This window comes from Pseudophryne corroboree, chromosome 5 (genome assembly GCF_028390025.1).
Source record: "Pseudophryne corroboree isolate aPseCor3 chromosome 5, aPseCor3.hap2, whole genome shotgun sequence".
NCBI lineage: Eukaryota > Metazoa > Chordata > Amphibia > Anura > Myobatrachidae > Pseudophryne > Pseudophryne corroboree.
The window spans coordinates 38,366,597-38,510,775 of record NC_086448.1 but is presented as its reverse complement, the minus strand read 5'-3'; the positions used below and the strand labels follow the sequence as shown (position 1 = coordinate 38,510,775).

Genomic DNA, 144,179 nt, shown 5'->3' with positions numbered 1-144,179 from the left:
ACGTTGCCTCCGTACTTGAAGATCCCAAACACATTTCACATCTCCTTACTGAAGCCTCTCATACTTAACCGTTTTCGGGCTGCGCTCCCTAGACCTCCCAAGGTGCAAGCTGCTCAAGGAGAAGAATTTGAAGTTCATAGGATCCTTGACCGTCGTAAAAGATATGGTCGTCTCCAATATCTTATTGATTGGAAGGGATATGGGTGGTCATTCCGAGTTGTTCGCTCACTGCTATTTTTAGCAGAATTGCTAATAGGCTAAAATCTGGCAGTTCTGCGCATGCGTATGCACAGCAGGGCGCACACGCTAAGCAATTTTACACAAAACTATGGTATTTTACTCACGGGCGAATGAAGCTTTTCAATCGCTCTGCTGATCGTAGTGTGATTGACAGGAAGTGGGTGTTTCTGGGCTGAAAGTGGCTGTTTTCAGGGAGTGTGCTAAAAAACACAGGCGTGCCAGGTAAAAACGCAGGAGTGGCTGGAGAAACGGAGGAGTGGCTAGCCGGACGCTGGGCATGTTTGTGACGTCAAACCAGGAACTAAACGGACTGAGGTGATCGCAATCTAGGAGTAGGTCTGGAGCTACTCAGAAACTGCAAGGAAATACTTAATAGCAGAATTGCTAATCTTTCGTTAGCAATTCTGCTATGCTAAGATACACTCCCAGAGGGCGGCGGCTTTGCGTTTGCATTTCTGCTAAAAGTAGCTAGCGAGCGAACAACTCGGAATGAGGGCCATGGACCGGAGGAAAGGTCCTGGGTTTCTGAAGAGGACGTCAACGCTCCAAGATTAGTCCGGGCCTTTCATACCAAGAATCCGATGAAAGCACAAGGGTGTTCAGAGCCCACCCTAAAAAGGGGGGTACTGTCAGGCTCTGGAGCCTTACCTCCGGCAGGTGCTCCTGCGGGTTACCGCCCTGCCGGTTGGCGTGGCTGCGGCAGCAGGGAGCTGCTGGCGGCGGGTCCTCCTGGACGGATGTGCGGCTACCAGGGGCCGAGGGTCTGGAGAGCCGGGTGCTGCGGCGGGGATCGCTGCAGTAAGGTCCTCTAGTGGTGACACAGTATAGTGTGTTAGAGACAGAAGCTGGCTAAAGCTGTGTGCTAACAGCTAAGTATGTTTCCTGTGCTGGGGGCAGCCATGTTGGAGACCAGAGTATTACCAATGAAGTTCCCAATCTGTGTCCAGCCAATCCTGCGTCTTCTCCCCTTACAAAAGGGGGCTGGCTCAGAGGGAGAGTGCCAGTGCTTCAAGTTACCTCCTTGAAGCACTGGCTTCATCTATCAGTTACCTAAACACTGCTGCAGTCCTACTGTCTAAGTCAGTTGCCACTCGTGGAAGCGCTCACGGGGTCCCAGGTCGTAGAGGAGCTCCAGGTGCTAACGGCGGTTCCCGCAGACGTCTTCATTTCCTCAAAGTCCAAGTTCTTCAGCTTCATCTTTCAATCACAAACCACAGTCTTCATTTCTTCAAAGTCCAAATTCTTCAGCCTCGTCTTTCAATCACAAACCACAGTCTTCATTTCTTCAAAGTCCAAGTTCTTCAGCCTCGTCTTTCAATCACAAACCACAGTCTTCATTTCTTCAAAGTCCAAGTTCTTCAGCCTCATCTTTCAATCACAAACCACGTCTTCATTTCTTCAAAGTCCAAGTACTTCAGCCTCGTCTTTTAATCATAAAACACAGTCTTCAGTTCTTCTTTACCGGATTTCTTCAGCTTCACTCTTCAACTCATTTAACCATAGACTCTAATTCTTCCAGTTTCTTCAATTGCTCCAATATTCGTGTACAGCCTGATTATTCATTAAAACTACAGTTATCTTCCTATGAAGTCCTCCTTTTATTTATGCCCTCCAGCCAACGTTAACACTTAGTTTGGCTTCCACCCCATGAGGAGGAATTACATTCAGCCACCTCGTTTACTGTCCTCACAGGTAGCTGTCACTTCAGCCAAAACTAGGTTGTCGGAACCCCAACTTACGCCGAGCGTGACACAGTCCTTCTCTGCACCTCCGCACCATGCCGACCACAGCCTCCTCATCCACCGCAGACCACAGCCGCCTCATCCACCGCAGACCACAGCCTCCTCATCCACAGCAGACCACAGCATCCTCAGCACCGCCGCTGCTAAATAGGTAATCTTACCTTGCTGCCTTTATCTCTCCTTAGTCCCTACTGTATGCCCTTGCTGTCCCTCTCTCTGTCACTCTCCCTGTCCCTTTGTCCCTGCTGTCACTTTCCCTGTCCCTCTGTCATTCTCCCTGTCCCTGCCGTCACTTTCCCTGTCCCTCTGTCACTCTCCCTGTCCCTATGTCCCTGCTGTCACTCTCCCTGTCCCTGCTTTCACTCTACCTGTGCCTCTGTCACTCTCCCTGTCCCTATGTCACTCTCCCTGCCCCTATGTCCCTGCTGTCACTTTCCCTGTCCCTCTGTCACTCTCCCTGTCCCTATGTCCCTGCTGTCACTCTCCATGAATTTTGTTTCATTCCATGTGGCATAATGTGAATTTCAGCTTCTATTGTGTGCTATAATGTGAGTTTCGGCTCGTACCATGTGCTATAATGTGAATTTCGGCTTATTCCGTGTGCTATAATGTGAATTTTGGCTCATACCGTGTGCTATAATGTGAGTTTCGGCTCGTACCATGTGCTATAATGTGAATTTCGGCTTATTCCGTGTGCTATAATGTGAATTTTGGCTCATACCGTGTGCTATAATGTGAGTTTCGGCTCGTACCATGTGCTATAATGTGAATTTCGGCTCATACCGTGTGCTATAATGTGAATTTTGGCTCATACCGTATGCTATAATGTGAATTTCGGCTCATACTGTATAAGGGGTCCTACTACACTGAAGGACAAGCCCCCTTTTGAGTGACCACGCCCCCTTTCCCCCGAAATTCAACCTTCACTTTTCCATACCCCCACTTCAAAATTTCTCATACGTCCTAGAGGATGCTGGGGACGACATCAAGACCATGGGGTATAGACGGGATCCACAGGAGACATGGGCACTCTAAAGACTTTTCATTGGGTGTGAACTGGCTCCTCCCTCTATGCCCCTCCTCCAGACTTCAGTTTTAGAAATGTACCCAGGTCGACTGGATGCACTCTGAGGAGCTCTACTGAGTTTCTCTGAAAAGACATATGTTAGGTTTTTATTTTCAGGGAGATCTGCTGGCATCAGACTCCCTGCTTCGTGGGACTGAGGGGGCAGAAGCAGAACCAACTTCCTCAGAGTTTCATGGCTCTGCTTCTGCCTGACAGGACACCATTAGCTCCTGAAGGGAAATGAACGCTAGCCGTGTCTAGATGCTCACTCCCACAGCGCGTCATCACCCCCTCACAGAGCCAGAAGTCAGAAGACAGGTGAGCATGAGAAGAATGATCTTCAATCAAGTAAGTGACGGCTGAGGTGCGACGCGGCTGGCGGGAGCGCAGCGCGCCATTGCTGCCCACACACACAGGCACTGCAGGGTGCAGGGCGCGGGGGCGCCCTGGGCAGCAAGAAAAATACCTCAAACTGGCTAAGAGGGGGCATAAGATGCCGCTGGCACAGCCCTACCCCCGCCAGTATAAATAATAAGTCAATATACTGAGTGTAAGGACGCGCCATTGTGGGGGCGGAGCGTCTTCCTCAGGCAGCCAGCACACCACTCAGCGCCATTTTCTCTTTCTCCTCAGGCTGCAGAGAATACGCTGGTCCTCTCCTTCACTTCTGACAAGTACAGGGTGCTATAAAGGGGGGGCACAAAGCGATTGTGGTGCATTTGATAGTGTATATTACTATTTAAAAGCGCTTTTTGGGCTGTGGACATACTGTGTTCACAGGCAATACTGGCGCTGGGTTTGTGAACTGGCTGCTCCTATCCTGTGTCCCTCTGACAGATTTTACTGTGGATCTGTCCCCAAAATAAGTCCCAGTGTGTCTGTGAGTTTGGTGTACACGTGTGAGGCATGTCTGAGGCAGGGAGTTCCTCCCCGGAGGAAGCCATTTTAGGGACACAGAGTTGTAATGTGGTGGCGCTACCGGCACACCAAGAGCCTGCATGGGTGAAAGAGCTACGTGACAGTATGCATCTGATTAACCGTAGATTGGATAAGTCTGAATCTATGGCTGCAAGCTGGAGAAAATCTGTGGAAGATGAATCCTGATAAAAATATTCGTATTCCTAAAAGGATTCACATAGCTTATCCTTTCCCGGTTGAAGACAGGAAAAAATGGGAGTCACCCCCTGTGTTAGACTGCACTTTCCAGGTTGACAAAGAAGGTAATTCTCTCTGCTCCTGGCACGGCTTCTCTTAAAGAGCCGGCAGACCGCAAAATGGAACCGACATTGAAATCCATTTATGTTACCAATGGTACACTGCTCAGGCCCACTATTGCCTGCGCATGGGTGAGTCACGCTATTGAAAAATGGTCAGAAAGCGTGTCATCAGAAATTGACACGATTGCTAAAGATGAGATACTCCTTAAGTTAGGGAATATCAAGGACGCTGCCGCCTACATGCTGGAAGCAATGAAAGATATAGGACTCTTGAGTTCACAAGCCGCTACCATGGCAGGATCGGCTAGGCGGGCGTTGTGGATTCGCCAGTGGAACGCGGATGCAGATTCCAAAAGAAATATGGAGGCTCTCCCATATAAAGGTGAGGCCTTATTTGGCGATGGCCTGGATGCGTTAGTCTCGGCGGCTACCGAAGGTAAGTCGACATTTTTGCCCTCTGCGCCTGCATCAGCAAAAAAGACCTATCACCCGCAAATGCAGTCCTTTCGGCCCAATAAATACAAGAAGGTGAGAGGTTCCCCCTTCTTTGCAGGTAGGGGAAGGGGAAAGAAGCCCACACCGGCTCCAGGTTCCCAAGAGCAGAAGTCTACCCCTAATTCTGCCAAATCCCCACCATGACGCTGGAACTCCCTTGCGGGAGGCCGCTCGGGTGAGGGCACGTCTCAAACTCTTCAGCCAGGATTGGATTCTGTCTGGCCTGGATCCCTGGGTGTTGCAAATAGTATCCCAGGGATACAAACTAGAGTTTCAAGACGTTCCCTCATGCCGATTTTTCAAATCGACCTTGCCAGCTTCTCCGCCAGAGAGAGAAGCAGTAACAGCGGCAATCCAAATATTATGTCAAGACCAGGTCATAGTCCTGGTACCGTTGTCACAACAAGGGCGGGGTTTTTATTCAAGCCTCTTTGTTGTTCCGTAGCCGGACAGCTCGGTCAGACCAATCCTAAATCTAAAAGATCTGAATTTCTTCCTGAAAAGGTTCAAGTTCAAGATGGAATCACTTCGGCGGTGATTGCCAGTCTGGAGGAGGGGGACTACTTGGTGTCGGTGGACATAAAGGATGCTTACCTGCATGTTCCCATTTATCCTCCTCGCCAGGCTTATCTGAGATTCGCGATTCAGGATTGCCATTACCAATTCCAGACGTTACCTTTCGGTCTCTCCACGGTTCCGAGGGTATTCACCAAGGTGATGGCGGAGATGATGGTCCTCCTTCGTCAGAAAGGAGTCAATATAATCCCTTATCTGGATGACCTCCTGATAAAGGCGAGATCCAGGGAGCGGTTATTACAAAACATATCCCTCTCCCTGTCAATACTCCAGCAACACGGGTGGATCATAAATTACCCAAAGTCACAGTTGGAAGACGACAAGGTTGCCTTTCTTCGGGATGATTCTGGACACAGAAGTTCAGAGAGTATTTCTTCCGCTGGTAAAGGCTCTGGAAATCCAGAAAATGGTAAAACAAATATTGAAACCATCAAGTGTGTCGATCCATCAGTGCATTCGGTTGTTGCGGAAGATGGTGGCGGCCTACGAGGCCATACAGTTTGGCGGGTTCCATGCCAGAGTATTCCAGTGGGACCTGTTGGACAAGTGGTCGGGGTCACACCTACACATGCACAGAAAGATAATCCTGTCGTCAAAAACCAGGATGTTGCTCCTGTGGTGGTTGCACAGCTCTCACCTGCTAGAGGGACGCAGGTTCGGGATTCAGGACTGGGTTCTAGTAACCACGGATGCAAGTCTCCGAGGATGGGGAGCAGTCTCTCAGGGAGAAAACTTCCAGGGACGTTGGTCACAACAGGAAACCTGCCTTCACATAAACGTTCTGGAGCTAAGAGCCATTTACAACGGCCTTCAACAAGCGGTACATCTTCTTCAAGACCATCCCGTGCAGATCCAGGCGGACAATGTAACAGCAGTCGCATACATAAACAGGCAGGGCGGAACGAAATCCTCCGCTGGGCAGACAAACATCTACAAGCTCTATCGGCAATTTTTATTCCGGGAGTGGACAACTGGGAAGCAGACTTCCTCAGCAGACACGATCTCCAGCCAGGAACGTGGGGCTCCCACCAAGAAGTCTTCGCAGAGGTAACAAGTCTTTGGGAAGTTCCTCAAATAGACATGATGGCGTTTCGTCTCAACAAGAAGCTTCAGAGATACTGTTCCAGGTTGAGAGACCCTCAAGCAGTAGCAGTGGATGCACTGGTGACCCAGTGGGTGTTTCCGTCAGTGTATGTTTTCCCTCCACTTCCGCTGATCCCAAAAGTACTCAGGATCATAAGAAAGACAAGGGTTCGAGCAATCTTCATTGCCCCAGACTGGCCAAGGAGGGCTTGGTACCCAGATCTTCAGCAATTACTCATAGGAAATCCTCGGCCTCTTCCTCCACGGGAGGACCTGCTGCAGCAGGGGCCGTGTGTGTATCAAGACTTACCGCGGCTACGTTTGACGGCATGGCTGTTGAGCGCCGTATCCTAGCCAGGAAGGGTATTCCTAAGGAGGTCATCCCCACCCTTATTCAGGCCAGAAAGGCAGTAACATCAAAACATTACCACCGTATTTGGAGAAAATATGTGTCTTGGTGTGAATCCAAGAAGGCTCCTACAGATGAGTTTCACTCAGGACGTTTTCTCCATTTTTTGCAGGATGGTGTGGAGGCGGGCCTACGATTGGGATCAATCAAGGTCCAGATTTCGGCCTTGTCAGTGTTCTTCCAAAAACAATTGGCCTCTCTTCCAGAGGTTTAGACCTTCGTGAAAGGGGTTCTGCACATCCAGCCTCCATTCGTGCCTCCAGTGGCACCATGGGACCTTAACGTGGTATTGCAGTTCCTTCAATCGGATTGGTTTGAGCCTCTACAAAAGATAGAGTTGAAGTTTCTCACTTGGAAAGTGGTGATGCTTTTGGCATTGGCATCCGCAAGACGGGTGTCTGAATTGGGGGCCTTGTCTCACAAGAGCCCTTACCTGATTTTCCATGAAGATAGGGCAAAGTTGCGAACTCGCCAACATTTTCTTCCAAAGGTGGTTTCTGCTTTTCACATAAACCAACCTATTGTGGTGCCAGTAGTTACTGACACATTCACTGATTCAAAGTCCCTAGATGTGGTTAGAGCTTTGAAAATCTATTTTGCTAGAACAGCTCGGATACGGAAAACAGAGGCTCTGTTTGTCCTGTATGCTCCCAACAAGATTGGCTGTCCTGCTTCCAAGCAGACTATTGCACGTTGGATTAGAAATATGATTCAGCAAGCTCATACTACGGCTGGATTGCCGTTACTGACGTCGGTAAAGGCCTACTCCACTAGGAAGGTGGGCTCATCCCGGGCAGCTGCCCGGGGGGTCTCGGCATTACAACTTTGCCGAGCAGCTACTTGGTCAGGGTCAAATACATTTGCTAAGTTTTACAAGTTTGACACCTTGGCCGATGAGGACCTAAAGTTTGGTCAATCGGTGCTGCAGGGTCATCTGCACTCTCCCGCCCGTACTGGAGCTTTGGTATAGACCCCATGGTCTTGATGTCGTCCCCAGCATCCTCTAGGACGTATGAGAAAATAGGATTTTGACAACCTACGGGTAAATCCTTTTCTCCTAGTCCGTAGAGGATTCTGGGCGCCCGTCCCAGTGCGTACTTTACCTGCAGTATAGTTATTACAGTTACACAAGTTGTGTTATCTTGGTTTCAGCATGTTGCTGCAATTAGTTCATGCCTGTTGGCGTGTGTTATGTTGAATGCCATGTGTGTGGCATGGTTGAGGGTGTGAGTTGGTAGATATCTCACCACTAGTTAAGTAATTCCTTTCTTCAAAATGTCAGTCTCCCTGGGCACAGTTCCTATAACTGAAGTCTGGAGGAGGGGCATAGAGGGAGGAGCCAGTTCACACCCAATTAAAAGTCTTTAGAGTGCCAATGTCTCCTGCGTATCCCGTCTATACCCCATGGTCTTGATGTCATCCCCAGCATCCTCTACGGACTAGGAGAAAAGGATTTACCAGTAGGTTATCAAAATCCTATTTTCCACTTCGACAACTGAGTGAAATCAATTCACATTTTCAGGCAATGGAGATAGATATACAGGACATAAAACAGACTAGCATAAATGGTTTTGGCTGTAAAGTATTTGCTCATAATCCTGGTGAAAAAATAGCAAGCTACAAAACCTTGGCAGAGTCCCTTTCCCACCCCACAAATCAAAAATGTATTAAAGAGCAGATAGAGCAGATTATATAATAAAAATGTGGATATGATGTTGTGTAAATTCCAAAAAGGCTAATTGCAGCAAACTGTATTTATTTAAAAAAGGTCTTATTTAAAATGTTTAAAAACTAAAATGAAAGCCTACAAAGCGGCAGCACCAGAAGCTAATACCTGGTGCTGCAGCGACTTTTAGTCGCAGTGCTGGACACTGAGACACGTGTACTATATAATGTAGCAATAATAAGATTTTAAACCTACCGGTAAATCTTTTTCTCGTAGTCTGTAGAGGATGCTGGGGACTCCGTAAGGACCATGGGGATAGACGGGCTCCGCAGGAGACATGGGCACTTTAAGAAAGACTTTAGGTATGGGTGTGCACTGGCTCCTCCCTCTATGCCCCTCCTCCAGACCTCAGTTAGAGAAACTGTGCCCAGAGGAGATGGACAGTACGAGGAAAGGATTTTTGTTAAACCAAGGGCAAGATTCATACCAGCCACACCAATCACACCGTATAACTTGTGATATACTAACCAGTTAACAGTATGAAAGCAACATAGCATCTGTCCAAGACCGATGAAAACTATAACATAACCCTTATGTAAGCAAAACTATATACAAGTCTTGCAGAAGTAGTCCGCACTTGGGACGGGCGCCCAGCATCCTCTACGGACTACGAGAAAAAGATTTACCGGTAGGTTTAAAATCTTATTTTCTCTTACGTCCTAGAGGATGCTGGGGACTCCGTAAGGACCATGGGGATTATACCAAAGCTCCCAAACGGGCGGGAGAGTGCGGATGACTCTGCAGCACCGATTGAGCAAACAGGAGGTCCTCCTCAGCCAGGGTATCAAACTTATAGAACTTTGCAAAGGTGTTTGAACCCGACCAAGTAGCAGCTCGGCATAGTTGTAGTGCCGAGATCCCTCGGGCAGCCGCCCAAGACGAGCCCACCTTCCTAGTGGAATGGGCCTTGACCGATTTTGGTAACGGCAATCCAGCCGTAGAATGCGCCTGCTGAATCGTGTTACAGATCCAGCGAACAATAGTCTGCTTTGAAGCAGGGGCGCCAACCTTGTTGGCTGCATATAGGACAAACAGTGCTTCTGTTTTTATGACTCTAGCCGTTCTGGCCACGTAAATTTTCAAAGCCCTGACTACATCAAGGGACTCGGAATCCTCCAAGTCTCGCATAGCCACAGGCACCACAATAGGTTGGTTCATATGAAAAGATGACACCACCTTAGGCAAGAATTGAGGACGGGTCCGCAATTCCGCTCTATCCATATGGAAAACCAGTAAGGGGCTTTTATGAGACAAAGCCGCCAATTCCGACACTCGCATTGCCGAAGCCAAGGCTAACAACATGACCACTTTCCAAGTGAGATATTTTAACTCCACCGTTTGAAGTAGTTCAAACCAGTGCGACTTAAGGAAACTCAACACCACGTTAAGGTCCCAAGGCGCCACCGGAGGTATAAAAGGAGGCTGAATATGCAGCACTCCCTTCACAAAAGTCTGTACTTCTGGGAGAGAAGCCAATTCTTTTTGAAAGAAAATGGATAAGGCCGAAATCTGAACCTTAATGGAACCTAATTTTAGGCCCAAATTCACTCCAGTCTGTAGGAAGTGAAGGAAACGGCCCAGATGGAATTCTTCCGTAGAAGCATTCCTGGCCTCACACCAAGAAACATATTTTCGCCATATACGGTGATAATGTTTAGTTGTCACGTCCTTCCTAGCCTTTATCAGCGTAGGAATGACCTCATCCGAAATTCCTTTTTCCGCTAGGATCCTGCGTTCAACCGCCATGCCGTCAAACGCAGCCGCGGTAAGTCTTGGAACAGACAGGGCCCCTGTTGCAACAGGTCCTGTCGTAGAGGAAGAGGCCACGGATCTTCTGTGAGCATTTCCAGCAGATCCGGATACCAGGTCCTTCGTGGCCAATCTGGAACAATGAGAATTGTTCTCACTCCTCTTTTTCTTATTATTCTCAACACCTTGGGTATGAGAGGAAGAGGAGGAAACACATAGACCGACTGGAACACCCACGGTGTCACTAGGGCATCTACAGCTACCGCCTGAGGGTCTTTTGATCTGGCGCAATACCTCTGTAGCTTTTTGTTGAGGCGGGACGCCATTATGTCTATCTGGGGCAGTCCCCACTGACTCGCAATCTGTGCGAAGACTTCCTGATGAAGTCCCCAATCTCCTGGATGCAGGTCGTGTCTGCTGAGGAAGTCTGCTTCCCAGTTGTCCACTCCCGGAATGAACGCTGCTGACAGTGCGCTTACATGATTTTCCGCCCAGCGAAGAATCCTGGTGGCTTCCACCATTGCCACTCTCCTCCTTGTGCCACCTTGGCGGTTTACATGAGCCACTGCAGTGATGTTGTCTGACTGGATCAGAACTGGTTGGTCGCGAAGTAAGGTCTCCGCTTGACGTAGGGCGTTGTATATGGCCCTCAGTTCCAGGATGTTGATGTGAAGACAAGTCTCTTGACTTGACCAAAGACCTTGGAAGTTTCTTCCCTGTGTGACTGCTCCCCAACCTCGGAGGCTCGCGTCCGTGGTCACCAGGATCCAGTCCTGAATGCCGAACCTGCGGCCTTCTAGAAGGTGAGTACTCTGCAGCCACCACAGGAGAGATACTCTGGCCCTGGGGGACAGGGTGATCAACTAATGAATTTGTAGATGTGACCCGGACCACTTGTCCAGTAGGTCCCATTGGAAAGTCCTTTCATGGAATCTGCCGAAGGGAATGGCTTCGTATGATGCCATTATCTTTCCCAGGACTCGAGTGCAGTGATGCACTGACACCTGTTTTGGCTTCAATAGGTTCCTGGCCAGAGTTATGAGTTCCTGAGCTTTTTCTATCGGAAGATTAATACTTTTCTGGTCTGTATCCAGAATCATGCCCAAGAAAGTCAGACGAGTCGTAGGAACCAACTGTGACTTCGGGATATTGAGAATCCAGCCGTGTTGCTGTAACATCTTCAGTGAAAGTGAGACGCTGTTCAGCAACTGCTCTCTTGATCTCGCTTTTATGAGGAGATTGTCTAAGTACGGGATAGTTGTGACACCTTGCTTGCGCAGGAGCACCATCATTTCCGCCATTACCTTGGTGAAAATCCCCGAGGCCGTGGAAAGCCCGGCAACGTCTGAAATTGGTAATGACAATCCTGTACCGCAAATCTCAGGTACGCCTGATGAGGTGGATAAATGGGAACATGAAGGTATGCATCCTTTATGTCCAGAGATACCATAAAATCCCCCCCTTCCAGGCTGGCGATGACCGCTCTTAGCGATTCCATCTTGAACTTGAACCTTTTCAAGTATAGGTTCAGGGATTTTACATTTAAAATGGGTCTGACCGTACCGTCCGGTTTCGGGACTACAAACAGGGTTGAGTAATCTGCCCTCCCTTGTTGAAGCAGGGGAACCTTGACCACCACCTGTTGAAGATACAATTTGTGAATTGCATTTAACACTATCTCCCTTTCCGGGGCAGAAGCTGGTAGGGCCGATTTGAAAAACCGGCGAGGAGGCACCTCTTCGAATTCCAGCTTGTAACCCTGAGAAACAATTTCTATTGCCCAGGGATCCACCTGTGAGTGAACCCAGATGTGGCTGAAAACTCGAAGACGTGCCCCCACTGGGGCGGACTCCTTTAGCGGAGCCCCAGCGTCATGCAGTGGATTTTGTAGAGGCCGGGGAAGACTTCTGTTCCTGGGAACTAGCTGTGTTGTGCAGCTTTTTCCCTCTGCCCTTACCTCTGGCAAGAAAGGACGCACCTCGTACTTTCTTGTTTCTTTGTGATCGAAAGGACTGCATTTGATAATGTGGCGCTTTCTTAGTCTGTGAGGGAATATAAGGCAAAAAATTTGATTTACCAGCTGTAGCTGTGGAGACCAGGTCCGAGAGACCTTCCCCAAACAATTCCTCACCCTTGTAAGGTAAAACTTCCATATGCCTTTTTGAGTCGGCATCACCTGTCCATTGCCGGGTCCATAGGACTCGTCTAGCAGAAATCAACATAGCGTTGATTCTAGAACCCAGCAGACTAATGTCTCTCTGAGCATCTCTCATATATAAGACAGCATCTTTTATATGCCCTAGGGTCAATAAAATGGTATCCTTATCTAGGGTCTCAATTTCCGCTGATAAGGTATCTGTCCATGCTGCTACAGCGCTGCAAACCCAGGCCGACGCAATCGCCGGTCTGAGTAAGGTACCAGAATGTGTGTAAATGGACTTCAAGGTAACCTCCTGCTTGCGGTCAGCAGGATCCCTGAGGGTGGCCGTATCTTGGGATGGCAGCGCTACCTTTTTGGATAAGCATGTCAATGCTTTGTCCACCCTAGGGGAGGATTCCCACCGTATCCTGTCCGTTGGCGGGAAAGGATACGCCATAAGAATCCTTTTGGGAATCTGTAGTTTTTTGTCTGGAGATTCCCAAGCTTTTTCACATAATTCGTTCAACTCATGTGAGGGGGGAAAGGTTACCTCAGGTTTCTTTCCCTTATACATGTGTACCCTCGTGTCAGGGACAGGGGGTTCCTCTGTGATATGCAAAACATCTTTTATTGCAATAATCATATATCGAATACATTTAGCTAATTTTGGCTGTAACTTTGCATCATCATAGTCGACACTGGAGTCAGAATCCGTGTCGGTATCTGTGTCTACTATTTGGGATAGTGGGCGCTTTTGAGACCCTGAAGGTCCCTGCGACATAGGGACAGACATGGGTTGACTCCCTGGCTGTTCCCTAGCTTCAGCTTTGTCTAATCTTTTGTGCAATAAATTTACATTAGCACTTAAAAAATTCCACATATCCATCCAGTCAGGTGTCGGCGTTGTCGACGGAGACACCACATTCATTTGCTCCCCCTCCTCCCTAGGAGAGCCTTCTACCTCAGACATGTCGACACACACGTACCGACACACCACACACTCAGGGAATCCTCTTATCTGAAGACAGTTCCCCCACAAGGCCCTTTGGAGAGACAGAGAGAGAGTATGCCAGCACACACCCAGCGCTATATGACCCAGGAAAAACACAATAAATATATGTTTACCCAGTAGCGCTGCTTATATATATATATATATATATATATATATATATATGCGCCAAATTATGTGCCCCCTTCTTCAAAACCCTCTTTCACTGTGGAATAAGCAGGGGAGAGTCCGGGGAGCTTCCTCTCAGCGCTGTGCTGTGGAGAAAATGGCGCTGGTGAGTGCTGAGGGAGAAGCCCCGCCCCCCTCGGCGGCGGGCTTCTGTCCCTCTCAAATATACTAAAAACTAACGGGGGCTCTTTATATATATAGTGTCCAGCTGTATATATATATATATTTTCCAAAGAGAGGTTCATATGCTGCCCAGGGCGCCCCCCCTGCGCCCTGCACCCTTACAGTGACTGCCGTGTGCGAGGTGTATGGGAGCAATGGCGCACAGCTTTACAGCTGTGCGTTACCTCAGTGAAGATCATGAAGTCTTCTGCCACCTCTGGTTTTCTTTTCTTCTCATACTCACCCGGCTTCTATCTTTCGGCTCTGCGAGGAGGACGGGCGGCGAGGGTGAGACCTGCGTACCGATCCCTCTGGAGCTAATGGTGTCCAGTAGCCTAAGATACAGAGCCTAGCATTAAAGTAGGTATGTTTCTCTCCCCTCAGTCCAGAGCCGGCCCTAACCAATATGACGCCCTAGGCAAGATTTTGGCTGGTGCCCCCTAGCACCTCCGCTAGTTCTGCAGGAGATGCCTGGCATGAGTCAGCTGGCAGCTCTGCTAGCGTTGGGCGCCTTTTGTTTATGAAAATGCATTACTATGTGGCTAGGATGCACTAGCAGCTTCTGCTGATTAAAATGATATGCAGCATGCTTATATTCTGTGTGTGACTGTGGCTGTATCTGCATATGAAATGCTACATTACAGTGATTTCCAGTAATACACTGCAACGTAGCATTTCGGATGTAGATACAGCCGCAGTCACACACAGAATATAGGCATGCCGCATATCATTTTAATTATCAGAAGCTGCTGGTGCCCCTAAGCATACCAAATGCCCTAGGCATTTGCCTAGTTTGCCTATGCCTAAGGCCGGCTCTGCCTCAGTCCCTCGATGCAGGGAGCCTGTTGCCAGCAGGCTCCCTGAAAATAAAAAACCTAACAAATATACTTTCTGACAGGAAACTCAGGAGAGCTCCCTGTAATGCAGGGATGAGGTCAAGATGCCGCCGGCGGCATTTAGTACTGATCCCGTAATGCACCCAGTCTCCTCTGGGCACAGTAGTAAACTGAGGTCTGGAGGAGGGGCATAGAGGGAGGAGCCAGTGCACACCCATACCTAAAGTCTTTCTTAAAGTGCCCATGTCTCCTGCGGAACCCGTCTATCCCCATGGTCCTTACGGCGTCCCCAGCATCCTCTAGGACGTAAGAGAAATATAAAATGTACTAAATAAAATGAATGTCTTGCTTGTCTACACTGGTGGTCCAGAGGCTGGCCTGGAGTCCACCAGGATGGTGGTCCTATCAATGGGAGCTGTTGTGCTCATGATACGGAAGGCATCCCACATTCTCCTGGTAGTCCCGTGGTGGGCTGCAGGAGCAGCTTCTGGATGAAGGGGTGGATATGGCCACCACAGAGTGACTCAGGAGCAACCGGTAAAAATCAGAGCCATCCCGGAGCACTTTTATAGCCCCAGAAGGGGTTCAGTATGATTTGCTGATGGACGGGGTGCCGGCGGCTAGAATACCGACAGCGGCATCCCATCCATCAGAATCCCGACAGCCCCCCAGTAAGCTCCCTTACCCTCCTTTGCCCCCTACCCTAACCCTCCCTTGTGGGTGCCTAACCCTCCCCATTTGTGCGTAACCCTAACCTTCCTTCCCCGCTGCCTATCCCTTACCCTCTCCGCTTGATGCCTAACCTAACCTCCCTTTCTGTGTGCCTAACCCTCCCTCCCCGGTCCCTAACCCTAACCTTCTTGGCCCTGCTCCCTAACCCTAACCCCCCTTCTTCTGCCTAAACCTAACCCCCCTTCCCCAATGGCAGGACGCCAGCGCGTTCCACTGTCTGGAGTAATGTGACGCCGGCATCCCATGCGGCGTCGGTATCTTGATGCCGGCATTGCCTCCTACTTCGGTATCCCGGCACCAGTATATCGACCGCTGGGATCCCGTCTGTCGGGAAGCTAACTGCTTCCCCCAAGGAGCAGAGAGACTGATGACCCTGAAGACAATTTGGGTTCAGAAAAGATGCTGAGACATTGCAGCAGAAGTAGTTTAGTTTAGAAGATGTAAAAGACTGAGGGGCAGATTTATTAAGCTCGGTGAAGTGATAAAGTGGAAGGTGATAAAGGACCAGCCAGTCAGCTCCTGTCATTTTTCAAACCCAGCCTGTGACATGGTAGCTAGGATCTGATTGGCTGGTCCTTTATCACCTTCCACTTTATCACTTCACTGAGCTTAATAAATCTGCCCCTGAGAAACCACTGGGAGAGAGTGGGCTGTGCTTGGGCTGGTTAGAGGGAGTACGAGAAGTCAGAACAGGCAGTTTCTGATAAATATCCTGCATAATATTTAGTTCCCAAGGGTGTTATTTATTTCCCGTACATCATTTACCTCTAATACAGGCTTTTTCAGCCAGTGTGCCGTGGCACACTAGTGTGCCGCGACCAGTTGCAAGGTGTGCCGCGGAGCCAGAGCAGCTTCCTGCACCTTCAGAGTGAACTAGTGGCCCGGGCTCTTCTTAGAGGATCATTCATGCTCCGGCTGTGACCTGTGCCTTGATGACACGGCGGTGAGATATCATAGGTTACGGCCGCCGCATCTCACCACCCGGCCAGCCAACCCGCCCAGTTCCTGCCTGCATCCACTGCTTTCCTTGACCACCCACATCCACACCTGCCCGACCGCCCGCTGCTCAGTATTCGCAGCACTCCACTATGAACAACCCCCGCCACTGAGGGACAGAGAGGAGGACAGCTAACCGGTAGGGGCTAATATTTGTTATGTTATTTCTCCTGTGGGGAACAATAGGATTTATGTGGGGAGAATAAAGATTTATGGGGGAACAATGTGAATAATTCATGTGGGGAGCAATAAGATTTATGTAGGGAGCAATGTGATTGTTTTTTCTGTGTAGGCCAATGTATGTGTGGATTTTTTTTTTCACTGTGAGGGCCAATGTGTGTTTTTTGTTTTTTTTCTGTGGGGAGCTGATGGTGTGCCTTGGCAATTTTAAAATATTGTTCGGTGTGCCGCGAGTAAAAAAAAAAGGTTGAAAATCACTGCTCTAATAGTTTGTATCTGCCATATATAGAGACAAGTTGGGAATTATAGTAATCATATAATCAGGGCCGGTTCTAGCCCTTGTGGCACCCAGGGCGAAAATAGGGGTGCGGCTTCATAAAGGGGCGTGGTCAGTTATGCCCCCTGTAAAGCAGTGACGTGTAGTGGGGTGAGGCAGAGCCTTTGCTGTCATACTTACGTTTGTACCAGAGTTTTGATTGTATAAAGTATATGAAAAATACAAAGAATATGTTTGAAATATCTTCTTTGTATTATTCTAATCATTTTTATAGCCAAAACTCTGGAGTAAAAAGTCTATGGCAGGTGAGGCAGTGCCTCACCTGTCCTTCCTTTCAGCACATCTCTGATCAAAACTCACCAAATTTCCAGGAGTTTATACTGCTGCACCTGTGTATAATGCCCAGATGTACTGTATATAATGCTGCACCTGTGTATAATGCCCAGATGTACCCTTTGGCTCATATTTTGTGTGTAAAATAAATCTGGCTCTGGTGCTAGCTAGTGCCTCTTTAGCCTTTTAGCTCACTGCATGTCCCTGCTGTAAAGTTGTGCCCCAGGTATAGTTGTGCCCCCGTTTGTGCCCCCCAGTAGTATTGCCCCCAGTAGAGTTGTGCCCCCGTTTGTGTCCCAAGTAGAGTTGTGCTGCTTACAAAAAATAAAATAGAAATAAATAAATTAATACTCACCATCCCCGCTTCTGATTCCCGACCGCTGCTGACCTCCGTCTCCAGCCGCCGGCGCCGCTCCTCGGATCTATGGGAGAGACGTCATGACCCTTGAGAGACGTTTTGCCCTCCGGAAGACGGCGCCCCGGGCAAAAATCCAGTTTGCCCGTAGCAAGATCCTCTACTGCATATGGGCCCTCATTCCGAGTTGATCGCTCGCTAGCTGCTTTTAGCAGCAATGCACACGCTAAGCCGCCGCCCTCTGGGAGTGTATCTTTGCTTAGCAGAATTGCTAACGAAAGGTTAGCAGTTCTGCTATTAAATATTTCCCTGCAGTTTCTGAGTAGCTCCAGACCTACTCCTAGATTGCGATCACCTCAGTCCGTTTGGTTCCTGGTTTGACGTCACAAACACGCCCTGCGTTCGGCCAGCCACTCCCCCGTTTCTCCAGCCACTCCTGCGTTTTAGCCTGACACGCCTGCATTTTTTAGCACACTCCCTGAAAACGCTCAGTTACCACCCAGAAACACCCACTTCCTGTCAATCACTCACCGATCAGCAGATCGACTGTAAAGCGTCGCTCGGCCCTGTGTAAAATTGCATAGTTTTGTGTGAAATTACTTAGCGCATGCGCGCTGTGTACCATGCGCATGCGCATAAATGCCGTTTTTTCACCTAATCGCTGCGCTGCGGAAAACGGCAACGAGCGATCAACTCCGAATGAGGGCCATAATACCCTAATTGGGCAGTGGGAGTCTTAATTTATCAGCTCCAACACATTATAATTATTGACCTTATTTTGGAGATATATCAGTATGGGTCAGACAATTAGGGTGGGGGGGATTCAATTGCGGGTGAAGACATATTTACTATTTAATTATATGATGGAATAAAAAGGTGAATAAGGGTACACAGTTTTAAAGTTTATTTTTTATTATTATTAATTTATTTACATTTCCATTCACATTCTTTCGTTACATTTTAATATTTCGCTGACAAGCTGTACATTGGATAGTATTTCCAACTATTATAATTAAAGGTATATTTTATAGTCCTCCAGCGATGGACACTTCTTTTTCTTTTTGTGATGTAAAAGGTTACTGATGTTAAGAAGGGACCCACAACCCTATTAGAGGACCCTAGATCAAAGAGCAGATGAGGTGACTGTTAGTTACAGCGTGACTTTGGTGGGTGATGCGATGACCTCACTAGACTTAAGGACGGAGAAGAAATCCAAAAGCTAAACAGACCAACAAGATACATCTTCTGGACAAATACCTCAGCTGAAGGGTACGAAGCCGGACTAGTGGCCAAGGGATATTATTCACAAAGTACAGAGAGCATTAAAATGGAGAAGTTTGCTCAAGCAGTCAAGCTCACTACAGTCAGGACTATCAGAACAGCCTCCTGCGTGGCGAGACAAAGGGGGATATTTACATGGAACAGTCACCAGGGTTTAAGGAGACTCAAAGCCAAGACTAGGCAGCAGCTTTACTAAAGCTTCTAAAACAGACAAGTGGAGGTGTTGCCCATATGGGATGTAGTCAAGAGGTCAACAATGACAATGTCTGACTGTCAATCCTCTCTGCGCCCGCTGTTACAAGTCCATTGCGGCACACGCCCAGTGCAGCTTAGACGCTTGCACAGCCAGGTGATAATCGCTCAACTGCGTAGAAATTGCATCCATCTCTGAGGAAGGTCCTCAATTTCTTAAATGTTCTTTTAAACTTAATGGTGGGCTATTGGGTGGGGTATTAGGATATTAGGATATTGCGAAGTTGGAAGGATTCTTGGAAGCCTCCCTAGTTTGAAAGAACATACGGACATTAGCTCAAGGACTGGAACAGATTCTTCGACAAATGTCTATTCCTTAAAGGAAAAGAATGATTGTGATATATATGAGGGCATGGGTGGGCCGGGCTCGGTGGGCATGTAACATCCGCCCCAGGTTGGACAGATTCTTATCACTTTTGGACTGGTATTAACCATCCAGCCTGGATGTGAGTCATGAAGCCGCAGGCCACCTATGTGTATCTTATGTTTCCCCATCGGTAAAACAGAATTGGTCCTAGAGGGCTTCCATAGCCAACATGAGTGCAGTAGAATAAATAGTCTTTGCTAGTGAATGAATCTGCATCAAGCAGCATAACACAATGCATCATAGCAACTTACAGTATATAGACCAGTTGAGCCATGTAGGAGTCAAGTACATATATGTATATACAGGTTGAGTATCCCATATCCAAATATTCCGAATTACGGAATATTCAGAAATACGGACTTTTTTGAGTGAGAGTGAGATAGTGAAACCTTTGTTTTTTGATGGCTCAATGTACACAAACTTTGTTTAATACACAAAGTTATTAAAAATATTGTATTAAATGACCTTCAGGCTGTGTGTATAAGGTGTATATGAAACATAAATGAATTGTGTGAATGTACACACACTTTGTTTAATGCGCAAAGTTATAAAAAATATTGGCTAAAATTACCTTCAGGCTGTGTGTATAAGGTGTATATGAAACATAAATGCATTCTGTGCTTAGATTTAGGTCCCATCACCATGATATATCATTATGGTATGCAATTATTCCAAAATACGGAAAAATCCGATATCCAAAACACCTCTGGTCCCAAGCATTTTGGATAAGGGATACTCAACCTGTACTACCAATTCTAGAGGTTTTCTAATGATGAAACACCCTAAACTTGCTCTAAATCAGGAGACAATAGGTCGACTCCATAAGGTGGACATAGTCAAAAGGTCGACAGTGCATCAGGATGACAGGTTAAAATGGTAGACATGACAACGGTCAACGCACATATGGTCAACACAAGGTTTTTGTGTGTTTTTTTCATCATTTACCATCCATGTGGACTACGATTGGGAATAGTAACCTGCCCGAAGCATATCAATAGAAGCGGTGCATTAATTGGGGTCACATATGGTTTAAAATGGAACATGACACCCAAAAAACAAAAAAACATTGTGTTGACCTTTTCTGTGTCGACCATTTCCATCTTGACCTTTTGATTGTGTCGACCTTTTGTATCTGTCGAACTTTTCAGGTGTCTACCTTTTACCTTTTACACAGACATAGTGACCCTGTCAACCTTTTGACCCTATCTACCGTAAGTCGACCATATGGAGTCGACCCATTGATTGTCAACCTAATTATGGTCGACTAAATGATCCACCCCTGCAATATTGGCCTGGCAGGAACAAATACAGGCTTATCTATTTGATTGACAGTTAATATCCTACTGCACACATGACTTGGATCATGGCGGGACACGCGTGTGCACTGCACTAGTAGTTCTGTCTCGGGCTTCCCGTGCAAAGTCTAAAAAAAAAAAAAAAAAATTAGAAAAAAATGTTTAAGGATGGAAAAAAATATTTGAAAGTGAATTGTTAATGGAAAAATAAGGCTTAATTTAATGAAATAAAGCATTTTCACCCTTTTTATTACCCCCCTTGTGTCGCCATCCAGAAGAAGTGACATGGATAAGAGGATTGCAGCAGTACTTGACATATTGACTAATCACTCCCTGGGTCTAATTCTTAGATGCAATGCCGATGTTCATGTAGCTTGGCGAATCATTGCGACCTATTTATTGCATCTGAATCTCTATAAAGTAGCACAGTACATGCATCCAGGGTGTGCGCACAGAGCCGCCGCAGGGCCGATTGAATGTATTGAGTGTTCCCGGGCGGTGACTGAGCAGGGGCTGAACAGACGCGTGAAGCTATTCCGTTTGCTTCAAACTCAGATTCTTGATCACGTACAGTGTCGGACTGGGACATGAAGGGCCCACTGGGGGAATGCTGCTATAGGGGCCCATGCTTAAAGGTGTAGCCAGGTTCCAGTGGGGACGTGGCCAGCAACCACAGAGGTTTGACTAACCATTACATGTTCTGTGCCCTTTGGTAAATATATAATAAACCAAATTATTGTGAAGTATAATGTAACATATGTATAATGCATAAATCCAGTGCACTGGGATAGTCTGGAACTTGATCCCTAGAGGAGGAGGAGGGCCCACAGGCAGTAGGGCCCACCCCAGTGGTTTCCCCTGTTCCCCTGTGGGCCAGTCCGAACCTGATCATGTACATTGGAGGCCATACTCTGCTGGAGATTGTGCACCTAGCATGGGGCTGGAGCAAGTCCCTATGGTGCTCCCGTTGGTTGCTTCTAAAGATGTACAAAGTGGGGGTCTCATTTCCTGCTAACCTCCATGGATCATTCTAATCTCCTGCACATTACCACCCTCCATGAGTCATGTCACCTTGTGGTTCTTCAGTCAATGGGCCTAATTCTGATCTGATCGCAGCAGCAAATTTGTTAGCAGTTGGGCAAAACCAGGGCCCTCATTCCGAGTTGTTCGCGCGTTATTTTTCTTCGCATCGGTGCGATTTTCTGCTAACTGCACATGCGCATTGTTCGCACTGCGGCTGCGTCAAGTAAATTTGCTATGCAGTTTGGTATTTTACTCACGGCATTACGAGGTTTTTTCTTTGTTCTGGTGATCGGAGTGTGATTGACAGGAAGTGGGTGTTTCTGGGCGGAAACTGACCGTTTTATGGGTGTGTGTGAAAAAACGCTGCCGTTTCTGGGAAAAACGCGGGAGTGGCTGGAGAAACGGGGGAGTGTCTGGGCGAACGCTGGGTGTGTTTGTGACGTCAAACCAGGAACGAAACTGACTGAGCTGATCGCAGTGGCAGAGTAAGTGTCGAGCTACTCAGAAACTGCTAAGAAATTTCTATTCGCAATTTTGAGAATCTTTCGTTCGCAATTCTGCTAAGCTAAGATTCACTCCCAGTAGGCGGCGGCTTAGCATGTGCAATGCTGCTAAAAGCAGCTAGCAAGCGAACAACTTGGAATGAGGGCCCATGTGCACTGTACAGAGAGAGGTAGATTTGAGTGGGGTGTGTTGAAACTGAAATCTAAATTCCAATGTGATTTAACAAAAATATAAAGCAATTAATGGACAAAAAAAGATGAGCATTTAAAAAATACAAATCTGAGGGGGATGCGGAGTCATTTCAACACTATAAGGACTGTAACAAAATATGCAAAAAAGGAATAAAAGCGGCTAAAGTAAAAACTGAAAAACTAGTAGCAAAGGAAAGCAAAGCAAATCCCCAAATTTTTTTTAAGTACATCAACAGCAAGAGACTAAAGAAGGAGAGTATAGGCCCTTTAAAGGACAAGAGGGGAGTCTTGATCAAAAATGATAGTGACATAGCAAACAAACTAAACAAGTTTTTTTCAACGGTATTTACCAGAGAGGACCAAATGCTGGGTCTAACACAAAATCTCAACAAAGATAATGTCCCACTGCTAAATGCTTATTTATGTGAGGAGGTAGTCTGTGACCGATTAAAAAAGTTAAAGATTAATAAGTCACCTGGTCCCAATGGAATTCACCCGAGGGTTCTTATGAAGCTGCACGCTGAACTAGCAAGACCTCTATTTTTGATCTTCATGGATTCGGTTAAATCGGTTATGGTTCCCAAAGACTGGCATATAGTGGAGGTAGTGCTGATATTTAAAAAGGGGAGCAAAGCCGAACCAGGTAATTATAGACCAGTTAGTCTTACATCTATAGTGGGGAAAGTATTGGAAGGTATTCTAAGGGACAGTATTCAAAAGTTCCTTTAAGCAAATAAGGTCATTAAAAGGAACCAACATGGATTTGTGAAGGGCAGATCATGTCAGACCAACTTACTTGGCTTTTATGAAACAGTAAGTGTGAACCTGGATCAGGGTAAGGAGGTGGATATAATCTTTTTAGACTTTGCCAAAGCTTTCGACACTGTACCACACATGCGTCTTATCTACAAGCTACAAGAAATAGGGCTAGGGAGCACAATATGCCCTTGGGTCTGTAATTGGTTAGATAATGGGGAGCAGCGCGTTGTGGTCAATGGATCATTTTCAAATTGGACTAAAGTACTAAGTGGTGTGCCACAAGGGTCTGTACTTGGACCACTTTTGTTCAACATTTTCATCAGCGACCTAACAGTAGGTCTAGAGAGCATGGTGTCAATTTTCGCAGACGATACCAAATTGTGTAAGGTTATAAATACGGAGGGGGATGCTGAGTCTCTTCAGAACGACTTAACTAAACTGGAAGCATTGGCAGCAAAATGGAGAATGAGATTCAACACAGAAAAGTGTAAGGTGGGGGCAAGACCAAAAATAACACCTACATACTAAATGGGGTAATATTAGGGGATTCAGTACTGGAAAAAGACTTAGGGGTTCACATAGATAACAAATTAAACAGCAATACCCAAAGTAGGAGTGCAGCAAAGAAGGCTAATAATAAGATTTTACTTACCGGTAAATCTATTTCTCGTAGTCCGTAGTGGATGCTGGGGACTCCGTAAGGACCATGGGGAATAGACGGGCTCCGCAGGAGACATGGGCACTTTAAGAAAGAATTTAGATTCTGGTGTGCTCTAGCTCCTCCCTCTATGCCCCTCCTCCAGACATCCGTTAGAGAAACTGTGCCCGGAAGAGCTGACAGTACAAGGAAAGGATTTTGGTAATCCAGGGCAAGATACATACCAGCCACACCAATCACACCATATAACTTGAGACAACTTACCCAGTCAACAGTATGAACAACAACAGAGCATCAGTTCAACCCTGATGCAACTATAACATAACCCTTATTGCAGCAATAACTATATACAAGTATTGCAGAAGAAGTCCGCACTTGGGACGGGCGCGCAGCATCCACTACGGACTACGAGAAATAGATTTACCGGTAAGTAAAATCTTATTTTCTCTAACGTCCTAGTGGATGCTGGGGACTCCGTAAGGACCATGGGGATTATACCAAAGCTCCCAAACGGGCGGGAGAGTGCGGATGACTCTGCAGCACCGATTGAGCCAACACAAGGTCCTCCTCAGCCAGGGTATCAAACTTGTAGAACTTTGCAAAACTGTTTGAACCTGACCAAGTAGCCGCTCGGCAAAGCTTTGCCGAGACCCCTCGGGCAGCCGCCCAAGAAGAGCCCACCTTCCTAGTGGAATGATTTTGGCAGCGGCAATCCAGCCGCAGAATGAGCCTGCTGAATCGCGTTACAGATCCAGCGAGCAATAGTTTGCTTTGAAGCAGGAGCACCAAGCTTGTTAGAAGCATACAGGATAAACAAAGACTCTGTTTTCCTGACCCTAGCCGTTCTGGCTACATAAACCTTCAAAGCCCTGACCACATCAAGCAACTCGGAATCCTCCAAGTCAGTAGTAGCCACAGGCACCACTATAGGTTGGTTTATATGAAAAGATGAAACCACTTTCGGTAGGAATTGTGGACGGGTCCTCAATTCTGCTCTATCCGCATGGAAAACCAGATAGGGGCTTTTATGTGACAAAGCCGCGCATTCTGACACACGCCTAGCCGAAGCCAAGGCTAGTAGCATGACCACCTTCCACGTGAGATATTTCAATTCCACCGTTTTGAGTGGTTCAAACCAGTGTGATTTCAGGAAACACCACGTTAAGATCCCAAGGTGCCACTGGAGGCACAAAAGGGGGCTGAATATGCAGCACTCCCTTTACAAACGTCTGAACTTCAGGTAGAGAAGCCATCTCTTTTTGAAATAAAATGGATAGGGCCGAAATCTGGGCCTTAATGGAACCCAATTTTAGGCCCAAAGTCACTCCTGACTGTAGGAAGTGAAGGAAACGGCCCAGCTGGAATTCCTCCATAGGGGCATTCCTGGCCTCACACCAAGCAACATATTTTCGCCATATACGGTGATAATGTTGAGCTGTCACGTCCTTCCTAGCCATTATCAGCGTAGGAATAACCTCATCCGGAATGCCTTTCTCTGCTAGGATCCGGAGTTCAACCACCATGCCGTCAAACGCAGCCGCGGTAAGTCTTGGAACAAGTCCTGTCTTAGAGGAAGAGGCCACGAGTCCTCTGTGAGCATATCTTGCAGATCTGGATACCAAGTCCTTCTTGGCCAATCCGGAACAATGAGTATTGTTCTCACTCCTCTTTTTCTTATGGGTATGAGAGGAAGAGGAGGAAATACATAGACCGACTGGAACACCCACGGTGTCACCAGTGCATCCACAGCTATCGCCTGAGGGTCTCTTGACCTGGCGCAATACCTCTGTAGCTTTTTGTTGAGGCGGGATGCCATCATGTCCACCTGTGGCAGTTCCCACCGACTTGCAATCTGCGTGAAGACTTCTTGATGAAGTCCCCACTCTCCCGGGTGAAGGTCGTGCCTGCTGAGGAAGTCTGCTTCCCAGTTGTCCACTCCCGGGATGAACACTGCTGACAGTGCGCTTACGTGATTCTCCGCCCAGCGAAGAATTCTGGTGGCTTCTGACTGAATCAGAACCGGTTGGTCGCGAAGCAGGGTCTCCGCTTGACGTAGGACGTTGTATACGGCCCTTAGTTCCAGGATGTTGATGTGAAGGCAAGTCTCCTGACTTGACCACAGACCTTGGAAATTTCTTCCCTGTGTGACTGCTCCCCACCCTCGGAGGCTTGCATCCGTGGTCACCAGGACCCAGTCCTGAATGCCGAATCTGCGGCCCTCGAGAAGGTGAGCACTCTGCAGCCTCCACAGGAGAGACACCCTGGCCCTGGGGGATAGGGTGATTAACCGATGCATCTGAAGATGTGATCCGGACCACTTGTCCAGTAAGTCCCATTGAAAGGTCCTTGCATGGAATCTGCCGAAGGGAATGGGCTCGTATGATGTCACCATCCTTCCCAGGACTCGAGTGCAGTGATGCACTGACACCTGTTTTGGTTTTAATAGGTTCCTGACCAGTGTCATGAGCTCCTGAGCTCTCTCTATCGGGAGATAAACCCTTTTCTGGTCTGTGTCTAGAATCATGCCTAGGAAAGGCAGACGAGCCGTAGGAACCAACTGCGACTTTGGAATATTTAGAATCCAGCCGTGTTGCCGTTACACTTCCAGAGAAAGTGCTACGCTGATCAGCAACTGCTCTCTTGATCCCGCTTTTATGAGGAGATCGTCCAAGTATGGGATAATTGCGATCCCTTGCTTCCGCAGGAGTACCATCATTTCCGCCATTACCTTGGTAAATATTCTCGGTGCCGTGGAGAGACCAAACGACAACGTCTGAAATTGGTAATGACAATCCTGTACCACAAATCTGAGGTACGCCTAATGAGGTGGACAAATGGGGACATGAAGGTATGCCTCCTTTATGACCAGAGACACCATAAAATCCCCCCCTCCAGGCTTGCGACGACCGCTCTCAGCGATTCCATCTTGAACTTGAACCTTTTCAGGTATATGTTCAGGGATTTTAAATTCAATATGGGTCTGACCGAACCGTCCGGTTTCGGGACTACAACATGGTCGAATAATAACCCCCTCCTTGTTGAAGGAGGGGAACCTTGACCACCACCTGTTGAAGATACAATTTGTGAATTGCAGTTAACACTATTTCCCTCTCGTGGGGGGAAGCCGGCAGGGCCGTCGGTGAGGGGGCATCTCCTCGAAGTCCAGCTTGTATCCCTGAGACACAATATCTATTGCCCAGGGATCCAACAGGGAGTGAACCCACTTGTGGCTGAAATTTCGAAGACGTGCCCCCACCAAGCCTAGCTCCGCCTGTGGAGCCCCAGCAACATGCGGTGGGTTTTGTAGAGGCCGGGGAGGACTTCTGTTCCTGGGAACTAGCTGTGTTGTGCAACTTCTTTCCTCTGCCCCTGCCTCTGGCAAGAAAGGACGCACCTCGGACTTTCTTGTTTCTTTGTGATCGAAAGGCTGCATTTGATAATGTCGTGCTTTCCTAGGCTGTGCAGGAATATAAGGCAAAAGATCAGAATTACCATCTATAGCTGTGGAGACCAGGTCCGAGATCCCTTCTCCACACAATCCTCAGCCTTCCATATGCCTCTTAAGTCGGCATCACCTGTCCATTGCATATTCTACAGGACACGTCAAGCAGAAATCGACATAGCGTTGACTCTAGAACCCAGTAGACTAATGTCTCTTTGGGTATGTTTTATATATATATATATATATATCTAAGACAGCATCTTTAATATATATATCTATATATATACATATATATATACATACTAGGGTCTCAATCTCTGCTGATAAGGTACCTGCCCACGCTGCTACAGCGCTATAAACCCATGCCGACACAATCGCCGGTCTGAGTAGTGTACCAGAATGTGCACGCTATCTGCAGGATCCCTGAGGATAGCTGTTAAGTCAGCGCTACCTTTTGGGCAAACTTGACACCCTAGGGGAAGATTCCCATCGTATCCTGGCCCTAGTAGGGAAAGGATACTCCCTGAGAATTCTTTGTGGGAAACTGCAGTCTCTTGTCTGGAGATTCCCGCTCTTTTTCATCATGAGAGGAGGGAAATGTACCTCAGCTTTCTTCCCCTTAAACATGTGTACCCTTGTGTCAGGGACAGATGAGTCATCAGTGATATGCAAAACATTTTTTATTATTATTATTATTATTATTATTATTATTATTATTATTATTATTATTTATTACAATAATCATATATTGAATACTTTCCTGCCATTTTGGCTGTAACTTTGGAGTCAGATTCCGTGTCGATATCAGTGTCTATTATTTTGGATAGTGAGCATTGAGAGACTCTGAAGGTCTCTGCGACATAGGGACAGACATGGGTAGATTCCCTGTCTGTTCTCTAATCTTTTGTGCAATAAATTCACCTTAGCACTTAATTACACATATCCAAACAGGTGTCGGCGTTGTCGACGGAGACACCCCTCACACACACATTTGCTCCATCTCCTCCTTAGGGGAGCCTTTTACCTCAGACATGTCGACACACACGTACCGACACACCACACACTCAGGGAATGCTCATCTGAAGACAATTCCCCCACAAGGCCCTTTGGAGAGACAGAGAGAGAGAGTATGCCAGCACACACCCCAGCGCTATTAACCCAGGAATAACACAGTAACTTAATGTTAACCCAGTAGCTGCTGTTTATATTGATATTTGCGCCTAATTATGTGCCCCCCCTCTCTTTTTACCCTCTTCTACCGTGTATCTGCAGGGGAGAGGCTGGGGAGCTTCCTCTCAGCGGTGCTGTGGAGAAAAAACATGGCGCTGGTGAGTGCTGAGGAAGAAGCCCCGCCCCCTCGACGGCGGGCTTCTGTCCCGCTTAAATATAAATTTTCTTGGCGGGGGCTCATACATATATACAGTGCCCAACTGTATATATGTGTACTTTTGCCAAAAGAGGTCCATATGCTGCCCAGGGCGCCCACCCTGCGCCCTGCACCCTTACAGTGACCGGAGTATGTGAGGTGTGTGGGAGCAATGGCGCACAGCTGCAGTGCTGTGCGTTACCTCAGTGAAGACCGGAGTCTTCTGCCGCCGATTTCGAAGTCTTCTTGCTTCTCATACTCACCCGGCTTCTGTCTTCCGGCTCTGCGAGGGGGACGGCGGCGCGGCTCTGGGATCGGACGACGAGGGTGAGATCCTGTGTACGATCCCTCTGGAGCTAATGGTGTCCAGTAGCCTAAGAAGCAGGACCTAGCTTCAGAGAGTAGGGCTGCTTCTCTCCCCTCTGTCCCACGATGCAGGGAGTCTGTTGCCAGCAGAGCTCCCTGAAAACCAAAAACCTAGCAAAATACTTTCTCACAGCAAGCTCAGGAGAGCTCACTGAAAAGCACCCAGCTCGTCCGGGCACAGATTCAAACTGAGGTCTGGAGGAGGGACATAGAGGGAGGAGCCAGAGCACACCAGAATCTAAATTATTTCTTAAAGTGCCCATGTCTCCTGCGGAGCCCGTCTATTCCCCATGGTCCTTACGGAGTCCCCAGCATCCACTAGGACATTAGAGAAAAGATATTAGCATGCATAAAACGGGGAATTGATGCAAGGGACGAGAGTATTATACTCCCATTATATAAATTACTAGTGAGGCCTCATCTTGAATACTGTGTGCAATTTTGAGCACTATATTACAAAAAGGATATCCTGGAGCTAGAAAAGGTTCAGAGGCAGGCGACCAAACTAATCAAGGGCATGGAGACGCTGGAATACGGCTTGCAAGGCTAGGCATGTTTACATTGGAAAAGAGGAGACTAAGAGGGGACATGATCAACATCTACAAATATATAAGGGGTCAATACACAGAGCTTGGGAGGGACCTGGTTTCTATAAGATCAGCACAGAGGACACGTGGTCACTCGCTATGGTTAGAGGAGAGGAGTTTCCGCACATTGAGGCGAAAAGGTTTTTTCACAGTAAGAACAATACGTGTTTTGGAATTCCCTGCCTGAGAGAGTAGTAACTGCGGACTCAGTCAACACCTTTAAGAAAGAACACGGAGGACATTGCTATATGCCGGCAGTGTCATAAACCTCCTGGCTCTGCAGTCTTGGGCTCCTATCAGGCACACAAAGGGTTAGTGAATTTATTGGGAGGGGTTAAAGGGAATAGTCATCGGAATGTGATTGGAAGTGGCTGTAGAGGAGGAGTTAGGATATAAATAGGTAGGGAAGTTTCTAGAAGGTTCAGCCTCTTTTTGGACGTTGGACAGAGAAGTACAGTGTGCTCAGCACATATACTATTCACTCTATTGTCTTTGATATTCTCTTCATTCTTCTATAACTACAAATATTCTGCTTTGCTATTCTGCTCTATTTCTATATTATTCCTTCCTATTCTATATTCCTTTCTTTCTCTTTCTGCTTATTCTTAATAAATATCTCCCCCTAGCTGTATTTATGGAGCCCCTCGCTGTGTACAATGCCAGGCTGCGTAGAACAGTTACTGCCCCCGCCCGTTACCTCTCGTCACCCGGCCGGGATCAGGCGGCAGGGCCGTGGACGGGGCCGGAGCACCTCTGACTGTGCGCGGCTTCCGGCCGGGGGTCGGCGGCGGAAGGGGTGCGTCTGCGCAGTGATGGTCCGTCTCTCCCCGCGCGCTACCTCACGGACTCCGGCGGGAGTCGGGTAGCCGGCAGCGCGGGGAGGGGCAGGGGGGGAGCAGGTCACGGGCGCTCGTGGCTGCGGGCTCCCGTGACTGACACGGTCATGCCAGCGGTTAGGGGCAGGGGCCGTCCCAGGGACCGGGCTGCGATCCGTGGCCTTTCAGGTTCTATGGGACGGGCCCCTGCTGCAGTGGCCGCTGGGCGCGCGTCTCGGCCGAGACGCGGGGGGGCTGTTAGGGCAGATGACAGAGCCGGGGGCAGTCGGGCCAGCTCTGAGCTGGTGTCAGCTCGGGAGCGACCGGCAGGACGTGCTTCCGGCAGCGGATCGCGCAATGGTGCATATGGGGGAGGGGGCGGAGCGGCTGCTCCGAGCAGTGCACTTAGGGCCAGGCGGCCCGCGGGCAGGGGTGCCCCTCCTATAGGTGGAAGGGAGACGCAGGAGTCTGGGTCTACTGACTCGGACATGGGGGTCAATGCGAGGGCCCGCAGGAGAATTAGGCGCCAGGGGCAGCATGAGAGCAGCAGCTCACTGTTAGGCAGCAGCGTCTCTTCCACGGAGAGAAGAGTGCTAGGAGATGACTCCGTTAGGGCATGTGCGCCCACATCCCGTAATAGGGGGGGCGCAGCTCCCTCTTTGCGAGACGGACGGTCGTACGCCGCGGTGGTTAGGTCTCCGGCCAGGAGGGGGACAAGGGGTCAGAGGGCTCCAGATGGTGATCGAGCACCGGGGGCATCAGTTGATACTACGGGCGCGTCTGCTATATGCGCGGCGGTAGTGGCGCCCTTGGTCCCCTTGCTTACCACCGGACCCGGTGGGGCGCTAGGGGGTGGCGATGTGGATGCTGGGACGGTGTCATCCCGAATAGTGCGTGCATTGGAGCCAGCATTGGCCTCCGCGTTAGTAGGTTCATCGGGTAATGGTTCGCTTGCAGCTCCTAGTGCCAGCAATGTTCCTGGGGGGACGGGTGTGTTAACCGCTTTCACATCTGCAGCAGCGGTTAATCGATCTGGCGAAGACGTGATGGAGCGAGAACAGGCTTCGGATTCTAGAGAAGGCGCGGCTGTGGAAGGACGGGCAGCTGGCGCGTCAGGTGAGTCCGCGTCTGACCCTGACTGGGTCAACTCTGCAGCGAGCGTTGCAAGTGCGTCTTCATCTGCTTCACAGGGGTCCTCTTCCTCTGCATATGACCGAAGGCGTAGGCATAGACGGCGCAGGAGGGCGCGAGATGAAACTAGTTTGTCTTCCACATCCTCTGGGTCCTCGGAATCTTCTAGGGAACGGAGGCGCGGCTCCAGGCGCAGAGGAGGGAAGAAGCGCAGGCGTTCGTCGTCATCCAGCATGTCGGTGGAATCGGGGCAGTCCGACGAGGTGCGGTGCGCGAACACGGCGGTCCTTCGGGGTCTACGGCCCAGGGTGAAGGAACGGATTAGGAAGGGCCGTTATGTGAACATTTTCACACTAACGGGCAAGACTAAAAAGGCGCTGGCAGCCGCTAGGAAAAAAGGGGGTGCGGCGGAAGAAGCCTACATGTCCTATCAGAATTGGCTGCGAGGCATGTATGTCTTTGCAGCCTGTTACCTGGGGTCGCGACCTGATGAACATATTAACGTTGTTCGTTATATGTTCCTCATTCACAAGCTTTCCACCAGGGGCTCGGCATGGCGCTCCTACGATGAGGAGTTTCGCCGAAAGCAGCATGGGCGAGACGTGATGGACTTTGGCAAAAAGGATGTCGAACTCTACGTGGAGGTGACGAATGACGATGACTCACCGACCGAGGCGGTGCCGGCTCGGCGAGCGCGGCGCGGTTTCTGGAATGCGCTGGCCAAGACGGCCGCCAGTAGGTCGGGCAGCTCGCGGATTGGGCACGGAAAATGCTTCGCGTTTAATAATTGGCAGTGTTCGTTGGGTGCAAAGTGCAAATTCCAGCATCTTTGCATTCGGTGTGGAGGCCCCCACCCCCCGATCTAGGATTGCTCGCGGTCGGGGGGTGTTAGGGGGCGGCGCAGGCCAGCAAAACCGCGGTCCCGCGATGGCCAACTCTAAATAGAGCCCCCAACCCTGTTCGCGTGGAAGCGATGTCGGGATGGCTTAATGATTATCCCGACTGCGCGGCAGCGGAATTTCTGTACTCCGGGTTTGCAGAGGGGTTTTGCCTGCTTATCACTGGGGAAGTCAGGTCAGGTACCGGCAGAAATTTGCATTCAGCGAAGGTATTTCCGGGTATATTACGGGAGAAGGTGATGGGCGAAGTGGTTTTGGGACGCATGGCGGGTCCCTTTCAGGATCCTCCGGTCGATGGCTTACTGCTATCGCCGGTGGGCATAGTACCCAAAAAGGCCCCGGGCAAGTTTCGGCTGATTCAGCATCTATCTTCTCCGGAGGGTTTCTCGGTGAATGATGCCATTGAGGGTGGCCTCTGCAGCGTGACTTATCAGTCATTTGAGTCTGCGTTGGCATTAATCTGCTCCTTTGGTGCGGGTGCCCTCCTATGCAAGCTTGATGTTGAGTCGGCTTTTCGCTTGTTGCCATTACATCCGTCGGCATTTAAATATATGGGTTTTCGGTTGGACGACGGGTTTTATTTTGACAAGTGCTTGCCAATGGGTTGTGCCATATCCTGTGCGTATTTTGAACTCTTTAGTTCCTTTTTGCACTGGTGTTTGGTGCAATACTCGGGGGAGGAAGGGGTCGCACATTATCTGGATGACTTCCTCCTGGTGGGTCCGGCAAGGTCATCACGTTGCGCTCAGCTCTTGGAAAAAGCGGAGAGGCTGTTCCGCGATTTTGGGGTTCCCATAGCAGAGGACAAGACAGAGGGGCCTGCGGAAGTCATTACATACCTGGGTATTGAAATAGATACCGTGGCAGGTTTATGTATGCTTCCTCGGGAAAAAGTGGCGCGTTTCCACGACGGAGTCCTGCTGGCATTAGCCGGGGGTAAGGTTACACTTAAGCAAGCCCAATCACTCTTGGGTTTGTTTAATTTTGCGTGTCGAGTAATCCCAATGGGGCGGGTTTTTTTCAGGAAGCTTGAGAGAGCTACGGTAGGGGTGCGACGTGCTCATCATTACATTCGGTTATCCAGGGAGATTCGGAGGGATCTTCTGACCTGGGACATGTTTTTGGATAGCTTTAATGGGGTTCGTATTTGGTTGTCGCCCCCTATCGCCAGCCCTGTTCTCTAGCTCTTTACCGATGCGGCCGGGTCCACCGGGTTTGGAGCAATTTTGAATGAAGCCTGGTGTGCGGCTCCTTGGCCGGTTGAATGCGTTCAGCAAGGGCTGACCGTAAATATGTTGCTGCTCGAGATTTTTCCGATTATGGTGGCTCTCGAGCTATGGGCTGGGGAGCTGGAGCACAGGCAGGTGGTGTTCTGGTGCGACAACTTGGGTGTGGTACAGGCCATTAACAGGCAGCGGTCAATGTTGCTTCCTGTTATACGAGTGGTGGCGCAGATAGTATTGCGCTGCTTGCAACACAATATTGCGTTTAGCGCTCAGCATGTCCCAGGCGTGGATAACGGGATTGCGGATGCACTGTCACGTTTTGACTGGCCACGGTTTAGACGGCTGGCCCCCAATGCTAACTTATGTGGTGACTCTTGCCCTCCTTATGTATGGCAGGTTATCCATCCGACATGGAGGGACTAGCCCACCGTTCCTTGGCCCCGGCGACTTATGCGGCTTACCTGGCCGCTTGGGAGCAGTGGAGCAATTTTTTGATCCGCATGGGTGCTGGAGGTAAGAGTAAGATGTCATTACTTGTGACTTTCGTTTGGGAATTTTATTCGTCGGGAAGGTCCAGGGCATACGTTGTTAAGCTGCTGGCGGGAATATCCTATTTCCTCCGTTTACGGGGGGAACAGGATATTACCAAATCCTTCTTCTTGTCGCGGGTCCTAAAGGATTGGGCGCGTACAGCGCCTACCCCTCCGGACACGCGTTTGCCTATAGATGCGCCCCTCCTTGGGCGACTGCTACGTGCTTTACCTCTGATTTGCGCTTCTCGGTTTGAAGCGGCATTATTCAGAGTGGCATTTTCGGTGGCTTTCCATGGGGCGTTTAGGGTGGGGGAGCTGGTCGCACCCTCAAAGCGGTCGGCTTCTCCTCTAATGACGTCCCATGTTGTGCTTCAAATCGATACCTTGTGGTGTCAGGTGCAGCGGTCCAAGACGGATCAGGTTGGTAGAGGACATTGGATCTCCATGGGTCGCTGCTCGGAAAGCAGGATCTGCCCTGTGGCCTTGGCAGCGGCTTATGTGGTTCTGCGTCCGTCAATTCCTGGGTCTTGGCTGATTCATGCCGACGGTAGCCCGTTGACCCGTTATCAATTCGGGTGGGTCTTGAAGCGCTGTATCTTCCACCTGGGTCTTTCACCGGATGTCTATGGTACGCATTCCTTCCGTATCGGTGCCGCTATGGCTGCCGCTGCAGCAGGTTGGTCCGCGGACGAGATCCGGGCACTTGGCAGGTGAGAGAGTAGTAACTGCGGACTCAGTCAACACCTTTAAGAATGGGTTAGATAAATTCCTATTGGATAAAGATATTCAGGGTTATGGTGCGTAGGCACGCATTATAGTTAATATAACTAGTCCTAACATAAAAATAACTAGTCCTATAATAAGACAGCATAGGAGACCACAAGTAGGTTGAACTCGATGGACAATTGTCTTTTTTCAACCTTAGTTACTATGTTACTATGTAAAAATAAAGCAGCCAGTATTTACCCTGCACAGAAACAAGATAACCCACCCAAATCTAACTCTCTCTGCACATGTTACATCTGCCCCACCTACAGTGCACATGGTTTTGCCCATTAGCTAACAAAGTTGCTGCTGCAATCAGATCTGAATTACCCCCAATGTGCAGGTCTTCCAGCTATGTAATTAACACATCATTCACTGGCTTGTGATCAGCAGCTCCGGAACGCAATCATACTCCGTCTTTACTTTCTGCTCCCCCAGCATTTTTTATTGCCAATAAACAGCAACCATAATATATCTCTCTGCTGCTGGAGGGGACGAGCACACCTTGTAAAGGGAACATTTATAAGCATTTTACATGGATGGAATATTTTCATAGAAAGACAAATACGTGTATACAGAATGTTGTGTTCCGGGAATAACTAACCTCACAGTTATTTTGATCAACAAATATTTTTTTCCACAGTCTGTCCTCATTCCTACTGTACAGTATGTTACATTACATATCATGCCATTTACATCAAATCGGGGGGGCCATAATTACACTCCTACCAGAATCCTAGTGGTCCATGTTGTTACCATTCTATACTTGCTGCTGCTTGGAATCACTTCTGACCATGGTGTGATCTACTTGTGGTTTCAGTGTTCTCCGTGTGACCTCCAGGTGCCCCACTTTCTCCTGTGGTCCGAAAAAGTACTGGTGGGTGGTGGGTCTAATGACCTGTGGTGTTTCTGCATATTCTAACAAACATGTCCTTATAATCCCGCTGCCAGGGGACATAGGAGCCAAAATGATTGGGATGCTGCACTTATCACAAGATACACCACCAATTTAGAGCGCCTCCCGGAACTTTATTTGTCATAAAGGTCATTCTCCTTTACACACCTGCCTTACCGTTTTGATCAATGCCAAAGGAACAGGTCAGGTTATTTCCTGTCTGTGTAACATCTCTGCCTGTCACAGAAAGCTGTACGTGGGCAGGGATGGTTGTTGCAAGTGATGACCTACCAGTTCCCTGAGAGTACAATATCCTCCTAACAGGGCTAGAGAGTGCACGCTCCCCTTACCTTGGGCCAGAGAGTACATGCTCCTCCTACAATGGGCCAGAGAATACACACTCTTCCTACCAGCATCAGAGAGTATACACTCCTCCTGCTGGGTCAGAAAATACAAGCTTCTGTTGCCAAGGGCCAGAGCATGCATGCTTCTCCTATAAGGGGCCGGAGAATAAGCACTCCCATTACCAAGGGCCAGAGAGTACATGCTCCTCCTACAAGGGGCCGGAGAATAAGCACTCCCATTACCAAGGGCCAGAGAGTACATGCTCCTCCTACAACGGGATGAAGATGTTAAACCCTTCCAACCAGGGTCAGAGAGTACATGCTCCCCTTACCAAGGGCCAGAGAATGCATGCTTCTCCTATAAGGGGCTGGAGAATAAGCACTCCCTTTACCAAGGGCCGGAGAGTATAAACCCTTCCTACCAGGGCCATAGAGTACATGCACCTGCTACAATGGGCTGGAGTACATGCTCCTCCTACAATGGGCTGGAGAGTACATGCTCCTCCTACAATGGACTGGAGAGTACATGCTCCTCCTACAGTGGACTGGAGAGTACATGCTCCTCCTACAATGGGCTGGAGAGTACATGCTCCTCCTACAATGGACTGGAGAGTACATGCTCCTCCTACAATGGACTGGAGAGTACATGCTCCTCCTACAGTGGACTGGAGAGTACATACTCCCCCAACAGTGGCCTGGAGAGTACATGCTCCTCCTACAATGGGCTGGAGAGTACATGCTCCTCCTACAATGGACTGGAGAGTAGAGATGAGCGCCGGAAATTTTTCGGGTTTTGTGTTTTGGTTTTGGGTTCGGTTCCGCGGCCGTGTTTTGGGTTCGACCGCGTTTTGGCAAAACCTCACCGAATTTTTTTTGTCGGATTCGGGTGTGTTTTGGATTCGGGTGTTTTTTTAAAAAAACCCTAAAAAACAGCTTAAATCATAGAATTTGGGGGTAATTTTGATCCCAAAGTATTATTAACCTCAAAAAACATAATTTACACTCATTTTCAGCCTATTCTGAACACATCACACCTCACAATATTATTTTTAGTCCTAAAATTTGCACCGAGGTCGCTGTGTGAGTAAGATAAGCGACCCTAGTGGCCGACACAAACACCGGGCCCATCTAGGAGTGGCACTGCAGTGTCACGCAGGATGGCCCTTCCAAAAAACCCTCCCCAAACAGCACATGACGCAAAGAAAAAAAGAGGCGCAATGAGGTAGCTGACTGTGTGAGTAAGATTAGCGACCCTAGTGGCCGACACAAACACCGGGCACATCTAGGAGTGGCACTGCAGTGTCACGCAGGATGTCCCTTCCAAAAAACCCTCCCCAAACAGCACATGACGCAAAGAAAAAAAGAGGCGCAATGAGGTAGCTGTGTGAGTAAGATTAGCGACCCTAGTGGCCGACACAAACACCGGGCCCATCTAGGAGTGGCACTGCAGTGTCACGCAGGATGTCCCTTCCAAAAAACCCTCCCCAATCAGCACATGATGCAAAGAAAAAGAAAAGAAAAAAGAGGTGCAAGATGGAATTATCCTTGGGCCCTCCCACCCACCCTTATGTTGTATAAACAAAACAGGACATGCACACTTTAACCAACCCATCATTTCAGTGACAGGGTCTGCCACACGACTGTGACTGATATGACGGGTTGGTTTGGACCCCCCCCAAAAAAGAAGCAATTAATCTCTCCTTGCACAAACTGGCTCTACAGAGGCAAGATGTCCACCTCATCTTCACCCTCCGATATATCACCGTGTACATCCCCCTCCTCACAGATTATCAATTCGTCCCCACTGGAATCCACCATCTCAGCTCCCTGTGTACTTTGTGGAGGCAATTGCTGCTGGTCAATGTCTCCGCGGAGGAATTGATTATAATTCATTTTAATGAACATCATCTTCTCCACATTTTCTGGATGTAACCTCGTACGCCGATTGCTGACAAGGTGAGCGGCGGCACTAAACACTCTTTCGGAGTACACACTTGTGGGAGGGCAACTTAGGTAGAATAAAGCCAGTTTGTGCAAGGGCCTCCAAATTGCCTCTTTTTCCTGCCAGTATAAGTACGGACTGTGTGACGTGCCTACTTGGATGCGGTCACTCATATAATCCTCCACCATTCTATCAATGTTGAGAGAATCATATGCAGTGACAGTAGACGACATGTCCGTAATCGTTGTCAGGTCCTTCAGTCCGGACCAGATGTCAGCATCAGCAGTCGCTCCAGACTGCCCTGCATCACCGCCAGCGGGTGGGCTCGGAATTCTGAGCCTTTTCCTCGCACCCCCAGTTGCGGGAGAATGTGAAGGAGGAGATGTTGACAGGTCGCGTTCCGCTTGACTTGACAATTTTGTCACCAGCAGGTCTTTCAACCCCAGCAGACCTGTGTCTGCCGGAAAGAGAGATCCAAGGTAGGCTTTAAATCTAGGATCGAGCACGGTGGCCAAAATGTAGTGCTCTGATTTCAACAGATTGACCACCCGTGAATCCTTGTTAAGCGAATTAAGGGCTGCATCCACAAGTCCCACATGCCTAGCGGAATCGCTCCGTGTTAGCTCCTTCTTCAATGCCTCCAGCTTCTTCTGCAAAAGCCTGATGAGGGGAATGACCTGACTCAGGCTGGCAGTGTCTGAACTGACTTCACGTGTGGCAAGTTCAAAGGGCATCAGAACCTTGCACAACGTTGAAATCATTCTCCACTGCACTTGAGACAGGTGCATTCCATCTCCTATATCGTGCTCAATTGTATAGGCTTGAATGGCCTTTTGCTGCTCCTCCAACCTCTGAAGCATATAGAGGGTTGAATTCCACCTCGTTACCACTTCTTGCTTCAGATGATGGCAGGGCAGGTTCAGTAGTTTTTGGTGGTGCTCCAGTCTTCTGTACGTGGTGCCTGTACGCCGAAAGTGTCCCGCAATTTTTCTGGCCACCGACAGCATCTCTTGCACGCCCCTGTCGTTTTTTAAAAAATTCTGCACCACCAAATTCAAGGTATGTGCAAAACATGGGACGTGCTGGAATTTGCCCATATTTAATGCACACACAATATTGCTGGCGTTGTCCGATGCCACAAATCCACAGGAGAGTCCAATTGGGGTAAGCCATTCCGCGATGATCTTCCTCAGTTGCCGTAAGAGGTTTTCAGCTGTGTGCGTATTCTGGAAAGCGGTGATACAAAGCGTAGCCTGCCTAGGAAAGAGTTGGCGTTTGCGAGATGCTGCTACTGGTGCCGCCGCTGCTGTTCTTGCGGCGGGAGTCCATACATCTACCCAGTGGGCTGTCACAGTCATATAGTCCTGACCCTGCCCTGCTCCACTTGTCCACATGTCCGTGGTTAAGTGGACATTGGGTACAACTGCATTTTTTAGGACACTGGTGAGTCTTTTTCTGACGTCCGTGTACATTCTCGGTATCGCCTGCCTAGAGAAGTGGAACCTAGATGGTATTTGGTAACGGGGGCACACTGCCTCAATAAATTGTCTAGTTCCCTGTGAACTAACGGCGGATACCGGACGCACGTCTAACACCAACATAGTTGTCAAGGACTCAGTTATCCGCTTTGCAGTAGGATGACAGCTGTGATATTTCATCTTCCTCGCAAAGGACTGTTGAACAGTCAATTGCTTACTGGAAGTAGTACAAGTGGGCTTACGACTTCCCCTCTGGGATGACCATCGACTCCCAGCGGCAACAACAGCAGCGCCAGCAGCAGTAGGCGTTACACGCAAGGATGCATCGGAGGAATCCCAGGCAGGAAAGGACTCGTCAGACTTGCCAGTGACATGGCCTGCAGGACTATTGGCATTCCTGGGGAAGGAGGAAATTGACACTGAGGGAGTTGGTGGGGTGGTTTGCGTGAGCTTGGTTACAAGAGGAAGGGATTTACTGGTCAGTGGACTGCTTCCGCTGTCACCCAAAGTTTTTGAACTTGTCACTGACTTATTATGAATGCGCTGCAGGTGACGTATAAGGGAGGATGTTCCGAGGTGGTTAACGTCCTTACCCCTACTTATTACAGCTTGACAAAGGGAACACACGGCTTGACACCTGTTGTCCGCATTTCTGGTGAAATACCTCCACACCGAAGAGCTGATTTTTTTGGTATTTTCACCTGGCATGTCAACGGCCATATTCCTCCCACGGACAACAGGTGTCTCCCCGGGTGCCTGACTTAAACAAACCACCTCACCATCAGAATCCTCCTGGTCAATTTCCTCCCCAGCGCCAGCAACACCCATATCCTCCTCATCCTGGTGTACTTCAACACTGACATCTTCAATCTGACTATCAGGAACTGGACTGCGGGTGCTCCTTCCAGCACTTGCAGGGGGCATGCAAATAGTGGAAGGCGCATGCTCTTCACGTCCAGTGTTGGGAAGGTCAGGCATCGCAAACGACACAATTGGACTCTCCTTGTGGATTTGGGATTTCAAAGAACGCACAGTTCTTTGCGGTGCTTTTGCCAGCTTGAGTCTTTTCAGTTTTCTAGCGAGAGGCTGAGTGCTTCCATCCTCATGTGAAGCTGAACCACTAGCCATGAACATAGGCCAGGGCCTCAGCCGTTCCTTGCCACTCCGTGTGGTAAATGGCATATTGGCAAGTTTACGCTTCTCCTCCGACAATTTTATTTTAGGTTTTGGAGTCCTTTTTTTTCTGATATTTGGTGTTTTGGATTTGACATGCTCTGTACTATGACATTGGGCATCGGCCTTGGCAGACGACGTTGCTGGCATTTCATCGTCTCGGCCATGACTAGTGGCAGCAGCTTCAGCACGAGGTGGAAGTGGATCTTGATCTTTCCCTAATTTTGGAACCTCAACTTTTTTGTTCTCCATATTTTATAGGCAGAACTAAAAGGCACCTCAGGTAAACAATGGAGATGGATGGATTGGATAGTTTACTAGTATACAATTATGGACGGACTGCCACGGTTAGGTGGTATAAAAAAACCACGGTTAGGTGGTATATATTATAATAATAATACAATTATGGATGGACGGACTGCCTGCCGACTGCCGACACAGAGGTAGCCACAGCCGTGAACTACCGCACTGTACACTGGTTGATAAAGAGATAGTAGTATACTCGTAACAACTAGTATGACACTATGACGACGGTATAAAGAATGAAAAAAAAACCACGGTTAGGTGGTATATATTATAATAATAATACAATTATGGATGGACGGACTGCCTGCCGACTGCCGACACAGAGGTAGCCACAGCCGTGAACTACCGCACTGTACACTGGTTGATAAAGAGATAGTAGTATACTCGTAACAACTAGTATGACACTATGACGACGGTATAAAGAATGAAAAAAAAACCACGGTTAGGTGGTATATATTATAATAATAATACAATTATGGATGGACGGACTGCCTGCCGACTGCCGACACAGAGGTAGCCACAGCCGTGAACTACCGCACTGTACACTGGTTGATAAAGAGATAGTAGTATACTCGTAACAACTAGTATGACACTATGACGACGGTATAAAGAATGAAAAAAAAACCACGGTTAGGTGGTATATATTATAATAATAATACAATTATGGATGGACGGACTGCCTGCCGACTGCCGACACAGAGGTAGCCACAGCCGTGAACTACCGCACTGTACACTGGTTGATAAAGAGATAGTAGTATACTCGTAACAACTAGTATGACACTATGACGGTATAAAGAATGAAAAAAAAACCACGGTTAGGTGGTATATATTATAATAATAATACAATTATGGATGGACGGACTGCCTGCCGACTGCCGACACAGAGGTAGCCACAGCCGTGAACTACCGCACTGTACACTGGTTGATAAAGAGATAGTAGTATACTCGTAACAACTAGTATGACACTATGACGACGGTATAAAGATTAAAGAATGGAAAAAAAACCACGGTTAGGTGGTATATATTATAATAATAATACAATTATGGATGGACGGACTGCCTGCCGACTGCCGACACAGAGGTAGCCACAGCCGTGAACTACCGCACTGTACACTGGTTGATAAAGAGATAGTAGTATACTCGTAACAACTAGTATGACACTATGACGGTATAAAGAATGAAAAAAAAACCACGGTTAGGTGGTATATATTATAATAATAATACAATTATGGATGGACGGACTGCCTGCCGACTGCCGACACAGAGGTAGCCACAGCCGTGAACTACCGCACTGTACACTGGTTGATAAAGAGATAGTAGTATACTCGTAACAATTAGGATGACACTATGACGGTATAAAGAATGAAAAAAAAACCACGGTTAGGTGGTAGGTATATAATAATAAATAATACAATTCTGGTCGGACGGACTGCCTGCCGTGTGCCGACACAGAGGTAGCCACAGCCGTGAACTACCGCACTGTACACTGGTTGATAAAGAGATAGTAGTATACTCGTAACAATTAGGATGACACTATGACGGTATAAAGAATGAAAAAAAAACCACGGTTAGGTGGTAGGTATATAATAATAAATAATACAATTCTGGTCGGACGGACTGCCTGCCGTGTGCCGACACAGAGGTAGCCACAGCCGTGAACTACCGCACTGTACACTGGTTGATAAAGAGATAGTAGTATACTCGTAACAATTAGGATGACACTATGACGGTATAAAGAATGAAAAAAAAACCACGGTTAGGTGGTAGGTATATAATAATAAATAATACAATTCTGGTCGGACGGACTGCCTGCCGTGTGCCGACACAGAGGTAGCCACAGCCGTGAACTACCGCACTGTACACTGGTTGATAAAGAGATAGTAGTATACTCGTAACAATTAGGATGACACTATGACGGTATAAAGAATGAAAAAAAAACCACGGTTAGGTGGTAGGTATATAATAATAAATAATACAATTCTGGTCGGACGGACTGCCTGCCGTGTGCCGACACAGAGGTAGCCACAGCCGTGAACTACCGCACTGTACACTGGTTGATAAAGAGATAGTAGTATACTCGTAACAATTAGGATGACACTATGACGGTATAAAGAATGAAAAAAAAACCACGGTTAGGTGGTAGGTATATAATAATAAATAATACAATTCTGGTCGGACGGACTGCCTGCCGTGTGCCGACACAGAGGTAGCCACAGCCGTGAACTACCGCACTGTACACTGGTTGATAAAGAGATAGTAGTATACTCGTAACAATTAGGATGACACTATGACGGTATAAAGAATGAAAAAAAAACCACGGTTAGGTGGTAGGTATATAATAATAAATAATACAATTCTGGTCGGACGGACTGCCTGCCGTGTGCCGACACAGAGGTAGCCACAGCCGTGAACTACCGCACTGTACTGTGTCTGCTGCTAATATAGACTGGTTGATATTTAAAGAGATATTAGTAGTATACAACAATACTATACTGGTGGTCAGGCACTGGTCACCACTCCTGCAGCAAAAGTGTGCACTGTTAATTAATATAATTGTACTCCTGGCTCCTGCTAACAACCTGCAGTGCTCCCCAGTCTCCCCCACAATTAATTATAAGCTTTTAATTTATACATTGATGACTGTGCAGCACACTGGGCTGAGCTGAGTGCACACAGACTGAGTCACACTGTGTGACTGACTGTGCTGTGTATCGTTTTTTTTTTCAGGCAGAGAGCGGATATAGCAGAGAGAAGTGAACGGATATATTATATTAAATAAAAGTTAACTAGCAACTGCACTGGTCACTGACTGTGGTAAACTAACTCTGTCTGCGACTCTGCACAATCTCTCTCTATCTAATCTATCTATCTCTATTCTAATGGAGAGGACGCCAGACACGTCCTCTCCCTATCAATCTCAATGCACGAGTGAAAATGGCGGCGACGCGCGGCTCCTTATATAGAATCCGAGTCTCGCGATAGAATCCGAGCCTCGCGAGAATCCGACAGCGTCATGATGACGTTCGGGCGCGCTCGGGTTAACCGAGCAAGGCGGGAAGATCCGAGTCGCTCGGACCCGTGGAAAAAAAAGTGAAGTTCGTGCGGGTTCGGATTCAAAGAAACCGAACCCGCTCATCTCTACTGGAGAGTACATACTCCTCCTACAATGGGCTGGAGAGTACAAACCCTTCCTACCAGGGCCATAGAGTACATGCTCCTCCTACAATGTGCTGGAGAGTACATGCTCCTCCTACAATGGGCTGGAGAGTACATACTCCTACAATGGGCTGGAGAGTACATGCTCCTCCTACAATGTGCTGGAGAGTACATGCTCCTCCTACAATGGACTGGAGAGTACATGCTCCTCTAATGGACTGGAGAGTACATGCTCCTCCTACAATGGGCTGGAGAGTACATGCTCCTCCTACAATGGGCTGGAGAGTACATGCTCCTCCTACAATGGGCTGGAGAGTACATGCTCCTCCTACAATGGGCTGGAGAGTACATGCTCCTCCTACAATGGGCTGGAGAGTACATGCTCCTCCTACAATGGGCTGGAGAGTACATGCTCCTCCTACAATGGGCTCGAGAGTACATGCTCCTCCTACAATGTGCTGGAGAGTACATGCTCCTCCTACAATGGACTGGAGAGTACATGCTCCTCTAATGGACTGGAGAGTACATGCTCCTCCTACAATGGGCTGGAGAGTACATGCTCCTCCTACAATGGGCTGGAGAGTACATGCTCCTCCTACAATGGGCTGGAGAGTACATGCTCCTCCTACAATGGGCTGGAGAGTACATGCTCCTCCTACAATGGGCTGGAGAGTACATGCTCCTCCTACAATGGGCTGGAGAGTACATGCTCCTCCTACAATGGGCTCGAGAGTACATGCTCCTCCTACAATGTGCTGGAGAGTACATGCTCCTCCTACAATGGACTGGAGAGTACATGCTCCTCTAATGGACTGGAGAGTACATGCTCCTCCTACAATGGGCTGGAGAGTACATGCTCCTCCTACAATGGGCTGGAGAGTACATGCTCCTCCTACAATGGGCTGGAGAGTACATGCTCCTCCTACAATGGACTGGAGAGTACATGCTCCTCCTACAATGGACTGGAGAGTACACATTCTTCCTACCAGGAGCCAGAGAGTACATACTGTCATTATACTGATATCCTGCCCTGAAATAGACTACAAGTCACAGAGCCCCAGAAAGAGGAGCTGCCACAGTACCCTCCTGACCCACCTTTCCAGCCCTTCTCTGATGCAAAGAACAGAAGACAAATCCTGACTCTAACAGTCCCCATGCGGCCAGAGATACAGTCAGGCTCAGAGCCACCAGGAAAGAATATTATTTTTAATAAAGTAAAAAGCACTGAGAATCCAGGAGAAGCGGTGAGCTGACACAGGTAGGCATCTGAATCCTGTGGATGGATACGGCTGGGAACCCCGAGGTGAGAACATGACAGAAGGATATAAAAGCATCGTGTTACAGGTTTGATGAATGCACATTCCTGGAAATGTTCCATTCTCATTTCACACAAATTAATTTCCAAGGGTGTAATTTTCCTCAGAGTAACATTGTTTGATATTGATCCAGGTACATTGAGCAAAGCTGTCTACACCCAGATATTTCATTAGGAAGACCTATGTTCACATGCCAAAGGCACTGGGTCTTGTGCATTGAGCTTCTGGAATTCCTGCGTAGTGACAATGCTGGAGAAAAGAACGGGAACTCCCCGTGCTGTCATCAGGGAGATACACGGTATAGTACATCACACTGTAGCGTGGAGAATCATTAGGTAAGATGTATTTCCTAATCAAAACCGTCAATCCCCAAAAGAACTTTGTGACATTACCCTGGGGGGGGGATGTGATGAAGTGTGATTGGTCAGTATAGCAGATATTTCATGATTTTTGCAGCGGAATTTAAAGTGGCAATTTAAAAAAAATATGTCAAACTGATATGATTTTCCTTTTAAATAATTTCTGTTTTAAATCCTGCTCATCTTGCGATCAATCGCGCACCAGTCACTTAGTAGCTGATTCAGAGCAGCGTGCTGCTGCTACCGTAGCGTCTTTCGCGTAATTACGTAATACTAGTATCAGCCCTTCCCCTGGTGTACAAGCACGTCTGGCTGTGCAAGGATTGTCCCTGAGACAGCTATGTTGTGCACCTTTAGATGCAACAATACCACCTGGTCGCGCCATCGAGGCTTGCGCCATGCTAGGTGCAGAATCTCCTACAAAATATAAGTGCTTAAGGGGGTCATTCCGAGTGCTACGATCATTCACACTGACATGCAGGGGGACGCCCAGCACCAGTGGCGTCAGAAGGCGGGTGCGGGGGGTGCGGCCCGCACCCGGGTGTCCCCCTCGGCAGGGGTGACACCAAAGTGCCAGCTCTTCTGTAGTGACAGGAGCCGAGTGCTGCAGTGAGATAATCTCCTGCAGCACTCGGCTCCTGTCACAGATAAGAGCCGGCACTGCAAGCTGACCAGTCTCTGGGGGCAGCCAGCATCTTCGGGGAAGCTGGACATGCCCCTGGAACGAAGGAGAAAAGGTCCACGAGGCCACACCCCCTTTTAAATTAGGCCACGTGCTAATACAGAGTGCGCTCCGGGTGTCACCACACCCGGTGACGCCTCTGTCCAGCACAGGGCTAGTCCGCCCCGCATGTCAGTGCCGGCCCCCCCGCAGAAGTGCAAAGGCATCGCACAGCGGCGATGCCTTTGCACTTCAAGAGTAGCTGCCGGCCAGCGCAGCTTTAGCGTGCTGTCCGGGAGCTACTCATCGCTCCACGGCCCGCAGCGGTTGCGTGTGTCGTCAGGCAGCAGCTGCGGCCCGCCCCCCGTTCGGTCCGGCCACGCCTGCGTTGGCCGGACCGCTCCCACGAAAAAGGCGGCCAGACGCCGCCGTTCCGCCCCCTCTCGCCCAGCGATCTCCTCTGCCTGTCAATCAGGCAGAGGCGATCGCAGCCCTGCTACGGCCTTCGGCCATCTGGCATGTGCCGGCGCACTACGGTGCATGCGCAGTAGCGACCCGTTCGCTCGGCTGCGACAAAAAGCAGCGAGCGAATGGGTCAGAATGACCCCCTAAGTTCCCGGCCATAACAAGCCCATCTATGGAGTCGATCCTACTAAGGGGCTAATTCAGACCTGATCGCTCGCTAGCTGCTTTTGCAGTCCTGCATTCGCATAGTCGCCGCCCATAGGGGAGTGTATTTTAGCTGTGCAAGTGTGCGATCGCATGTGCAGCCGAGCGGTACAAAAAATATTGGTGCAGTTTCTGAGTTGCCCAGAACTTACTCAGCCGCTGCGATCACTTCAGCCTGTCCGGGGTCGGAATTGACGTCAGACACCCGCCCTGCAAACGCTTGGACGCGCCTGCAAACGGTCAGTTGCCACCCACAAACGCCTTCTTCCTGTCAATCTCCTTGAGAACGGCCGTTCGAATGGATTCTTCGTAAAATCCATCGCACAGCAACGATCCGCTTTGTACCCGTACGACGCGCCTACGCATTGCGGGTCATATGCATGTGCAGTTCTGACCTGATCGTAGCGCTGCAAAAAACGCTAGCGAGCGATTAGATCTGAATTACCCCCTAGGTGCGAATTGCCTTGTGCGAGCTGCGAGTTGCCATTTTTACTGAAAAATCTCGATGCAAATTCATTTTGCAGTCAGAGTAAACTCGCAATTTTTCCGTTCGCTACTCCCTGGGGGTTCGGGAAGGGAAAATCTTTATTTGAAGGTAAAAAAGTTGGGACTTGATTCAGAACCCCTCGGACCCCTGCAGATTTGCACCTAATAGGATCGACCCCTATAAATCTCTGTGCGTCTGAATAACAACCTCCCAGTCACCCCCCAGGAAGCGTGTGTCTCAATCGCTGCTGTGCCCCTACGCCGACAGACCACGGGACGCATGCGCTGTGAGACTTATTAGTGACTTAGATGTTAACCCCCCCCCCAGAGCCCCTTGTGACGGCACCGCTCGCCAGAGGCGTATCTAGCACGGGGCGAGCAGGGCACGTGCCCTGGGCGCCATGGCAGCCCCAACAGAGGGGGGCGCCACCGGCACCTGCACGGCCCACTCGCCCCATGCTTCAGGGATTCCGCCGGCGCTACCCGCGGCGCTTTCCCTGTCTCCCCGGCTGCTGTGCCTGTCACAATAGACAGGCAGCGGCAGCCAGGAGCCTCCCCCTACTCCCCCCTGCAAACTGACTGTTTCTGTGTGTACGCGATCGCGACCGCGGAGGTGCGCGCATGCGCGTGCGCGACCTCGGGGGGGGCGTGCGGCCCCTGCCCTGAACAGCAGTGAGTGCAGGTGAGCGGGAAGGGGGTGCGGGACATTTTTTGTGTGTGTGTGTGTCGGACAGTGTGCGTGTGTGTTGTGTGTGGGACATTGTGTGTGGGACAGTGTGAGTGTGTTAATTGTGTGTGTGGGACAGTTTGAGTGTGTGTAAATTGTGTGTGTGACTGTTTGTGTGTGTGGGACAGTGTGCGTGTGTTAATTGTGTGTGTGGGACAGTGTGTGTGTGTTAATTGTGTGTGTGTGTGGGACAGTGTGAGTGTGTTAATTGTGTGTGTGGGACAGTGCGTGTTTGTTAATTGTGTGTGACAGTGTGTGTGTGTTAATTGTGTGTGTGTTAATTGTGTGTGTGTGGGACAGTGTGAGTGTGTTAATTGTGTGTGTGGGACAGTGCGTGTTTGTTAATTGTGTGTGTGTGACAGTGTGAGTGTGTTAATTGTGTGTGTGGGACAGTTTTGAGTGCGTGTTAATTGTGTGTGTGTGGGACAGTGTGCGTGTGTGTTCATTGTGTATGTGTGGGACAGTGTGAGTGTGTTAATTGTGTGTGTGTGGGACAGTGTGAATGTGTTAATTGTGTGTGTGTGGGACAGTTTGAGTGTGTGTTAATTGTGTGTGTGTGGGACAGTGTGCGTGAGTGTTAATTGTGTGTGTGGGACAGTGTGCGTGTGTATCAATTGTGTGTGTGTGGGACAGTGTGTGTTAATTGTGTGTGTGTGGGACAGTGTGCGTGTGTGTTAATTGTGTGTGTGTGTGTGTGTGTGTGTGTGTGTGTGTGTGTGGGACAGTGTGAGTGTGTTGTGTGTGTGTGGGACAGTGCGTGTTTGTTAATTGTGTGTGGGACAGTGTGCGTGTGTGTTATTTGTGTGTGTGGGACAGTGTGCGTGCGTGTGTGTTAATGTGTGTGTGTGTGTGTGTGTAATTGTCCCGGCGGTTATTGGCGTCTGTAGTGTGCGCCCCATCCTCCTCCGCTGCCGCTGACAGGAGCGGCGGTGTGCGGCTCTACCCCTCCTCCGCCGGCTCCGTCCTCCCGTCGTGGCCCTGCAGTGTGTGCCGGTCTCCCCAGCAGCAGGTTAGTCTCTCCCCCCCCCTCTCTCTCTCTCTCTCTCTCTCTCTCTCTCTCTCTCTCTCTCTCTCTCTCTCTCTCTCTCTCTCTCTCTCTCTCTCTCTCTCTCTCTCTCTCTCTCTCTCTCTCTCTCTCTCTCTCTCTCTCTCTCTCCTCCTGTGGATTGCAGTTTGTAAGTATCATTTTAATTTTTACAGGTACCCCTATTGAATTCTACTGGACAAGTGGACGTGATCGGCGTGGGATGTAGGTAAGTAATCTGTCTCTTATTTTTACAGGTACCCCTATTGGATTCTACTGGACAAGTGGACGTGACCGGCGTGGGATGTAGGTAAGTAATCTGTCTCTCATTTTTACAGGTACCCCTATTGGATTCTACTGGACAAGTGGACGTGACTGGCGTGGGATGTAGGTAAGTAATCTGTCTCTCATTTTTACAGGTACCCCTATTGGATTCTACTGGACAAGTGGACGTGACCGGCGTGGGATGTAGGTAAGTAATCTGTCTCTCATTTTTACAGGTACCCCTATTGGATTCTACTGGACAAGTGGACGTGATCGGCGTGGGATGTAGGTAAGTAATCTCTCTCTCATTTTCACAGGTACCCCTATTGGATTCTACTGGACAAGTGGACGTGACCGGCGTGGGATGTAGGTAAGTAATCTGTCTCTCATTTTTACAGATTCCCCTACTGGATTCTACTGGACAAGTGGAAGTGACCAGCGTGGGATGTAGGTAAGTAATCTGTCTCTCTATTTTACAGATTCCCCTACTGGATTCTACTGGACAAGTGGACGTGACCGGCGTGGGATGTAGGTAAGTAATCTCTCTCATTTTTACAGGTACCCCTATTGGATTCTACTGGACAAGTGGACGTGACCGGCGTGGGATGTAGGTAAGTAATCTGTCTCTCATTTTTACAGATTCCCCTACTGGATTCTACTGGACAAGTGGACGTGACCGGCGTGGGATGTAGGTAAGTAATCTGTCTCTCATTTTTACAGGTAACGCTATTGGATTCTACTGGACAAGTGGACGTGACTGGCGTGGGATGTAGGTAAGTAATCTGTCTCTCATTTTTACAGGTACCCCTATTGGATTCTACTGGACAAGTGGACGTGATCGGCGTGGGATGTAGGTAAGTAATCTCTCTCTCATTTTCACAGGTACCCCTATTGGATTCTACTGGACAAGTGGACGTGACCGGCGTGGGATGTAGGTAAGTAATATGTCTCTCATTTTTACAGATTCCCCTATTGGATTCTACTGGACAAGTGGACGTGACTGGCGTGGGATGTAGGTAAGTAATCTGTCTCTCATTTTTACAGATTCCCCTACTGGATTCTACTGGACAAGTGGACGTGACCAGCGTGGGATGTAGGTAAGTAATCTGTCTCTCTATTTTACAGATTCCCCTACTGGATTCTACTGGACAAGTGGACGTGACCGGCGTGGGATGTAGGTAAGTAATCTCTCTCATTTTTACAGGTACCCCTATTGGATTCTACTGGACAAGTGGACGTGACCGGCGTGGGATGTAGGTAAGTAATCTGTCTCTCATTTTTACAGATTCCCCTACTGGATTCTACTGGACAAGTGGACGTGACCGGCGTGGGATGTAGGTAAGTAATCTGTCTCTCATTTTTACAGGTAACGCTATTGGATTCTACTGGACAAGTGGACGTGACTGGCGTGGGATGTAGGTAAGTAATCTGTCTCTCATTTTTACAGGTACCCCTATTGGATTCTACTGGACAAGTGGACGTGATCGGCGTGGGATGTAGGTAAGTAATCTGTCTCTCATTTTTACAGATTCCCCTACTGGATTCTACTGGACAAGTGGACGTGACCAGCGTGGGATGTAGGTAAGTAATCTGTCTCTCATTTTTACAGGTACCTCTATTGGATTCTACTGGACAAGTGGACGTGATCGGCGTGGGATGTAGGTAAGTAATCTGTCTCTCATTTTTACAGATTCCCCTACTGGATTCTACTGGACAAGTGGACGTGACCGGCGTGGGATGTAGGTAAGTAATCTGTCTCTCATTTTACAGGTACCCCTATTGGATTCTACTGGACAAGTGGACGTGACTGGCGTGGGATGTAGGTAAGTAATCTGTCTCTCATTTTTACAGATTCCCCTACTGGATTCTACTGGACAAGTGGACGTGACCAGCGTGGGATGTAGGTAAGTAATCTGTCTCTCTATTTTACAGATTCCCCTACTGGATTCTACTGGACAAGTGGACGTGACCGGCGTGGGATGTAGGTAAGTAATCTGTCTCTCATTTTTACAGGTACCCCTATTGGATTCTACTGGACAAGTGGACGTGACCAGCGTGGGATGTAGGTAAGTAATCTGTCTCTCATTTTTACAGGTACCCCTATTGGATTCTACTGGACAAGTGGACGTGACTGGCGTGGGATGTAGGTAAGTAATCTGTCTCTCATTTTTACAGATTCCCCTACTGGATTCTACTGGACAAGTGGACGTGACCAGCGTGGGATGTAGGTAAGTAATCTGTCTCTCTATTTTACAGATTCCCCTACTGGATTCTACTGGACAAGTGGACGTGACCGGCGTGGGATGTAGGTAAGTAATCTGTCTCTCATTTTTACAGGTACCCCTATTGGATTCTACTGGACAAGTGGACGTGACTGGCGTGGGATGTAGGTAAGTAATCTGTCTCTCATTTTTACAGGTACCCCTATTGGATTCTACTGGACAAGTGGACGTGACTGGCGTGGGATGTAGGTAAGTAATCTGTCTCTCATTTTTACAGATTCCCCTACTGGATTCTACTGGACAAGTGGACGTGACCAGCGTGGGATGTTGGTAAGTAATCTGTCTCTCATTTTTACAGATTCCCCTACTGGATTCCACTGGACAAGTGGACGTGACCAGCGTGGGATGTTGGTAAGTAATCTGTCTCTCATTTTTACAGATTCCCCTACTGGATTCTACTGGACAAGTGGACGTGACCGGCGTGGGATGTAGGTAAGTAATCTGTCTCTCATTTTTACAGGTACCCCTATTGGATTCTACTGGACAAGTGGACGTGATCGGCGTGGGATGTAGGTAAGTAATCTGTCTCTCATTTTTACAGGTAACGCTATTGGATTCTACTGGACAAGTGGACGTGACCGGCGTGGGATGTAGGTAAGTAATCTGTCTCTCATTTTTACAGGTACCCCTATTGGATTCTACTGGACAAGTGGACGTGACTGGCGTGGGATGTAGGTAAGTAATCTGTCTCTCATGTTTACAGATTCCCCTACTGGATTCTACTGGACAAGTGGACGTGACCGGCGTGGGATGTAGGTAAGTAATCTGTCTCTCATTTTTACAGGTAACGCTATTGGATTCTACTGGACAAGTGGACGTGACCAGCGTGGGATGTAGGTAAGTAATCTGTCTCTCATTTTTACAGGTACCTCTATTGGATTCTACTGGACAAGTGGACGTGACTGGCGTGGGATGTAGGTAAGTAATCTGTCTCTCATTTTTACAGATTCCCCTACTGGATTCTACTGGACAAGTGGACGTGACCGGCGTGGGATGTAGGTAAGTAATCTGTCTCTCATTTTTACAGATTCCCCTACTGGATTTTACTGGACAAGTGGACGTGACCGGCGTGGGATGTAGGTAAGTAATGTGTCTCTCATTTTTACAGCTACCCCTATTGGATTCTACTGGACAAGTGGACGTGACCGGCGTGGGATATAGATAAGTATGTGTGAGTGTGTCAGTGTGCTTTAATAAATTTTTACTGTCACGGTGTGTGAGTTGTGTTTTTATTTGGGTATTTTTTCTGTTGTAGAACTACAGGTACCGGCGGGCCCGTTATTTCCCTGCATGTTGGTACTTGAGGTTCTCCAAGTACCAGCAAGCGGGGGAGGCTTTCTGGGCCTTGTAGTTCCACAACAAAAAACAATATTCTTTTTTTACTTGCATGGCTATCAGCCTCCCATCCACAGCCCACGGATGGGGGGGACAGCCTCGGGCTTCACCCCTGGCCCTTGGGTGCCTGGAGGGGGGGTGACCCCTTGATTTAAGGGGTCCCCACTCCTCCAGGGAACCCCGGCCAGTGGTGACTAGTTGGGGGGGTAATGCCACGGCCGCAGGGACCTACATAAATGTGTCCCCCGGCTGTGGCATTATGTCCCTGGCTAGTGGAGCCCGGTGCTGGTTTTAAAAATACGGGGGGACCCCTACATCTTTTGTCCCCCGTATTTTTGGAACCAGGACCGGACTAAGAGCCCGATGCTGGTTGTCTAAATACGGGGAACCCCTGTCCAATTTTTTCCCAGTATTTAAACAATAAGGACCGGCTCAAAGGGCCCGAGGCTGGTTATACTTAGGAGGGGGACCTCACGCAGTTTTTTTTTTACATTTTTAACCCATTCAGACCCTTCTCCATTAAGTTAATGGAAACCCTGGACAACAAAATTGCATTCATGTCCTCCTCCCACTCCCTTCCCAGTCCCAAACACTGATTATTATTTTTTTCTATAAAAATGTACAATATATCATAAGTATGATGAGCAGGCATGCAGCGGGCATTGGCGACTTTGGACTGAGTTGCAAATTAGTGGCGGAGGGCTGGGTCAGTTGATGGTGGGCGAGTTTGTAAGCCATTGGTGGTGGCAGCGGGCATCGGCTCAGAGGCAGTGGCGGGCATTGGCTCGGTGGCGGTAGGGTTCATCGACAGGATTCGGCAGACATTATGGCTGTAGTGCCTCACCGCACGCCACTGACCTCACCGCACGCCACTGGTGTGTGGGACAGTGTGCGTGTGTGTTAATTGTGTGTGTGGGACAGTGTGAGTGTGTGTTAATTGTGTGTGTGTGTGGAACAGTGTCAGTGTGTGTAAATTTTTGCAGTCCAGTGTGTGTGTGTGGGGGAGAGGAAAGTATGAGAATGTGTGTGTGTGTAGTCTGAGTGGGTGTGTGTAGGATTTGGGGGTGGCCAGTCTGTGTGTGTGTAATCAGTGTGTGTGGGATGTACTAATGGCCATTTACCGAAGAGAGATATGTATTAAACCACGGGCACTGAGATGCCCTTCTCACTCACCATCCAGCTGGGTGGGCGAGCCGGGCGGGTGGAAAGCCAGCAGCAGGGGCAGCATGCCGGATATCAGCAGCCGAGGGTGGGGGCTGTAATGCACATGCGGAGCCCAAAGCCGGAGATCAGCAGCATGCTGACCGGCAATAAGCAGCTTCTGCTTCCGCGTTCAACATGCTGCTGATCTCCGGCTTTGGGCTTCGCAGGGTTCGGGGGATGGGTGTCCTTTGCCGGTGTACTGCAGCTCCGGGGGTGCGGGCTCCGGAGGCTTTCAGCACTGTTGAATATCCAGCTGCCTCAAGTATGTACAGCCCGCACCCTCTGCTGCTGATATCCGGCATGCTGCTGCTGGCTGTCCCCCCGCCCGGCTCGGCCACACAGCTGTATGGTGAGAAGGGCATCTCAGTTCCTGAGGTTTAACACATATGCCTCAGAAAATGGCCTCTGCGGTAAACGATACTAATGCTTACCGTGACAGTAACAGCGGGGAGGAAGGCGCACATCGGGATCCTGCAGCATGAAACAAGAACCCCTTCGGAGCGCAGCAGACCACACTGAAAAGGGGGCATACCCGGTGCGGTGCTCTGCATCCCGGGTGGTGCCGAAGATGTGGAGTGTCGGAGGTGGCAGAAGCGCTGCAGCTTGGGGTGAGAAACCGCTGCAGCCCTTCCGCTGCTAAACTCTGCAATTAGTCTATTAAGGGGGTGGGCTCCCCTCATCATAGTGCCCCACAGGCCATGTTAATTCTGGGGGTAGGATCCCCTAACTCTATAATGGGAATTTTGGCTCATATCATGTGCTGTAACGTGAATTTTGGCTAATACCGTGTGCTATAATGTGAATTTCGGGCCTCGGCTCATACTATGTGGGGTAATGTGAATTTCGGCTCATACCGTGTGCTGTAATGTGAATTTTGGCTCATACCGTGTGCTGTAATGTGAATTTCTGCTCATACCATGTGGGGAAATGTGAATTTTGGCTCATACCATGTGGAGTAATGTGAATTTTGGCTCATACCGTGTGCTATAATGTGAATTTCGGCTCATACCGTGTGCTATAATGTGAATTTTGGCTCATACCATGTGGGGTAATGTGAATTTCGGCTCATACTGTGTGCTATAATGTGAATTTCGGCTCATGCCGTGTGGGGCAATGTGAATTTCGGCTCATACTGTGTGCTATAATGTGAATTTCGGCTCATACCGTGTGCTATAATGTGAAAGGGGCACCAGTACTAGATAGTATAAGGGGTCCTACTACACTGAAGGACACGCCCCTTTTGAGTGACCACGCCCCTTTTCCGGAGCGCGCGCGCCTTTGGCGCGCGCAAAATTGCTATCTGCACTCTTTCATTCCACCTTCAAAAATTCAACTTCGACCACTGCACCTACATACACATACATACACACCCTGACATCTTTATATGCAGTGACACCGGTGGCGTCTGCACATACTTTCCTTTTGTATTTTTTTTTTATTATCATTTTATTAATTTATTATTTTTATTAAGAAAAAATTATTATTATTTTTTTTTTGGGGGGGGGGCGCCATTATTGATCTTGCCCTGGGCTCCAAAAACCCTAGTTACGCCTCTGCCGCTCGCACACCCCTAGTTACAGCCCTGGCGTAAAGTGTTTTATCCAGTAGAGGACAGATTTCTTCTCACCTTCAGATATAGAACATAAACTCGTATTCTGAGGTAGGAAACCAGGTTACAACCAACGGGGCAAATCTGCGGATGGATCTCTCACACTGAAACCAACCAAAGGAAAAATAATAACGAAAAGTATTTGCATTCTTCCATGTGATTTCACCCTACGCCTGCTCCAAAACCCAGTGCACGCTACTACGGCCATCCCGAGTCATACGCAACTCAGTTGCATCTCCACTTGCGGCTGGAGCGGCGTAACTGGGTGGTAATGGGCGGGTTTTCACATGTAAGCATAATCATAGTGACTGCGTGTAAGCGGACTTGCCGGCGATGCTGAGTTGAACGTATGCGTGGATCAGTCTGTTTCCAGATGGATCTCTTGCGCTAAGGATACGGCTGGAGCAAGGGTGCGCTGAGAATGACGACACTGTGACGGCAGGTGTATAGGTACAGGTGGGGTGGTCCCATAGATACGTACAGCTTTGCAATAGGGGAATATCCGTACATAGGGGGTCATTCCGAGTTGATCGCTAGTGAAATATGTTCACAGCGCAGCGATTAAGTGAAAAAGCGGCACTTCTGCGCATGCGTACGCGGCGCAGTGCGCACGCGCGACGTACTTTCACAACGGCCGATGTATTTTTACACTAGGTCTAGCGACGCTTTTCAGTTGCAATGCCAGCAGCAGAGTGATTGACAGGAAAGGGGCGTTTCTGGGTGTCAACTGACTGTTTTCAGGGAGTGTTCGAAAAAACGCAGGCGTGGCTGGCCGAACACAGGGCGTGTTTGTGACCTTAAATCCAGAACTGAACAGTCTGAAGTGATCGCAAGCGCTGAGTAGGTCTGGAGCTACTCTGGAACTGCACAAGTTTTTTTTGTAGCCGCTCTGCGATCCTTTCGTTCGCACTTCTGCTAAGCTAAAATACACTCCCAGAGGGCGTCGGCTTAGCGTTTGCACGGCTGCTAAAAACTGCTAGTGAGCGATCAACTCGGAATGACCACCTTAGGACCTGCATCAGAGATGTTTGCAAATGCCATCACAGCTGTGAATTTGCGCGCAAAAATATGAAAATGTTGCAGCTGCCGGGATTTGTATTCAGATGGCCACTGACGGAGTCTCAGATCCACCTCTTGCGCAAGAAGACGCAGCCATTGGTCAATCATGAAATAACTGTTAACCCAACGGAACTGAAAGCAATTTTAACTGCGTACAGGATTGTGGGCAGTGACATGCCCCCAAAACGGTCCCTGAACATCAGTCACTGTGTGAATAAAATCATCACTGCGTCCGCCATCACATGACCATCGCGGCCCATGCACAATGGCAAAATATCACTCCATTGCATATAACATAGACAGTGTGTCCATCTCAGGCCCTCCGTACCGGGCACCCAATGTGGGTGCAGTTGCATCCGACTTGCGTGTAAATGCCACAATATGACCTTTCATTCTGAACACGTCTTTTTTTAGGTTTAGAAATCCTTTGAAAACCTCAAATTAGAACACAAAAAGAGGCAATAGTTACACAAACAATTTAAAACTAGCTGATGTGCCCAGTTTTAACCGGGCAATGGCTTTCTTGATGGAACATGTTACCCTTTTTCACCCCTTTAGGAGTTGCATCTAAAAAAAATCCCTGCTCAGTAGGTGGCTGCAAATAACTGTCACAGTTTCCAGACCACCCAACAGGTAAATTTCCAGACCACCCAGCAGGTCACCATTTCCAGACCACCCAGCAGGTCACAATTTCCAGACCACCCAGCAGGTGCACAGGGAGAGTTCGCCAACTGTCATATTTTCCAGAGCACAATGGTGATGCATTGTAAATGGCAGGTGGACGTTATGCCACATAACTCAGAACAGAAGCAACCAATTACAACGTCAATATTTTTCTGCAGAACAAGACCTTGCTCAGATAACGACATCATAGAAATATGTAACTCATAAAATGAATCCTTCTGCTATTAATATATATATAAAACAGAAGTGCTGGATGGGTTTGTACCTGGGTTATGGACATTTATTTTCTTTCATTTGTCACCTTATGATATACAGTAACATAATAATGTGTCAGTAAAATTGTTAGCTATTAGTCATTTTGTTTTTCTAAATTTCTTAGTAAGATGTTAAGGTTCGGTCACATTGGTTTCCCAGCGGCTGCCTCAGGAGAGTTGTATTGTACCTGCTGGTGTTCTGTAACCTATATATAATGGTTTATAGAAAGAAGTGTATTTGTTCTACATCCAGCCAAGGATCTGCCCCAGTATTCCGTTCCACACTCCCTTTGATCTGACGCCCTGACCCGGCAACACTTTCCACAATGATGCACTCACAAAACCCCCACGTAAGGCTGCTTCGGGCCAGCTTTCTGTCTGTGACACCTGTGAGCCCCCATCTGTGACATCTACAATGGTGTTCCCGCACCATGGAATTCTCTCGCATCCTGGAGTAGCCCACGGTCCACTTGCTTCCATAATTACACTGAGCACGGTTCTGTGACAATGCCCCGGTACCGGCAGTGTCACAGGGGAACAGGGTCCTGTGTGGGAGGAGGGCAGGTGCATTTTGGTTAAATTCAAAGTGATTTTCTTGAATGAGGATTTCTCCGTGGAACAGACTTTTAATAAACTAGGTGCTTCATTGCGCCCTACGGGCGCTCTTCACACCGTCGCAAGGAGCTATGCCCCCTTAACCCTTGCATGTCTTTCTGGGGTTTAATATTTGTGTTATATGGAGTATCACCTGCATTCCTTTGTTAGTGGTTAAATATTGCACAATGAAAGGGCGTGCGATGGTGAAGGAGGCGCAGCCCCTTGCGACGGCGTGAACAGCACCTGCAGGGCACGATGTACAGAATGTAGCGGGTGCGGGGGGGACTGCGGATGGTGTCTGTAGATGCTGCGGGTGGAGGGGAGGCAGAAGTGGGGGGTGGGGCCCGGATGGGGAAGGTTCGGGAGGTGCTGCGCGTGGGGGAGGGGCAGAGGAGTGGGGGATGCAGATGGGGGAGGGGTCCGGAGGCACTGCAGATGGGGGAGGGACAGGGGTGCCACGGGTGGGAGAGGGGCAGGTGTGGGGATGTTGTGGATGGGTGAAGGGTTCCGGAGGTGCTGTGGGATGGGTGTGCCGGGGGTTGGGTAGGGGACCGCAGGCACCATGGGTAGGGTAGGGGCAGGTACGGGTGTTGCGGCGGATGGGAAAGGAGGTCCGGAGGTGCTGCAGGTGGTGGAGGGGCAGGTGCGGGGGTGCCATTGGTTGGGGAGGGGTGGGTGAGGGGGGGACCGCTGATGGAGGAGGGTGTCTGCAGATGCTGCGGGTGGAGGGGGGGCAGGTGTGGGGGGAGACGTATAAGGGGGGTGAATGGTGGAAGGGGCCTGGAGGTGCTGTGGGTGGTGAAGGGGTGGAGGAGTGGGAGCCACGGGTGGTGTAGGGGGTCTGGAGGCACAGCATGTGGGGGAGGGGTGGAGTGCCGCATGTGGTGGAGGGGAAGGTGCGGAGGTGTAGTGCATTGGGGAGAGGTCTGGAGGCGCTGCGGGTACTGTACATGCCATAAAAGGTAGTTGGAGGGTATGCAGTAACAGGGCCAGGACAGGGGTGACAGGGTCAGTACAGGGTTGACGGGGCCAGGACAGGGGTGACGGTGCCAGGACAGGGGTGACGGGGCCAGGACAGGGGTGACAGGGCCAGGACAGGGGTGACAGGGCCAGGACAGAAATGATAGGGACAGGATAGGGGTGACAGGGCCAGGGTAGGGGCGGCAGGACCAGGACAGGGGTGAAGGGGCCAGTATAGGGTTGACAGGGCAAGCACAGGGGTGACAGGGCCAGGATAGGGGTAACAGGGCCAGCATAAGGGTGACAGGGCCAGGATAAGGGTGAAAGGGCCAGGATAAGGGTGAAAGGGCCAGAATAAGGGTGGCAGGGCAAGGCCAGGGGTGACAGGGACATGACAGAACACAGGGCACGGGAGAGATTGGTATTAGGGACAAAACAGTGGTGACAGACAGATGTGTCTTACCGGAGTCACTGCTGCTGGCTGCTGCTGTTCCATTCCAACCTGTTGGGATCTGCTGCTGCTGGAGACTTGGCATGGCTGACTCTCTCAGGCTGGAGTCCTGCTTTCTCTGCCAGTCCGCATCCCTCCCCCCCTCCTCAGTCACACACCGCAGACCTCGCGCAGCTGCCGGGCACTGTGGTAAGGTGAGACTGGAAATGACTGGTTAGCCCCCAGGAGATGCTGCGGCTGGAGGGAGGAGGGGGTCATAGCATGCACGTGGCGCGGACCTCACGGCTTCCGGGCACTGTGGTAAGGGGAGACTGGGAGTGACTGGTTAGCTCCCAGGAGACGCTGCGGCTGGAGGGAGGAGTGGGTCAGAGCCTGCAAGCAGCTCGGATTTCTGCAGCGCTACCCGCCAGCTAAAGTGTGTGAATGAGCTGGGCGCACTCCACTGCGGGTGGCAGCGCTGCAGCTAGCGGTGGGGTTGCCGGGGCTGGAGATAACAGAGGCAGTATGGAACCTGCACAGCGGCAGGTGCCCCACTAAACTGCAGCTAAGAAGCGTGGAGTGTGTCAGAAAGTGACGCTCCTCCGCACCAGAGAGACCCTGCTGAGTATGCCGATGTGGGGGGTCAAGCACACAGTGAGCCGGTGCCCGTCTGTCTGTATGACATACCCCTCACACACCCCCATACCTCCCAAATGTCCCGATTTTCGCGGGACAGTCCCAGTTTTTGGGGTCTGTCCCGCTGTCCCACCCGCGGGTCGCAGTGTCCGGCGTGGGGGGGGGGCAGTTGGAAAGCTCCTGTACTCGCTGTTCTGCTTAGCAGAGCAGCGGTGAATAGTGGAGACAGAGGGAGAGGGGGCATCAGGTGGTACGGATTACGGGGGGGGGGGGTTCCAGCAGCAGAGCCGGATTAAGGGGGGGGGGGGGGGGGTGGCCAGGGGATACGTACCGTTGGCCCCACAGTTTTAGGGGCCCCCCCGGCTGGAGTAGCTCTGTCCCAGCTCAGAAGCTCCCCCCGTCCTGCCAGCAACAGCGGCAGCATTGTGCTACAGTCAGCACACGCTGCTGCATATTGGCAGGCCTGTGGTGTTGCAGGGAGGCAGCAGTCTCCCTGCTTTCTTCTCCCTGTGCGGGTGTGTAGGGGGAGCGACCACGTCCTCTGGATTTAGCCCTAGCTGAGGGGCCAAAATCCCATAAAAAAAAAATAAAAAAAAAAAATATCGGAATTTGCATAAGGGGGCGTGGCCGCGCGGGCGCGATTAGGCCACGCCCCCAACCCACAGCAGGCACAGCAATGAGATAGGGCTCCCCTGTCTCAAGTGCCCTGTGCCCCCCGGACTCATAATCAGCCCCTGGGAGCATGCCAGCAGCTCACAGAGCACTGGGCATGCCCCCTCACTGACGAAAACGGGGGCCCTCCCGTGAAGCCACGCCCCCTTTTCGCCGAGTGTGTTTCCCTCCTTCTGCCTGGATAAAGCTCCTGCAGAAAGCTGGGAGGTATGCACCCCTGCCTGTGCCATGCCCAATGCATACCTCCCAACATGACCCTCTCCAGGAGGGACAGAATGCTCTGCTTCTGGACTTACCTCTTAATTTATCATTGCCATCATCTGTGGTGAAATACCTTTCTTATCCATTAGCCTGTTCAACACAGGTGCCAGCAATCATACATTAAGAGAAAAGTTCAGAAGCAGAGCATTGTGTCCCTCCTGGAGAGGGTCATGTTGGGAGGTATGCCAATGCCCATGCTATCTGCTTCTGCTCCTAGTCTCCTGTAGATTTAGCCAGATCTCTGTGACTCATTTGACTAACTCCGCCCACTGTTGTGACTCCGCCCAGCGTTAGCAAATGAATCACAAGGTCACAGAATAGGGCTATTATATAGGAGATACTATTTAACCAGGTGCAAACGTGATTACAGCCATAGAAGTGACATTGGGGGTAATTCCGAGTTGATCGCAGCAGGACTTTTGTTAGCAGTTGGGCAAAACCATGGGGGTCATTCCGAGTTGTTCGCTCGCAAGCTGCTTTTAGCAGCTTTGCACACGCTAAGCCGCCGCCTACTGGGAGTGAATCTTAGCTTATCAAAATTGCGAACGAAAGATTAGCAGAATTGCGAATAGACACTTCTTAGCAGTTTCTGAGTAGCTCCACACTTACTCGGCATCTGCGATCAGTTCAGTCAGTTTCGTTCCTGGTTTGACGTCACAAACACACCCAGCGTTCGCCCAGACACTCCTCCGTTTCTCCAGCCACTCCCGCGTTTTTCCCAGAAACGGCAGCGTTTTTTCACACACACTCATAAAACGGACAGTTTCTGCCCAGAAACACCCACTTCCTGTCAATCACATTACGATCACCAGAACGAAGAAAAAACCTCGTAATGCCGTGAGTAAAAAACCTAACTGCATAGCAAATTTACTTGGCGCAGTCGCACTGCGGACATTGCACATGCGCATTAGCGACTAATCGCTCCATTTGCGGAAAAAAAATAACGAGCGAATAACTCGGAATGACCCCCCATGTGCACTGCAGGGGAGGCAGATATAACATGTGCAGAGAGAGTTAGATTTGGGTGGGTTATTTTGTTTCTGTGTAAGGTAAATACTGGCTGCTTTATTTTTACACTGCAATTTAGATTGCAGATTGAACACACCCCGCCCAAATCTAACTCTCTCTGCACATGTTACATCTGCCTCCCCTGCAGTGCACATGGTTTTTCCCAACTGTTAACAAAATTCCTGCTGCGATCAGCTCAGAATTACCCCCATAGTCTGTCACACATCGCATGTTCCGCAAAGGTCTTACAACAGAGGATTTACTCTCAAAGTGACTGACAGCTAGTCAGCGTTTGGGGGAAGTAACGGGGGAGTGGTGGCAAAATAACGGCATGTTGCGATCGTCTCACCATCGTATGGTCACTTCCCAAGTGCTACCCACAAATGCCCATTTCACGGAAACTGTGCACCGCCGAAGCACTTTCCGCCTATGGGGTATATTCAATTACAGTCGGAAGTTCTGACAGGGCGGAAAGACGGCACTTTCCGCCGATAATCGGAACTTTCCGACACTTCAATATTTAATTGAAGTGCGGTTTTTCCACGCTGTCGGAAGTTCCGACAAGCCGAAAAAAACATGGATTAGCGGAATTCATGTGTTTTCGACCCTGCCGAGGTCAAAAATGATCCGTTTTCGCCCTTGCATTTTCGCCCATAAGAGAGGGTGGAAATGGTCGGAATGGGAGGGGGAAAAGGTGGAAACGCTCCACTATTGAACATTGACGTGTCGGATCCTCTCCTTTGGAGAGGCTCCGACTGTAATTGAATATACCCCTATGTCTGTGTGCATGGCCCGGTGCGTGTGGTGTATAATTGCTTTCTGCAACACATGCACAGTTTGATATCCGCGGAATCTGTCCACATCTCCAGTCCATCCCTATGCTGGCACTATATAAATACATGTTAGTACTAAGGAGGTAATTCCGAGTTGATCGCTAGCAGAGTTCGGTCGCTGGGCAGCGATCAGGCAAAAAATCGGCACTTCTGCGCATGCGTTTGCTGCGCATTGCGCACGCCTGTCGTACTATTACAACGAACATGTAGTTTCACTAAAGGTCTAGCGAAGCTTTTCATTCGCACTGCTGGCCGCAGAGTGATTGACATGAAGTGGGCGTTTCTGGGTGTCAACTGACCGTTTTCAGGGAGTGTTCGTAAAAACGCAGGCGTGGCTGGGAGAACGCAGGGCGTGTTTGTGACATCAAAACAGGACCTGAATGGTCTGAAGTCATCGCAAGCGCTGAGTAGGTCTGGAGCTACTCTGAAACTGCACAAACATTTTTTGTAGCCGCTCTGCGATCCTTTTTTTCGCACTTCTGCTAAATTAAAATACACTCCCAGTGGGAGGCGGCATAGCGTTTGCACTAGGGATGAGCGGGTTCGGTTCCTCGGAATCCGAACCCGCCCGAACTTCAGTTTTTTTTACACGGGGCCGAGCGACTCGGATCTTCCCGCCTTGCTCGGTTAACCCGAGCGCGCCCGAACGTCATCATCCCGCTGTCGGATTCTCGCGAGGCTCGGATTCTATCGCGAGACTCGGATTCTATATAAGGAGCCGCGCGTCGCCGCCATTTTCACACGTGCATTGAGATTCATAGGGAGAGGACGTGGCTGGCGTCCTCTCCGTTTATAGAGAAGAAAGTGAGACAGTAGAGAGAGACACAGTAGTAATTTTGGGGAGCATTAGGAGGAGTACTAGTAGTTACTTGCTGCAGTGATAGATAGTGTGACTGTATTATCTGACTTGTGGGGGAGACACTGACAGTGGGGAGCAGTTAGAGTCTGAGAGCAGGACTCAGGAGTACATATAACGTACAGTGCACACTTTTGCTGCCAGAGTGCCACACTGTCCGTCATCAGTCATTACATAATAAATATATCTACCTGTCCGGCTGCAGTACTAGTGATATTATATATATATATATATATATACTAGGTGCTTCATCGCGCCCTACGGGCGCTCTTCACACCGTCGCAAGGGGCTACGCCCCCTTAACCCTTGCATGCCTTTCTGGGGTTTAATATTTGTATTATATGGAGTATTACCTGCATTCCTTTGTTAGTGGTTAAATATTGCACAATGAAAGGGCGTGCGATGGTGAAGGAGGCGCAGCCCCTTGCGACGGCGTGAACAGCACCTGCAGGGCACGATGTACAGAATGTAGCGGGTGCGGAGGGGACTGCGGATGGTGTCTGTAGATGCTGCGGGTGGAGGGGAGGCAGAAGTGGGGGTGGGGCCCGGATGGGGAAGGTTCGGGAGGTGCTGCGCGTGGGGGAGGGGCAGAGGAGTGGGGGATGCAGATGGGGGAGGGGTCCGGAGGCACCGCAGGTGGGGGAGGGGCAGGGGTGCCACGGGTGGGAGAGGGGCAGGTGTTGGGATGTTGTGGATGGGTGAAGGGTTCCGGAGGTGCTGTGGGATGGGAAGGGACGGGTGTGCCGGGGGTTGGGTAGGGGGCCGCAGGCACCATGGGTAGGGTAGGGGCAGGTACGGGTGTTGCGGCGGATGGGAAAGGAGGTCCGGAGGTGCTGCAGGTGGTGGAGGGGCAGGTGCAGGGGTGCCATTGGTGGGGGAGGGGTGGGTGAGGGGGGGACCGCTGATGGAGGAGGGTGTCTGCAGATGCTGCGGGTGGAGGGGGGCAGGTGTGGGGGGAGACGTATAAGGGGGGTGAATGGTGGAAGGGGCCTGGAGGTGCTGTGGGTGGTGAAGGGGTGGAGGAGTGGGAGCCACGGGTGGTGTAGGGGGTCTGGAGGCACAGCATGTGGGGGAGGGGTGGAGTGCCGCATGTGGTGGAGGGGAAGGTGCGGAGGTGTGGTGCATTGGGGAGAGGTCTGGAGGCGCTGCGGGTACTGTACATGCCATAAAAGGTAGTTGGAGGGTATGCAGTAACAGGGCCAGGACAGGGGTGACAGGGTCAGTACAGGGTTGACGGGGCCAGGACAGGGGTGACGGTGCCAGGATAGGGGTGACGGGGCCAGGACAGGGGTGACGGGGCCAGGACAGGGGTGACGGGGCCAGGACAGGGGTGACAGGGCCAGGACAGAAATGATAGGGACAGGATAGGGGTGACAGGGCCAGGGTAGGGGCGGCAGGACCAGGACAGGGGTGACGGGGCCAGTATAGGGTTCACAGGGCAAGCACAGGGGTGACAGGGCCAGGATAGGGGTAACAGGGCCAGCATAAGGGTGACAGGGCCAGGATAAGGGTGAAAGGGCCAGAATAAGGGTGGCAGGGCAAGGCCAGGGACATGACAGAACACAGGGCACGGGAGAGATTGGTATTAGGGACAAAACAGTGGTGACAGACAGATGTGTCTTACCGGAGTCACTGCTGCTGGCTGCTGCTGTTCCATTCCAACCTGTTGGGATCTGCTGCTGCTGGAGACTTGGCATGGCTGACTCTCTCAGGCTGGAGTCCTGCTTTCTCTGCCAGTCCGCATCCCTCCCCCCCCTCCTCAGTCACACACCGCAGACCTCGCGCAGCTGCCAGGCACTGTGGTAAGGTGAGACTGGAAATGACTGGTTAGCCCCCAGGAGATGCTGCGGCTGGAGGGAGGAGGGGGTCATAGCATGCACGTGGCGCGGACCTCACGGCTTCCGGGCACTGTGGTAAGGGGAGACTGGGAGTGACTGGTTAGCTCCCAGGAGACGCTGCGGCTGGAGGGAGGAGTGGGTCAGAGCCTGCAAGCAGCTCGGATTTCTGCAGCGCTACCCGCCAGCTAAAGTGTGTGAATGAGCTGGGCGCACTCCACTGCGGGTGGCAGCGCTGCAGCTAGCGGTGGGGTTGCCGGGGCTGGAGATAACAGAGGCAGTATGGAACCTGCACAGCGGCAGGTGCCTCACTAAACTGCAGCTAAGAAGCGTGGAGTGTGTCAGAAAGTGCCGCTCCTCCGCACCAGAGAGACCCTGCTGAGTATGCCGATGTGGGGGGTCAAGCACACAGTGAGCCGGTGCCCATCGGTCTGTATGACATACCCCTCACACACCCCCATACCTCCCAAATGTCCCGATTTTCGCTGGACAGTCCCATTTTTGGGGGTCTGTCCCGCTGTCCCACCCGCGGGTCGCAGTGTCCTGCGGTGGGGGGGGGGGGGCAGTTGGAAAGCTCCTGTACTCGCTGCTCTGCTTAGCAGAGCAGCGGTGAATAGTGGAGACAGAGGGAGAGGGGGCATCAGGGGGTACGGATTAATGGGGGGGTTCCAGCAGCAGAGCCGGATTAAGGGGGGGGGGGGGGGGCGGGGGATACGTACTGTTGGCCCCACAGTTTTAGAGGCCCCCCCGGCTGGAGTAGCTCTGTCCCAGCTCAGAAGCTCCCCCCCCCCCCGTCCTGCCAGCAACAGTGGCAGCATTGTGCTACAGTCAGCACACGCTGCTGCATATTGGCAGGTCTGTGGTGTTGCAGGGAGGCAGCAGTCTCCCTGCTTTCTTCTCCCTGTGCGGGTGTGTAGGGGGGAGCGACCACCTCCTCTGGATTTAGCCCTAGCTGAGGGGCCAAAATCCCATAAAAAAAAAAAAAAAAAAAAAAAAAAAAAAAAATCGGAATTTGCATAAGGGGGCGTGGCCGCCCGGGCCGCGATTAGGCCACGCCCCCAACCCCCAGCAGGCACAGCAATGAGATAGGGCTCCCCTGTCTCAAGTGCCCTGGGCCCCCCGGACTCATAATCAGCCCCTGGGGGCATGCCAGCAGCTCACAGAGCGCTGGGCATGCCCCCTCACTGACGAAAACGGGGACCCTCCCGTGAAACCACGCCCCCTTTTCGCCGAGTGTTTCCCTCCTTCTGCCTGGAGAAAGCTCCTGCAGAAAGCTGGGAGGTATGCAGCCCTGTCTGTGACATGCCCAATGTCCATGCTATCTGCTTCTGCTCCTAGTCTCCTGTAGATTTGGCCAGATCTCTGTGACTCATTTGAATAACTCCGCCCACTGTTGTGACTCCGCCCAGCGTTAGCAAATGAATCACAAGGTCACAGAATAGGGCTATTATATAGGAGATGTATATATATTGATTTCATCTCATTATCATCCAGTCTATATTAGCAGCAGACACAGTACGGTAGTTCACGGCTGTAGCTACCTCTGTGTCAGCAGTCGCTCGTCCATCCATAATTGTATACCATCTACCCGTGGTTTTTTTTTTCTTTCTTCTTTATACATACTACTATAGTAGCTTACTGTAGCAGTCTGCGGTGCTGCTGAGCTGACAGTGTCCAGCAGGTCCGTCATCAGTCATTACATAATAAATATATCTACCTGTCCGGCTGCAGTACTAGTGATATTATATATATATATATTGATTTCATCTCATTATCATCCAGTCTATATTAGCAGCAGACACAGTACGGTAGTCCACGGCTGTAGCTACCTCTGTGTCGGCAGTCGCTCGTCCATCCATAATTGTATACCACCTACCCGTGGTTTTTTTTTTTTCTTTCTTCTTTATACATACTACTATAGTAGCTTACTGTAGCAGTCTGCGGTGCTGCTGAGCTGACAGTGTCCAGCAGGTCCGTCATCAGTCATTACATAATAAATATATCTACCTGTCCGGCTGCAGTACTAGTGATATCTCCTATATAATAGCCCTATTCTGTGACCTTGTGATTCATTTGCTAACGCTGGGCGGAGTCACAACAGTGGGCGGAGTTAGTCAAATGAGTCACAGAGATCTGGCTAAATCTACAGGAGACTAGGAGCAGAAGCAGATAGCATGGGCATTGGGCATGGCACAATCAGGGGTGCATACCTCCCAGCTTTCGGCAGGAGCTTTATCCAGGCAGAAGGAGGGAAACACACTCGGCGAAAAGGGGGCGTGGCTTCACGGGAGGGCCCCGTTTTCATCAGTGAGGGGGCATGCCCAGTGCTCTGTGAGCTGCTGGCATGCTCCCAGGGGCTGATTATGAGTCCGGGGGGCACAGGGCACTTGAGACAGGGGAGCCCTATCTCATTGCTGTGCCTGCTGTGGGTTGGGGGCGTGGCCTAATCGCGGCCCGCGCGGCCACGCCCCCTTATGCAAATTCCGATTTTTATTTTTATTTTTTTAATGGGATTTTGGCCCCTCAGCTAGGGCTAAATCCAGAGGACGTGGTCGCTCCCCCTACACACCCGCACAGAGAGAAGAAAGCAGGGAGACTGCTGCCTCCCTGCAACACCACAGACCTGCCAATATGCAGCAGCGTGTGCTGACTGTAGCACAATGCTGCCGCTGTTGCTGGCAGGACGGGGGGAGCTTCTGAGCTGGGACAGAGCTACTCCAGCCGGGGGGCCCCCTAAAACTGTGGGGCCAACGGTACGTATCCCCTGGCCACCCCCCCCCCCCTTAATCCGGCTCTGCTGCTGGAACCCCCCCCGTAATCCGTACCACCTGATGCCCCCTCTCCCTCTGTCTCCACTATTCACCGCTGCTCTGCTAAGCAGAACAGCGAGTACAGGAGCTTTCCAACTGCCCCCCCCCCCCCCACCGCCGGACACTGCGACCCGCGGGTGGGACAGCGGGACAGACCCCAAAAAATGGGACTGTCCCGCGAAAATCGGGACATTTGGGAGGTATGGGGGTGTGTGAGGGGTATGTCATACAGACAGACGGGCACCGGCTCACTGTGTGCTTGACCCCCCACATCGGCATACTCAGCAGGGTCTCTCTGGTGCGGAGGAGCGTCACTTTCTGACACACTCCACGCTTCTTAGCTGCAGTTTAGTGGGGCACCTGCCGCTGTGCAGGTTCCATACTGCCTCTGTTATCTCCAGCCCCGGCAACCCCACCGCTAGCTGCAGCGCTGCCATCCGCAGTGGAGTGCGCCCAGCTCATTCACACACTTTAGCTGGCGGGTAGCGCTGCAGAAATCCGAGCTGCTTGCAGGCTCTGACCCACTCCTCCCTCCAGCCGCAGCGTCTCCTGGGAGCTAACCAGTCACTCCCAGTCTCCCCTTACCACAGTGCCCGGAAGCCGTGAGGTCCGCGCCACGTGCATGCTATGACCCCCTCCTCCCTCCAGCCGCAGCATCTCCTGGGGGCTAACCAGTCATTTCCAGTCTCACCTTACCACAGTGCCCGGCAGCTGCGCGAGGTCTGCGGTGTGTGACTGAGGAGGGGGGGAGGGATGCGGACTGGCAGAGAAAGCAGGACTCCAGCCTGAGAGAGTCAGCCATGCCAAGTCTCCAGCAGCAGCAGATCCCAACAGGTTGGAATGGAACAGCAGCAGCCAGCAGCAGTGACTCCGGTAAGACACATCTGTCTGTCACCACTGTTTTGTCCCTAATACCAATCTCTCCCGTGCCCTGTGTTCTGTCATGTCCCTGTCACCCCTGGCCTTGCCCTGCCACCCTTATTCTGGCCCTTTCACCCTTATCCTGGCCCTTTCACCCTTATCCTGGCCCTGTCACCCTTATGCTGGCCCTGTTACCCCTATCCTGGCCCTGTCACCCCTGTGCTTGCCCTGTCAACCGTATACTGGCCCCTTCACCCCTGTCCTGGTCCTGCCGCCCCTACCCTGGCCCTGTCACCCCTATCCTGTCCCTATCATTTCTGTCCTGGCCCTGTCACCCCTGTCCTGGCCCTGTCACCCCTGTCCTGGCCCCGTCTCTCCTGTCCTTGCACCGTCACCCCTGTCCTGGCCCCGTCAACCCTGTACTGACCCTGTCACCCCTGTCCTGGCCCTGTTACTGCATACCCTCCAACTACCTTTTATGGCATGTACAGTACCCGCAGCGCCTCCAGACCTCTCCCCAATGCACTACACCTCCGCACCTTCCCCTCCACCACATGCGGCACTCCACCCCTCCCCCACATGCTGTGCCTCCAGACCCCCTACACCACCCGTGGCTCCCACTCCTCCACCCCTTCACCACCCACAGCACCTCCAGGCCCCTTCCACCATTCACCCCCCTTATACGTCTCCCCCCACACCTGCCCCCCTCCACCCGCAGCATCTGCAGACACCCTCCTCCATCAGCGGTCCCCCCCTCACCCACCCCTCCCCCACCAATGGCACCCCCGCACCTGCCCCTCCACCACCTGCAGCACCTCCGGACCTCCTTTCCCATCCGCCGCAACACCCGTACCTGCCCCTACCCTACCCATGGTGCCTGCGGTCCCCTACCCAACCCCCGGCACACCCATCCCACAGCACCTCCGGAACCCTTCACCCATCCACAACATCCCCACACCTGCCCCTCTCTCACCCGTGGCACCCCTGTCCCTCCCCCACCTGCAGTGCCTCTGGACCCCTCCCCCATCTGCATCCCCCACTCCTCTGCCCCTCCCCCACGCGCAGCACCTCCCAAACCTTCCCCATCCGGGCCCCACCCCCCACTTCTGCCTCCCCTCCACCCGCAGCATCTACAGACACCATCCGCAGTCCCCCCCGCACCCGCTACATTCTGTACATCGTGCCCTGCAGGTGCTATTCACGCCGTCGCAAGGGGCTGCGCCTCCTTCACCATCGCACGCCCTTTCATTGTGCAATATTTAACCACTAACAAAGGAATGCAGGTAATACTCCATATAATACAAATATTAAACCCCAGAAAGGCATGCAAGGGTTAAGGGGGCGTAGCCCCTTGCGACGGTGTGAAGAGCGCCCGCAGGGCGCAATGAAGCACCTAGTTATATATATATATATATATATTGATTTCATCTCATTATCATCCAGTCTATATTAGCAGCAGACACAGTACGGTAGTCCACGGCTGTAGCTACCTCTGTGTCGGCAGTCGCTCGTCCATCCATAATTGTATACCACCTACCCGTGGTTTTTTTTTTTTCTTTCTTCTTTATACATACTACTCTAGTAGCTTACTGTAGCAGTCTGCGGTGCTGCTGAGCTGACAGTGTCCAGCAGGTCCGTCATCAGTCATTACATAATAAATATATCTACCTGTCCGGCTGCAGTACTAGTGATATCTCCTATATAATAGCCCTATTCTGTGACCTTGTGATTCATTTGCTAACGCTGGGCGGAGTCACAACAGTGGGCGGAGTCAGTCAAATGAGTCACAGAGATCTGGCTAAATCTACAGGAGACTAGGAGCAGAAGCAGATAGCATGGGCATTGGGCATGGCACAGGCAGGGGTGCATACCTCCCAGCTTTCTGCAGGAGCTTTATCCAGGCAGAAGGAGGGAAACACACTCGGCGAAAAGGGGGCGTGGCTTCACGGGAGGGCCCCCGTTTTCGTCAGTGAGGGGGCATGCCCAGTGCTCTGTGAGCTGCTGGCATGCTCCCAGGGGCTGATTATGAGTCCGGGGGGCACAGGGCACTTGAGACAGGGGAGCCCTATCTCATTGCTGTGCCTGCTGTGGGTTGGGGGCGTGGCCTAATCGCGGGCCGCGCGGCCACGCCCCCTTATGCAAATTCCGGATTTTTATTTTTTATTTTTTATTTTTTTATGGGATTTTGGCCCCTCAGCTAGGGCTAAATCCAGAGGACGTGGTCGCTCCCCCTACACACCCGCACAGAGAGAAGAAAGCAGGGAGACTGCTGCCTCCCTGCAACACCACAGACCTGCCAATATGCAGCAGCGTGTGCTGACTGTAGCACAATGCTGCCGCTGTTGCTGACAGGATGGGGGGAGCTTCTGAGCTGGGCAGAGCTACTCCAGCCGGGGGGCCCCCTAAAACTGTGGGGCCAACGGTACGTATCCCCTGGCCACCCTCCCCCCTTAATCCGGCTCTGCTGCTGGAACCCCCCCCGTAATCCGTACCACCTGATGCCCCCTCTCCCTCTGTCTCCACTATTCACCGCTGCTCTGCTAAGCAGAACAGCGAGTACAGGAGCTTTCCAACTGCCCCCCCCCCCACCGCCGGACACTGCGACCCGCGGGTGGGACAGCGGGACAGACCCCAAAAAATGGGACTGTCCCGCGAAAATCGGGACATTTGGGAGGTATGGGGGTGTGTGAGGGGTATGTCATACAGACAGACGGGCACCGGCTCACTGTGTGCTTGACCCCCCACATCGGCATACTCAGCAGGGTCTCTCTGGTGCGGAGGAGCGTCACTTTCTGACACACTCCACGCTTCTTAGCTGCAGTTTAGTGGGGCACCTGCCGCTGTGCAGGTTCCATACTGCCTCTGTTATCTCCAGCCCCGGCAACCCCACCACTAGCTGCAGCGCTGCCACCCGCAGTGGAGTGCGCCCAGCTCATTCACACACTTTAGCTGGCGGGTAGCGCTGCAGAAATCCGAGCTGCTTGCAGGCTCTGACCCACTCCTCCCTCCAGCCGCAGCGTCTCCTGGGAGCTAACCAGTCACTCCCAGTCTCCCCTTACCACAGTGCCCGGAAGCCGTGAGGTCCGCGCCACGTGCATGCTATGACCCCCTCCTCCCTCCAGCCGCAGCATCTCCTGGGGGCTAACCAGTCATTTCCAGTCTCACCTTACCACAGTGCCCGGCAGCTGCGCGAGGTCTGCGGTGTGTGACTGAGGAGGGGGGGAGGGATGCGGACTGGCAGAGAAAGCAGGACTCCAGCCTGAGAGAGTCAGCCATGCCAAGTCTCCAGCAGCAGCAGATCCCAACAGGTTGGAATGGAACAGCAGCAGCCAGCAGCAGTGACTCCGGTAAGACACATCTGTCTGTCACCACTGTTTTGTCCCTAATACCAATCTCTCCCGTGCCCTGTGTTCTGTCATGTCCCTGTCACCCCTGGCCTTGCCCTGCCACCCTTATTCTGGCCCTTTCACCCTTATCCTGGCCCTTTCACCCTTATCCTGGCCCTTTCACCCTTATCCTGGCCCTGTCACCCTTATGCTGGCCCTGTTACCCCTATCCTGGCCCTGTCACCCCTGTGCTTGCCCTGTCAACCCTATACTGGCCCCTTCACCCCTGTCCTGGTCCTGCCGCCCCTACCCTGGCCCTGTCACCCCTATCCTGTCCCTATCATTTCTGTCCTGGCCCTGTCACCCCTGTCCTGGCCCCGTCACCCCTGTCCTGGCACCGTCACCCCTGTCCTGGCCCCTTCAACCCTGTACTGACCCTGTCACCCCTGTCCTGGCCCTGTTACTGCATACCCTCCAACTACCTTTTATGGCATGTACAGTACCCGCAGCGCCTCCAGACCTCTCCCCAATGCACTACACCTCCGCACCTTCCCCTCCACCACATGCGGCACTCCACCCCTCCCCCACATGCTGTGCCTCCAGACCCCCTACACCACCCGTGGCTCCCACTCCTCCACCCCTTCACCACCCACAGCACCTCCAGGCCCCTTCCACCATTCACCCCCCTTATACGTCTCCCCCCACACCTGCCCCCCTCCACCCGCAGCATCTGCAGACACCCTCCTCCATCAGCGGTCCCCCCCTCACCCACCCCTCCCCCACCAATGGCACCCCCGCACCTGCCCCTCCACCACCTGCAGCACCTCCGGACCTCCTTTACCATCCGCCGCAACACCCGTACCTGCCCCTACCCTACCCATGGTGCCTGCGGTCCCCTACCCAACCCCCGGCACACCCATCCCACAGTACCTCCGGAACCCTTCACCCATCCACAACATCCCCACACCTGCCCCTCTCCCACCCGTGGCACCCCTGTCCCTCCCCCACCTGCAGTGCCTCCGGACCCCTCCCCCATCTGCATCCCCCACTCCTCTGCCCCTCCCCCACGCGCAGCACCTCCCGAACCTTCCCCATCCGGGCCCCACCCCCCACTTCTGCCTCCCCTCCACCCGCAGCATCTACAGACACCATCCGCAGTCCCCCCCGCACCCGCTACATTCTGTACATCGTGCCCTGCAGGTGCTGTTCACGCCGTCGCAAGGGGCTGCGCCTCCTTCACCATCGCACGCCCTTTCATTGTGCAATATTTAACCACTAACAAAGGAATGCAGGTAATACTCCATATAATACAAATATTAAACCCCAGAAAGGCATGCAAGGGTTAAGGGGGCGTAGCCCCTTGTGACGGTGTGAAGAGCGCCCGTAGGGCGCAATGAAGCACGTAGTTATATATATATATATTGATTTCATCTTATTATCATCCAGTCTATATTAGCAGCAGACACAGTACGGTAGTCCACGGCTGTAGCTACCTCTGTGTCGGCAGTCGCTCGTCCATCCATAATTGTATACCACCTACCCGTGGTTTTTTTTTTCTTTCTTCTTTATACATACTACTATAGTAGCTTACTGTAGCAGTCTGCGGTGCTGCTGAGCTGACAGTGTCCAGCAGGTCCGTCATCAGTCATTACATAATAAATATATCTACCTCTCCGGCTGCAGTACTAGTGATATTATATATATATATATTGATTTCATCTCATTATCATCCAGTCTATATTAGCAGCAGACACAGTACGGTAGTCCACGGCTGTAGCTACCTCTGTGTCTTTAAGTTGTGCCTATTAAAATATGGAGAACAAAAATGTTGAGGTTCCAAAATTAGGGAAAGATCAAGATCCACTTCCACCTCGTGCTGAAGCTGCTGCCACTAGTCATGGCCGAGACGATGAAATGCCAGCAACGTCGTCTGCTAAGGCCGATGCCCAATGTCATAGTACAGAGCATGTAAAATCCAAAACACCAAATATCAGTAAAAAAAGGACTCCAAAATCTAAAATAAAATTGTCGGAGGAGAAGCGTAAACTTGCCAATATGCCATTTACCACACGGAGTGGCAAGGAACGGCTGAGGCCCTGGCCTATGTTCATGGCTAGTGGTTCAGCTTCACATGAGGATGGAAGCACTCAGCCTCTCGCTAGAAAAATGAAAAGACTCAAGCTGGCAAAAGCACCGCAAAGAACTGTGCGTTCTTCGAAATCCCAAATCCACAAGGAGAGTCCAATTGTGTCGGTTGCGATGCCTGACCTTCCCAACACTGGACGTGAAGAGCATGCGCCTTCCACCATTTGCACGCCCCCTGCAAGTGCTGGAAGGAGCACCCGCAGTCCAGTTCCTGATAGTCAGATTGAAGATGTCAGTGTTGAAGTACACCAGGATGAGGAGGATATGGGTGTTGCTGGCGCTGGGGAGGAAATTGACAAGGAGGATTCTGATGGTGAGGTGGTTTGTTTAAGTCAGGCACCCGGGGAGACACCTGTTGTCCGTGGGAGGAATAGGGCCGTTGACATGCCTGGTGAAAATACCAAAAAAATCAGCTCTTCGGTGTGGATGTATTTCACCAGAAATGCGGACAACATTTGTCAAGCCGTGTGCTGCCTTTGTCAAGCTGTAATAAGTAGGGGTAAGGACGTTAACCACCTCGGAACATCCTCCCTTATACGTCACCTGCAGCGCATTCATAATAAGTCAGTGACAAGTTCAAAAACTTTGGGCGACAGCGGAAGCAGTCCACTGACCAGTAAATCCCTTCCTCTTGTAACCAAGCTCACGCAAACCACACCACCAACTCCCTCAGTGTCAATTTCCTCCTTCCCCAGGAATGCCAATAGTCCTGCAGGCCATGTCACTGGCAATTCTGACGAGTCCTCTCCTGCCTGGGATTCCTCCGATGCATCCTTGCGTGTAACGCCTACTGCTGCTGGCGCTGCTGTTGTTGCTGCTGGGAGTCGATGGTCATCCCAGAGGGGAAGTCGTAAGCCCACTTTTACTACTTCCACCAAGCAATTGACTGTCCAACAGTCCTTTGCGAGGAAGATGAAATATCACAGCAGTCATCCTGTTGCAAAGCGGATAACTGAGGCCTTGACAACTATGTTGGTGTTAGACGTGCGTCCGGTATCCGCCGTTAGTTCACAGGGAACTAGACAATTTCTTGAGGTAGTGTGCCCCCGTTACCAAATACCATCTAGGTTCCACTTCTCTAGGCAGGCGATACCGAGAATGTACACGGACGTCAGAAAAAGACTCACCAGTGTCCTAAAAAATGCAGTTGTACCCAATGTCCACTTAACCACGGACATGTGGACAAGTGGAGCAGGGCAGGGTCAGGACTATATGACTGTGACAGCCCACTGGGTAGATGTATGGACTCCCGCCGCAAGAACAGCAGCGGCGGCACCAGTAGCAGCATCTCGCAAACGCCAACTCTTTCCTAGGCAGGCTACGCTTTGTATCACCGGTTTCCAGAATACGCACACAGCTGAAAACCTCTTACGGCAACTGAGGAAGATCATCGCGGAATGGCTTACCCCAATTGGACTCTCCTGTGGATTTGTGGCATCGGACAACGCCAGCAATATTGTGTGTGCATTAAATATGGGCAAATTCCAGCACGTCCCATGTTTTGCACATACCTTGAATTTGGTGGTGCAGAATTTTTTAAAAAACGTCAGGGGCGTGCAAGAGATGCTGTCGGTGGCCAGAAGAATTGCGGGACACTTTCGGCGTACAGGCACCACGTACAGAAGACTGGAGCACCACCAAAAACGCCTGAACCTGCCCTGCCATCATCTGAATCAAGAAGTGGTAACGAGGTGGAATTCAACCCTCTATATGCTTCAGAGGTTGGAGGAGCAGCAAAAGGCCATTCAAGCCTATACAATTGAGCACGATATAGGAGGTGGAATGTACCTGTCTCAAGCGCAGTGGAGAATGATTTCAACGTTGTGCAAGGTTCTGCAACCTTTTGAACTTGCCACACGTGAAGTCAGTTCAGACACTGCCAGCCTGAGTCAGGTCATTCCCCTCATCAGGCTTTTGCAGAAGAAGCTGGAGGCATTGAAGGAGGAGCTAAAAGGGAGCGATTCCGCTAGGCATGTGGGACTTGTGGATGGAGCCCTTAATTCGCTTAACAAGGATTCACGGGTGGTCAATCTGTTGAAATCAGAGCACTACATTTTGGCCACCGTGCTCGATCCTAGATTTAAAACCTACCTTTGATCTCTCTTTCCGGCAGACACAAGTCTGCTGGGGTTCAAAGACCTGCTGGTGACAAAATTGTCAAGTCAAGCGGAACGCGACCTGTCAACATCTCCTCCTTCACATTCTCCCGCAACTGGGGGTGCGAGGAAAAGGCTCAGAATTCCGAGCCCACCCGCTGGCGGTGATGCAGGGCAGTCTGGAGCGACTGCTGATGCTGACATCTGGTCCGGACTGAAGGACCTGACAACGATTACGGACATGTCGTCTACTGTCACTGCATATGATTCTCTCACCATTGAAAGAATGGTGGAGGATTATATGAGTGACCACATCCAAGTAGGCACGTCAGACAGTCCGTACTTATACTGGCAGGAAAAAGAGGCAATTTGTAGGCCCTTGCACAAACTGGCTTTATTCTACCTAAGTTGCCCTCCCACAAGTGTGTACTCCGAAAGAGTGTTTAGTGCCGCCGCTCACCTTGTCAGCAATCTGCGTACGAGGTTACTTCCAGAAAATGTGGAGAAGATGATGTTCATTAAAATGAATTATAATCAATTCCTCCGTGGAGACATTGACCAGCAGCAATTGCCTCCACAAAGTACACAGGGAGCTGAGATGGTGGATTCCAGTGGGGACGAATTGATAATCTGTGAGGAGCGGGATGTACACGGTGATATATCGGAGGATGATGATGAGGTGGACATCTTGCCTCTGTAGAGCCAGTTTGTGCAAGGAGAGATTAATTGCTTCTTTTTCGGTGGGGGTCCAAACCAACCCGTCATTTCAGTCACAGTCGTGTGGCAGACCCTGTCACTGAAATGATGGGTTGGTTAAAGTGTGCATGTCCTGTTTATACAACATAAGGGTGGGTGGGAGGGCCCAAGGACAATTCCATCTTGCACCTCTTTTTTCTTTCATTTTTCTTTGCGTCATGTGCTGTTTGGGGAGTGTTTTTTGGAAGGGCCATCCTGCGTGACACTGCAGTGCCACTCCTAGATGGGCCAGGTGTTTGTGTCGGCCACTAGGGTCGCTTAGCTTACTCACACAGCTACCTCATTGCGCCTCTTTTTTTCTTCTTTGCGTCATGTGCTGTTTGGGGAGTGTTTTTTGGAAGGGCCATCCTGCGTGACACTGCAGTGCCACTCCTAGATGGGCCAGGTGTTTGTGTCGGCCACTAGGGTCGCTTAGCTTACTCACACAGCTACCTCATTGCGCCTCTTTTTTTCTTCTTTGCGTCATGTGCTGTTTGGGGAGTGTTTTTTGGAAGGGCCATCCTGCGTGACACTGCAGTGCCACTCCTAGATGGGCCAGGTGTTTGTGTCGGCCACTAGGGTCGCTTATCTTACTCACACAGCTACCTCATTGCGCCTCTTTTTTTCTTCTTTGTGTCATGTGCTGTTTGGGGAGTGTTTTTTGGAAGGGCCATCCTGCGTGACACTGCAGTGCCACTCCTAGATGGGCCAGGTGTTTGTGTCGGCCACTAGGGTCGCTTAGCTTACTCACACAGCTACCTCATTGCGCCTCTTTTTTTCTTCTTTGCGTCATGTGCTGTTTGGGGAGTGTTTTTTGGAAGGGCCATCCTGCGTGACACTGCAGTGCCACTCCTAGATGGGCCAGGTGTTTGTGTCGGCCACTAGGGTCGCTTAGCTTACTCACACAGCTACCTCATTGCGCCTCTTTTTTTCTTCTTTGCGTCATGTGCTGTTTGGGGAGTGTTTTTTGGAAGGGCCATCCTGCGTGACACTGCAGTGCCACTCCTAGATGGGCCAGGTGTTTGTGTCGGCCACTAGGGTCGCTTATCTTACTCACACAGCTACCTCATTGCGCCTCTTTTTTTCTTCTTTGCGTCATGTGCTGTTTGGGGAGTGTTTTTTGGAAGGGCCATCCTGCGTGACACTGCAGTGCCACTCCTAGATGGGCCAGGTGTTTGTGTCGGCCACTAGGGTCGCTTAGCTTACTCACACAGCTACCTCATTGCGCCTCTTTTTTTCTTTGCGTCATGTGCTGTTTGGGGAGTGTTTTTTGGAAGGGCCATCCTGCGTGACACTGCAGTGCCACTCCTAGATGGGCCAGGTGTTTGTGTCGGCCACTAGGGTCGCTTAGCTTAGTCATCCAGCGACCTCGGTGCAAATTTTAGGACTAAAAATAATATTGTGAGGTGTGAGGTATTCAGAATAGACTGAAAATGAGTGGAAATTATGGTTTTTGAGGTTAATAATACTTTGGGATCAAAATGACCCCCAAATTCTATGATTTAAGCTGTTTTTTAGGGTTTTTTGAAAAAAACACCCGAATCCAAAACACACCCGAATCCGCCAAAAAAAATTCGGTGAGGTTTTGCCAAAACGCGGTCGAACCCAAAACACGGCCGCGGAACCGAACCCAAAACCAAAACACAAAACCCGAAAAATTTCAAGTGCACATCCCTAGTTTGCACGGCTGCTAAAAACTGCTAGCGAGCGAACAACTCGGAATGACCCCCTAAATACAAATGTTCAGTGGAACACTTAGGGCCGGAAGCTGCGTTTGTGGATGGATCTCGCGATGCTTCGCACTGCACATACCTCTGCACCAAGCATACGCTGCTTCGCACAACTGCTAATAAATTACAGTCACTAGTGGCTGAATAAATGCAACTGGCGCAGTAAGTGTGTATTAGCAGACATGTGACTGATGCCGTAATCCTGACAGCAATCAGGAAATCGGAACACTCACAGCCGACATCCTAAAGGTGAGTATAGGGGTATGGGTTAGGGCCAAAGGGGGGCAGATGCGCAGACAAGCTGTGCCACATTTCGGCATCCTGGGTCGGAGGTCGCACTGCACCTCCCCGCAGCCTGGCTTCCCGGTGGTTCAAGAGAGAGGAGACCGTGTAGATTACTCTCCTCCAACACTCACACATAGGCCAAATGTTCTGTTACCTTTATAGTAGTATTTTGTTGCTGCATAGTGGTTTGGAGTGATCGTTTAGATAAAGTTATTACCCTATTGTTGTCTTATGTCAGTTATTGTACTGTATATATGGTAAGAAGGTATAACCACCTGGCCCAGCGTCCCTAGGAGGGCCCATCTCTCCCCAAATCGCGCTCTTCTCCAACTCTTGATGTCCAACAAATAGACATTAAACAGACTTCTAAGGAGCTTGAATGCAACACTTAAATATGTATTAGAAAGTAATATAGTAAACTTTTAATGTCAGTTAATGCCGTGCCCTTTCGCAAACAGAAGGATAATGCAGTATAATTATCTTTATAATGAAGATGAAAAATTGTGGCTTCTACGGCGAGTTTAACAATTCATGTTCGCTCAATTTAAGCTACGTCTGTAAGCAGCATGTGATTATCTTCTTTCTCTGTGACGCTGTAGCTGTTAACCTTTGTGTGGTATTTAATGAATGTGCTTACATATCATGAGTAATATTTATTTACTAAGCTAAATATAATTTACTAACAAAAATGTTTAAAGTGAGCAAACAAGAATCATTAATACTATGTAGAGTACGGGGGAACCGTTATCAGGTGCACTGTGCAAAGTGCAGCAAAACAAACGTAAAAAGCACTAACGTGGAATAAAGAAACCCCCAGATGTCCCTCAGTCTGTCGGTTCCCCTAAACCACAGGTTCTCAAACTCGGTCCTCAGGACCCCACATGGTTCATGTTTTGCAGGTCACCTGTCAATTTTTAAAATGTGACAGTTGGTGATAGACAGTGCAGCTGCTGGGTGACCTGGAAAACGTGAACCATGTGGGGTCCTGAGTAGAGATGAGCGGGTTCGGTTCCTCGGAATCCGAACCCCCCCGAACTTCAGCCTTTTTACACGGGTCCGAGGCAGACTAGGATCTTCCCGCCTTGCTCGGCTAACCCGAGCGCGCCCGAACGTCATCATCCCGCTGTCGGATTCTCGCGAGGCTCGTATTCTATCGCGAGACTCGGATTCTATATAAGGAGCCGCGCGTCGCCGCCATTTTCACACGTGCATTGAGATTGATAGGGAGAGGACGTGGCTGGCGTCCTCTCCGTTTAGATAGAGAGTGAGACACTTGATTTACTAGTAATTTAATTTTAGTAATTTTGGGGAGCATTAGGAGTACTCAGAGAGTGCAGAGTTTTGCTGATAGTTATACTAGTGACCACCAGTTTTATTTATTATTTAAAATCCGTTCTCTGCCTGAAAAAAAACGATACATAGTCACATACCATATCTGTGCTCAGCCTCAGTGTGCTGCATGATAATATCATCTATGTATATCTGACTGTGCTGAGTGCTCACTGCTCACACAGCTTAATTGTGGGGGAGACTGGGGAGCAGTTATAGCAGGAGTACATAACAGTGCACACTTTTGCTGCCAGTGTGACTGACCAGTGACCACCAGTATATTGTCTGCCTGAAAAAGTTAAACACTCGTGTGGTGTTTTTTTTTAAAATTCTATAAACGCATTCTGCTGACAGACAGTGTCCAGCAGGTCCGTCATTCATTATATTATAATATATACCTGCAGTAGTGATATATATATATTTTTTATATCATTATCATCCAGTCTATACTAGCAGACGCAGTACGGTAGTCCACGGCTGTAGCTACCTCTGTGTCGGCAGTGCTCGTCCATAATTGTATACCTACCTGTGGTGGGTTTTTTTTTTCTATCTTCTTCATACTAGTAGTTTAGGAGTCTGCTGCTGACAGTGTCCAGCAGGTCCGTCATTCATTATATTATAATATATACCTGCAGTAGTGATATATATATTTTTTTATATCATTATCATCCAGTCTATACTAGCAGATGCAGTACGGTAGTCCACGGCTGTAGCTACCTCTGTGTCGGCAGTGCTCATCCATAATTGTATACCTACCTGTGGTGTTTTTTTTTTTTTCTATCTTCTTCATACTAGTAGTTTAGGAGTCTGCTGCTGACAGTGTCCAGCAGGTCCGTCATTATATAATATATACCTGTCCTGCAGTAGTGATATATATATATTTTTTATATCATTATCATCCAGTCTATACTAGCAGACGCAGTACGGTAGTCCACGGCTGTAGCTACCTCTGTGTCGGCAGTGCTCGTCCATAATTGTATACCTACCTGTGGTGGGTTTTTTTTTTCTATCTTCTTCATACTAGTAGTTTAGGAGTCTGCTGCTGACAGTGTCCAGCAGGTCCGTCATTATATAATATATACCTGTCCTGCAGTAGTGATATATATATATTTTTTATATCATTATCATCCAGTCTATACTAGCAGATGCAGTACGGTAGTCCACGGCTGTAGCTACCTCTGTGTCGGCAGTGCTCGTCCATAATTGTATACCTACCTGTGGTGGTTTTTTTTTTCTATCTTCTTCATACTAGTAGTTTAGGAGTCTGCTGCTGACAGTGTCCAGCAGGTCCATCATTATATAATATATACCTGTCCTGCAGTAGTGATATATATATATTTTTTATATCATTATCATCCAGTCTATACTAGCAGACGCAGTACGGTAGTCCACGGCTGTAGCTACCTCTGTGTCGGCAGTGCTCGTCCATAATTGTATACCTACCTGTGGTGGTTTTTTTTTTTCTATCTTCTTCATACTAGTAGTTTAGGAGTCTGCTGCTGACAGTGTCCAGCAGGTCCGTCATTATATAATATATACCTGTCCTGCAGTAGTGATATATATATATTTTTTATATCATTATCATCCAGTCTATACTAGCAGATGCAGTACGGTAGTCCACGGCTGTAGCTACCTCTGTGTCGGCAGTGCTCGTCCATAATTGTATACCTACCTGTGGTGGTTTTTTTTTTCTATCTTCTTCATACTAGTAGTTTAGGAGTCTGCTGCTGACAGTGTCCAGCAGGTCCGTCATTATATAATATATACCTGTCCTGCAGTAGTGATATATATATATTTTTTATATCATTATCATCCAGTCTATACTAGCAGACGCAGTACGGTAGTCCACGGCTGTAGCTACCTCTGTGTCGGCAGTGCTCGTCCATAATTGTATACCTACCTGTGGTGGGTTTTTTTTTCTATCTTCTTCATACTAGTAGTTTAGGAGTCTGCTGCTGACAGTGTCCAGCAGGTCCGTCATTATATAATATATACCTGTCCTGCAGTAGTGATATATATATATATATATTTTATATCATTATCATCCAGTCTATACTAGAAGATGCAGTACGGTAGTCCACGGCTGTAGCTACCTCTGTGTCGGCAGTGCTCGTCCATAATTGTATACCTACCTGTGGTGGTTTTTTTTTTCTATCTTCTTCATACTAGTAGTTTAGGAGTCTGCTGCTGACAGTGTCCAGCAGGTCCGTCATTATATAATATATACCTGTCCTGCAGTAGTGATATATATATATATTTTTTATATCATTATCATCCAGTCTATACTAGCAGACGCAGTACGGTAGTCCACGGCTGTAGCTACCTCTGTGTCGGCAGTGCTCGTCCATAATTGTATACCTACCTGTGGTGGGTTTTTTTTTCTATCTTCTTCATACTAGTAGTTTAGGAGTCTGCTGCTGACAGTGTCCAGCAGGTCCGTCATTATATAATATATACCTGTCCTGCAGTAGTGATATATATATATTTTTTATATCATTATCATCCAGTCTATACTAGCAGACGCAGTACGGTAGTCCACGGCTGTAGCTACCTCTGTGTCGGCAGTGCTTGTCCATAATTGTATACCTACCTGTGGTGGTTTTTTTTTTTCCTATCTTCTTCATACTAGTAGTTTAGGAGTCTGCTGCTGACAGTGTCCAGCAGGTCCGTCATTATATAATATATACCTGTCCTGCAGTAGTGATATATATATATATTTTATATCATTATCATCCAGTCTATACTAGCAGACGCAGTACGGTAGTCCACGGCTGTAGCTACCTCTGTGTCGGCAGTGCTCGTCCATAATTGTATACCTACCTGTGGTGGGTTTTTTTTTTCCTATCTTCTTCATACTAGTAATTTAGGAGTCTGCTGCTGACAGTGTCCAGCAGGTCCGTCATTATATAATATATACCTGTCCTGCAGTAGTGATATATATATATTTTTTATATCATTATCATCCAGTCTATACTAGCAGACGCAGTACGGTAGTCCACGGCTGTAGCTACCTCTGTGTCGGCAGTGCTCGTCCATAATTGTATACCTACCTGTGGTGGGTTTTTTTTTTCTATCTTCTTCATACTAGTAGTTTAGGAGTCTGCTGCTGACAGTGTCCAGCAGGTCCGTCATTATATAATATATACCTGTCCTGCAGTAGTGATATATATATATATTTTTTTATATCATTATCATCCAGTCTATACTAGCAGACGCAGTACGGTAGTCCACGGCTGTAGCTACCTCTGTGTCGGCAGTGCTCGTCCATAATTGTATACCTACCTGTGGTGGTTTTTTTTTTTTCTATCTTCTTCATACTAGTAGTTTAGGAGTCTGCTGCTGACAGTGTCCAACAGGTCCATCATTATATAATATATACCTGTCCTGCAGTAGTGATATATATATATATATTTTATATCATTATCATCCAGTCTATACTAGCAGACGAAGTACGGTAGTCCACGGCTGTAGCTACCTCTGTGTCGGCAGTCACTCGTCATCCATAAGTATACTAGTATCCATCCATCTCCATTGTTTACCTGAGGTGCCTTTTAGTTGTGCCTATTAAAATATGGAGAACAAAAATGTTGAGGTTCCAAAAATAGGGAAAGATCAAGATCGACTTCCACCTCGTGCTGAAGCTGCTGCCACTAGTCATGGCCGAGACGATGAAATGCCATCAACGTCGTCTGCCAAGGCCGATGCCCAATGTCATAGTACAGAGCATGTAAAATCCAAAACACCAAATATCAGTAAAAAAAGGACTCAAAAATCTAAAATATAATCGTCGGAGGAGAAGCGTAAACTTGCCAATATGCCATTTACCACACGGAGTGGCAAGGAACGGCTGAGGCCCTGGCCTATGTTCATGGCTAGTGGTTCAGCTTCACATGAGGATGGAAGCACTCAGCCTCTCGCTAGAAAAATGAAAAGACTTAAGCTGGCAAAAGCACAGCAAAGAACTGTGCGTTCTTCGAAATCCCAAATCCACAAGGAGAGTCCAATTGTGTCGGTTGCGATGCCTGACCTTCCCAACACTGGACGTGAAGAGCATGCGCCTTCCACCATTTGCACGCCCCCTGCAAGTGCTGGAAGGAGCACCCGCAGTCCAGTTCCTGATAGTCAGATTGAAGATGTCAGTGTTGAAGTACACCAGGATGAGGAGGATATGGGTGTTGCTGGCGCTGGGGAGGAAATTGACAAGGAGGATTCTGATGGTGAGGTGGTTTGTTTAAGTCAGGCACCCGGGGAGACACCTGTTGTCCGTGGGAGGAATATGGCCATTGACATGCCTGGTGAAAATACCAAAAAAATCAGCTCTTCGGTGTGGAAGTATTTCAACAGAAATGCGGACAACATTTGTCAAGCCGTGTGTTGCCTTTGTCAAGCTGTAATAAGTAGGGGTAAGGACGTTAACCACCTCGGAACATCCTCCCTTATACGTCACCTGCAGCGCATTCATCATAAGTCAGTGACAAGTTCAAAAACTTTGGGCGACAGCGGAAGCAGTCCACTGACCAGTAAATCCCTTCCTCTTGTAACCAAGCTCACGCAAACCACCCCACCAACTCCCTCAGTGTCAATTTACTCCTTCCCCAGGAATGCCAATAGTCCTGCAGGCCATGTCACTGGCAATTCTGACGAGTCCTCTCCTGCCTGGGATTCCTCCGATGCATCCTTGCGTGTAACGCCTACTGCTGCTGGCGCTGCTGTTGTTGCTGCTGGGAGTCGATGGTCATCCCAGAGGGGAAGTCGTAAGACCACTTTTACTACTTCCACCAAGCAATTGACTGTCCAACAGTCCTTTGCGAGGAAGATGAAATATCAAAGCAGTCATCCTGCTGCAAAGCGGATAACTGAGGCCTTGGCATCCTGGGCGGTGAGAAACGTGGTTCCGGTATCCATCATTACTGCAGAGCCAACTATAGACTTGTTTGAGGTACTGTGTCCCCGGTACCAAATACCATCTAGGTTCCATTTCTCTAGGCAGGCGATACCGAAAATGTACACAGACCTCAGAAAAAGACTCACCAGTGTCCTAAAAAATGCAGTTGTACCCAATGTCCACTTAACCACGGACATGTGGACAAGTGGAGCAGGGCAGACTCAGGACTATATGACTGTGACAGCCCACTGGGCAGATGTATGGACTCCCGCCGCAAGAACAGCAGCGGCGGCACCAGTAGCAGCATCTCGCAAACGCCAACTCTTTCCTAGGCAGGCGACGCTTTGTATCACCGCTTTCCAGAATACGCACACAGCTAAAAACCTCTTACGGCAACTGAGGAAGATCATCGCAGAATGGCTTACCCCAATTGGACTCTCCTGTGGATTTGTGGCATCGGACAACGCCAGCAATATTGTGTGTGTATTAAATATGGGCAAATTCCAGCACGTCCCATGTTTTGCACATACCTTGAATTTGGTGGTGCAGAATTATTTAAAAAACGAGAGGGGCGTGCAAGAGATGCTGTCGGTGGCCAGAAGAATTGCGGGACACTTTCGGCGTACAGGCACCATGTACAGAAGACTGGAGCAACACCAAAAACGCCTGAACCTGCCCTGCCATCATCTGAAGCAAGAAGTGGTAACGAGGTGGAATTCATCCCTCTATATGCTTCAGAGGTTGGAGGAGCAGCAAAAGGCCATTCAAGCCTATACAACTGAGCACAATATAGGAGGTGGAATGCACCTGTCTCAAGCGCAGTGGAGAATGATTTCAACGTTGTGCAAGGTTCTGCAACCTTTTGAACTTGCCACACGTGAAGTCAGTTCAGACACTGCCAGCCTGAGTCAGGTCATTCCCCTCATCAGGCTTTTGCAGAAGAAGCTGGAGACATTGAAGGAGGAGCTAACGCAGAGCGATTCCGCTAGGTATGTGGGACTTGTGGATGGAGCCCTTAATTCGCTTAACAAGGATTCACGGGTGGTCAATCTGTTGAAATCAGAGCACTACATTTTGGCCACCGTGCTCGATTCTAGATTTAAAACCTACCTTGGATCTCTCTTTCCGGCAGACACAAGTCTGCAGGGGTTCAAAGAACTGCTGGTGAGAAAATTGTCAAGTCAAGCGGAACGCGACCTGTCAACATCTCCTCCTTCACATTCTCCCGCAACTGAGGGTGCGAGGAAAAGGCTCAGAATTCCGAGCCCACCCGCTGGCGGTGATGCAGGGCAGTCTGGAGCGACTGCTGATGCTGACATCTGGTCCGGACTGAAGGACCTGCCAACGATTACGGACATGTCGTCTACTGTCACTGCATATGATTCTCTCCCCATTGAAAGAATGGTGGAGGATTATATGAGTGACCGCATCCAAGTAGGCACGTCAGACAGTCCGTACGTATACTGGCAGGAAAAAGAGGCAATTTGGAGGCCCTTGCACAAACTGGCTTTATTCTACCTAAGTTGCCCTCCCACAAGTGTGTACTCCGAAAGAGTGTTTAGTGCCGCCGCTCACCTTGTCAGCAATCGGCGTACGAGGTTACTTCCAGAAAATGTGGAGAAGATGATGTTCATTAAAATGAATTATAATCAATTCCTCCATGGAGACATTCACCAGCAGCAATTGCCTCCACAAAGTACACAGGGAGCTGTGATGGTGGATTCCAGTGGGGACGAATTGATAATCTGTGAGGAGGGGGATGTACACGGTGATGAATCGGAGGATGATGATGAGGTGGACATCTTGCCTCTGTAGAGCCAGTTTGTGCAAGGAGAGATTAATTGCTTCTTTTTTGGTGGGGGTCCAAACCAACCCGTCATTTCAGTCACAGTCGTGTGGCAGACCCTGTCACTGAAATGATGGGTTGGTTAAAGTGTGCATGTCCTGTTTATACAACATAAGGGTGGGTGGGAGGGCCCAAGGACAATTCCATCTTGCACCTCTTTTTTCTTTCATTTTTCTTTGCGTCATGTGCTGTTTGGGGAGTGTTGTTTGGAAGGGCCAGCCTGCGTGACACTGCAGTGCCACTCCTAGATGGGCCAGGTGTTTGTGTCGGCCACTAGGGTCGCTTAGCTTACTCACACAGCTACCTCATTGCGCCTCTTTTTTTCTTTGCGTCATGTGCTGTTTGGGGAGTATTTTTTGGAAGGGCCGTCCTGCCTGACACTGCAGTGCCACTCCTAGATGGGCCAGGTGTTTGTGTCGGCCACTTGGGTCGCTGAGCTTAGTCACACAGCTACCTCATTGCGCCTCTTTTTTTCTTTGCGTCATGTGCTGTTTGGGGAGTGTTTTTTTGAAGGGCCATCCTGCGTGACACTGCAGTGCCACTCCTAGATGGGCCAGGTGTTTGTGTCGGCCACAAGGGTCGCTTAGCTTACTCACACAGCTACCTCATTGCGCCTCTTTTTTTCTTTGCGTCATGTGCTGTTTGGGGAGTGTTTTTTTGAAGGGCCATCCTGCGTGACACTGCAGTGCCACTCCTAGATGGGCCAGGTGTTTGTGTCGGCCACTAGGGTCGCTGAGCTTACTCACACAGCTACCTCATTGCGCCTCTTTTTTCTTTGCGTCATGTGCTGTTTGGGGACTGTTTTTTGGAAGGGCCATCCTGCCTGACACTGCAGTGCCACTCCTAGATGGGCCAGGTGTTTGTGTCGGCCACTAGGGTCGCTGAGCTTAGTCACACAGCTACCTCATTGCGCCTCTTTTTTTTCTTCTTTGCGTCATGTGCTGTTTGGGGAGTATTTTTTGGAAGGGCCATCCTGCGTGACACTGCAGTGCCACTCCTAGATGGGCCAGGTGTTTGTGTCGGCCACTTGGGTCGCTGAGCTTAGTCACACAGCTACCTCATTGCGCCTCTTTTTTTCTTTGCGTCATGTGCTGTTTGGGGAGTGTTTTTTGGAAGGGCCATCCTGCGTGACACTGCAGTGCCACTCCTAGATGGGCCAGGTGTTTGTGTCGGCCACTTGGGTCGCTGAGCTTAGTCATCCAGCGACCTCGGTGCAAATTTTAGGACTAAAAATAATATTGTGAGGTGTGAGGTGTTCAGAATAGACTGAAAATGAGTGGAAATTATGGTTATTGAGGTTAATAATACTTTGGGATCAAAATGACCCCCAAATTCTATGATTTAAGCAGTTTTTTAGGGTTTTTTGAAAAAAACACCCGAATCCAAAACACACCCGAATCCGACAAAAAAAATTCGGTGAGGTTTTGCCAAAACGCGTTCGAACCCAAAACACGGCCGCGGAACCGAACCCAAAACCAAAACACAAAACCCGAAAAATTTCCGGTGCACATCTCTAGTCCTGAGGACTGAGTTTGAGATCCACTGCCCTAAACCATTCATTAAGCTGAAGAAAAATAATTTTGGCCACAAATGTTAAAGATTAAATAAACGTGAAGGAAAAACAACTAAAGTGGGTTATGACAGGAACACGTTACATGCGGCAGAGAACAGTGTAGTCGTATATATGGGACAAGGGAGAGTGAGATAATTGTCACTCACACCACTATCACTTACGTAAGTGTATGCTCCACTTATCATACCTCAGATGGCATGCCAAAGAGCTTGTCATCACGGGTAGCATTTGTTATGGGCCTGATTCAGTGTTGTACAGTATTGCACAGCTAAAGGGAAGTGGCTGTACAATACCGTACAGCTAATACGCTAATGCAGCAGGAGTCGCCTGTCTGCTTCCATGATCCGCTGTTGCGTCTCAAGACGCACCATCAGATCACTCTGCGTGACCATCTGTCATCTGAGTCACCTCCAGGTTACTCAGATTTTCCGCCTCAGATCCGCAGCTGAGGACAGTATAACTGCATCGCCAGGCGCAGACACTCCCACAAAACAGAGGTGACGCGTCTCCGTTTTGAGGAACGGACCCGGTTGCCGACCCTTCCCCGGCACCAAACGCCCTCATCATGTCAATTAGGCTGGGGCTTACGGGACCTGCCAATGCGCAGTGTCCACACCATTGGACATGTACGCTAACCATCGGGGGTATGCCACGGGTCATGGTGACCAGGCCTCGCTAGGCACTGCCAAAGCATAGCGCCAGCCCTGGTCTCTTGGTGTGGCTTCTGGCATTTCCAGCCCTTTTATTTCAGCTGATCCTCTGTATTGTTTGATCTCTGTCATTTTATTGATATCTAGTTAGTTTTAGGACATTTATAGTATTATTTATTTTCCCTTTCAAACTCATGTCCGGGCGTCTTTGTTGCCTTTCTATACTTGCCAGCGCAGGCTTACGTTCATGGGGACAGCAGAATTCTGGTTCATTGAGGCATTAAAAAGGAACAGGTCTTAGGAAGCCTTTAGAACAGTCCTGTGGGCGCTACTAATGAAATACAGATACATATCTCTAGATCTGGTTAGGAAACCACCTAGATGAGTGGTTCCTGAATCACGGCGCAGTGGAGTATCAACATGTTTTTTTTTTCATGGCATCACTAGGCCGATAGCGTTTACTGAGAAATCCCAAAATATTAAGTAAATTGTGCTTAATTGTGACTCTTAGGGTCAGTTACGGTATGTGATGGTGGACAGTCAGGGTTGTACTTCTCTTTGCTCGTATGTTTTGTGATTGGCTGTCACCAGCTCTGGTTTTGCCTATCACTTTGACCATTATTAGTTTTATTTAATCCCGGACCACCCACCCATAGTGCACCTGTAAGTACCTCAAATTTGGGAACCACGGACCAACTGTAAACTAAAATTCAATGTCTTAGTCAGAAACACTAAGAGTTACTTGTAGGGAGGACGATCCCGAGCCATTTTTTGAGTCCTGCGTATCGCGACTGAAAAAAGGTCAACACCGTGATACCTGGGATTGGGTTGAAGACCTGCTCACCCCAGCCCACAGTAATACCATCGAGGGTGGGAGCCGGGCTCGCGGGCTATGGGCGGCGAGGTGCGCTGGCCTCAGACTCACCATCGTGGGTGGAGAGGTGCGGGTTGTAAGGTGCAGTCCAGGCGGCGCGGGCGGATGGCGTCAGACCTCTCACATCATGTCACGCTGCACAGTACGCACTGCTGGGGGCAGGAGGAGCCGGAAGAAGGGAGCTGGGCGGCGTCTGAGCCTCCTGAGGACACTCAACGCTACCCGGCATTAAAAAAAACAATGGGACATGTAAATCCCGCAATCCCTGGAATTGAATCCCGGACGTTTTTTGGCCTAAATCCCACCGATCCAGATCCCGGGATTGGCCTCCCTAGTTACTTGATCTTAGTCAACATTTTTATACCACCCATCTATGCAGGGGCGTAGCCAGAACTTTGTGGGCCCCATAGCAACATTTTGAAGGGGCCCCCGTCCCAAGGCTTCTAGAGAGACACTTCTCTGCAGCAGTTGTTAATGTTATGCCCTATAATAGTGACCTAGTTCATTTTCTGAACCATAGTAGAGCCGTATTTAATGTTATGCCCCATAGTAGTGCCCCTAGTTTCTTTTATGAATCGCAGTAGTGCTTAAGTTCCCCCTATGTCACATTTCAGAGCTGCCAGTACACATTATGCCACACAGTACCCCCAACTCACATTATGATATATAGTGCTCCCCGTTCATATTTGCCTCATTACAGTGCCCCGGTTCATATTATATAACATTAAAGTGCCCTCTAGTTCATTTTATACCACACTACAATGAGCAAGTCCAGGGGCATACCTAGATATATTACAGGCCCCAAGGAAGAAGATTGAAAGGACCCCTATGTACCACCCAATCACGAAAATGTATATAACACGTAACTTTGACAGGGAAGGTGGCCCCTCTCAGCTCTGGGCCCCATAGCAGCTGCACTCCCTGCACCTATGGTAGCTACACCCTGTATATAACCCATGTAACTGTGACAGGGAAGGTGGCCCCTCTCAGCTCTGGGCCCCATAGCAGCTGCACTCCCTGCACCTATAGTAGCTACACCCCTGTATATAACACATGTAACTGTGACACGGAAGGTGGCCTCTCTCAGCTCTTGACCCATAGCAGCTGCACTGCCTGCACCTATGGTAGCTACACCCTGTATATAACCCATGTAACTGTGATAGGGAAGGTGGCCCCTCTCAGCTCTGGGCCCCATAGCAGCTGCACTGCCTGCACCTATGGTAGCTACGCCCTTGCATCTATGTCCGCTATTAGCAGGATCTACAATGCCGGGCCCTGTAAAATGGGTTCTGGCTGATAGGGACAGCACAGCCCTAGTTTCCTTGGAACCTGTGACCCTTTAGGAACAAACAAGGATTTGGGGTGTTTTAGTAACCCTATTTTAACACTTTCGCACCCCTCAGTAGGATTGACGACTTACCTTTCTCCTGCTACCCTACATTGGCATAACCCGGGCTTTCTACCTGATTTTCCTCTATGCAACCTCAGTTAAAGGGTGACATTGAAAGCTGATTCTATATTAGACGTTGAGTTGACAGATTCTATAGATCTGATATGCAGATTTTTTTAAAAATTCTTTTACATGATCGAATGGTTTTAATCACCCAAAGATATGGGAACAATGGTTTATTGTATATTCATCAAGGGTAAGATTCATAGATGAACCAAAGCATCATTTGTACTACTTGTCTGGCTTATGGTGATCATTCCGAGTTGATCGCAGCCAGCAACTTTTCCACACCTATGGGGGAGTGTATTTTAGCTTAGCAGGGTTGCGATCGCTTGTGCAGTCCTGCTAAGCTAAACATTTCTCAAGCAGAACATGACCAGCCCTGGACATACTTACCCTGTGCGACGATCCCTGCAATGCTGGAGCCGGCTTTGACATCACACCTCCGCCCTCCGTTCTCCTGGACACGCCTGCGTTTTCCTTACCACTCCCCGAAAACGGCAGCCAACGGTCCAGATCCGCCCAGGAACGCCTTCTTCCTGTCAATCTTCTTGCGGTTGGCTCTGCGACCGCTTTCTTTGTCGGACGCGACATAACCCGGTGAACCCTGTCGCCGGGCAATGAGGCGCATACGCATTGCGCCCGCCGCGCATTCCAGACCCATTCGCACCGCAGCTACAAACCGCTGCGTGCGAACGAGTCGGAATGACCCCCTATTTCCCTTACGATACACTCTTATTAAACTGAGCTACAGGAATAATTGCTGACAGGTAAAATTTACCGTCACGCCTTTTCCCACTCTCCTTTGTTTTACCTTACCCTCTACCGGTACCTTTTATTTAATGTCTTGGTTTCCCCCTTTCCTTTCCCCAAGACACACACACACACTCACATTCATTGTGTTCTTTTACTCTTTATACCATAATTGTGTAATTACTGTATACTCATGTATCAGTGTTCTCATACTGCCATCTGGAAACAAAAAAGTTGAAAAAACAAAACCCAGTTTTAGCAGATATTCCCTGTATTTCCCGAGCGATCACACAGCAGACAATCCTGAGAACAAATAAATGGTAACTGCGTGTTCACTTTCTAACCATGATGGACCCAAAGTCTTTTTTTGGGTGGTGGTTTGTAAAATGATATAGAATATTCTAGATGAAACTAACCATGAGTAAGTAAATAAGCAGAGGAATGCAGTCTGTGCGGACTTCTACGTATCGGGTTACTGCGGGTAACCAAGCTGAACTTCTCCCATCTCTTCTGCTGTGTGAGACTGCAGACTGGGATACAATACTGTATAACTAACAAACAATGGGGGTCATAAACCTCACACGTCAGATGCTTCCACGCGCCACTCAAGCACACTTATCTTATGAAATAAAGACACCACAACTGTAGTTGGCGTGAAAGGGGTCAGCTTTTATTTTCTGACTGAGAGGGAGGCCTATTAAATACTAAAACTAAAATGCAGACTTCCCTCTCTAACTAAAGGTGGCGAGGAGAAGAACGGTTAAACATAATAAATGTAACATGGGTGATAAACATTATAATACATAAAAACAAGCAGTAAAAAACATATGTGTGAGGGAGCCTCCTGCCCCAGATGTTCCGGGATCGGCCTCCTGCCTCCATCCCAGACATCGAAAATCAAAAATCCAAGTACAGGGGTCGACCTTCTGCCACTACCCCTGTCCCCCAACGGTTGCAGGGACGGAGGTACGCTCCGCCCCTACGGGATAAAAGTTGGGCCACCGGCCCCGACATCCACATATGTTTTATATTAATTATATGGACCCACTTGTCAAAATGATGCCCGTAAACTAATTCTAAAAGATATAAATTACCTATAAATACACCCAAACTGACTAACTGTGAACTCATCATTAAATTTAAGTAACCGTTCAGAAAACCGGCCACCGAAAGCCGACACAATGAACCCAACAGTAAAACCAAAACCAACTCTGTTTTGTTTGTTTTTTGGGGCGGGAGGGCGGGTTACGTGAAGACACTGAAAGAGGCAGGAAATGGTGGATTAGCCACCTATATCCAGGCTGTACAGCCCCTATCCACAATCCGGCCAATGGCCTCCCGGTTCCTCCCTCTACGTTCCTCCCACTACAAAAACATTAACCCCTTGCAGGCCAAAGTGATGCACCGAGCAGCGCTCTGCAAGCACGGACTGTGTGTTTATGCTGCTGCTTTCATATTCTATTCATTACGCAGTCTTAAACCTCACACGTCAGATGCTTCCACGCGCCACTCAAGCACACTTATCTTATGAAATAAAGACACCACAACTGTAGTTGGCGTGAAAGGGGTCAGCTTTTATTTTCTGACTGAGAGGGAGGCCTATTAAATACTAAAACTAAAATGCAGACTTCCCTCTCTAACTAAAGGTGGCGAGGAGAAGAACGGTTAAACATAATAAATGTAACATGGGTGATAAACATTATAATACATAAAAACAAGCAGTAAAAAACATATGTGTGAGGGAGCCTCCTGCCCCAGATGTTCCGGGATCGGCCTCCTGCCTCCATCCCAGACATCGAAAATCAAAAATCCAAGGACAGGGGTCGACCTTCTGCCACTACCCCTGTCCCCCAACGGTTGCAGGGACGGAGGTACGCTCCGCCCCTACGGGATAAAAGTTGGGCCACCGGCCCCGACATCCACATATGTTTTATACTAATTATATGGACCCACTTGTCAAAATGATGCCCGTAAACTAATTCTAAAAGATATAAATTACCTATAAATACACCCAAACTGACTAACTGTGAACTCATCATTAAATTTAAGTAACCGTTCAGAAAACCGGCCAACTGCCAGGTTACCAACCTGCCACCGCCACCGAACTAAAAAACCCACAGAACAAAAACAGCAAAACTAACTAGAGAGACCTAACAAATCACAAGAGAAAACCAAATGAACTATCAAAAGGAAAGAACTATCTAAAGGGACCTAAGAATGTGAATAATGTCCTCCAGGAAGATCAGCATGCCAGCCGGGGACAAATGCACCCCGTCAGACCGGTATTGTGTCGGATCACGGTAGGAAATACCCCCGTGCGGCACAACCAGCCCGCCATGCTGGAGGACAGCACGCCCAACGACCGAATTGACCCTCCTCCGAACCAGGTCAATCGCCCCGGGGTTAAAGGCTCCGCGCCAAGACCGCCGGGGAACGATGTCCGACCAGAGGATGAGGCAAAACGGCCAGTCAGCCATGAGTTCCAGTAGCTGGCGCCTGATTTCGAGGCGAATGTCGAGCCCAGTGCGGCGTACCAGATCATTGCCCCCCAGATGCAAGACCAAAATCAGGGGGTACCCAAATCGGCCAACTGCCGCCCGAAGCCAGTCCCGCAGGCTATCCCAGCGGAGGCCTCTACGCCCCAACCAGCGCACAGCCTGCAGCTCCGGAAACCGGGCGGTGTCGCAGGCCAGAGTCGACACGGACAGCCAATATATGTAGGAATGGCCGACAAACCATAGAAAGTGCGGATCTAATCGCCGCCCTGCAAAAGAAGGTGTGACTAAGGTTAGGAATGAAATAAATAAGGTATGTAAATGATAAACCTGACTGCATCCCTAACGGGGAGGGAGTGGGGGGGGGGGGCCGCCCAATTTGACTTGAGGCAAAAACAAAACTTCGTTAGCCGGCAAAAGCCGAAATTAAAACCAACGATAAAACAAAAATTCCTCAAGGCCCCCGCAATCACAAAGTGCAACTGCGACGAGCGGCTAGTCCTCAAAGGGGCGCACTGGGAGGAAAAGGCCTGATATAGCGTCTGACTGCACCAGACCTCCACCTACCCAGTGCCCGGACTTCGACCTCGGACCAACCCGCCGCAGCGGCAGCTGAAGCAGCGCCGATGCGGAAAGAGTGAGTCCCATAGTCGGCCGGAGATAGACCCAGGTACGAGACACAACGCCCCAAAACCGACCGGAATTGATATCTGGTCAACGGGGAGCCGTCACTATGGACGAGCCACCCGGTGGGCGTTGGAGGCCGTATGGACGAATATGCCCGGGCCGCGGAAACTTGACAAATGCCCCGCGCACGAGCCGGACCCATTCGAACCCACTGCCCCCTGCCGGCTACGTCAGTCTTGGAGCGCTGAATCCTGCACCATAAACCGTCGGGGCGGATGACGACGTGGGCCTCCAGCATGGGCGAGACCGAAGCCCGAGAGACGGACACCAGCTCACCCACCCTGAACGCACCGTGGAAGGCCATAGTAAAGGCCGCCCGGAAGAGGCAAACCTCGTATCCCGAAAAGCAAATGCTCTGTAGGGATCCCAAAATCCGCCTCAGCAAAGCGCCGGTGATCGGCTGGCGAGTATCCGGGAGGGTCGGGGTGGCCCGAGCCCAACCTTTCAACACCCGCCGGAGGAAAAAAGGACTTCGTAAAATCCGCTTCCCCCCGCAGCTGCAGAAAGTAAGAGATACCTGCCAGAACCCTGTTAACAGACGCCCGCGAAATCCCGTCGGAGTACAGAACCCAGATGTAATCTAAAAGTAAATCATGAGAGGTCTTACCACACTGTCCTCTCTCCAGGAGGAAGCAACACCACCGCTCCCAGGCGGCCCGATAGGCCGCAAAAGTTGCAGGGGCCAATGACCTGTGGGCTAACGCCTCCAATCCGGGTGGATGACCTGCCACACAGAAGCAGGACATAATTCCCCATGGAGGAGAGCTGCAGGAGCCAAGCGCCTAAATCGCCGCAAATCACCGCGTGACAGGGCATCTGCAATTTCATTACGCACGCCAGGGACATGTTTGGCTCGCAACGTAATGTTGTTGACCAAACATAACAAAACTATCTGCGCAATGACTCGCAATACCGGCAAGGACGTGGATTTTTGGCGGTTGATGGCAAAAACCACGCCCAGATTGTCGCACCAGAAGACAACATGTTTATTACGCAGGGCATCGCGCCATAATTCTAAAGCGACCAGAATAGGAAAAATTTCCAACAACAGCATGTTCGTAGTGAGGCCCATGCGAAGCCAGGCATGCGGCCAAGGAGAGGCACACCAACGACCTGCAAAGTTAGCGCCGAACCCGAAAGCGCCGGAGGCGTCCGTGAAAAGCTCCAGGGTCGGGCTAGACACGATCGCCTCCTGCCAAATACAGGTGCCGTTGAAACGAACAAGAAATTCGTCCCAAATGCTTAGATCCCGACGGATTTCGAGGGACAACCTGAGGAAATGATGCGGGCGTCTAACCCCCACGGTAGCCCGTTCCAATTTTCTACAGAAAACCCTGCCCATGGGGATAACTTTGCAAGCAAATGGCGGACAAGACAGTGGCGTCCACCAAGGGTGCAGCCGCAGGGGCAGGTGAAGTAAGAACGGACCCCCTCCGCGAGTCACGCGCCCGACGTGAGGTACGCAAACCTCCCGTCGGGAGCAAGGATCCGGAGGATCCCTCACTGTCGGGAATCATGGCACCACCGTCCGGCTGCGCCAGATCGCGTATAGACCGCCGACCCCTCGACCGTCTACCGACCCGAGCGTCAGCCACAGGAGGAGAAGTAGGAGAGTCGTCACCACTAGAAGGGAGGAGCGCGACGTCGGACTGAGAGCTGACCGCAGAAGCGTCGGCAGTTGAAAATTGGATGCGGGGAGGGGGTGCTGGTTCGTGAGCCGCCCGCGCACTCCGCCCCCTAGTGGGGTGATTAGCCGGCAGGCGCGACCCCGGCCGCTGTCTGCCAGGAGGCGCGCGGCCACGGGCGGCGGCCGAACTACTCGCCAAGGCGGGCGGCCTGGAAGGGCCCGACGCCCCAGGCCCCACCACGAGAGGGGAGGTCGGGTGGGCAGGCACACCGCGGACGGGCGCGGGCCGCCCCCGTACGACCGGCCCCGCACTGTCTGTAACAGATAATGCCCCCCCCGCTGGCGCGGAGCGGGGGCGACGCCCCACCCCAACGCGAGAGGGCGCTGACCGCACGGGTAGGGGGGGTAGTGGCACAGAGGGGGTAAGCCTCATGTGGGCCCCCCTGCTGTGCGCCATGTTTGCTGCACGCGCAGGCAGTAGTCCAGCTGCCGCGCGACCCCCCACCCGCCCACTAACAGAGGCAGCCGTGTTGGGGACTGGTGGGAGCCGCCGGGCCGCCGGGCGGGAGCTCCGCCCCCGCCCCACGTGACCCGCGCGGCCACCCGCTGTAAGAAGCGGCGGGGCCAGGGACGGCAAAACACCGTCCCTGGCAAGCCGCCTGAGGCTTCTCCTGCTCCCCGGCGCTCCGTCCCCCGCCGCTGAGTGCAGCGGGGAAGGAGACGGGGAGGAAGCACGTGGGGGAGCTCCCTCACAGCAGCCACAGCATCCGCAGCAGCAGGGCTTCCCCGACCCGGCGGGACATCAGGAGAATCTAAAAGCCGGGCGGGGAGGCCAGCGCTGCGTGAAGGACGAGGCATGGTCCAGGGAGAGGGGGCTGAGGAGTCACTCGCAGCAAGGAGGGGGAAATAAGAGATATATAACCTCTAAGAGAAGGAGGAGAAACAGTAGGAATAAAAAAGTTAGCAATAGTAATAGGAATGAATGTAGAAGTAGAAAGACAGGAAAGATAAGATATGGAAAAAGTGAAGGAAAAGAAGTATGAATTACTGAATGCTGGATAATACTTGCACTGCCTCACGTGAAGACACTGAAAGAGGCAGGAAATGGTGGATTAGCCACCTATATCCAGGCTGTACAGCCCCTATCCACAATCCGGCAAATGGCCTCCCGGTTCCTCCCTCTACGTTCCTCCCACTACAAAAACATTAACCCCTTGCAGGCCAAAGTGATGCACCGAGCAGCGCTCTGCAAGCACGGACTGTGTGTTTATGCTGCTGCTTTCATATTCTATTCATTACGCAGTCTTTCCGAGTTGTTCGCTCGCTAGCAGTGTTTAGCAGCCGTGCAAACGCTATGCCACCTCCCACTGGGAGTATTTTAGCTTAGCAGAGGTGCAAATGAAAGGATCGCAGAGCGGCGGCAAAGTTTTTTTGTGCAGTCTCAGAGTAGCTTCAGACCTACTCAGCGCTTGCGATCACTTCAGACTGTTCAGTTCCTGTTTTGGCGTCACAAACACGCCCTGTGTTCGCCCAGCCACGCCTGCGTTTTTCCTGGCACGCCTACGTTTTTCTGAACACTCCCTGAAAACGGTCAGTACACACCCGGAAACGCCCACTTCATGTCAATCACTCTGCGGCCAGCAGTGCGACTGAAAAGCTTTGCTAGACCCTGTGTGAAACTACATCATTCATTGTAATAGTACGACGCGCATGCGCATTGCGCCGCACGCGCAGAAGTGCCGTTTTTTTGCCTCATCGCTGCACAGCGAACGAATGCAGCTAGTGATCAACTCGGAATGACCCCCAATATAACTAGGAAAAAGCCGAAACAAAAGTACCCAGTATATAAACTCTGCTGGTATACGTCAGGGGGGTGTTGTAGGTTAGGTAGATTAGACTTAGGTTGACAGTGTCTAGGTCAACCACTATTGATCGACAGTAGGTAGGCTGACATGATTTCTAGGTCGACAGGGACTCTAGGTCTACTTGTACTAGGTCGACTTGAGAAAAGGTCGACATTTGTTTTTTTACTTTTTGGGGTGTCCTTTTCTCCGTACAGTGACTGGGAACCCCAATTAGTGCACCGTGTCCCCTCGCAGGGCTCGCTTCGCACGCCATGCTTCGGGCAAGGTGCCTCGCTCTGCTACCGCTGCGTTCGGCACAGGTTACCGTTCCCAATTGTAGTCCACGTGGATCGTAAAGTATGAAGAAGTAAAAAAAAAATTTTTTTAAAGTGAAAAACTCATGTCGACCTTTTGTCATGTCGACCTAGAGTCCCTGTCGACTTAGAAACCATGTCAACTTACTGTTGACCAATAGTGGTTGACCTAGACAGTGTCGACCTACTTACTATCGACCTAAAGACTGGATCCCGTGTCAGGGTTCTCCCTTACTGCCCACTGCCCCACTGTTTTTATACCTACCTTGTGTCTGTAATCAGCTGCCACTAAAAAAAAAATAGTCATGAAACTGCGGGCCTGATTATGAGGAGCGCGCAAATCTCCTCGCAACTGCAACCGTACATAGTAGATGCCACAGCTCCCGGAACGCCCAATGACAGCGTCTGATTCCTCACAGCCGCTGTGACGGGTAAAATGCCAGGCTGTGCAGACAGGGGAGCTTCTCTTGTTCAGAGATGCAAAGATGCAATCACAATTGTGATCGCATCGTTGGCAGGCATTAGCATCCTGGGCAGCTGTGCCCTGTTCTGGGCGGCCCCCATGGTGTGTTTAGCAAAACTGCAACTGAAGCTGAATGAGGGCCATAGTGCAGAAGTCCACAGCTGCAGTGCCCGCACAACGCACCCCCGACTGTAGCTAACTCATACCTCCCAACTTTGTCCCATAGTAAAGAGGGACATCTGCGCGCACCCGCCGGAAAAGGAGCATGGCCTGTGAAAAGGGGGCATGGCCTCACGGGAGGGCCGCGATCGCCCCGTTTTCGTCACTGAGTGGGCATGCCCAGCGCTCTGTGAGCTGCTGGCATGTCCTCTCTCACTCTGCCTGCACTGATGCGCACAGCATCTATTCTCCGCTAAGCAGAGCAACGAGTGCAGGAGCCTCCCAACTGCCTCCCCCCCCCCCCATCGTGGGACACTGCGGCCCGCGGGTGGGACAGCGGGACAGTCCCAAAAATCGGGACAGTTGGGAGGTATGGCTAACTGCAGTAACGCATACAACACATGGCTGCATTATCACATCTGCCTACTATTTATTTTATTATACTTACTACATAGATATTCCTACAGACACAGAATCTTTTAGAGTCCAATAGATTATTGTGGAGTTTTTGGATGCATTGATCTGTTTCCTGGGAGTGATGCGGGCCTGTACAGTAGCTAAAGGTCGGCGCGATTCTGAGTCATCCGTACGGGGAAGGGAAGCCTGTTACTGTCGGATCCCTTGCATCAAGCAAGAGGCTGTTGCTCGTTATCCTACATTGTACAGCCGGGTAGCAGTTGATTTACCGAAGAACACAATACCGACGGTCATAATCCCGCCAGACATTGACCGACAGTCAATATACCAGCATTCATTATGCTGACATGGTCAGAGTACCAACATTTGAAATGCTGACATGTCAAAATGCCGACATACGTTTTAAAGGAATTTTTGCCCCAAAACAGACTTGTTCATACTTTACCATCCCAGCGGACCTGGATGGGGAATATAATAGTGCGCTGAGCGCAGCGAGCCATGAGAGGGGACGCGGAACACTTAGATGTGTCCATGTCGATACTGGCACAAACCTTCCCCAAAAAAACTCAAGTTGGTATTTTCAGATGTCAGAATTTCAGATGTGGGTGTTCTGACTATGTCGGCATTTTGAAAATGTCGACATAATAAATGTCAGTATTTCGACCGTGTCGGTATTTTGACTGTAGGCCAATGGCTGTCGGGATTACGACCGTTGGTATTGTGTCCGTCGGTAAATCATACTGAACCCGTACAAATATGTTCATTGCATACCATGTAAACCTTCATGCACACAGTATAAGCATGTTGGTAAAATTATATACACTGCTCAAAAAAATAAAGGGAACACTTAAACAACACAATGTAACTCCAAGTCAATCACACTTCTGTGAAATCAAACTAAAGGAACACCACCTAAGTGGTTTACCTGGCGCTAGATGAGGGGGTTCCACCACAGCTGCTGTATGTTTACTCCCACTGAATGATTGGAAGATTTCTACCTGAACCAAGTCCTAATCTGCTACCAAGTTTGGAATCCATTGGACGGAGGACTGTCTAAACTGACAACCAACACAAGCTGCCACCTAACAAGGAACTGCCTTTGCGGACGCTGCTTTCGCTTAAATACCTTGCCAACATCGGTGGTAAATATACTTCTTCGAACTGTGTTGTAATACCCTCCTATGGAACTGTATTGGGACTAATTCTAATGGAACAGGTCAATTGAATCTTCCTACATCTAATATCAGTATACCCAGTGGGAGTTACGTTCATCTATATTTACAGGAGATTATTCATTTTATTAAGTGCACACTATGATGTATATTAATTTTTGCTTTTTTTAATTAAATTGTGTTGTTTTTATGGCCTTCTACTCTCATTTATGACCATTAGCGCTACATTGTGTTTTTTTCTGTGAAATCAAACTGTCCACTTTGGAAGCAACACTGATTGGGTATCCGGACTCCAGGTCGACAACTCACCTTAGGTCGACGCCAATTGGTCGACACACCTTAGGTCGACATGGACAAAAGGTCGACGGGAACAAGGTCGGCATGGAAAAAGGTCGACATGAGTTTTTCACAATTTTTTTCTTTTTTGGAACCTTTTCACACTTAACGATCCACGTGGACTACGATTGGAACGGTAATCTGTGCCGAGCGAAGGCGCCATGCGAGGGGACGCGGTGCACTAATTGGGGTTCCCAGTCACTCTACGAAGAAAACGACACCAAAAAACCATAAAAAACTCATGTCGACCTTTTTCCATGTCGACCTTATTCCATGTCGACTTTTTGTCCATGTCGACCTTTTGTCCATGTCGACCTAAGGTGTGTCGACCAATTGGTGTCGACATAAGGTGTGTCGACCTTTTTGTTGTCGACCTGGAGTCCCAGACCCCACTGATTGACAATCAATTTCACATGCTGTTGTGCAAATGAAATAGACAACAGGTGGAAATGATAGGCAATTAGCAATACACCCCCAATAAAGGAGTTGTTCTGCAGGTGGTGACCACAGACCACTTCTCAGCTCCTATGCTTTCTGGCTGATGTTTTGGTCACTTTTGAAAGCTGGGGGTGCTTTCACTCTAGTGGTAGCATGAAACGGAGTCTACAACCCACACAAGTGGTCAGGTAGTGCAGCTCATCCAGGATGGCACATCAATGCGAGCTGTGGCAAGAAGGTTTGCTGTGTCTGTCAGCGTAGTGTCCAGAGCATGGATGTGCTACCAGGAGACAGGCCAGTACATCAGGAGACATGGAGGAGGCCGTAGGAGGGCAACAACCCAGCAGCAGGACCGCTACCTCCGCCTTTGTGCAAGGAGGAACAGGATGAGCACTGCCAGAGCCCTACAAAATGACCTCCAGCAAGCCACAAATGTGCATGTGTTTACTCAAACGATCAGAAACAGACTCCATGAGGGTGGTATGAGGGCCCGACGTCCACAGGTGGGGGTTGTGCTTACAGCCCAACACCATGCAGGACGTTTGGCATTTGCCAGAGAACACCAAGATTGGCAAATTCGCCACTGGCGCCCTGTGCTCTTCACAGATGAAAGCAGGTTCTCACTGAGCACATGTGACAGACGTGACGGAGTCTGGAGACGCCAAGGAGAACGTTCTGCTGCCTGCAACATCCTCCAGCATGACCGGTTTGGCAGTGGGTCAGTAATGGTGTGGGGTGGCATTTCTTTGTGGGGCCGCACAACCCTCCATGTGCTCGCCAGAGGTAGCCTGACTGCCATTAGGTACCGAGATGAGATCCTCAGACCCCTTGTGAGACCATATGCTGGTGCGGTTGGCCCTGGGTTCCTCCAAATGCAAGACAATGCTAGACCTCATGTGGCTGGAGTGTGTCAGCAGTTCCTGCAAGATGAAGGCATTGATGCTATGGACTGGCCCGCCTGTTCCCCAGACCTGAATCCAATTGAGCACATCTGGGACATCATGTCTCGCTCCATCCACCAATGCCACGTTGCACCACAGACTGTTCAGGAGTTGGCGGATGCTTTAGTCCAGGTCTGGGAGGAGATCCTTCAGGAGACCATCTGCCACCTCATCAGGAGCATGCCCAGGAGTTCATACAGGCATGTGGAGGCCACACACACTACTGAGCCTCATTTTGACTTGTTTTAAGGACATTACATCAAAGTTGGATCAGCCTGTAGTGTGTTTCTCCACTTTAATTTTGAGTGTGACTCCAAATCCAGACCTCCATGGGTTAATAAATTTGATTTCCATTGATAATTTTTGTGTGATTTTGTTGTCAGCACATTCAAATATGTAAAGAACAAAGTATTTAATAAGAATATTTCATTCATTCAGATCTAGGATGTGTTGTTTAAGTGTTCCCTTTATTTTTTTGAGCAGTGTATATAAAACAGTGGTCACCCTGGGGTGCCTCGGTACACTTGCAGAGGTGCCCTGGGTTGGTGGTCCTGGACCAATTAAAATTATTTATGGTCAGTATAATAGGCAAAACCAGTGCTGGTGGCCTCCAATCATAAAATATGTGGGCAAACAGAAGCGGGTATGGGTCATTAGGTCGACAGTCATTAGGTCGGCCACTCTTGGTCAACATGTACTAGTTCGACATGGAAAAAGGTCATCATGAGTTTTTGGACTGTGTTTGGTGTCGTTTTCTTCGTAAAGTGATGTGGAACCCCAATTAGTGCACCGTGTCCTCTCGCATGGCCCACTTCGCTCGGTTACCATTCCCAAAAGTATGAAAAAGTTCAAAAAATGAAGAAAAAAAATTGTGAAAAACTCATGTCGACCTTTTGAACTGTCGACCTAGTACATGTCGACCTATTGGCCATGTCAACCTACTGCATGTCGACCAATAGTGGTCGACCTAATGACTGTCGACCTAAGTGCTGTCGATCTAATGACCGTAACCCAGGAGAAGCAGATCTCGTCCCTCATCACACAACTGACCCTGAGGATATCAACACAATTTACTCAATTTAATATTTCTTTCTAATTTTCGCAATAAGAAATTTTTGGCCTGGGGGTGCCTTGAAAAAATTCTGATACTCTAGGACGCCGTGATTCAAAAAAGTTTTGGGGCGGGATGTATTAAGATACATCGCCGCCCCTCGCCGCTTATCGCAGCGATGTTGATCGCATATGTACTAACATATGCGATCAATATCGCAATGCAGTGACGGAAGCCACCTTGCGATACCTGTGAGGTGGTCTGCGGGGGGGCAATGTCACCTCCCAGGGGTTTTCACACTGCCTGCACGCCGGGAAGCAGCAGCAGGCTGCCCCCGGCGCCTCCTCCTCCCCCTGCAGCCGGAAGGACCTCCAGCTGCGTTGCTAGGGGGAGGAGGAGATTACCTTTCGGTACCAGGGCTGCCTGGAGGAAAGTATGCCGGGGGGGAGGGGGGTCGGCGTCTGCAGCGGGGGTGGCGGAGGCGGTGGGTTGCGGCGGTCGGCGATAAGAAGCCCATAGGCTTCTATAGGGTATCGCCATCCAGAGATGGTGAAACCCTGGATGGCGAAAAACCAGAGGTAGGGTCTTAGTACATTTGAAAATGCAGTAAAACCCCCGTTTTCAGGGGTTTTACCGCATTTTTCCTTTAGTACATCCCACCCTGGGAACCACTGATATAAAATGTGAGCGATATCGCGGTGAGTTTCTGCAATCTGATCCCTGATTTCTGTACTTGCATTTTTCAATGTAACATTTTTATTTTCCTAGTCATCCGACAAAACGTGTCATAGAAAGCGCTCTGTCGCTGCGATAACCTGATCCATCCCGCATCACGCTGCGTGTGCGCCGGTTATAAACAATACATCCGTTCCGATAAGATGAGAGAGTCAAGTTCACAGCAGGGCAGGGAGGGACGGTGCGCTCGCAGAGGATGTGCAGGGCTGAGCCGCGGTGGTATTGGAAGCTCGTTGTTCTGCAAGCCTGGAGGTTGTGCCTGCGCAGACTTGTAGGCACGTAGCACAAATAATAGCCCACAATAGCTAATTGTCACAGCAGCGCTCCGAGGCATTTTCACTTCACAGAAACAGCAATGTAACAACAAACAAATAACGTGTGTGAGATCAACACATGCAGCAATAAGGTGACAGACGGGGAAATAAACTGTGCAGCCCGACAATGGGGGTCATTCAGACCTGATCGATTTGCAGTCCTGCATTCGCATAGTCGCCGCCTACGGCGCAAGTGTGTGAACACCTACGGTGCAAGTGTGTGATCGCATGTGTAGCTGAGCTGTACAAATTGATCTTGTGCAGTCTCTGCGCAGCCCAGGACTTACTCAGCCGCTGCGATCACATCAGCCTGTCTGGTCCCGGAATTGACGTCAGACACCCGCCCTGCAAACGCTTGGACACGCCTGCGTTTTTCCAAACACTACCAGAAAACGGTCAGTTGCCACCCACAAACGCCCTCTTCCTGTCAATCTCCTTGTGATCGCCCGTGCGAATGGATCCGTCGCACAAACCCATCGCTGACCGGCAATCCCCTTTGCAGCCGTCCGTCGTGTCTGCGCATTGCGGTGCATACGCACGCGCAGTTCGGATCTGATCGCCCGCTGTGCAAAAAGATCTGAATTACCCCCAATGTGTAAACCAGGCAGCCTGTAACATGACAGTTAGGAGCTGATTGGCTGGCCTGTAACATGACAGTTAGGAGCTGATTGGCTGCTACTTTATCTCCAGCGACTTTATCTCTCTCCAAGGATTAGTACATAGACCCCGTTGTCATTTAATGACAAAGGGGTGCATTTACTAAGATGGGAGTTCTATTTAAGATGGGATGTTGCCCATAGCAACCAATCAGATTCTCCTTCTCATTTACCTAGCACCTTCTACAAGATAATACCTGGAATCTGATTGGTTGCTATGGGCAACATCCCATGTTAAATAGAACATCTTAGTAAATTTACCCCAGAATATACCTACAGTTATCTATCTATAGATGGTATTGGCGCCCCCAGTAGTTGTGCCCCCTGTCGCTGTGCCCCTAATACCCCTTTCACATCGCACAAATAACCCGGTATCGACACGGCATATTGCCGTGTCGACAGGGCCGGTTCAAGGGCGCAGAGCGCCCCGGGCAGGGAAGGGGCGTGGCCTAATACAGGGGGCGTGGTGAGTCACGCCCCCTGTACATTGAAAGCGCCGCTTGAATGCTGAGCGGTGCGCGATGACGTCATCGCGCACCGCACAGCAAAAGGTCCTCTCCACGAAGAGAAACTAGACGCTATGCGTCTAGTTCCCTTCGTGGAGAGGACCTTTGCTGTGCGGTGCGCGATGACGTCATCGCGCACCGCTCAGCAGTTACTCTCCACGAAGGGAAACTAGACGCATAGCGTCTAGTTCCCTTCACAGGAGACGACGGGGACGGCAGCGGGCAGCGGACGGGGGACACAGCGGGCAGCAGTGGCGGATCTTGCCACGGTGCGGCGCCCTCCGGATGGCGCCAGCGCCCTCCGGAAGGCGGCGCCCCGGGCAAAAGTCCTGCTTGCCCGTGGCAAGAACCGCCACTGCGTGTCGACACGGGTCAGTGTGCGATGTGAAAGCACTTTCCGAGAATTAGCGGGTCGTCTGACCCGGTAATTCAACCCGGTATAAAAGAAGGATTACACCCGGGTTGAATACCGGGTCAGGTGCAGTGTGAATGGGAGCCGCGTCGATGCGACACGGTTCCCATTCACAGCATAGGGAGAGGCGGCGCAGGAGATGAGCTCATCTCCCAGCGCCGCCTCCACCCCCGCCCCTGCTGCTGCTGCGCCCCCCCGCTGCTATGGCAACCGACCCGGTATATTGCCGGGTCGGAAAGCCAGCAAAGGAGCGCAAATGCCGGATTCCACCCGGTAAGGACACATTTCTTTTACCGGGTGGGATCCGGCATTTGCGATCTGAATGCGGTATTAGTAGCCGCTTACAAACACACACAAAAATAAAAAACAATACTTACCACTGCCCCGCTCCTGCTTCCTGACCGCTGCTGCTGCTGCTCCGTCTGGCCTCCCACGGCTCCTCTCTATGGGAGAGATGTCATGACGTCTCTCCCATAGCAGCGCCGCACAGACACTAGAGGTCAATAATGACTTCTAGTGTCTGTCACTGGAGCCTGCTGCAGCGGCTCCAGCCACACAGCCCACGGCGTCTGCTGCAGCCGGGTGCGGGCAGGCAGCAGTGCCTGCAGGGTGACTGAGGCCGCGCCCCCAGGCCGCAGCGCCCCGGGCGCAGGCACTGCTTGACCACACCAAGAACCACTCCTGGGTATTAGCCATTGTAGCCTTTGGGTTATTTTCCACAAATAGTATATCGAGAGGGAACTGGGAGGAGGCAGTCAGGTTGGCACTGCGAGGGGGCGTGATGTGGCAGAAGTGGGAGGTGCTGGGGGTGTGGTGATGCATGACCCCACCCCCACTAGACAATGCCTGCCATGATTACTGGCATAGTGAAGCAGGGGGCGGGGCTACGATGACATGTTTCAATACAAAATACATAATTGGTTGCCTCTACGAATGAGGTAGGCAGCGGCGGCTGGGAGGTGGGCGGCTCCGCGAGAATTGACAGCTCTTTTGTGTGGATGGGCGTGCCACCTGATTTTTGGGAGCCTCCCGGCCATTCCATAGACGCACATACGCACAATATCTATTCACCGGGAGAGAGGGTCTGGGAGCATGGCTAGCAGCTTACAGCTGGGCATGTCCCCACAGTCACGAAAACGGGGGGGCATGGCTTATTATCACAGCACTTCCCACGAGGCCACACCCCTGTCCATGAGGCCACGCCTCCTCCCAACTGCGGCCACACACCCTTTCTGGCACGCAAGGATCCAGATAACCTGGGACCAAATGTTGGGAGTTATGCTGTGGTTACTCTGAGGAACTCATCTAATATTTCATGAGGAGGGGAATATCAGGGGGGACTCTGAGAAATGACAGGAGTCATGCTTAAATATAATATATTACGTTTAATATATTTTGCGCTATGCTCAAAGCATTATAGTTAATGTACCCCATGTCTGTGCGGTAAGTTGATTCTGTTGAAGAGGGGTGCAGTCTGAGCGGATTCTAGACCTCCTGTATCCAGGGAGGCTTCCTGCCTTATCCCAAGATGGCCACTGAGATCTCTACTGACCATCTGCAGGGGCCAACTTTTCTTTTGACAGTGTGAGACTGTGTTAGAGCATCACAGTAGAAGACACACATCTTTCACTTAGCTCCAGAGAAACCTGCGATTACCTGCAATCCAGAACGTTCTCCAGTGTTCCTATACCACTACACCAACTGCCTACATACACTCACAGGCTGGTGTGCTGAAAGACACCCAGCTCCGTTCAAGCTCTGCTCCATGAGAACCAGTGTGCATGTAACAGTGAGTACGGCTGCACCTGCTATCTACCAATAAGCCAACACCACTGGGTAAGTAACTGGGCTGTTCATAGCGTGTGCCTCTATAACTCTATAATATTGATACCTGCACACACATCATTCCCAACAGATTCCAGATCTCCGAACAAGAGAAAATGAATAGCAATGCGATTACCCCACCACAGGTATTTAGGAAACTGCAAATACAGAATTAGACTGAGGCCACGTTCCTCTTCACACGGCAGCATCGCTACCTCATTAATTGTAATGAATTCTGATCTTATAATGAGTCTTATAATGTACACCATCCACATTTTATGCTGCACACAAACATAGCATGTGAGTATGAAGGCTATATATATATATGTACATATGTACATTGACACAATTACTGTACATACACCGCCTGCTTTATTAATGACAGGAGTGAGACATCTAGTGGAGAAGTACAGTAAGGACACGCTTCAGTTTTAGATTTTTGCTGTGTTGAAAGGCATACTAATTGTATCCTGGTGTTTGTACATGTTACGTAGTTTGCGGCTAATGGACATAGGATAGAGGTTATTTATTATTGCCTCAATACGCGCAGTTTAGGAAATAAGGTCCATAAACTGATTTTAATTATATAATGGAAGAGTTTAGCTCTTGTTACTATTACATTACTACAACCAGGACTGTGCAATGACAACAAGGACTGTGCAATGACATCCAGGACTGTACAATGACAACCAGGGCTGTACAATGACAACCAGGACTGTACAATGATTACTAGGACTGTACAATGACAACCAGGACTGTACAATGACAACCAGGGCTGTGCAATGACAACCAGGACTGTACAATGATTACTAGGACTGTACAATGACAACCAGGACTGTACAATGACAACAAGGACTGTACAATGCTTACCAGGGCTGTACAATGATATCTAGGACTGTACAATGATTACCAGGACTGTACAATGATATCTAGGACTGTACAATGATTACCAGGACTGTACAATGATTACCAGGACTGTGCAATGACATCCAGGACTGTACAATGACAACAAGGACTGTACAATGATTACCAGGGCTGTACAATGATTACCAGGACTGTGCAATGACATCCAGGACTGTACAATGACAACAAGGACTGTACAATGATTACCAGGGCTGTACAATGATATCTAGGACTGTACAATGTTTACCAGGACTGTACAATGATATCTAGGACTGTACAATGTTTACCAGGACTGTACAATGATTACCAGGACTGTACAATGATTACCAGGACTGTACAATGACAACCAGGACTGTACAATGATATCTAGGACTGTACAATGATTACCAGGACTGTACAATGATTACCAGGACTGTACAATGATTTCTAGGAATGTACAATGATTACCTGGACTGTACAATGATTACCAGGACTGTACAATGATTACCAGGACTGTACAATGACAACAAGGACTGTACAATGATTACCAGGGCTGTACAATGACAACCAGGACTGTACAATGACAACCAGGACTGTACAATGATTACCAGGGCTGTACAATGATATCTAGGACTGTACAATGATTTCTAGGACTGTACAATGATTTCTAAGACTGTACAATGATTACTAGGACTGTACAATGATTACCAGGACTGTACAATGATATCTAGGACTGTACAATGATTACCAGGACTGTACAATGACAACAAGGACTGTACAATGATTACCAGGACTGTACAATGATATCTAGGACTGTACAATGATTACCAGGACTGTACAGTGATTTCTAGGACTGTACAATGATTTCTAAGACTGTACAATGATTACTAGGACTGTACAATGATTACCAGGACTGTACAATGATATCTAGGACTGTACAATGATTACCAGGACTGTACAATGATTACCAGGACTGTGCAATGATTACCAGGACTGTACAATGATTTCTAGGACTGTACAATGATTTCTAAGACTGCACAATGATTACTAGGACTGTACAATGATTACCAGGACTGTACAATGATATCTAGGACTGTACAATGATTACCAGGACTGTACAATGATTACCAGGACTGTACAATGATTACTAGGACTGTACAATGATTACCAGGACTGTGCAATGACATCCAGGACTGTACAATGACAACAAGGACTGTACAATGATTACCAGGGCTGTACAATGATATCTAGGACTGTACAATGTTTACCAGGACTGTACAATGATATCTAGGACTGTACAATGTTTACCAGGACTGTACAATGATTACCAGGACTGTACAATGATTACCAGGACTGTACAATGACAACAAGGACTGTACAATGATTACCAGGTCTGTACAATGATTACCAGGACTGTACAATGATTACCAGGACTGTACAATGACAACAAGGACTGTACAATGATTACCAGGGCTGTACAATGACAACCAGGACTGTACAATGACAACCAGGACTGTACAATGATTACCAGGGCTGTACAATGATATCTAGGACTGTACAATGACAACCAGGACTGTACAATGATTACTAGGACTGTACAATGATTTCTAGGACTGTACAATGATTTCTAAGACTGTACAATGATTACTAGGACTGTACAATGATTACCAGGACTGTACAATGATATCTAGGACTGTACAATGATTACCAGGACTGTACAATGATTTCTAGGACTGTACAATGATTACCAGGACTGTACAATGACAACAAGGACTGTACAATGATTACCAGGACTGTACAATGATATCTAGGACTGTACAATGATTACCAGGACTGTACAATGATTTCTAGGACTGTACAATGATTTCTAAGACTGTACAATGATTACTAGGACTGTACAATGATTACCAGGACTGTACAAAGATATCTAGGACTGTACAATGATTACCAGGACTGTACAATGATTACCAGGACTGTACAATGATTACCAGGACTGTGCAATGATTACCAGGACTGTACAATGATTTCTAGGACTGTACAATGATTTCTAAGACTGTACAATGATTACTAGGACTGTACAATGATTACCAGGACTGTACAATGATATCTAGGACTGTACAATGATTACCAGGACTGTACAATGATTACCAGGACTGTACAATGATTACTAGGACTGTACAATGATTACCAGGACTGTGCAATGACATCCAGGACTGTACAATGACAACAAGGACTGTACAATGATTACCAGGGCTGTACAATGATATCTAGGACTGTACAATGTTTACCAGGACTGTACAATGATATCTAGGACTGTACAATGTTTACCAGGACTGTACAATGATTACGAGGACTGTACAATGATTACCAGGACTGTACAATGATTACCAGGGCTGTACAATGATATCTAGGACTGTACAATGATTACCAGGACTGTACAATGATTACCAGGACTGTACAATGATTTCTAGGACTGTACAATGATTACCAGGACTGTACAATGATTACCAGGACTGTACAATGATTACCAGGACTGTACCAGGACTGTACAATGACAACAAGGACTGTACAATGATTACCAGGGCTGTACACTGACAACCAGGACTGTGCAATGACATCCAGGACTGTACAATGACAACAAGGACTGTACAATGCTTACCAGGGCTGTACAATGATATCTAGGACTGTACAATGATTACCAGGACTGTACAATGATTACCAGGACTGTACAATGATTACCAGGGCTGTACAATGACAACCAGGACTGTACAATGATTACTAGGACTGTACAATGATTTCTAGGACTGTACAATGATTTCTAAGACTGTACAATGATTACTAGGACTGTACAATGATTACCAGGACTGTACAATGATATCTAGGACTGTACAATGATTACCAGGACTGTACAATGATTTCTAGGACTGTACAATGATTACCAGGACTGTACAATGACAACAAGGACTGTACAATGATTACCAGGACAGTACAATGATATCTAGGACTGTACAATGATTACCAGGACTGTACAATGATTTCTAGGACTGTACATTGATTTCTAAGACTGTACAATGATTACTAGGAATGTACAATGATTACCAGGACTGTACAATGATATCTAGGACTGTACAATGATTACCAGGACTGTACAATGATTTCTAGGACTGTACAATGATTACCAGGACTGTACAATGACAACAAGGACTGTACAATGATTACCAGGACTGTACAATGATATCTAGGACTGTACAATGATTACCAGGACTGTACAATGATTTCTAGGACTGTACAATGATTTCTAAGACTGTACAATGATTACTAGGACTGTACAATGATTACCAGGACTGTACAATGATATCTAGGACTGTACAATGATTACCAGGACTGTACAATGATTACCAGGACTGTGCAATGATTACCAGGACTGTACAATGATTTCTAGGACTGTACAATGATTACTAGGACTGTACAATGATTACCAGGACTGTACAATGATTACCAGGACTGTACAATGATTACCAGGACTGTACAATGATTACTAGGACTGTACAATGATTACCAGGACTGTGCAATGACATCCAGGACTGTACAATGACAACAAGGACTGTACAATGATTACCAGGGCTGTACAATGATATCTAGGACTGTACAATGTTTACCAGGACTGTACAATGATATCTAGGACTGTACAATGTTTACCAGGACTGTACAATGATTACCAGGACTGTACAATGATTACCAGGACTGTACAATGATTACCAGGGCTGTACAATGATATCTAGGACTGTACAATGATTACCAGGACTGTACAATGATTACCAGGACTGTACAATGATTTCTAGGACTGTACAATGATTACCAGGACTGTACAATGATTACCAGGACTGTACAATGATTACCAGGACTGTACAATGACAACAAGGACTGTACAATGATTACCAGGGCTGTACAATGACAACCAGGACTGTGCAATGACATCCAGGACTGTACAATGACAACAAGGACTGTACAATGCTTACCAGGGCTGTACAATGATATCTAGGACTGTACAATGATTACCAGGACTGTACAATGATTACCAGGACTGTACAATGATTACCAGGGCTGTACAACTACAATGACAACCAGGACTGTACAATGATTACTAGGACTGTACAATGATTTCTAGGACTGTACAATGATTTCTAAGACTGTACAATGATTACTAGGACTGTACAATGATTACCAGGACTGTACAATGATATCTAGGACTGTACAATGATTACCAGGACTGTACAATGATTTCTAGGACTGTACAATGATTACCAGGACTGTACAATGACAACAAGGACTGTACAATGATTACCAGGACTGTACAATGATATCTAGGACTGTACAATGATTACCAGGACTGTACAATGATTTCTAGGACTGTACAATGATTTCTAAGACTGTACAATGATTACTAGGACTGTACAATGATTACCAGGACTGTACAATGATATCTAGGACTGTACAATGATTACCAGGACTGTACAATGATTACCAGGACTGTACAATGATTACCAGGACTGTGCAATGATTACCAGGACTGTACAATGATTTCTAGGACTGTACAATGATTTCTAAGACTGTACAATGATTACTAGGACTGTACAATGATTACCAGGACTGTACAATGATATCTAGGACTGTACAATGATTACCAGGACTGTACAATGATTACCAGGACTGTACAATGATTACCAGGACTGTACAATGACAACCAGGACTGTACAATGACAACAAGGACTGTACAATGATTACCAGGACTGTACAATGACTTCTAGGACTGTACAATGATTACCAGGACTGTACAATGACAACCAGGACTGTACAATGACAACAAGGACTGTACAATGATTACCAGGACTGTACAATGACTTCTAGGACTGTACAATGATTACCAGGACTGTACAATGATTACCGGGGCTGTACAATGACTTCTAGGACTGTACAATGATTACCAGGACTGTACAATGATTACCAGGGCTGTACAATGACTTCTAGGACTGTACAATGATTACCAGGACTGTACAATGATTACCAGGGCTGTACAATGACAACCAGGACTGTACAATGACAACAAGGACTGTACAATGATTACCAGGGCTGTACAATGACAACCAGGACTATACAATGACAACAAGGACTGTACAATGATTACCAGGACTGTACAATGATTACCAGGACTGTACAATGATTTCTAGGACTGCACAATGATTACCAGGGCTGTACAATGATTTCTAAGACTGTACAATGACAACAAGGACTGTACAATGATTACCAGGACTGTACAATGACAACAAGGACTGTACAATGACAACCAGGACTGTACAATGACATCCAGGACTGTACAATGACAACAAGGACTGTACAATGACAACCAGGACTGTACAATGACAACCAGGACTGTACAATGACAACAAGGACTGTACAATGATTACCAGGACTGTACAATGATTACCAGGGCTGTACAATGACAACCAGGACTATACAATGACAACAAGGACTGTACAATGATTACCAGGACTGTACAATGATTACCAGGACTGTACAATGATTACCAGGACTGTACAATGATTTCTAGGACTGTACAATGATTACCAGGGCTGTACAATGATTTCTAGGACTGTACAATGATTACCAGGGCTGTACAATGATTTCTAGGACTGCACAATGATTACCAGGACTGTACAATGATTACCAGGACTGTACAATGATTTCTAGGACTGCACAATGATTACCAGGACTGTACAATGACAACAAGGACTGTACAATGATTACCAGGACTGTACAATGACAACAAGGACTGTACAATGACAACCAGGACTGTACAATGACAACAAGGACTGTACAATGATTACTAGGACTGTACAATGATTTCTAGGACTGTACAATGATTACTAGGACTGCACAATGATTACTAGGACTGTACAATGATTACCAGGACTGTACAATAACAACAAGGACTGTACAATGACAACCAGGACTGTACAATGACAACAAGGACTGTACAATGATTACTAGGACTGTACAATGATTTCTAAGACTGTACAATGATTACTAGGACTGCACAATGATTACTAGGACTGTACAATGATTACCAGGACTGTACAATGATATCTAGGACTGTACAATGATTACCAGGACTGTACAATGATTACCAGGACTGTACAATGATTACCAGGACTGTACAATGACAACCAGGACTGTACAATGACAACAAGGACTGTACAATGACAACAAGGACTGTACAATGATTACCAGGACTGTACAATGATTACCAGGACTGTACAATGATTACCAGGACTGTACAATGACAGCAAGGACTGTACAATGATTACCAGGGCTGTACAATGACAACCAGGACTATACAATGACAACAAGGACTGTACAATGATTACCAGGACTGCACAATGATTACCAGGACTGTACAATGATTTCTAGGACTGCACAATGATTACCAGGGCTGTACAATGACTTCTAGGACTGTACAATGATTACCAGGACTGTACAATGATTACCAGGGCTGTACAATGACAACCAGGACTGTACAATGATTACCAGGGCTGTACAATGACAACCAGGACTGTACAATGACAACAAGGACTGTACAATGATTACCAGGGCTGTACAATGACAACCAGGACTATACAATGACAACAAGGACTGTACAATGATTACCAGGACTGTACAATGATTACCAGGACTGTACAATGATTTCTAGGACTGCACAATGATTACCAGGGCTGTACAATGATTTCTAAGACTGTACAATGATTACCAGGACTGTACAATGATTACCAGGACTGTACAGTGATTTCTAGGACTGTACAATGATTACCAGGACTGTACAATGATTTCTAAGACTGTACAATGATATCTAGGACTGTACAATGATTACCAGGACTGTACAATGATTTCTAAGACTGTACAATGATATCTAGGACTGTACAATGATTACCAGGACTGTACAATGATTACCAGGACTGTACAATGACTTCTAGGACTGTACAATGATTACCAGGACTGTACAATGATTACCAGGACTGTACAATGATTACCAGGACTGTACAATGATTTCTAGGACTGCACAATGATTACCAGGACTGTACAATGATTTCTAGGACTGTACAATGACAACAAGGACTACAATGATTACAAGGACTGTACAATGATTACCAGGACTGTACAATGATTACCAGGACTGTACAATGATTTCTAGGACTGCACAAAGATTACCAGGACTGTACAATGATTTCTAGGACTGTACAATGACAACAAGGACTACAATGATTACCAGGACTGTACAATGATTACCAGGGCTGTACAATGATTACAAGGACTGTACAATGATTACCAGGACTGTACAATGATTACCAGGGATGTACAATGATTTCTAGGACTGTACAATGACAACAAGGATGACAATGAAAACCAGGACTGTACAATGACAACAAGGACGACAATGAAAACCAGGACTGTACAATGACAACAAGGATGACAATGACAACCAGTAATCTATAATGACTACCAGGACTGTACAATGACAACAAGGACTGTACAATGACAACCAGTACTCTATAATGACTACCAGGACTGTCCAATGAGAACCAGGACTGTACAAGACTGGACAGTAATAACCAGTACTATACAATGACAACCAGTTATTTATATAGCCCCCACATATTTCTAAGTGATTTACAGAAAATATTTAATTATAGAAGTAGCCATGCTGATCTTTGCTGCGATGCAAAGGAATGAATGGAGCGATTGCCGGCTGCGAATAGACACAGCCCACCGTGCCATGCCCTCTCAGTGGGAAACATGGAAGCCAATAGGCTTCTATATTGAAACACAATCTACAGGTGGCGTTGTCCACCGTGTCCAAGCTCCACAGTATACCGCATTCCAGAGCTTGGTGCATATGCGCTAAGCAGCCAATCCTCTGCAAATGGCATTTTTGGAGGTTTGGCCGCAATTTTTAGCATTGCTGCATTCTGCCCCTGGTATCAAAATCATTGACGCTCAGAGAGAAAGGGGCTGATTCTGAGGCGGACGCAATGTCACCCATGTGCGGATGCGCCAAGGGGGTAGGAGGACTGCTACTAATTACCCAGGCCATAGTCTGTTAGGGAGGCAACTGCTGATTGGGACAATATTTCATTGTTTTCCCCCCACAGGGGGTACAGCCACACCTTCCAGGTTTGGCCACACCCCTTCAGTACCCAGGTCTCATGGCTGTCTCAACGGCCCATGTGTGCATCTTTTGCTGCAGTCGCTTCTGTGACTTTCTGCTGAATACTAGTAAAAGCCTTCCAGGGTTGTAACTAGCGCTGCCTCAGACAGGTCGCAGTGTGCTGGGGGCGGCACTGCCGGTGCACAGCGGCACCTGCATGTGGCTAACCGCGTACCTGTAATGGGTTCCGGTATGAATGGTCGACCATGTTATGGTCGACAGTCATTAGGTCGACCACTATTGGTCGACATTGACATGATCGACATGGACACATGGTCGACACATGAAAATGGTCGACACATGAAAGGTCGACATGAGTTTTGTAACTTTTTTTGGTGTTGTTTTTTGTGTAAAGTGACTGGGAACCCCAATTAGTGCACCGCGTCCCCTCGCATGGCTCGCTTCGCTCGCCATGCTTCAGGCATGGTGCCTTCGCTTCGCTCGGCACAGATTACCGTTCCAATCGTAGTCCACGTGGATCGTAAAGTATGGAAAAGTTCCCCAAAAGAAAAAAAAGTTAAAAAACTCATGTCGACCTTTTCATTTGTTGACCTTTCATGTGCCGACCATTTTCATGTCTCGACCATGTGTCCATGTCGACCATGTCAATGTCGACCAATAGTGGTCGACCTAATGACTGTCGACCATAACATGGTCGACCATCTGAACGGATACCCCTGTAATGACACCCTGCAGCCAGTTGTGCTTCTGCAGAGTCGTCGGAGCAACCAAAGGACACTTGGGACAGGCACCTGTGCCCTACTTACCCGAGCCGGAGGCGGAGCCCTCTCCCAGCGCTGAGCCCTTGCCCTGGTGTACAAGCATACATCTGAATGTGGAAGGACTGGAACGATGCATAGTCACGTCTGGTGAAAGTTTCACCATCCCCATGCTAGGTGCAGATTTAATGTCAGAGAGAGTATGGCCATTCAATGTACAGGGTCGCCGACAGTTCCACCGGGCTCTGGTACTGGGATGGGGGCGTGGCCAGACCCCCTCCTTAAAGATTTTGATAAAGAAGAAAGTTTCTGTGCAGCCGCGAAGATCCGGTGGATTGTAGTGGGGCTGGGTGGGTGCAATCCCTTCCCCCACACACATCACGCAAGAAGGCCCAGCATATTTCCAATACAGTCCAGATACTGCGCATCTAAGTGGGTCCTGTGACTGAGTGCACGCATACTAACTTTTGCTATGCAACTCTTTAGCGTGTACTAACAGTAGCGGATCTTGCCACGGGCAAGCAGGACTTTTGCCCGGGGCGCCGCCTTCCGGAGGGCGCTGGCGCCATCCGGAGGGCGCCGCACCGTGGCAAGATCCGCCACTGCTGCCCGCTGTGTCCCCCGTCCGCCTCCGCTGCCCGCTGCCGTCCCCGTCCGCCTCCTGTGAAGGGAACTAGACGCTATGCGTCTAGTTTCCCTTCGTGGAGAGTAACTTTGCTGAGCGGTGCGCGATGACGTCATCGCGCACCGCACAGCAAAGGTCCTCTCCACGAAGGGAACTAGACGCATAGCGTCTAGTTTCCCTTCGCTGAGAGGACCTTTTGCTGTGCGGTGCGCGATGACGTCATCGCGCACCGCTCAGCATTCAAGCGGCGCTAGCAATGTACAGGGGGCGTAACTGACCACGCCCCTTGTGTTAGGCCACGCCCCTTTTCCTGCCCAACCGGCCCTGTGTACTAATGTACATCGCCGCCCATCGCCACGATGCTGATCGCATATGTACTAACATATGCGATCAGCATTGCGGAGGACAGCTCTTCCGATAAGAGCTGTCCTCCGCGATGCGCAGCGGCAGCCTGACTTCCGGGATTCAGCCCCAGGAGTCAGTCTGTGCATGTGCGGGGTGACGGGGGCGGCCGCAGGGCATGCTGGGAGGGATCCGATCGGATACCTCACACAGCGCCGCAGAGAGAAGCCCATAGGCTTCTATCGATGTACGCCAGCTAAAGCTGGCGTACCCCGCCGCGGCGCTGTCCTGCCGGCCGGGGGTTAGTACATCAGGAAAATGCGGTAAACAGGGAGTTTACCGCATTTTCCGCTTAGTACATCCCGCCCCTTGTATGTAATTCTGCTCATCTCTATCAGTGTACAAATATATATAGGGACCATACATAAATGAGAGATTCTCATTAGCCTAACATTATGCAATCTGTATATGTGACACCAGGAGGTGAGAGGCTGCAGCATTTGCTCTGTGCCTCCAAAATCTGCTGCGTTAGTAAGTAACCTGCAAATCACTCATTGGTCCCTTAGACGGTGAAGTGACTGCGCACATGGTAAGCGACATCCTCATGTCATTGAGTTATCACAGTAGGGCTGACGTCTTGTACACTTTCTCCACATGGATTCCATAAATAGTGACCCTAATCCTCTGTGGATTAATCTGGCACACGGGAGGATTGCTGTTCCTGTAATCCAGTCTTCCCAGCGCTCATACAAATGTACTGACACCACCGAGCTACGGTGCCACCAGCGAGGGACAGACGATGGAGGGGAAACATCTGAGATCAAGGAGGACAAACCAGGACCTGCTCAGTAACTCGGTGAGGAAACAATTCGCTCTTGATAGCTTAGTATTAAAAATGGTTACCAGAGTAATCAGAGTAACAGGAAAGGCCGGTAACATGATTTGTTGTGTGGTTTCTATAACAGATAATAAACAGCATGAATAGGCGGCTTATGGCGACATAAATGTGTTATATATAGTTATATATTATTTATCAATTGTGGATTTCCTGTGAATGCATTTTGTCTGTTTTCAATTGCAAATGCGCCCCACTAAGGGCCTGTTTCATATCGGTACGCAATGGGCGATGTTCACGCAAGTGAGCTAGAATCGGCGTCTGCACGTGTGCTGCAATTGCACTGTACATGCCTCAAGGTGACGCTGCAATACCGCTCGCAATGAGCATCAGATGGTAAAGTGATTGACAGGAAGTGAGCGTTTGGAGGTGGTAACGGGGAGTGGTTGGGACAACGCACGCGTGTCATGCTTGTTTTCGGGGCATCTGTCAGCTGCAATTATGTACGTACAAAAACATGGCGCCTGTGTCGCTACTGCCGTCTCCGGTCTGCGTAGCCATACACCGACCCTTAAACCCGATGTTTTTCGTTTTTGCACATAGGCTGCCAATGTGTATGCAATTTGTGAATGAGCTTGCGATGGCTCCAATGCGTGGCACTTTTTATTCTCGGGGCGGCAGCTTCATTTGCTGATATCAGCAGTTTTGAAGCTTAGAAAATGGCGCCTGATAATTACACGTGTACATACAAACATGAAATAGGCCCTAAGCACCAGCCTCACAGTATGGATTGCTGCACATATTATTTTACTTCAGAAGCCGTACCTGGAGGCTACCACAGGCAACCAATACATGAACCTATTTCATCCTTGTTAACATTTGTAGTTACCATGGGCAACCATCAGAGAGCCTGGCTGGGCCCAGGTACATTTTAGGGGGTGTGGTCTAATCCTAGGAGGCGTGGTCATGCACTATTAGAAAAAAATACAGAGAAAAATGTGTTTTAAGTAGAGATGAGCGCCTGAAATTTTTCGGGTTTTGTGTTTTGGTTTTGGGTTCGGTTCCGCGGCCGTGTTTTGGGTTCGAACGCGTTTTGGCAAAACCTCACCGAATTATTTTTGTCGGATTCGGGTGTGTTTTGGATTCGGGTGTTTTTTTCCAAAAACACTAAAAAACAGCTTAAATCATAGAATTTGGGGGTCATTTTGATCCCAAAGTATTATTAACCTCAAAAACCATAATTTACACTCATTTTCAGTCTATTCTGAATACCTCACACCTCACAATATTATTTTTAGTCCTAAAATTTGCACCGAGGTCGCTGTGTGAGTAAGATAAGCGACCCTAGTGGCCGACACAAACACCGGGCCCATCTAGGAGTGGCACTGCAGTGTCACGCAGGATGTCCCTTCCAAAAAACCCTCCCCAAACAGCACATGACGCAAAGAAAAAAAGAGGCGCAATGAGGTAGCTGTGTGAGTAAGATTAGCGACCCTAGTGGCCGACACAAACACCGGGCCCATCTAGGAGTGGCACTGCAGTGTCACGCAGGATGGCCCTTCCAAAAAACCCTCCCCAAACAGCACATGACGCAAAGAAAAAAAGAGGCGCAATGAGGTAGCTGACTGTGTGAGTAAGATTAGCGACCCTAGTGGCCGACACAAACACCGGGCACATCTAGGAGTGGCACTGCAGTGTCACGCAGGATGTCCCTTCCAAAAAACCCTCCCCAAACAGCACATGACGCAAAGAAAAAAAGAGGCGCAATGAGGTAGCTGTGTGAGTAAGATTAGCGACCCTAGTGGCCGACACAAACACCGGGCCCATCTAGGAGTGGCACTGCAGTGTCACGCAGGATGTCCCTTCCAAAAAACCCTCCCCAATCAGCACATGATGCAAAGAAAAAGAAAAGAAAAAAGAGGTGCAAGATGGAATTATCCTTGGGCCCTCCCACCCACCCTTATGTTGTATAAACAAAACAGGACATGCACACTTTAACCAACCCATCATTTCAGTGACAGGGTCTGCCACACGACTGTGACTGATATGACGGGTTGGTTTGGACCCCCCCCAAAAAAGAAGCAATTAATCTCTCCTTGCACAAACTGGCTCTACAGAGGCAAGATGTCCACCTCATCTTCACCCTCCGATATATCACCGTGTACATCCCCCTCCTCACAGATTATCAATTCGTCCCCACTGGAATCCACCATCTCAGCTCCCTGTGTACTTTGTGGAGGCAATTGCTGCTGGTCAATGTCTCCGCGGAGGAATTGATTATAATTCATTTTAATGAACATCATCTTCTCCACATTTTCTGGATGTAACCTCGTACGCCGATTGCTGACAAGGTGAGCGGCGGCACTAAACACTCTTTCGGAGTACACACTTGTGGGAGGGCAACTTAGGTAGAATAAAGCCAGTTTGTGCAAGGGCCTCCAAATTGCCTCTTTTTCCTGCCAGTATAAGTACGGACTGTGTGACGTGCCTACTTGGATGCGGTCACTCATATAATCCTCCACCATTCTATCAATGTTGAGAGAATCATATGCAGTGACAGTAGACGACATGTCCGTAATCGTTGTCAGGTCCTTCAGTCCGGACCAGATGTCAGCATCAGCAGTCGCTCCAGACTGCCCTGCATCACCGCCAGCGGGTGGGCTCGGAATTCTGAGCCTTTTCCTCGCACCCCCAGTTGCGGGAGAATGTGAAGGAGGAGATGTTGACAGGTCGCGTTCCGCTTGACTTGACAATTTTGTCACCAGCAGGTCTTTCAACCCCAGCAGACCTGTGTCTGCCGGAAAGAGAGATCCAAGGTAGGCTTTAAATCTAGGATCGAGCACGGTGGCCAAAATGTAGTGCTCTGATTTCAACAGATTGACCACCCGTGAATCCTTGTTAAGCGAATTAAGGGCTGCATCCACAAGTCCCACATGCCTAGCGGAATCGCTCCGTGTTAGCTCCTCCTTCAATGCCTCCAGCTTCTTCTGCAAAAGCCTGATGAGGGGAATGACCTGACTCAGGCTGGCAGTGTCTGAACTGACTTCACGTGTGGCAAGTTCAAAGGGCATCAGAACCTTGCACAACGTTGAAATCATTCTCCACTGCACTTGAGACAGGTGCATTCCACCTACTATATCGTGCTCAATTGTATAGGCTTGAATGGCCTTTTGCTGCTCCTCCAACCTCTGAAGCATATAGAGGGTTGAATTCCACCTCGTTACCACTTCTTGCTTCAGATGATGGCAGGGCAGGTTCAGTAGTTTTTGGTGGTGCTCCAGTTTTCTGTACGTGGTGCCTGTACGCCGAAAGTGTCCCGCAATTCTTCTGGCCACCGACAGCATCTCTTGCACGCCCCTGTCGTTTTTTAAAAAATTCTGCACCACCAAATTCAAGGTATGTGCAAAACATGGGACGTGCTGGAATTGGCCCAGATTTAATGCACACACAATATTGCTGGCGTTGTCCGATGCCACAAATCCACAGGAGAGTCCAATTGGGGTAAGCCATTCCGCGATGATCTTCCTCAGTTGCCGTAAGAGGTTTTCAGCTGTGTGCGTATTCTGGAAAGCGGTGATACAAAGCGTAGCCTGCCTAGGAAAGAGTTGGCGTTTGCGAGATGCTGCTACTGGTGCCGCCGCTGCTGTTCTTGCGGCGGGAGTCCATACATCTACCCAGTGGGCTGTCACAGTCATATAGTCCTGACCCTGCCCTGCTCCACTTGTCCACATGTCCGTGGTTAAGTGGACATTGGGTACAGCTGCATTTTTTAGGACACTGGTGACTCTTTTTCTGAGGTCTGTGTACATTTTCGGTATCGCCTGCCTAGAGAAATGGAACCTAGATGGTATTTGGTACCGGGGACACAGTACCTCCAACAAGTCTCTAGTTGGCTCTGCAGTAATGATGGATACCGGAACCACGTTTCTCACCACCCAGGATGCCAAGGCCTCAGTTATCCGCTTTGCAGTAGGATGACTGCTGTGATATTTCATCTTCCTCGCAAAGGACTGTTGAACAGTCAATTGCTTACTGGAAGTAGTACAAGTGGGCTTACGACTTCCCCTCTGGGATGACCATCGACTCCCAGCGGCAACAACAGCAGCGCCAGCAGCAGTAGGCGTTACACGCAAGGATGCATCGGAGGAATCCCAGGCAGGAGAGGACTCGTCAGACTTGCCAGTGACATGGCCTGCAGGACTATTGGCATTCCTGGGGAAGGAGGAAATTGACACTGAGGGAGTTGGTGGGGTGGTTTGCGTGAGCTTGGTTACAAGAGGAAGGGATTTACTGGTCAGTGGACTGCTTCCGCTGTCACCCAAAGTTTTTGAACTTGTCACTGACTTATTATGAATGCGCTGCAGGTGACGTATAAGGGAGGATGTTCCGAGGTGGTTAACGTCCTTACCCCTACTTATTACAGCTTGACAAAGGGAACACACGGCTTGACACCTGTTGTCCGCATTTCTGGTGAAATACCTCCACACCGAAGAGCTGATTTTTTTGGTATTTTCACCTGGCATGTCAACGGCCATATTCCTCCCACGGACAACAGGTGTCCCCCCGGGTGCCTGACTTAAACAAACCACCTCACCATCAGAATCCTTCTGGTCAATTTCCTCCCCAGCGCCAGCAACACCCATATCCTCCTCATCCTGGTGTACTTCAACACTGACATCTTCAATCTGACTATCAGGAACTGGACTGCGGGTGCTCCTTCCAGCACTTGCAGGGGGCATGCAAATAGTGGAAGGCGCATGCTCTTCACGTCCAGTGTTGGGAAGGTCAGGCATCGCAAACGACACAATTGGACTCTCCTTGTGGATTTGGGATTTCAAAGAACGCACAGTTCTTTGCGGTGCTTTTGCCAGCTTGAGTCTTTTCAGTTTTCTAGCGAGAGGCTGAGTGCTTCCATCCTCATGTGAAGCTGAACCACTAGCCATGAACATAGGCCAGGGCCTCAGCCGTTCCTTGCCACTCCGTGTGGTAAATGGCATATTGGCAAGTTTACGCTTCTCCTCCGACAATTTTATTTTAGGTTTTGGAGTCCTTTTTTTTCTGATATTTGGTGTTTTGGATTTGACATGCTCTGTACTATGACATTGGGCATCGGCCTTGGCAGACGACGTTGCTGGCATTTCATCGTCTCGGCCATGACTAGTGGCAGCAGCTTCAGCACGAGGTGGAAGTGGATCTTGATCTTTCCCTAATTTTGGAACCTCAACTTTTTTGTTCTCCATATTTTATAGGCAGAACTAAAAGGCACCTCAGGTAAACAATGGAGATGGATGGATTGGATACTAGTATACAATTATGGACGGACTGCCACGGTTAGGTGGTATAAAAAAACCACGGTTAGGTGGTATATATTGTAATACAATTATGGATGGACGGACTGCCTGCCGAGTTCCGACACAGAGGTAGCCACAGCCGTGAACTACCGCACTGTACACTGGTTGATAAAGAGATAGTAGTATACTCGTAACAACTAGTATGACTGACTATGACGGTATAAAGAATGAAAAAAAAACCACGGTTAGGTGGTATATATTATAATACAATTATGGATGGACGGACTGCCTGCCGACTGCCGACACAGAGGTAGCCACAGCCGTGAACTACCGCACTGTACACTGGTTGATAAAGAGATAGTAGTATACTCGTAACAACTAGTATGACACTATGACGGTATAAAGAATGAAAAAAAAACCACGGTTAGGTGGTATATATTATAATAATACAATTATGGATGGACGGACTGCCTGCCGAGTTCCGACACAGAGGTAGCCACAGCCGTGAACTACCGCACTGTACACTGGTTGATAAAGAGATAGTAGTATACTCGTAACAACTAGTATGACTGACTATGACGGTATAAAGAATGAAAAAAAAATCACGGTTAGGTGGTATATATTGTAATACAATTATGGATGGACGGACTGCCTGCCGAGTTCCGACACAGAGGTAGCCACAGCCGTGAACTACCGCACTGTACACTGGTTGATAAAGAGATAGTAGTATACTCGTAACAACTAGTATGACTGACTATGACGGTATAAAGAATGAAAAAAAAACCACGGTTAGGTGGTATATATTGTAATACAATTATGGATGGACGGACTGCCTGCCGAGTTCCGACACAGAGGTAGCCACAGCCGTGAACTACCGCACTGTACACTGGTTGATAAAGAGATAGTAGTATACTCGTAACAACTAGTATGACTGACTATGACGGTATAAAGAATGAAAAAAAAACCACGGTTAGGTGGTATATATTATAATACAATTATGGATGGACGGACTGCCTGCCGACTGCCGACACAGAGGTAGCCACAGCCGTGAACTACCGCACTGTACACTGGTTGATAAAGAGATAGTAGTATACTCGTAACAACTAGTATGACACTATGACGGTATAAAGAATGAAAAAAAAACCACGGTTAGGTGGTATATATTATAATACAATTATGGATGGACGGACTGCCTGCCGACTGCCGACACAGAGGTAGCCACAGCCGTGAACTACCGCACTGTACACTGGTTGATAAAGAGATAGTAGTATACTCGTAACAACTAGTATGACACTATGACGGTATAAAGAATGAAAAAAAAACCACGGTTAGGTGGTATATATTATAATACAATTATGGATGGACGGACTGCCTGCCGAGTGCCGACACAGAGGTAGCCACAGCCGTGAACTACCGCACTGTACACTGGTTGATAAAGAGATAGTAGTATACTCGTAACAACTAGTATGACTGACTATGACGGTATAAAGAATGAAAAAAAAACCACGGTTAGGTGGTATATATTATAATACAATTATGGATGGACGGACTGCCTGCCGACTGCCGACACAGAGGTAGCCACAGCCGTGAACTACCGCACTGTACACTGGTTGATAAAGAGATAGTAGTATACTCGTAACAACTAGTATGACACTATGACGGTATAAAGAATGAAAAAAAAACCACGGTTAGGTGGTATATATTATAATACAATTATGGATGGACGGACTGCCTGCCGACTGCCGACACAGAGGTAGCCACAGCCGTGAACTACCGCACTGTACACTGGTTGATAAAGAGATAGTAGTATACTCGTAACAACTAGTATGACACTATGACGGTATAAAGAATGAAAAAAAAACCACGGTTAGGTGGTATATATTATAATAATACAATTATGGATGGACGGACTGCCTGCCGACTGCCGACACAGAGGTAGCCACAGCCGTGAACTACCGCACTGTACACTGGTTGATAAAGAGATAGTAGTATACTCGTAACAACTAGTATGACTATGACGACGGTATAAAGAAAGAAAAAAAAATACCACGGTTAGGTGGTATATAATTATACAATTATGGATGGACGGACTGCCTGCCGAGTGCCGACTGCCGACACAGAGGTAGCCACAGCCGTGAACTACCGCACTGTACTGTGTCTGCTGCTAATATAGACTGGTTGATAAAGAGATAGTATACAACAATATACTACTATACTGGTGGTCAGGCACTGGTCACCACTAGTCACACTGGCAGTGGCACTCCTGCAGCAAAAGTGTGCACTGTTTAATTTTAAATTAATATAATATTATGTACTCCTGGCTCCTGCTATAACAACCTGCAGTGCTCCCCAGTCTCCCCCACAATTATTATAAGCTTTTATACATTGATGTGCAGCACACTGGGCTGAGCTGAGTGCACACAGACTGAGTCACACTGTGTGACTGCTGTGTATCGTTTTTTTCAGGCAGAGAACGGATATAGCAGAGAACGGATATATTAAATAAAAGTTAACTTAACAACAACTGCACTGGTCACTGTGGTAAACTCTGTCTGCACAATCTCTCTCTCTCTCTCTCTCTTCTAATCTATTCTAATGGAGAGGACGCCAGCCACGTCCTCTCCCTATCAATCTCAATGCACGTGTGAAAATGGCGGCGACGCGTGGCTCCTTATATAGAATCCGAGTCTCGCGAGAATCCGACAGCGTCATGATGACGTTCGGCGCGCTCGGGTTAACCGAGCAAGGCGGGAAGATCCGAGTCGCTCGGACCCGTGAAAAAAAAAGTGAAGTTCGTGCGGGTTCGGATTCAAAGAAACCGAACCCGCTCATCTCTAGTTTTAAGCGCCTTCCTGGCCACACTGTAGCTCAGCTCACAGCAGCGTATGCTGGGCTGAGGAGAAAAGCTGCAGCTGCTTTATTTCATTTGTACCCCCCCACCCCCCTCATCGCCGCCGGCAACCATTAGGCAATATCATTTTCTTTGTAAGCACTTTTGAGTCCAGTTAGGTTCTCTTCTACAGCCAACTCTATGAACGGATAACATCGCAAGGCGGTAAGGGGATGTAGTCAATTTGCCGGCGGTCAGGATCCTGGCGTTCAGGATACCAACGCCGAAATCCCAACAGCCTGCAATGCCACCAGCTGGAATCCCGACGAACCAGGGTTATTCCCACTCGTGGGTGTCCATGAATAGATCCTGTGGTGAGCCACCGAACCCGCAAGGGGACTCTTAGCGCTCGCCATTCTGCCAGGCACCATGCCGCTGTCCGGATATGCCGGTAATAAATACCGAACGCGTTGGAAGGTCTTTCAACCTGACTGTGCAAAATTGTTACTTTACAGGAATCTCTTCGCAGGGCTGCCAATTGTGGGGCCCGGGACAGACAAAAGAGACAGGGCCCCTTCCCTCCTCAAAATAAGATTCTGCCGCACTGCTCCACCCCTATGTGATGTCATATATTGTGATATTAAATATAGGTGGAGTGTTGCAGACCTACAGGAACGGTTCACAGAGAGCTGATGCACAGTTGAAGGCTTCACTCTGCAGCTCTCTGGTAATGGTATTAGGAGCCAGGGGTGGGCCCCCCTCTCTGTAAGGGCCCGGACACCAGTCCCCACACTCCCCCCCCTGATGGCTGCCCTGTCTCTTTGTTTGCCTACGATGTATCTTCCACTGCCGCATTGTTTTATAGTCTGGTTCATTAAGCAACATCACTCATCACACATTGATCATTGGCCCTCATTCCGAGTTGTTCGCTCGGTAAAAATCTTCGCATCGCAGCGATTTTCCTCTTAATGCGCATGCGCAATGTTCGCACTGCGACTGCGCCAAGTAAATTTGCTATGCACTTAGTAATTTTACTCACGGCTTTTTCATCGTTCTGGCGATCGTAATGTGATTGACAGGAAATGGGTGTTACTGGGCGGAAACAGGCCGTTTTATGGGCGTGTGGGAAAAAACGCTACCGTTTCCGGAAAAAACGCAGGAGTGGCCGGAGAAACGGAGGAGTGTCTGGGCGAACGCTGGGTGTGTTTGTGACGTCAAACCAGGAACGATAAGCACTGAACTGATCGCAGATGCCGAGTAAGTCTGAAGCTACTCTGAAACTGCTACGAGATGTGTAATCGCAATATTGCGAATCTTTCGTTCGCAATTTTAAGAAGCTAAGATTCACTCCCAGTAGGCGGCGGCTTAGCGTGAGCAACTCTGCTAAAATCGCCTTGCGAGCGAACAACTCGGAATGACCTCCATTATGTGCATGCTGTAGGTTTCCATGAAACTGACACACTGTTTAAACAGTTTTTATTTTTAACTGTATTGTTGCATTTATACCAGTAAACTTTTGCATGTAATTCGATTGCGCTCCCAGGCTTTTTTTCTTCTTGACAAGCAGACCCCACAATGCTTGAACAGCTCAGCCACAATTCTGTGGGATTCGTTGCTCAGAGCAATCAATCTGATTTTAGATATCATTTATCTAGTACATTCTATAAAATGTTAGCTGTAATCTGCTTTATTGCCTGTGGAACACCTCCATGTGTCTTCTTTAGAAGGGTTAATAAATCCCCCCCCATTGTCTGGGACATTGCCGGTATAACTGGGCCATTGTTCCGTGTGACTGTGATATTGGGGACTTACCTCTCTGTCCGTGGTTCTACAATCACAAGCCAAGTCGCCATCATTGGACATGGTGATGACACAAAGCTTAGGCTGAATGTTCTTCCCTTGCCTGGTTCTCCTTGGCCGCTCTGCGTCCGGCCTATCCAGACCTTCTGTCAGTAATAGAGGTTAGATGGGAAAGCAGCGTCTTCCTGTAATGCTTCTCTTAGGTTACAGCATTGATTTTGGATTGATATCCGCAGCATCCTGTGCCTGACTTGTCTGTCTGTATCTTACTGATGAACAAGGTGACATAGAGGTGGAAGGATCACGCACAGGAAGATGACAGACATCAGGCCCCTTACGCAGTGTCATGCTTATTGTGTCGCAGAGGAATTTGCTGTCTATGTACTAAGCTTTGGAAAGAGATAAAGTAAGTGCCAGCCAGTCAGTTCCTGTCATGTTACAGGAGTTATGAGCTAGTGGGTTGGTAGTTTATCTCCGTCCACTTTATCTCTCTCCAAGCCTTAGTAGATAGACCTCTCTTAGCGGGTTCAGCATGGAAAGCCGGCGGCCGTATTCCTGACGTTCGAAATACCGACATGGGGATCCCAATTGAGAAGAAACCGACAGGGGGGAGTAAGCGGTGCTATACACTCTCCTCAACCACTCTAACCCTCCCTACCTGCTGCATAACCCTAACCTCCCCCTTAATGCCTAACCCCAACCTCCCCCCTTAGTGCCTAACCCTCCCTACCTGCTGCATAACCCTAACCTCCCCCTTAGCGCCTAACCCCAACCTCCCCCCTTAGTGCCTAACCCTCCCTACCTGCTGCATAACCCTAACCTCCCCCCTTAGTGCCTAACCCCAACCTCCCCCCATAAGTGCCTAACCCTCCCTACCTGCTGCATAACGCTGACCTCCCCCTTAGTGCCTAACCCTAACCTCCCCCTTAGTGCCTAACCCCAACCTCCCCCCGTAAGTGCCTAACCCTCCCTACCTGCTGCATAACGCTGACCTCCCCCTTAGTGCCTAACCCCAACCTCCCCCCGTAAGTGCCTAACCCTCCCTACCTGCTGCATAACGCTGACCTCCCCCTTAGTGCCTAACCCCAACCTCCCCCCGTAAGTGCCTAACCCTCCCTACCTGCTGCATAACGCTGACCTCCCCCTTAGTGCCTAACCCCAACCTCCCCCCGTAAGTGCCTAACCCTCCCTACCTGCTGCATAACGCTGACCTCCCCCTTAGTGCCTAACCCTAACCTCCCCCCGTAAGTGCCTAACCCTCCCTACCTGCTACATAACCCTAACCTCCCATCCCAGATGCCTAAACCTAACCCTCCCAACCCACAGCCCAACCCTAACCCTCGGAGGGGGTGCCTAACCCTAATCCCCCTCACTGCACCTTAACCCTCCCGGGGCTCAGCCTAACCCCCCCCCCCCCTCCTCTCCCGCAGCATATACCTAACCTCCACCCCCCCCCACACACACACACAGATTACCTCTTCAGTGGCGCGGTGTCAGGACATTCTGAATCCCGGCCGTCGGGATTCGAACCCAGGATGTCTACTTATTCGGGATGCCGGTGTCGGCATTTCAAATAGTGTCGGGATTCCGGCGTCGGTACAGTAAAGTTGCACCATTTCTCACGGTGTTCATTCTTGCTGCGTCTCTTTTTGAGTGTCTGCTTGTGCGGGTTCACGTCACCCCAGATAATGCACAATAGATCTCTGCGTGAGGAAGAGCTGTGGCGCTGAATTGTAGCGCTTCCTACTCAGATTTAGGGGTTTATATATAAGTACCAGCCAATCAGCTCCTAACTGTCATTTTTCAAACACAGCCTGTGGCATGGCAGTTCTGAGCTGATTGGCTGGTACTATGGGGGTCATTCAGACCTGATCGCACTCTAGGATTTTTCGCTGCGCTGCATTCAGGTCAGAACTGCGCATGCGTATGCACCGCAATGCGCAGGTGCATCGCACGGGTACAAAGCGGATCGTTGCTGTGCGATGGGTTTTACGAAGAATCCATTTGCACAGCCGATCGCAAGGAGATTGACAGGAAGAAGGCTTTGTGGGTGGCAAATGACCGTTTTCAGGGAGTGGTTGGAAAAACGCAGGCGTGGCCAGGCGCTTGTAGGGCGGGTGTCTGACGTCAATTCCGGGACCGGACAGGCTGAAGTGATCGCAGCGGCTGAGTAAGTTCTGGGCTACTCAGAAACTGCACAAAACGTTTTTGTAGCGCTCGGCTGCACATGCGATCGCACACTTGCAAAGCTAAAATACACTCCCCTGTAGGCGGCGACTATCTGCACTCAGCGCTGCAAAAAATAGCTAGCGAGTGATCAGGTCTGCATTAGGTACTTTATCTCCAGTGACTTTATCTCCATTCCAAGGCTTAGTAAATAGACTTCTTCGCACACAGAAAAGTACAAATGTCGCACAACATAATGATCAGTAGTTTTGTAATTTCCGGTTGTTTTATTTATGCGAATAAGATGCACACTTTGAGTAATAATAACGCTTGGAGTTCCCAGGACCTGGTACACCACGGGAGGGCCATCTAAACAGCATTGTGGGGCCTGAGCAAAGCCATGCATTAGGGCCCCTACACAACCATTCACAGGAACCATCTTAAAAATATCATAACATGCCCCTCCTGCGGTCCTGCGCTGTCCCTCCTCATGCTTCCATACACTGAATGACTATTAGCACTCTGATTGGTGGATAGCTCCAGCCATCCACCAATCACCATGCTGACAGCCATTCACTGTCTGACTGCAGGCTTGGAGTATACTGCTCAAATGCCCCTAGAATTGTGGGGCCTTTGGTAGCTGCCCAATGTGCCTTTACATTAAGATGGCCCTGCGTCGGGAGGAACTGTTTGCGCAACTGAAGCCGCAGTGTATGAGGACACATCTGTAGGTCCAATCCTGAGAGCGAGGGGACATCAGGGCAGTCCTATTATATGTGTCATGTATATGTCTTTTAAAAATGAAATCACATTTCTACTAAGATTCAAAACTTGTCACTCACTGGCGTATAATCCGCACTCACCAGGGACCGCCCCCAATCTGCCCAGCTCCTCCCCTCTGATCAGATAGACCAACATCACAAAAGAGTTTTTGCACAGAGCTACTCTGCTTTCACTGACTGAGCCTCGCTCTTAGTAAATAATCCCAATGCTGGGCTTGATTCTAAGTCAGCCGCATCTGCGGACGCTTTTCTGTTCCACCGCAGCTGCCTGCTTACTTACCGAATGCTAATGCCAGTATCCACCCATGTATGCTGAATATTTGTCCCTTCAAGCTGAAAGTCAGGCTGCCCGCTGTTTTTCTGCCCAAAGCTGCAGCCGCCATCATTACTTTCGGCTCTTGCACCCACCCCATGCAGGGTACAAAAGATCCGTCTGAAACAGGGATCCCACCTCTATCTGTGCACCACAAATGAGCGTGTACTGCGAGGCCACATCACTCCCATGAGACAGCTGTGCTGCATACGTCCCCATGGTAACTGGCCAGTTGTTGCCCTGTGACACCAGCTCCATGGAAAGAGTTATTCCTTAACGGACGGATCAACCCATCTGCTCTTTCAATCCCCACCCGTGCGTATGTTCATGGTACAGCGCACACCCGATCTGCGATTACTGTCGTAGCTATAAATACATAGAAACAGAATTTGACGGCAAATAAGAACCACTTGGCCCGTCTAGTCTGCCCCTTTTTTTATTTTTACATTATTTTTATCTCTAACCTTGTTTGATCCTTATTTCTGTGTAAGGATATCCTTATGTCTATCCCATGCATGTTTAAATTGCTCTACTGTCTTAGCCTCTACCACCTCTGATGGGGGGCTATTCCACTAGTCCACTACCCTTTCTGTGAAGTAATTTTTCCTCATATTTCTCCTGAACCTCCCCCCTCCAGTCTCAGTGCATGTCCTATTGCTTCTCTTCATTTGGAGTATGTTTCCCTCCTGGACTTTGTTAAAACCCTTGATGTATTTGAGTTTCTATCATGTCCCCCCTTTCCCGTCTCTGCTCCAAACTATACATATTGAGATTTCTTAGTCTTTCTGGGTATGTTTTGTGATGTAGGCCATGCACCATTTTAGTTGCCCTTCTTTGTACAGTCTCTAATGTATTAATATCCTTTTGAAGATATGGCCTCCAGAACTGAACACAGTATTCTAGATGAGGATACCAATGACCTATACAGTGGCATTATATTACTTCTTTCTTTCTGCTGATGATTCCTCTCCCAATGCAGCCAAGCATCTGACTAGACTTCCTCGTTGATTTCTTACATTGCTTACCTGCCTTTAAGTCACCTGAAATAGTGACTCCTAGATCCCTTTCCGCAGGGTCCATCCGCATCTGGACGTGGATCTAACTCAGTATGCTTATGAATTTAACATCACAGTCCAATTTCCAACAGGATCCAAGTATCAGGTTAGACGGCGCAGAACTCACCGCCATTATATATAATTGTGGGGGAGGAATGATGAATGAAGACATTATGCACAATAGTTGCATATAGAGAACACATTAATGTTATATAACAATATCCTTTTTCTTCACAGATCTCATCTAAAGCAGAAAAACATCCGCCTGAGAATGGTAATATCACAGTCGGCAGCAATCCGCTCTGTATCCTGGGCAAAAACCCCAGCGTCACATCATTACCCCCTACTTTAATGAGAGATGGAAAGTTTCCTGGTTCCGAGCCATTAGCTTCTAGTCTAGAAAGCACTTTGACCAGGAAGGTCATGAAGCCAAATGAACGTGTTAGCAGCCGGGTAAAGTCTACCGAACTGTCATCTCCGGCAGGAACGCAAAACATGGACAACGGTCACCAAAAATGGCCAGCTAAATTGGCACCATTAGATCTTCCAGCGGAAATGAAGGAGGCCCAGCTTAAAAAGCTAACGGATATGAAAGACGAGGTCTTCCTGGACAAAAAGAGACATTCCCACCACCACGCGGGCTATTCACTGAAGACCTCAGCTGACCGTCCCGTTAAGAGGGATCCATTAAACAAAGTTGGCCTCAGTGAGCACAAACTACCAAAACTTAAAGACGGCACTTTTCCAGCCAAAGACAAGACGGCGCTAAAAGATTCCTCATCAACTGTTTATGCACTACCCGGAAATCCACGAGACGGAGCTTCAAGTTCTTCAATGCTTAATATCAAAAGTGGACATGTCCACCATTCACTTCCAAAAAGCATTCTGATGAATACAGCGGACAGCCAAAATGTTTCTATCAAAGGGCGTTTTAAGTATTCCAAGAGTCAGAATACCAATCAAAGCCGATCTATGCCTGTGAAGGCGAATGGGCTTCCATAGATTGTACGGGTCAAACATCTAGCACTGGGCACAGAAGGCAATAAATTGGAGAAATAAAAATGTTAAATTCCAACGGCAGAAATGTAACAGGGCATGGAGTATACATTATAGTAACAGACAGACGTCAGGGCCATAGTATTAGCTACTACTGTATGTGTAATAAGCATTGTCTCGCTGTAATGGTTCATTGTGAGGACGCTGAATCTAATTGTTGTTTAAATTAAGACAGAACTTCAATGTATTGAAAAGGTATTGACTGCATCTATTACTAAATATGGGGGTTTGGGATTTAGGGGTACATTTACAAAGCAGTGATAAGAGCGAAGAAGTGAGCCAGTGGAGAAGTTGCCCATGGCAACCAATCAGCACTGAAGTAACATCTGTAATTTGCATACTATAAAATGATACAGAGCTGCTGATTGGTCGATGGGGAAATTTCTCCACTGGCTCACTTCTCCGCTCTTATCACTGCTTAGTAAATGTTCCCCTCTATCCTGGCAGTCGGTAATTTCGGCGGTCACGTGACCTACACCGGCATCCCGACAATGCACTCTCCCCTACCCTAACCCTCTGGGGGTGGCGGTTAGGACTTACCCTTGTGGGGGTGGGAGAGGGGTGATTGGCTAGGACTACCTCCTGTGTGGGGGGGGGGGGGATTGCAGCTAGGGCTAACACCCCCTTTCCCAGTGCCTAACCCTAAGCCCCCCTAGTGCTTAACCCTAACCAGCACCCCGATACTCCGAGCCGATAACACCTACGGGTGTTATCGGCTGTCAGTCTTCTGGAGCCGGTCTCCTGAGTGGTGCCGGGATTCTGGTGTTGGTCACATGACCGCCAGCATCCCAACCGCATTTTGGTCAGGCAATAAATGATAGTAAACCTGGATTGGTGCTCGCTGCTACCCCCCTCTCAATCCCTCTCTGTAAATTGTGCGCTATGTTGCTGACGCCATCGCTATTGCCATGGGAATCAGGGAATGCGCAGCAGATATCTTTGACGGGCATATAATCGCATTAGCATTAGATTGTAAGCTGGCTGCCCCGGCCGAGCAGAAAATGGGCTGCAGATGTCACTGATTCAGAATGGGACCAGCCCACAGTAGCTAGCGACGCACTGTAGGGGTTTCAGCTGAGTGCAGGGGGGCGGAGGGCCCTGGAGACAGGCAGAGAAGGGATGTGGGGGGGGGGGAGGGAGAGGAGGGGGAGCAGTTGGTAAGGGTATTATTGTAGATGCTAGCCGCAGAGGCATCACTCACCTCTTATGCACCTGGTGCGGCCACAAGGGGGACTTGGGTTCATGGAGGAGGCGTGGCTTCTCATGAGGAGGCGTGGTTAAGCGCCCGACCCCCGTTTTCATCACTTGGGGGTCTGGTAGTTGCAGGCTGCCCCCGGAGACTGGCGTGTCTGCAGTGCCGACTCCTACATGGTGACAGGAGCCAGGTTGCTGCACGTTATGTTACAGTGCAGCAGCCGGTTCTTGTCACTCGGCGGGTGACATCCAGGTGCAGGCCACACCCCTCTTGTGACGCCACTGGGTAGCCGCACATCGCCCTGTTACTCAATACACTGACCGGCTCCTCTCAAAAAAAGAAAAAGAAAAAAAAATATATATATATATAAATGTTTTATTCTATTTCTCTGGGGGGTGGGGTGGGGGGGAGAGCTGCCCCCTTCCCCCGCCTTCTCCTGCACCTATGATTATTAGGAATGAGTCATCGGGCAGGTACAGCAGTATGAATTAGCAATCCCTACAATTTGCATACACGGCTCGTCTCCATTCTCAGGCTCAGGGGCTGATTCTCATTTAGACGCAGGTCCATATGCGGACGTATCCCGTGGATGTCTACAATCTGCGCATGCGCCATCGAGATCAGTCGCAGACTGCGCAGGAGCCGCACCATGCAAGCCCTCATGGACGGGGATTGAAAGAGCGGGTGGTCTGATCTGTCCGGCAGCAGAACTGATCCGTCTTATGGATATGGTTGTGGGTGTGTAGGGTAACCTCCCTGCCTATTTCTGGCGTGCGACTGGAAGTGGTAGGCCACTTACTGGCAGATATTTCCCATCCAGCATGGGGTGATCGCATGTCAGATACTAATATGACGGCTGCAGACGGAAAACCAGTGGGCGGCTCAGCTATCCTTATGTAGACGGATAAATACTCTGCGTAGATCGGCATATAATCGCATTACCAACCATTAGATTGTAAGCAGGCTGCCAATACCGAGCAGAAAATGGACTGCGAATGTCCCTGACTCAGAGTGAGGCCCTCAGTGTTTTACAAGCTTCTCCCGGACAGTTGTTATATCTGTTCTTGCTCCACAATCTCATCACAATCTCATAACAATCTCATTGCCGCAGCACCATCCATACAATCAGTCTCTCGTACAGCGCAAGTCATCGTCACTTTGTACAGGCCGGAAACATCTGAGCGCCCGTTATAGAGGACATGTGTGAAGCCTCGTTCGTTGGCTCTTTGTACAGCAGTTTGAAACACTTCTGAAATAAAAGACATTTCCTTCCTGGCACACCGGAGACCGAAATGGGCAATCGTTAAAATAACTTTCCAAAACACCCCATAAGGAGTTACAATGGGGGTCATTCCGAGTTGATCGTAGCTGTGCTAAATTTAGCACAGCTACGATCATTCACACTGACATGCGGGGGGACGCCCAGCACAGGGCTAGTCCGCCCAGTAAGTCAGTCCGGCCCCCCCCCCCCTCGCAGAAGTGCAATGGCATCGCACAGCGGCGATGCCTTTGCACTTCAAGAGTAGCTCCCAACAAGCGCAGCTTTAGCGTGCTGGCCGGGAGCTACTCATTGCTCCCCGGCCCGCAGTGGTTGCGTGTGACGTCACACAGCCGCTGCAGCCCGCCCCCCGTTCAGTTCGGCCACGCCTGCGTTGGCCGGACCAAACCCACGAAACGGCGGCCAAACACCGCCGTTCCTCTCCCTCCCATTAAAACGCAGCGAGCGAATGGGTCAGAATGACCCCCAATGTCTCAGATCAATCCCCACCCTGTTCTGAAGCTTTAATGGATGCAGCATTTCAGAAATGAAACATTACTTAGGCAGGTACAAGTTTAGAGAGTCAACCCTGGTGCAGTAAAGTGATGGACGGTTCATTAATGATAATGAGAGCTGCATGTGTCCAGCCTTCATAAGGGACACACATTACACTTTGTAGTAGGGGCATTATCTTCTCCAACCTTCCGCCACATGCCACAAAATCCCTCCGACGAGTTCTCCAAGGCTCTGATTCTGGGATGTTCATTTATAATAAATGTGCAGCAGGAAGCTGGGGACCACAGATAAAGAGCCCAACTAAGAGCTGATCGCTGCTGTGCGTTTTCAAATGTATGCACCGTAATGCACACGCACATAGGCAAACAACAACAGGCATCGCCGGCAGGGCCGGATCTAGGGGGGGGGGGGGGGCGAAGGGGGCGACCCTAACACAGTCATAGCCATGCCCACTTTTGAGCAGAAGAGAGCTCTCCGGGGAGAGCCTGAGGCAGAATGATGTGCTGCAGCTTATACCACAGCAGCACAGAGGAGCCAGGAGAGCAAGGGTTACAGAGCATTTGCCCCTCACATGCTGGTGTGTGGGTACTAGTGCTAATAAATACAATTACCCCATAGCACAGTCACATGTACATAGAACAATCACAAAGCTCTATCTCAGTCGCACTCAAAAAGTTCAGTCAGAATTGAGAGGAGGAGGAGTTAGGATTGCAGATGGGAGGAGTTGGGCCTGTAGAGGGAGGAGTCAAGATTAAACAGTAAACCGCCCACCCTAAAGAAAAGTCTAGATCCGTCCCTGATCGCCGGTCAGTGACAGGATGGTGTGAAAATTCTGATCGCACAGCCACTCGCAGGCTGACTGACAGGAGGAGGACGTTTGTGGGTGGTAATTGTCCGTTTTCTGGGAGTGTCAGGGAAAACGCAGGCGTGCCCAAGCGTTTTCAGGGAGGGTGTGTGACGTCAGCTCTGGCCCAATTAGCCTGTTCTGATCGCACTGTAGTAGTAAGTCCTGGGCTGCGCACACACTGCACACACATAGGGCAAATCATTCAACGGTGAGTGAGGTGCGAACAGATTTGCATCTGTCCGCTGACTGAGGGATTTTTAGCAGCTCGGCATACACATGCGATCGCACACTTACACGGTGAATATACACTCCCCTTGGGCGGCGACTATCTGATCGCAAAACTTTAGCAGCCCAGCGATTAGGTCTGAATCACCCCCAAAGTCTCTGCAGAGGCTAATGGCCCACCCAGGGTCGGACTGGCCCACAGGGGTACCAGGGAAACCACCGGTAGGCCCCACTGCCTGAGGGCCCAATCCTTCCTCTAGGGATCAGGTTCCAGACTATGCACTTGTTTGTACATGGTAGATATGTTGCATTACACTGCACAAAACTATTGTGTATTTCAAGCCTCTGTGGAGGCTGGCCACACCCCCTTTGTTGGCTGGCCACACCCCTAAGTATGGGCCCCTTACACTGCATTCCCCCGGTGGGTCCTTCATACCCCAGTCCGACACTGGGCCCACCACTAATATAGAAAATTACACGGAATTCTAACATTACTATTATGATGTTCAATATTTATTGTGCTTTGATTGTATGTATGTTAGATATGATTTATAAGTTTTATATGTTTTATTGAACGTAATCAGGAACAAACTTTGTTAGAGGTGGTTTCATGGATTTCTAGATACAGGATGGAAAGAGTGCTAACCACTGATGGAAGATGCCAGGTCTCCAGAATCAATATTATTTAAATATTGTTCATTGGCTTCAATAAGAATCTCCATATGGAATGTATAAGTTCTGCTCCGGCTGCAGAAATCCAGGATACTGTAGTCTCTTCTTTCTTACCCGGAATATGAATAATTTGCCGGCAATATTGCAGCATATTTTCTTAGACAGTAGCTGATTTAGTAAAGAGAATGAGATGATGAGCGAGAGCAATTTGCAATAATTACGTTATTTGACCTTTGCTCTACTATTATCTACATGAGATGTACAGTAAATTCTTAACATTCTTGAAGTGTGAGTCTGCGTTTGTTTTATAAAGACTGGAACAGCAAAATAAAAATATGAAGATTACCTGTTCTAATGACGATACAGAGGTGTCCCCATACAGCTAGCCTCAATATGACATACAGAGCGAGACATCAGACGAAAATGAGCCACTGCCGGAAAAGTAGCGTACCCGTCTTTTTCTTTTTGCATCTTATTTGCATATCAGATTCAGCAACATATTGGCCCTCATTCCGAGTTGATCGGTCGCAAGGCGAATTTAGCAGAGTTACACACGCTAAGCCGCCGCCTACTGGGAGTGAATCTTAGCTTCTTAAAATTGCGACCGATGTATTCGCAATATTGCGATTACTAACTACTTAGCAGTTTCAGAGTAGCTCCAGACTTACTCTGCCTGTGCGATCATTTCAGTGCTTGTCGTTCCTGGTTGACGTCACAAACACACCCAGCGTTCGCCCAGGCACTCCCACCGTTTCTCCGGCCACTCCTGCGTTTTTTCCGGAAACGGTAGCGTTTTCAGCCACACGCCCCTGAAACGCCGTGTTTCCGCCCAGTAACACCCATTTCCTGTCAATCACATTACGATCGCCGGAGCGAAGAAAAAGCCGTGAGTAAAAATACTTTCTTCATAGTAAAGTTACTTGGCGCAGTCGCAGTGCGAACTTTGCGCATGCGTACTAAGCGGATTTTCACTGCGATGCGATGAAAAAGAACGAGCGAACAACTCGGAATGAGGGCCATTGTACAGCTCACAATGGTTATTTATGAAGCGTTGGGTTGTAAAACCCGGCGCTTTTGATCGTGTTTATGCCCGATATTTAAAAGAGCAATGCCTTTAGTCGTGTACTGCTAGTAAAAGCATTGCCCTTTTAAATATCAGGCATAATCACGCTCAGGAGCGCAGATAAACCCCATGTTGTACTAGAGGCGCTGGGCTGTGACTGTAGCCGCATGGGAATTTGTTTTATTATTTATTACCAATTATTTATATAGCGCACACATATTCCGCAGCTCTGTACAGAGAATATTTGCCCATTCACATCAGTCCCTGCCCCAGTGGAGCTTACAATCTATATTCCCTATCACATGTACACAGACACATTCACACTAGGGTTAATTTTTTTGTTGGGAGCCAATTAACCTGCCAGTACGTTTTTGGGATTGTGGGAGGAAACCGGAGTGCCCAGAGGAAACCCACACAAGTACGGGGGGAATATACAAACTCCGCACAGTTAGGTTCATGGTGGGAATCAAACCCATGACCTCAGTTCTGTGAGGCAGTAATGCTAACCATTACACCATCCGTTCTGCAATAACGTACAAAGTCGCAGATGAAGCACAGCGGAACTTGCAGTGAGATAAAGTCGCTGCATCGTAACACTTCATATGCAGAGTCAGACTCAGGCGAACACAGATGTACAAATATCGCACATCGGGGGTCATTCCGAGTTGTTCGCTCGCTAGCTGCTTTTAGCAGCATTGCACACGCTAGGCCGCCGCCCTCTGGGAGTGTATCTTAGCTTAGCAGAATAGCGAACGAAGAGATTAGCAGAACTGCTAATAAATAATTCCTTGCAGTTTCTGAGTAGCTCCAGACCTACTCCTAGACTGCGATCACCTCAGTCCGTTTAGTTCCTGGTTTGACGTCACACACACGCCCAGCATCCGGCCAGCCACTCCCCCGTTTCTCCAGCCACTCCTGCGTTTTTACCTGGCACGCCTGCGTTTTTTAGCACACTCCCTGAAAACGGCCAGTTTCCGCCCAGAAACACCCACTTCCTGTCAATCACACTACGATCACTCGAGCGATGAAAAAACGTCGCTCGAGCTTGTGTAAATCTACAAAATTTTGTGTTAAATTACTTAGTGCATGCGCACTGTGTACCATGCGCATTTTCCACCTAATCACTGCGTTGCGAAAAACGGCAACGAGCGAACAACTCGGAATGACCCCCATCAACTTCATCAGTGCAATCTAGCAAAATAGCTTTGTAACTCCTGGTTGTTTTATTTGTTAAAATATTTTGTACTTTTTAAGTGAAAAAATCTCTCGGCACAGCTGGGTCACCCCAGCCCTGGGGCTGTTTGGCGCTACAGAAGCCAAATCGTACAGTATGGGGACACATCTGTATGTACGCAACTCACTTGACAGGTGAGTAGATACCAGAGTATTGTTGCATAACACGTGTTATTCAGCTTCATATAGGAGAAGCAGTAAATGGCAAAT

General features: G+C 49.2%; 1 protein-coding gene across 1 annotated transcript; it reads left to right on the top strand.

Moving 5' to 3' along the window:
- Window positions 1-48,319: 48,319 nt before the first annotated feature.
- LOC134928760 (uncharacterized) lies at window positions 48,320-137,143 on the top strand. The gene is made up of 3 exons (XM_063924767.1): window positions 48,320-48,418; window positions 135,923-136,010; window positions 136,142-137,143. The coding sequence occupies exon 3, from the start codon at window positions 136,256-136,258 to the stop codon at window positions 136,904-136,906; it is 651 nt and encodes a 216-aa protein (XP_063780837.1). The 5' UTR covers window positions 48,320-48,418; window positions 135,923-136,010; window positions 136,142-136,255; the 3' UTR covers window positions 136,907-137,143.
- Window positions 137,144-144,179: the final 7,036 nt, after the last annotated feature.

Bases quoted from the DNA above. Each gene is read 5' to 3' on its own strand.
- LOC134928760 (XM_063924767.1), top strand. From the start codon at position 136,256: ATGAGAGATGGAAAGTTTCCTGGTTCCGAGCCATTAGCTTCTAGTCTA.